Source organism: Myxocyprinus asiaticus, chromosome 10 (genome assembly GCF_019703515.2).
Source record: "Myxocyprinus asiaticus isolate MX2 ecotype Aquarium Trade chromosome 10, UBuf_Myxa_2, whole genome shotgun sequence".
NCBI classification, from domain to species: Eukaryota; Metazoa; Chordata; class Actinopteri; order Cypriniformes; family Catostomidae; genus Myxocyprinus; species Myxocyprinus asiaticus.
The window spans coordinates 40,919,426-41,059,528 of NC_059353.1; the positions used below are offsets into that span (position 1 = coordinate 40,919,426).

A 140,103-nucleotide genomic window follows, 5' to 3' on the forward strand; every position below is an offset into this window, starting at 1 on the left:
ATTATGCATTAGGAATCAACTTATAACCCTTTATAATTGGAATACAATTCATTTTAATTACATTAACCTTCCCAATCATCGATAGGTGTAATGAAGCCCACCTGCACACATCATTCGAAAAACTTTTTATTAAAATTAACTCTGAATAAATCAGACAAATTTGCTGAGAATAAAATTCCCAAATACTTAATGCCCTGTTTGGGCCACTGGAAGGCACCCGGCTGGAAGGCCGTTACTGGGCAGTACGCTGTCAGAGCCAAAGCTTTGGATTTAGACCAATTGACTTTGTATCCTGAGAACTTGGAAAAGGAATTAATAATTCTGTGGAGGCAAGGCATAGATCTAGTAGGTTCAGAGACAAATAATAAAATATCATCTGCGTAAAGCAGAAGCATATGTGCCACACCTCCCGCCATCACCCCTGGAAAATCATCATCTTTTCTTATCGTGGCTGCTAATGGTTTCAGGGCAAGACAGAACAATAATGGGGAAAGAGGGCAACCCTGCCGAGTGCCCCTATCCAGAGTAAAATAATCTGAAATTAATCCATTTGTTTGTACCGCTGCTGCAGGGTGTTTATAAAGTAACTGAATCCGACCAATAAATGTACTCCCGAACTCATACATTTCCAAAATCTTAAAAAGATAATCCCATTCTACCATATCAAATGCCTTTTCGGCATCAAGTGAGATGGCAGCGACGGGAGACTGATCATTCGCTACTGACCACATGATATTGATGAGACGCCTAATGTTATCAGAAGAGCTGCGGCCCCAAATAAACCCCACCTGATCTATATGAATAAGAGATGTCATAACCTTACTTAATCGGTTAGCCAAAATTTTTGACAAAATGTTTACATCTAGTTGGATCAGGGAGATTGGATGGTAACTTTTACACTCTCTTGGATCTTTGTCCTTTTTAAGAATCAGACTGATCCGGGCTTGTGTCATGGTTGGCGGAAGCTTTCCATTCTTTAATGATTCAGTATAAACTTCTAACAAAAGTGGAGCCAGTTCTGTAGCATAGGATCTAAAAAATTATGCGGCAAAACCATCTGGTCCCGGAGCCTTGCCAGTAGGTAGGGACATAATTACCTCGTCAAGCTCCTCCAAGATTATCTCAGAATCAAGAGAGTTTATTTGCTCAGTCTTCAGTTTAGGAAGATCTAATGGTTCCACAAAGTTTCTAATATCTTCATCAGTAGATGAAGACGTGGAACTATAAAGATCAAGACAGAATTCTTTAAAAGCATTATTAATATCAATGGCCGAGGTAAAAATTTCACCACCAGCAGATTTCACTGAGGGAATGGTAGAAAGAGACTCTCTCTGATTTATATATCTAGCCAAAAGCTTCCCTGCTTTGTCCCCCAACTCAAAGTATGACTGTCTTGCCCTGAATAACCAAAACTCCACTTTCTGCGACAAAATAGTATTATATCTGTATTTCAATTGGGTCAATTCTCTGAGGCCATCAGATACGGCGCTTCAGCTCTGCCTCTGCACTTTTAATATTTCCTTCCAACTCCACAAGTTCTTGTGCTTTGGATTTTTTGATGAATGAGGCATACTGTATGATCCGACCCCTAAGAACCGCCTTAAGTGCCTCCCAAGCCACACCCACAGAGGATACAGAGGACCAGTTGGTCTCCATATAAACACTGATTTCAGTCTTTAACATTTGTTGGAAATCAGGATTTTGCAAAAGGTATACATTAAGGCGCCAACTATATGATTTCTTTTTCTCTATATGTGGCAACACCTCTAAACACACCAGGGCGTGATCTGAGACTAAAATGTTTCCAATTGAGAAATCAACAACAGATGAAATGAGGGATTTGGATATTTAAAAAAAATCTATTCTAGAATAAATCTTATGGACTGATGAAAAAAATTTATAGTCTCTACTAGATGGGTTCAAAAGTCTCCAAATATCTGTAAGACCAAGACTTTTACACATCCTGTGAAGCATCAATGTTGCTCTAAGGGGCTTACACACTTTTGCTTTACTATGATCAAGGACTGAGTCCATCAAAAGATTAAAGTCTCCTCCCAAAATTATATCATGAGGGGTGCCAGCGACTTGCAACATCCCTTCAAGATCTATAAAAAAGCCCTGATCGTCAGCGTTAGGTGTGTAAATATTAGCCAAAATCAACTTTTGCCCTTGAATTCAGCTAAAACAATAATGACTCTTCCTAATTTATCTTTAGTTTGTTCAAGATATTTGAATTGTAGATGTTTATTAATCAATATAATGACTCCCTTGCTCTTAATTGAGCCAGCACTAAAGTAAACATGTCCACCCCATATCTTCCCAAATTTTTCAGCTTCCTGCGGGGAAAGATGCGTTTCTTGAAGAAAGACTATATCATATTTCTTACGTTTAAGAAAAGAAATAACCTTCCTTCTTTTTATGGGGTGCCCCAACCCATTCACATTCCATGTGGAGAGAGATAGTACACTCATATTAACATTTGACAATTTGATATAATAGAAAAAATAAATTGTGTGCCAAAAACAAAATTATGAAGACCACATTTCAACATTAATGCAACAATAAAACCCCGAACTTCCCCCCAAACAAAACAAACAGAAAAAAGAAAAACGTGCGCATTAACCCCACGCACGAAAGCGCCAACCAGCATCAATCCCTTTAAACTCAAAGAGTCCATGTACGCCTACGAGAGCCCCCACGACAATTTTGCCATCGGATTGATCAATTTTGACACAAATTTGTAAGGCAAAATTACATAACATCAAATATTTTGTAAAACAAACCCCAGCCAATAGGCAGAATAAACACAAAGAATGTGTAGACTCATTCACAGAACTGTCTCGAAGGTGTGTTCCTTCACAAAACAAATTCCAGCCGATATAAAGCCGTTCATTTTCCTCAGACAGACAAACTAATCTTCAGTGAGCCAGCTGATGAGTACAGCAGATGACGTAATCATTCCAATGTCCCACGAAAATACTCCACAAATCATACTCCAGCCAACAGGAGGCATAAGCACAAGGAATCTGACAGAATCATCCATAACTGTCCCGAAGTAATGTTATTTAACAAAACAAGCTCCAAACACTAGGCGGAACAGCACAAAAAGAAACGAAACACGCATCCCGGTTCCTCGGATGGTCAAGAGTCAATTCACTCGGAGACCGCATAAAAGTATATCCCATGATTTACACAGTCCGCCAACTTTATAAAAGACATCCTTTGTGTGGGCATGTATATATTTTGCGGTCATCCGTAGTGTCTATTCTCAATCTGCCCGGGAACTTCATTGTAAAAGTGATCTTCTGTCAATGCAAAAGTTTCTTTAAGGAAAAGTGTTAATCCACAAAACAAAACAAACTCCAGCCACTCGGGGGAGCCAGGAATTCCAACAATTCGAATGTTATCCCTGCGGCTTCTATTCTCAAAATCTTCAAACTTTTCAAGAACACGTTCCAAATCAACTTTCCCTCTCTGATGACTTCAGGACCAACATTACAGTCCTATCAGAAGGGCAACTGCTCCCCTTTGATTGCAATTCCTCCTCTTCTGGTTGCATTTATTTGTTAAATTAAAATGACAGTAAACTGTATAATTTCAATGAATTGTCTCAATACTCTCCCCATTTTACCAAAACTTCAGGGGAAGAAAAAAAATTAGGGACATCTGGGAAGCGAATTAGCGATAAACACACATTTCTGAATGGAAACGGCTTCAGGGCAGATTTATTTTGCGCTAAACCAAAACTTATGCGATAAAGTGTTTTTTTTTTTTTTTAAGCATGACGTCATCACGCACACCATTTTTATCGATAAAAGTCCATTTGAATGGAAACAGGCAGAAGACGGCAAATTTCGCGATTTTTTTTTTATTTTTTTTTAACGCATTTTCTCTTTGTCGACAACAAAATATCGCGAAAAGTGGATGGAAACTAGACTATGACGAGCAGCAATATAGCCTACGATCACATTTCAGCACTGTTACACGGACAGCGTCTCTCTTAACTAGCACTTAAAGCGCGTCCTCGCTCGTTCATGTTAAGCGCAGTTTTGGGAAACGCACATAAAATATGACGAACTTTCGTAGAATCGCTCGTAGAAAACGCCCAGAGCTGTTCTGGCGGCACGAGGGGGATCTACACGATATTAGGCAGGTGGTTTTAATGTTGTGGCTGATCTGTGCATGTAGAGAGAGTAAATACGGTAATCGCCAGCTCTCCTAAGTGCACCCCGCACCTTGGAATAAAATAAGGAATTGACGCAGTTCCAAGTTTCGTTTCTTAGTTTCGGTCCTGCAGCGCTTCTACTCTCGCTTTCTCAGAAAACGCGTGGTTACCTGGATGCTGTTCCATCAGTTTCACATCCCCCCTCTACCACAGCATATTAGCACTGAACACTCTGCCAACTACCTATGGCATTTGATCGTGAATCTTACACCGTGTAGCACAGTCCAGTACATATAACTATAACTTTGCATACTGTAACAGAGTGCATCAAAATGTCTATTTATTTTTTAATCTGATAAGAAAGTCTTAAAGAAATGTTTCTTAGCTCATTATCCTAATCAAACCTTTGCCAAACTGGATTTTATGATTGCATGCTTTGTATTGCACATTTCGCATGAGTTTCTGTTTTCATTAGTTTCACTTCTGTTATCATTGAGTCATTGGTCAAGGGAGGGCTGTACTTTCCTAGAACAGCCATTCGCCAAAGGTGCTTGGTTTAAAATACACACTGAAGATGATTGGCTGTTATCCTCTTGCGTCAGTGGGTCATGTTGTAACATTTTTTAGCACATTGGAGAGAATAAAAGTCTGAAGTTGAAGAAGACTGTTTAGTCTAAGTGTAGCTTTCCTTCTTAGCCTGAGAAATACGCCTTTTGTGTCTTGAGTCCAATTCCATGTTGAAAGGTAATTTTCTGTTATGTTAATAGTTTCAGAACACTGATTCCTATAGGAAATCACAACTGGATTGTTGGCATTGACAGTTAAATGATGTTGTAATTGTTATATCTTAAAAGTTTGATCATATGTTATGTATCCATTATCTCATAGTGTTTGTTTTTGTTAAAGGCTATGGATTAAACTGAACAAGAATTCCATTGAATGCAGTTTGCTAGATGTGTGTAATGCTCAGGGTTGGGAGGGTTACTTTTGAAATGTATTCCACTACAGATTACAGAATACATGCTGTAAAATGTAATTTGTAAAGTATTCTGTTAGATTACTCAAGGTCAGTAACGTATTCTAAATACTTTGGATTACTTCTTCAGCACTGGTAGATTTTTTCACTTGTTTTGACTATAAAAACTCTGCCAGTACAGTAAGACAAAATACACATGTTAAAAATACATTCTCTGAAAAACCTAAATATCTTATGTAGTGTTGTTTCTAAAACAAGGTGAATCAAATTGATCTTGTTTTAAGGATTTTTAGATATTTTTACAGGAAAACTATACAAAAATTATTATCAAAAAGAAGATTTTTGCCCTAATATCAAAGGTCTTACTAGAAAAAAAGAAATTATGATCCAACGTGAATTTTCCTGATAAAAAAATAAGATTGTGCCTGATAACATGTGCATGTAAAATGGCTAGAAATAGCATTTTAGCTTAGCGTAAAGCTGACAATTTACACAAGGTTTATTTCTATTTCTTCTGCTCCAAACTAACTTCAAACTCACTTCTCTGTCTGCTCGTATGAATGTAACACATCATAAGAAATTGTTTCACCATCTATATGGATAAATGTTTTCCATCTGAAAGGACTAAATATTAAATGAATGAAATACTTTTTGAATGTAACTGTATTCTAATTACCAATTATTTAAATTGTAACTGTAGTGGAATACAGTTACTTATATTTTGTATTTTAAATATGCAATCCCATTACTCCCCAACCCTGGTAATGCCAGATGTGCAGAAGATTTACTTGAAATATTTCAGATATTTAACAGTTTGAAAAGAATGGATAAGTTAAATATTGTATTAACTATACAGAATATATTTGATCTATGGCATGTGTAGTGTTGACTAAATATGTCTGCTGGTTATTCCTGCCCTCTTATTTCTTACATACATCTGTAGACAATTACAGTATAACTTATCTCACTGAATAGTACCTATTTATATGCATAGGGCATGTTAGGGTAATCAAACCTCTTGAACGGATTTGCAATGATTTGAAAGGGTCAGCACAGATGTACAATATTTATAATATTAGTTTATTAAAACAAGTATTTTCTATTACTAGTTTTAATTTTAATATTAATTATTTAAAATAATTTGTATCTAATTTATTTTTCATTTATTCATTATTATTTGTAACTCTTTGCCTGGTAAGCACATAACACAATACTGGGTGAGAAATATCAACACAGACAGGATGTTGTACTTAAAGGCTCTTGTGTAATAATGGAATGTATGTATCTGCTTTTAGATGACACTGTGGCACCAGCTGCAGCTACTGGACACTCTGTATTTAGAGCAAGTGGACCAGCTTTATAATGATGCTTTCCCTATGGAGATTCGTCAGTATCTCAGCCAATGGATTGAGAGTCATGACTGGTGAGATTTGTTCAACATACTGTATAAAAGCTGTTAATCCCTCTTTTTGGATGAGAATTTAATTTAATTTAATTCTGCATCACTGCTGTAAATTCTTTCATATTAATATGTCTTTTTTATTTTATTTATGCATTATATATTATAATAAATAAATACATGTATAAATGTATTTTATTTTATTACACTGTAGCACATTTGAATTTCTGCATCACTGCTGTAAATCCACATATATTTAACACCCTGTTGTTGGATGCAGGGAATTGGTTGCAAGTAATGTGTCTTTGGCGACCGTGCGCTTCCACGATCTCCTAAACCAACTAGATGAGCACTACAGTCGTCTCAGCCTGGGAAACAACTTCCTGTTGCAACATAACATACGCAAAATCAAGCGTAACCTGCAGGTGCACAATTTCTCCCTGCATTGTTACTTTCAAGATAAAATCTGACTGTTGTCATTAATCAAAACTGATATGGCTCAACCATTGCAAATAATCGTCTCCCATTAGGAGCACTTCCAGGAAGATCCTGTTCACATGGCTATGATCATATCCAGCATTCTGAATGAAGAGAGGAAAATACTGGAAACTGCAATTAGTACTCAAGTAAGACATTTCTTTTTGAGTCACACTAATGTGCATCCTGCAGTTTTTACTAAGTGCTTCTGTTTTCATTGTTCCAAGTAAAGAACACACCTGATTTTGTGTTCAGGGTCAATCTGACTCATCACAGGGGGGTATTATGATGGAACAACACAATGAGTTGGACAATAACGTCAACAATTTGAAGAAGAGTGTGCAGGTAAACCATCTTACTGAATAATTAACTTTTGGAATGGAGACAAAAGATAATAGAAATAGTTTCTCTCTACATTTCCTATACTTATTATCTACATACTAAAATAGAATTCTGCATAAGAGCTGTAATGAAAACAATAAAATGCTGAATGTAATAGGTGAACAACCTGAACCATATACTTTCAGAATCATACAGTATCTTCATTCTTACCTACACTTTTTGATATTACTGCCTTAATGCTGTTCCTCATTACCATTATCATATGGAGCTGATGTGTCCATTTTTATCTTTATCACAGAAATGCTTAAAACAATCAATCAGAATTTCCTTTTTGACTTTGGACTAACCTGAATGTCAAGGCAGATGTATCTTAAACATACAGTACATTTTGCAGGCTGCAACTTGTATTTTTTATTTCTCTCCAGGAAACAGAACAGGACATACAGGATCTGGAGGATGTGCAAGATGAGTATGACTTTAAGAGAAAGACCTTGCAGAGTCGAGGTAAGTATTAAGCAATTCTTTACTGTAAAGAAAGAGTGTACCTTTTGGTCTAAAGTATTGGGGTGACAATCACAGTGAATTGAATTATATCAATGTAAAAATATACAGATGTGTTCTATGCAATCAGTTACACATGGGAGTGTATAATATTTCTAGATATTAATAAATCAATATCAGTGAATCAAAACTGGCATGAATGTTTTGTTATTTTTTCAGTGGAGGTTGAAATGAATGGCCAGATAACTAAAGGGATCCAGCAGGAAGAAATGGTTATTAGACAAATGTTTATTGGGATGAATATAAAAAGAGAGGTACGTCAAGACTGAATACACCTGCTCACAGCACATGAATATTAATAGCTATCTGTGGTGCACAGATTTACTGTTTGGCATGTACTGCATATCTCTTCATCAGCATTCCTTACATAGTTAAACATAACAAATAGAGTGGCCCCAAAAAGTATTTGACGTATTTTGACACGTAATTCTAAAATAAAAAATATCAAAGCAAGTGGTATAATGACATATTCATGGATTTATGAAATCAGTTCCCCTTTCTGTGGACCCACCGGTGGGTCCTTGTGTGGGCCGAGGGGTGTATAATAATTTTAGCGTAAAACTCTATCACTTTTGCATTTATGTTACATAAAATAACAAGATAAGACTTGAAAACCTCAGTCACAAATGAGTGCCAGTGTGCCGCCACCCTATTCTAATGATATAGAAATATCAAAGAAGTATGAAAGTTTAAAAAATAACACTAAAATAGACAAGTCATACTTTATATCAAATGAAAGCTCCCATTATCAGGAATGATTCTCAGGAAATCATTTTGTTGCCATAACACCACAGTTCCAATGATTATCAAAAGTGAAAAATGATCTCCAAAAGACAACATGTCTGATCTGATCATGACTTCTGTAAGCCCTAAGTTGCCACAAACTCTATTTCAGCTTATTTCTTCAAAATAGGCCATTTTTCACTTGTCTGTGAGCTTGCTTTGGTAAATAATTCAAGGTTATGTCTCAGATGTCAAGAGCATATATATTGTGATGAAAGGATAGAGAGAAAAATCATTTTCCGAGTACTTGCTGCCATCTAGTGGAATGAACTAACACTTTTTGCAAGGATTTAGAGCAAACAGAGCCTGAATCACAGGCTTTGAAAAAGAGTATTAAAAAAAGCATGTTTATCATAAGATTGTAAACATATACAAATTTATTTATGAATTATATGACACTTGTTTTTAAATTTGGAGGGTCTTCTGTAAAAAAAAAAAAAAGACCAATATTTTGCTATTATTTCATTGTATGTGTGTATGGTGAGTATTTAAATTTGGGTGTGAAAAATTGCTGGTGGTGGTCAAAACGTGTTCTCGCAGGTGTCCCAGCAGAGTAGCCACCATGTAATCATAATAATCTGACAACCAGATTATTCTTAGTATATCTATTGTATTATAACTTAAAACTTAACTAATCTTTTTTTAAATGCTTTGCTTGGAATGTGTACTTATGCTATCTTTCTTTAAAATAAATCCCACATGGTTGTTTAGTTATTTAACATGATAACACTCATGCATTTTTTAGTGTGGCCTAAGTGTCAAATACACTCTGTGGGGCCGCTATATTTTCTGACCTCAGTGTGTGTATGTGTGTGCAGGTGGTGATAAAAGAAATATCTAATGTACTAACTCTAGCAGAGCAGATCCAGCACAGACTCATATCAGATGAGGTACCTGAGTGGAAGCAACGGCAACAGATGGCTTGTATTGGAGGCCCTCCCAACGCTTGCCTGGACCAACTGCAGAGCTGGTGAGAACCTCTAGGCAGTGCTGTTTATGAACCATAACAGATGCAATAAAGAGAATTGTCATCCAACTCTTACAAAGCTAATAAAAACTACAAACTATTTTAAATTCTGGCTGATACTGTGATAGTTATTGCTATCAGTTACTATTAGTTATTGTTGTCTTGCATATTAAGCTGGGTTTGGAGAGAGTATTTCAACACAGAAAAGTTACACACTTCTACTTTATATAACCAAACTCTGTATGTATAGAATGTGATTAAGCACTCAGAAGAATTTTATTTTATTGAATATGTGTATATGTGGACATTGTTCAGTGTTTGTTTTGGTGCCGTCCATGGCACTGATGGAGTCACTGTGTATGTGTGTATGCCACAGATAATTATTGTTTTAATCAGCTAAAGCATGAATTGTGCAGGTTCACCGTGGTGGCAGAATGTTTGCAACAAATCCGTCAGCAGCTGAAGAAAGTGCAAGAACTCGTGCAGAAATTCACCTACGAAAATGACCCCCTAACACTGGGCAAGAGCCAGCTGGAAGATCAGGCCCTTTCACTCTTCAAAAACATCATTTTGAAGTGAGATATAACACACAAACCATTCCATCCTTTACATTCTGCATTTATATTCAGAGCACATTTAGTATAAAGCGAAAGAGTTGGTATGTTGATAAGAGTGGGAGCATTTGTGGGTTAAAGGTTCACATGGGAATTTTGATTCTGATAGATCATAGACTTAAAAAGGATGAAAGTGGTTGTGGTGTGTCTTTCAGTTCCCTTGTGGTGGAGAGACAGCCATGCATGCCCACACACCCACAGAGACCCTTGGTAATAAAAACAGGAGTGCAATTCACAGTTAAGATCAGGTAGGTTCCTTTGAAGTTGCCTTCACGGGGTTTTCCACAGACACTATAATGCAGCGTCAGAAATGAACCAGGACTCGGAGCAAAAATGCTCCAGATATTTAAAATGTGAAGTTTAGTGCCTTTGCTGACACTGTACTGTAGCTTTCTGATTTCTGTCTTTGCTGTCTCAGGGGCTATTGTGTTGAATGTGTTGCTAAGTGCTACACATATAACAGCAATGCATCCTGTAGTGATAATTAGTCATTAATTATACACCGCTACATACAAAATTAAAATGTTTTTTAATATTTATTCAGGTAAAACCAACTGACTCAATCTTCCATAATTTCGTAGATCACTAGTCAAACTGCCTGAATTGAACTGTCAGCTAAAAGTAAAAGCCTCCATTGACAAGTAAGTAAATCAATCAGTCTATCTATCTATCTATCTCTCTCTCTCTCTCTCTCTCTCTCTCTCTCTCTCTCTCTCTCTCTATCTCTCTCTCTCTCTCTCTCTCTGTCTGTCTGTCTGTCTGTCTGTCTTTCTATATCTCTCTCTCTCTCTATCTATCTATCTATCTATCTCTCTCTCTCTCTCTCTCTCTCTCTCTCTCTCTCTCTATCTATCTATCTATCTATCTATACTGTATGTGTCCATATAGTTTACATGCATTTATATGTTTTTTTCCTCCTGTAGAGATTTAACAGAGAGGGACACGGTGAAGGGGTAGGTCACATTTGACATAGAAACTATAAGCACAAATGTATTATTAATTACAATAATATGATGTTTTGAGTTAGTTCATTACATAGGGCCTTTAAGCATTTTATGCATGTCATCATGCATTAAGTGATGCAGTTGTTTGTTGCGTGATGTCCTAGATCCCGTAAATTCAACATTTTAGGGACGGCATCTAAAGTTATGAACTTGGAGGAATCCAGTGGAAGCCTAGCAGCAGAATTCCGTCATTTGGTATGACGTGAAAAATGGAGAACAAAATAGATAAGACAGAACTGACAGCACATCATGAATACATGATAATGGCTAATTATCAATTGAATGTTACTTCTTTCCCTCTGATTTCCACAGCAATTAAAAGAAATGAGAACTAGCAACAGAACTAATGAGGTAGGGTTACAAAAAGTCACATAATAGTCTAAATTACTAAAATAATCGTTTGTTGGTATTAAAATGTTTTTTTGTTGTTGTTGTTTGTTTTGTTACAGAATTCCCTCATAGTTTCTGAAGAGCTGCATTTAATTAGCTTTGATACTCAGCTTGTTCAGCCAGAACTATCCATTGATTTATCGGTAAAGTGACTCATTTTTTAGAGAAATCTGAAATTTAGCATTTCTTCAAGTGGAAACTACCATACCAATCATTCTAAATGTAATAATTTGCTCCCTTTCAATCCATTGAAAGTTGGGGGTAGTTGGAATTTGAATTGAAATTCATACTGCATAATGAAATGCATGGGCCCTCTTTAAATTAGGTGCCTTTAACTACTATGTGCTTAAGCATTTGATACAATGTACTTATTATGTACCTACATGTATTTACATTTAATGTACATGTATTTAATTACATCTGTTGTTAAACAGTTAATTTAACCCCTTAACCCTAATCCCTGTTCTGAATGGCACACTACCCTAATACATATTGCATTTAACTACATTTCACTATCAACATTTCATTGTGTTTAAACAGATCACATCACTGCCTATCGTGGTGATCTCCCATGTAAATCAACTGCCGACCTCTTGGGCCTCCATCCTGTGGTACAACATGCTTTGCCGTGAACCCCAAGTAAGGCTGCTCTCCATCATTGTTGTATTGTTTTTTGTTGTTGTTGTTTTTTTGTCCTCCACTGATGTTTCCATTCTGACTCTTGCTGTCCCTCTCGCTGTCTCAGTCTCAGAATCTGGCATTCTTCTTGAATCCACCAATGGTGAAATGGGGGCTGCTTTCAAAGGTGATCAGTTGGCAGTTTTCTTCTGTCACCAAACGTGTGCTGAACTCTGAGCAGCTCAGAATGCTGGCCGACAAACTTCTTGGTGAGATTTTCTTCCTATATCACCACTAGAAACGGGTCAGAGTAAATGTTCATAGTTACTGTAAATGCAGAGAACCGTTTAAAAATGTTGTTTTCGATTTCACATCTGTATTCAGGTTGTGAAGCCCAAGGTGACCCTGAGGGACTTATTTCTTGGAATAAATTTTGCAAGGTGGGTTTATAGAAATGACCGAAACAAAGACAGGAAAGTTGCTTTTGCTTTCCTTTTAAAAGCACACTTCTGTTTGTTTTCTGCTGTCATCACATGATTTACTGGTTGAAACCATACCATAAAGAGCAGAGAGGAATATGGTTACTTTGGCAAAACAATCAGGCCTTCATTACTCAACACTCATTGAATACAATATGTGATGCTATGAGATGTTAAATAACTTGCTAAATGACAAGATACGCCCATAGCATATTCTTTAGCCCGGGTTAGAATAATTTGATAATAATAAATAATGTGTGTTTTCACTTAGACGTCTGCCAGTGAGAAGGGTATACCATTCTGGCAGTGGATGGATGGAATTTTGGACCTTATTAAAAGACACTTGCTCAGCATTTGGAATGATGGGTAAGAAATCCACAATTACAGACACAGGAGAAAATAGGGGTGGAATGATCTATTTGCTACAGTATATTTGAATCTGTTACCATTTTAGATGTGTAGATCAGCTGATGTTTGTTCATTGTACAGATATGTCTGAAAATAAGTTTCCTTGAAATGCAAAAAAAATAAAATAAAAATAAAAATAAAAAAAAAAGAATAAAAATACATTTAACTAATTTTAAATGAGCAGATTCCGAATTTAAAGTCAGAATGAAATCAAAACGGACCCTATTCGCTTCCTTAACACAAGTTTGTGGTCTTATTGTGTGATTGTTCATTGATGCACATTATTCCAGTGAAAAAACATCTCTGTGATCTTTCATCAAAACTATCATCCTTTTTATCATCCAGTTGACTTCTCCTAAACCTAGATTGCTTAGAGGGATAGTTCACCTAAAAATGAAAATTCTCTTATTATTTACTTACCCTCATGCCATCCCAGATGTGTATGACTTTCTTTCTTCTGCTGAACACAAACAAAGGTTTTTAGAAGAATATTTCAGCTCTGTTGGTCTGCAAGTGAATGATGATCAGAACTTTGAAGCTCCACAAAGCATATAAAGGCAGCATAAAAGTAATCTGTATGACTCATGTTGTTAAATCTATGACTTCAGAAGCGGTGTAGTAGGTGTGGGTGAGAACCAGATCAATATTTAAGTCATTTTTTTACTATAAATCTTCACTTTCACTTTCACATTCTGAGATTTATAGTAAAAAGGATGAAATATTGATCTGTTTCTCACTTAAAATGACTGCATTTCTTCAGAAGACATAGATTTAACCACTGGAGTCGTATGGATTACTTTTATGCTGCCTTTATGTGACAGAGCTTCAAAGTTCTGGTCACCATTCACTTGCATTGTATGGACCTAAATCTTTGTTTGTGTTCTGCAGAACAAAGAATGTCATACACATCTGAGATGGCATGAGGGTGAGTAAATGATGAGAGAATTTTCATTTTTGGGTGTACTTACCCTTTAATGTTAACCAATAGCCAAATAGCTATTTGGGCATTATTTAGGCTACTGTTGTAGTAAGCAATACAGTCTTTTCAAAACCTTGCCATTTCATGTTGACTTTAAGGTCACATGAGACAGTAACATTCTGTGGGAAGATTTACAGTGTTGTAATGCCACAAAATAATTATGAATTTCATTAATCATTTTTATCAAACGGGAAATGCTTCAAGGTTTTCACTCTCTTTCTTACACATATTCAGGTACATTATGGGTTTTTTGAGTAAAGAGAGAGAAAAGGCTTTGCTAAGAGACAAACTCCCAGGCACTTTTCTTCTGCGCTTCAGTGAAACCTGTCGAGATGGAGGAATCACCATCACATGGGTGGAGCACTCACAGGATGGTGCGTGTTGTTTTAAATTGGAATATTGTACGAAAAAGAAACACATAAACAATATCTTGGTGTGTCCCATATTAGAGTGCTATAATGTGCATGAAATACAGGTACACCTGTGATGCATTCGGTGAAGCCCTACACTAGGTCAGATCTGGTGAACATCTCTTTATCGGATATCATCCGTGACTATCACCTCACCGCTGCAGAGAAGGTTCCAGTAAACCCCCTCATCTACCTTTATCCAGACATCCCAAGGGACGTCGCCTTTGGTCATTACTATACAAGCCCCTCTGATGGTACATACTCTTTTACATTTACATTTATACACTCCATTTTGTTTGTTGATCTGATAGTTCATTTGTTCACCTGAACTGACTTGCAAGTAAACAAAACAAAGAAGTAAAAGGTTAAGATGTGTTTAAAACTTAAACAGTAGTTCTATAAGTAGGCCTACATCCTGTTCCAAAAGAGTATGATGTATATCGTATGAGTGCCACAAAAATGTAGTATGCAATATATTAAAATGCATCACATTAAAATGTCAGTGCGCCACATTGCTGGTACTTTTCCTTCTGTGATTATATAATATTCTTAAATGTTGGATATACTGTTTGTATTGACATACAATCAGAACATTTAGAATCGGGGAGTTAACCCATTTAAAGGGATAGTTCACTCCAAAATGATAATTCTCTCATCACTTACTCACCCTCATGCCACCCCAGATGTTAATCACTTCCCTATTTTTGCAGAACACAAATGAAAATCTCAGCTCTGTATGTCCATAAAATGCAAGTGAATAGTGACCAATAAAAATAATCCATAAGACCAGTGGTTTAATCAATGTCGTCTGAAGCGATCCAGTTGGTTTTGGGTAAGAACAGACCTAAATATAACTCCTTTTTCACTGTACATTTTGCAATTGCAGTCTCTATGCATGACGCATGCGCAGACTGCTAGATGACACTAGGAAGAGTAATCGAGCTTGAAATCATGATCGCCAATGAGACTGCTGATGTCAAGATTTATAATGAAAAACATTTTGGTCTGTTTTCATCCAAAACCAAATTTATTGCTTCAGAAGACGGATTAAACCAATGGAGTATTATGTATTACTTTTAAGCTGCCTTTATATGCTTTTTGGAGCTTCAAAGTTTTGGTACCCATTCACTTGCATTGTGAGGACCTACAGAGCTGAAATATTCTTCTAAAAATCTTCATTTGTGTTCTACTGAAGAAAGAAAGTCATACACATCTGGGATGGCATAAGGTTGGGTAAATGATGAGAGAATTTTCATTTTTGGGTGAACTATCCTTTTAAGCCTGCAGGCAGTTGCCAAAAACTCTACCATCTTTAAATATTTTTGTGGTGACTATAAATGTTTTTAAAACAGCTAACATACAAGTAGACAATCTTAGGATGGGATTTTTGACCTGACAACTTTAGTGACCAGTCGACAAAACTATTATCTCTATCTTTCCATTGGTTTTACATGGGATTTCTGTATGGTACGCTTCATGTTCTAACGGTTGAATATTTTTCCCCACTTGATTTTCTGACATAAAATAGCTCTAATAAAAAAAATAAACAAAATAAAAAATTGGGAATTGTTCAAAAACTAGGTTTTCTTTAAAATTATCAATTTCCTCTTGAATTAAATAATTTTTTATTCATTAATATATGCATCTGTCAATAAAGCCTAGCTTTTTAGACAGCTCATTATTTTGTTATTAATGTATAAATGCATATATTATGATATTAACAAATTAATAAATTAATAATATAATTAATCCCACTATCTAAAAAAATTCCCAATGAGAAAATGCATTAGTGCAATTCAACTGTGGTACAGAGCTGCCATATGGAAATGTTAATATTTTCTCAATTTTCTGTAAAACTATGATAGATAAAGTTGATCAGTTAAAACAGCATCTAATTAACTTATCAAAGATGCAGCAAAAAAATAAATAAATAAATAAATAAAATAAAAAATCAAAATGTAGAAGAAACATACGAAAATTGTTTACTTCAGCTGGTGTCTCCCCTCTAATGGTGACCCCAGGAAAACCTTTGTCTTGAAAACAAAATCAAATTAAATCAAATCACCTTTTTCTGAAAGGTGAGATAGTGAAAGAAAATAAATTGTTGCCATATGGCTATTGGCTACACCTTAACAAAAAGGGATAGAGAGTATGCTGATATGTGCCCACCAGTTACTAAAGTTGCCATTTCACATTTACATAAAAAATACACGTAAAATTTGCGAAAATACTGCATAATATGTTCGTTTTAAGATGCAAATCCTTTTAAAAGTGCAAATTAACCCCCCCCCCCCCCCAAAAAAAGGAGGCATCTCTGGGAAATCTGGACATTAATGTGTTAATGTTATTGTATTCCTCAGATCAAGAAGATATGGATATAGACAGACCAATAAACAGCCCCCTTACTGTTGACCCGTATGTGGGCAGGCGCATGATTCCAGTGTCAGAAGTGTAAGCAATGACTTTTCCTTACTTTATGACAAACCACTGAACAAACCACATGCATGCATAGCAGTAAATTGAGCAACATCAGCAAAAATTGTTAATATCATGGAAATTCATTTGTCAAATTGTATTTATTTACATTTCTTAGTCCTGGATCAAGGCTCCCAAGCCAGTCCTAAAACACATCAAGGACACGTGTTGGACACACTGGTACAGTATGTGCACTTCATTCCATGAGCAATCTCATTTTAATCCAAAGGACAATGATCCTGTTCTAAAAATACTGTTTATCACACATAGATCACACTAATGTACAATAGACATGACTGATGATATCCAAAATCTTTACCCAGGTCCCCTTTGTACCATATTAGGATTACAGCTCTATTCTCCACCTGTCTGAGGAGCCATGATTCTCACTGTTAAAGTACAGAATATATTTACTGTTAAAACTATTTAATCCTATGCTGTTTGTTTGTTGTTTACATTAAAATGTGAAAATATGGTTAAAAAACTCTGCATGTTCTTAAAAAGTATGAATTTTAATAGTAACACTTTACAACAGCGGTCACCAATTAGCAGACTGCGGTCCGGGTCCAGACCTCAGATTGGTTCCATTCAGACTGTGAGACTGCAAACGTGGTTATTTGCACGACAGTAGACCGTAACGGAGAAATACAGTGATCAGCAATACAGACAGATACCGCCATCTTTCGCTAAAATACAATGCAGAAAATTTAAATGAAGCAAAGTGAAACAATCTTCATGTGTCTAGTATGACTCAGAGAGTTCAGCTAAGCAAGGTTTGTGGCAGGACAATTTATCGTGGCTCCAGAGTGCCTTTAGACCATAAATGATTTTTTCCCCGTCTAAAATTAGCTTTATTAATCAACATGTTTCGAGCCTATTGATAATAAACAAAAAGAGGACCCCCTTTATATTAGGTGACCTTAACTACTATGTACTTACACATTTGATACAATGTACTTATTATGTACATACATGTTGTTGCATTGTAATTACATTTAAAGTAGCTGCATTTAATTACATTTATTGTTACACTGTTAACTTTACCCATAACCCTTACCCCAAAACCTAACTCTAACCCCTAATCCTAAACCTACCCATATCTCAGCCTCAGTAGCAGCAAATGTGGGAATTTTGCAGGACAATATGTATTTACACAGTAAATACATAGTCTTATATGTTTTTAATGTTAGTACATAGGAGTTAAGGCCACCTAATATAACGTGTGACCCAAAAAGATTTTTGTTTAAAAGGATGGCAAAAAAGACAACCAAAACTTTGAAATTACAAGTTCTCTGCTTATGATGAAAAACATTTCCATTGCCTATTTGATAGTCAGCCCATTTATACTTAAATATAGCAAACAGTATTTTTAAACTGTACTATTTAGATGTGCATTGTTTGTTTATTTTTGGTAGATTCTCATTTTAAGGAAAATATAAAAATGGTTCATTAAGACTTTTACATTACCTCCATTTTCTCTTAGAGGTTACCCCTGAACCCCCATACAGTATTCCTCAGTCACAAGGCCTCCTTTGCCCCAATAGGTATCTGAATGTGTGTGTGTGTATATATATATATATATATATATATATATATATATATATATATATATATATATATATATATATTTATATATGGTAGAAGATCCCCCATAGCCCAGTACTTTAGTTGTCTTTGGGGCCCCAATGTCCTCATTCTATAATAACTATTCCAAAAAATTGGCATTTCTTACACATTGTCAATAGAATGGTTACGAAACAAGTTATTATTGTTCTGACCTTTGGTGGGACGGAAATGTCGTGATCAGACCTCTTGGAACTTTAATTGAATACCCCTGCTTTACAATAAGGTTCCATTTGTTAACATTAGTTAACAACATTAGTTACTGTAACATGAACTAACAATGAACAATACTTTTACAGCATTTATTAATCTTGGTTAATGTTAATTTCAACATATAATAATACATTTTTTAAATCAAAAGTTTATTTTAACATTAGTTAAAGCACAATGAACATTTGTATTTTTATTAACTAACTATATTGTTCATTGTCAGTTCTTGATACCTAATGAATTAACTCGTGTTAACGAATGGAACCTTATTGTAAAGTGTTACCATTTTAATCATTGTTTGTTTTCTGAATTTGTTTACTGCAATAGTGGATCCATGCAAAAACTATGAAATTCTGCTTCTGTGAACAATTCATTTGTTTGATTAAAAATTCCATCTTGTGAAGCACATATTTATTATTGCACATTGAAACATTTGTATGTATATACCATTGCCTTAATTGCAAATGTAAACACACCACTGGGTTTAGGTTGCTAGACACAGTGTAATAGAAATACTGTATAATACTGTTTCAAATCCAAATTTGAATATATTCTTAAACATTGGACAGTGTTATATAATGTGAAGTGCTAATTAAGACTATTAAATGGTTTGTAAGTTCTTCAATATCAGGTCTTCTTTCTCATCCATCCATTTGTCTACTTCTCATCCTTGTTTCCAGTGTTTTGAAATCAAATATACGTGAGTTAACAAATGGTTCATGGTGTACTGTAATTTATTTGTAAATAGACAAGCCTAAGAAATGTACTTCAGATTTCCAGAGACAGTAAAATTGCATCCAAAAAGTGGCCCCATTAGCGCAGTCTGTAATCCAATGCTTTGTCTCAACCAGTGTTGGGTGTAATCTGATTACAAAGTAATTAGTTACTGTAATATATTTACTTTTGAAGTTAAAAGTAATGTAATGCATTACATTTTTACATTTTTACAGCTACTGACTTTTAAAGTTAATTACTTTTAAGTACATCTCTTGGGCAACACATATTTTTAAAATAATATTATTTATGTAGAAACCATTTAAAATGTTCATATGTAGGCCTGTCTCTGTGTTTCTGTGCTGATGGGACAATGACAGTGAACAAGGAGGAAATATAGACATCATTTTGAAATCACTGAGTGGAAAAACAAAAACTATTATGTGAAAATTGTTGGTAACTTTTTCTCCCCAATTTGGAATGCCCAATTCCCAATGCACTCTAAGTCCTCGTGGTGGCGTAGTGACTCGCCTCAATCCGGGTGGTGGAGGACGAATCTCAGTTGCCTCCGCATCTGATGTTATCATGTGGATTGTTTAGCGCGTTACCGCGGAGACATAGTGCATGTGGAGGCTTCACGCCATCCAGGCACAACTCACCACGCACCCCACCGAGAGCGAGAACACATTATAGTGACCACGAGGAGGTTACCCCATGTGATTCTACCCTCCCTTGCAACCGGTCCAATTTGGTTGGACAACAACAACTATAGTAATTACTAGGTACTAACCCTAAACCTAACCCTAACCTTAAACCATATTAATATTACTCAGTACTTTCTTGGGTAAGTACACTGTAAATATACTGAAAGTACACATACTGTTAAATAAAGTGCAACCAAATTTTTCCTTGAAGTAATCAGAAAAGTAATCTGACATAAAATACAAAACACACAGTAAAACACAGTATATGACGTGACACAACCAATGTCAGAGACTCCGAAAGCGTCTGTCTGACACATGTGAACACAGACATGTCTTTAGAAAAGCCCTTATAATAAATCTGTCTTGGACAGACTGACAAATTCAACTGCAAAATGGATTGCTATAAGCCAATGATAGGCTTATATTGAATAATATGGAAGTAAACAATATATTGCCTTCGAAAGACACTTTTTGTTGTGTCTTAGCAATGCTTCACTCATCTGCCACAATAATGTATTGCATCTAAATAAAAAAAATTGTAAAAAAAGTGGTGCCCCTGTGTGAGATGCTGAAAAGCAGCTAGACACAGAGCAACGGTCAAAGCTGTAGGTTTACATAGAAAAACAATTGAAAAAAAGCGCAGGTTAATGCAAAAACACGTTCTGTATGAACGGCTCCTTATCAATGTTGCTTCATGGCACAAGATGCCGAAAAAACAGCAAAACACATTCCGCAACAGTCAGAGAGGTTCGCGTAGCTAATGATTACATATAAACCAATCACAACACAATGCAGACAGATGCAAAAACATGTCCTGAGTGAATGGCAGAGGTGGGTAGAATAGCCAAAAACTGTACTCAAATAAAAGTACAATTACTTTAAAAAAAATAATTACTCAAGTAGAAGTAAAAGTACTAACATAAATAATTACTTGAGTAAGAGTAAGAAAGTATCCAATTAAAAGAGTACTCAAGTAGTGAGTAACTCATTACTTTCACAAATGACATTATGGACGTTATCCACCCTATATTCCATTACATAATACACATTTAACATGTATTACAGAATTATTATTACTATTATTATTCACGGAAATTCTGTCATCATTCACCATCATGTTGTTCCAAACCCATATGACTTTCTTTCTTCCATGCAACACAATATGGAGTTATTAGACAGAATGTTTGCCTGAGTCATTATTTACTTTCAGTCATTATTATTTTCATTATTTGCTAAATCTCTCCACTTTCACTTCCACATTCTTCTTGTTTTTGGCAATTCACATTCTTCGTGCATATCACCACCTACTGGGCAGGGAGGAGAATTTATAGTAAAAAAGGACTTATATATTGATCTGTTTCTCACCCACACCTATCATATCACTTCTGAAGATATAGATTTCACCACTGGAGTCTTATGAATTACTTTTATGCTGCTTTTATATGCTTTTTGGACCTTCAAAGTTCTGGACACCATTCACTTGCATTGTATGGACAGATCTGAGATATTCTTCAATAAATCTTTGTTTGGGTTCAGCAGAAGAAAGTCATACACATCTGGGATGGCATAAGGGTGAGTAAATTATGAGAGAATTCTAATTTTTAGGTGAACTATCCCTTTGATAATTAGCCATTTATTTGACAATTGATCTGTTAGTTAGTTGAACCGGTTGCTTTAGCTGACTTGCACAATTAAAACAAGTTGTATGTTTATCATAAGATATTAGGACTTGTTTTAAGGGAATACTGTATGTTACATTTCTTTTTCATACCCAATTTTGTTCTTGTTTTATGCATGAATCTGACAAAATTTAATGACAGTTGCACGTATAACAAGAAAAAATGCTTAGGTATTTTTACGGAAAAGACAAACATACTGATAAAGAAAATTATTAACATATTGTATTATATTACAATACTCTTCTGATATTATTTTCTGTGTTACATTTCCTATCCATGCATGTTGCATTTACACACCATCAGTACATTTGGAATAAAATAAAGTTTTTTTCCCTCTCAGCTAAAGGAAAGATGGATGTAGACAGATGTCCTGGTGATTCTGACCAATCTAACCCGTAAGGATTTAGGTAGAGCACAATTATTTTGTTCCTTTTACGTTTGCTCATAGTGAGAATTAAACCTCAATTCAGTCAGGACCACTTCTGTCAAATATTACAGACAATTTGAAGCAATCTGTTGGTGCAAAAAAAAAAAAAAAAAAAAACAATTTAAGGAGGTACTTCTGTGAATTTGTGTGATAAAAGGACACCCTTTTATTTACTAACACACTTTTTACTATTGCACATCAAAATATATGTTTTATATCATTAATATAATTGCACATGTACACACTTTAGTCAGTCGAATACAATCAGACTGTAGAGATCAGAAAGAAAAAAACAAACAATCTGCCTCAGTAAGTTTGTATCCAGCCAAACATTGAATAATTCTAGATAATGTAAAGTCTCTTTAAATAGTTTACATTCAACTTGCTAATTTACCATCAACTTTTCGTTGTCATACATCCAACTGCTTGTTTTTCATTGTTCTTTCAAGTTTTTCTCCAACACATTTTCACTGTTCACAAACTATCGTCTGTAAAATCCACATTTACAGTAATTTAAGACTTTAAATCCACTTTGAGTGCACAATGTTTATGGAGTAATACATTTATAAATAGAAGAGTTTTTCTAAACAGAATTTGTAACAAATAATGGTTTTGCAGGTGTGGATAACACTATTATCCTCAAATTGCAAACATCATCCCCTCATTTAAAAAGCAGCCAACATTGTAAAGGGCAACATAAATAATATTAACATCTTCATGTAGGTGTGTGTTCTAAAGAATGCATACAGAACTATAATTATATCAGGTAAAGACTAGCAGAAATAACACAATGTCTTTGGCAGTGGTTAAACATGATCAAATAATGAAGTACATTGAAATACAATTTTTTAATTTTAAATGTGTGAGAAAATAATGACAGTTACACCAAGAGTACATGCAAAGTTAAGATTATATCATGAAAATAAAACAGCAGTTAGGGGCAGTTCACACAGCACATGCGTTCAGTCTGTGCTATTTTGTCTATGTATACATGTGTCATTTGGCTGTTGCATCATGAGCACTGCATTTTTAAGATGCCATATCAGATAAAAACTATTTCATCTTTAAAAAAACATGCCTCGAGATCCATGCGTCTTGTTCCGCTCTGTTGCACTCCAGCTTGGTACTTCTGAACGCAAGAATACATCCTGTGTGAATGGCCCCTTAGTCACTTAACAGAGTGGATTGTTTAGTATCATTCTAAACTCAACAATAATGTAGTTGTTTGCCCTCGGGAAAACAGTGCCAACTCTGTTTAGTGAATCGTGAAAAGTTATGCAACTTTTACTAGACAACACTGGCATGTAAACATAAAATTTTCAATTATAGGCATGTATTACAGTTTCCAATTACACCATTTCATATTGAGTTATTTTGTCACACCCTTTCTTGCAATGATGAAGTTGAGAACAAGCCAAAATGCATGTAAAAACCACGGGATATAATGTCAACATGTTTTTTTGCAAACAGCACACTAATAATAAGGAAAGAATGTTCATGAAGAGTGTTCTCTCATGGTAGAAATGGTTATGTCTCCAGCATCCCATCAAGGTTTTTTTCAGTGGTCTCTTTGTCTGCAACAGCATTCACGGGTGGATTGTACTTACTGTTGTACTCCTGTAGAAGTGTGAGCACCTCATGATGGCCAAAATGTTGTGCCTCATCAATTGGTGTGTTTCCCCACCTGGCGGAAAACAATTTTCTTTTATTTTCAGGGTTCCCACACCTTTTGACTGATGAATTTCTATTCATTTCTTATTAAGAATAAGGAAGTGAATATTCTTAAATAAAAAGAAAATGAAGCGGACATTGATAGTGGAATGTTTGCTCACCTGTCCTTGGGAACAGGGTTCACCTTGCAAGCCTCCAGCAGAAACCGCACTACCTCAATGTGTCCTAAAATCACAGGGAATAGTTCTATAATGCAGTACACAATCAAGTGTTCCCCAGCAAACGTCAATGTGTTTGACTTGACACATTTACTTCAGCTTTTTCCATCATATATTTTGCCTATTTTGTTTGAAAATTCCACCTCCTGTACCTTATCCATTTTTTTTTATTTTTATGCCCATACCTCTTTAGTATTCTTCAACCTTTCTTTTCTGAATAGTGTAAAAAAAAAAAGAAAAAAGGGGCACATTTTTATTTTTTTTAAATAACTGCTTAATTACCAAAACTGTATAGGTTAATAAAAACCCTAGATATGTAATAGTGCCAGTTGTTTTTTTTTTTTTTTGCTTCCATAAATCATATTTTTATGATGATTTCATATCTATGTAAGTTTACTATCATAGGGCATATATATTCCTTTATTACAGGACAAATGAGTACTATATCATATTGATTTTCTGTGTGACAATGGTGATTTATTCCATGTGTGTGCACACATACATATTATACAAGCTATTTCTTACTCAAGGTGGCGCTGTTGTTTCAGTGGTTGACTTGATTTACATTTTACTTTGCTATTTGACAAAGAAGCAATTTTTTAGTAAACTATAGCAAGTTTAACACATGAACAATACAATTTGACTATTGTCATTTTGGTGTACTACTGAAATTATGTAAGTTGTGTGTCTATTTAAACTCCAAAAATGCCTAAGAAAATACATATTGTGTAGCTTATTTGTACAGTAGCTTATGAGTTATGTGTAGCTCAATATGTATTTTACAGCCAGTTGCGTCTAATGAAAGTAATGAATCCTGTTCTATATTTGTTGCATCATCTCTTTGATAAAAAATAAATACAAATAAAACATCAAAATATATCAGAATATATTCTATCCTATTATTTTGTAATTGTCTTGAAAATGTTTAGAAAATTTGACACCATCTGGGAATTTTGTAGATCCATTTGTAACAGATTTACGTGCCAGGTCGCTAAAGACCCGATTATGTAATGCGAAACACCCATGCATTTAAGGGTTAAGCTTAGTTTATTTTGAAATTTCACTCTATGATTAGCAGATTCAGCAACATTGCAGATACAAAAAATAAAAATTTGCTTCAGCACTTTTTTTTTTTAGGTTATCAGTGTCTCGTCCCTACTAAGTGACAAACTACACTGACATATGTGTGTAGAGTTGTACCCTCAGCAGCAGCTACATGCAGTGCTGTCCTGGAGTCATAGTCCCTCTGTTCCATGTCCATGGAAGACAACGCAAATCTGCAGTCACATTTAATGAAAATGTTATAAAAATAAATCTGAAAATGTTTCAAAGACTTGCAGAGAATTAACAACCATGTACCTTCTCAGAGCAGATACATCTCCTGTGTAGGCAGCAAAGAGCAGATTGATGACAGATTTCACCTAGAATGATAGCAAAGAACCTTTGTGAAACAGTAGTAATTTATGATGAAGAGATTGCAGAAAGGTGGTGGCCTCCAAATTATCTTCGCTTCTTTAGCTCTAATGGATAGAGAACTGACAAGAGTTAAACATCAAATGGACAATGAAAATTCAGTTAAGTGAATGAACAAGTTACTTTAGTGTACTTTCAATTTAAATGTTAACTAGATATTTCATTTCACAAGTCTGATCTTGAAAAGATTGGCAAGATAAACAGCACTTAAAGTTATAATCATCAGAATTTATTATGTCCTGCACTGGGGCAGCAAAATCTTTCCTGTAAGGTTATGAAAAATAAATTAAAAATAATACTTTTTTAAGCCAAGCAAGCCATGCAAAGAAAGACGTGCACTTTATTGTAATGCTGACTGCTGCTTTGAGGCAAGTACTAGTAAGGGACAGAAAGGCACCACTAGGTGGCATCACCAAACCTTCAACCCTAAACTCAGCAAGAACAGAGACAATTTATATAAACATTGCCCATGTTTACAATTCACCTCTGTAAATTCTTCTACTTATGGACTACTTAACTAAACATTTTTGTACAAATGGCAAAAAATAAAATGTAATCACAAACCAGAAAATCAATTCCAAACCTATTTCAAAAGTATATAATAAGTATTACAGTGCATAAACATTTAAACTGTAACATTAAACAAAAATTGAAATTATAAAACGAATAGTTCCGGTACTTAATTCTGATTGGTTGAGCTGTGTTCGAAGCCGCTGTAAATTACTCAACAAACATACACCTGTGACCGCATTACATCAGTATTACTGCACAACTGCCGTTTGTGATTCTGTAAAACAATTCAGTATTACTGCGCCAAAGAAATTGTTTCAAAATGACAGATTTTGTTGTAACATTTTGACTTAATGTGTGGTCTAAGCGTGTGTGTGAGTGGTGGAAAGAGATGGACAGGACAGAGAAAGAAGATAAAAAACAAAGCAGACACTATGAAATTAATGAGAGAGAAACTGAAGAACTGGAAAAGTCAAGAAATGAAGCTGGGACCGTTAAACAGACTTTGTGGTCTGTTCGCTGTTTTCAGAATTGGTGTGCCGAGAAAGATCTGGCTATTGATTTTAAAACAATAACCAAAATTGACCTAAACCAGGCTCTCCGTCAGTTTTATGCCACTGTGAAAAACGGGAAAGTTGAACCCTACGGTTTCAGCAGTTATGTTGGCCTACGTGTGGGGCTTAACCGGAACATAAATGATCCACCGATCAGCCGATCCTGGTGTCTGTTGAAAGATCCCGAGTTTATCACTAGCAACAAGGTTTTCGTTGGAGTAGTGAAAAATCTTCGCCGAGAAGGACGTGACAAAACATCCCACCATCCTGCGTTAACGGAGGCAGACTTTCAGAAAATCAAGCAGTCTGCAGCACTGAATCCAAATACACCTGAGGGTCTTGTCAACAAAGTCTGGTTTGATGTACAGCTGCATATGGGACGCAGAGCTAAAGAGGGCAACCGCCAACTGAAGCCCGAATCATTTATCATCCGCCAAGACGAGAACGGTCAGAAGTATGTAACACTGTCATTCAACGAATGCGCAAAAAAACTACAAAGATATCGGTGAATGAAACAAAGAAAGCCTACGAGGATTTATGTTTGAGCAGTCAGAGAATCCTCTGTGTACTGTCGCCTCATTGGAGAAATACCTCTCGTTGCTGCCGGCCAATCCACTGGCTTTTTATCTCCATCCAAAGCGGATAAACTATACCAAAGATGTATGGTAAGTTAAACTTTAGTTTACTTTTTTATTTGTAGCATATTGTACACACCTTTCTGTAGTCATGCTGTCATTTGCCAGCAATATATTTGTGTTACAGTGTAGCTTGGTTACTCTAATTAAGTACCTCTAGAACGTCTTAAATATAATCGCAAAGCACTATTCCTGTCTGCTGATGTGTAATTACTATTCTCCATTAATGTGCATGTTAATCTGAGATAACAAATGGAAAGTTTGTGAAGACCCACTTTACATTTTGGCTGGAAAAAGCCTTGCCTGGAAGTTTAAAATAGTTTGAGGAGTAGTTTGAAGGTTATATTGGCATTTTAATTTTAATACTTATAGTTTGAAGAAAGATATGAAGTTTTAAGTTTACACAAGTATTGTGTACTTTGAATACTTTGGCAGTTTGAAGTGAGATTTTAAGTTAAGGTGTTCTGAGTGGTTGCTAGGGCATTGCTGATAGATGGATGGATGGATGCTGGAGCCTGTTTGGTCTGTAGAGTTATGTATAATTGTATAGTTAAAGTAGCCAAACCAAATAATAAACATATAGTATCATGCCAAAACAGGTCATTTCAATAATAATATTTATCTCATAATCAGTCATTTGCAGTCCAACTGTATCACATTATAAACACACCTATAGGTTATATTTATTTAGCTAGTGCTGCAGTGTTGAATGGCAGCTCTCATATAGTAGATCAGTTAGAATTTAAATTAGAATACTCTTATAATTTCTTATGATATTTTTCACTATAAACTTTTGGTTTTCATACAGATTGAGGCCAAACACAACCTAACGGTATCTCACTAGACTTTCTAAGCCACTTCGAGACAAATGATGACAGTAAAATGAACAATGTACAATGAAAGAGCACGCAGAATAGAATGTTTTGTTGGTTTGTTTTTCCACAAGAACTAATGAAACTTAAGGAAACAAAATTAACTTCAGGTAACAATGAGATGGGATTAAATACATTTATTAATGATACAATAAAGGAAAACTAGGACAGCAGGGCATTTGCATAAACACACAAGGAAAGAACATGAGAAAATAAACAGAATTGATTCAAAACTATGGCAGAGATACAGTTGAAGTCAGAAGTTTACATACACCTTAGCCAAATACATTTAAACTCAGTTTTTCACAATTCCTGATACTTAATCGTAGAAAACATACTCTGTCTTAGGTCAGTTAGGATCACTGCTTTATTTTAAGAATGTGAAATGTCGGGGAGCCACGTGATGCCATGCGAAGGGCAGACGTGTGAGAGACAGCTCTGCGCACTTTGCTAATTTTTTTAAATTATTTTCATGATATAATCTTGTGAAATTCGATACACCCAGTTACACATTTGCTGTTTGAGGTAAACATGGCAAAGAAGTCAAAATCCTCAGGCTCTGGAGACATTAAAAGACACTTACGGGTTCAAGATGAAAGCCCAGACAGGCCTGTGGACCGGGGACTCGATTTGGATAGCGCGGCGGGAGAAGGAATCCAGCGTCAACTGTTCAACATGTTGGTGATGCTGACGAAGGTACTTGCGGACTTGGAGGATCTCGCTGTAATACGTTGAACGTTTATGGAAATGGAAAAAAAAAATTCTCTGAGTTAGTCACAAGAGTGACAGATGTTGAGAAACGAATCGATTATTTGAAGTCATCAGAGAGGGAATTAGCCACTAATCCGCCGCAACCAAAGTTGATTTGGAACGTGTTCTTGAAAAGCTTGAAGATTTTGAGAATAGAAGCCGCAGGAATAATATTCGAATTGCTGGAATTCCTGAGCATGAGGAGGGCAGATATATGGTGAAATTCCTAGAGGAGCTTTTCCCGAGTCTGCTCGACATAACAGGCCACAAGCTGGAAATCGAGCGAGCTCACAGAGTCCCAGCTCACAGATCTGCTGAGGGAGATAGGCCCCGATCGATTCTGGCCAAATTTTTTAGATCATCCGATAAAGATCTCGTGTTGTGCCAGGCGAGGAGCAAAGGAAAGCTTTCTTGGAAGAATTACAATATTTTCTTGTTCCCGGACTTTGCGAACTCGACGAGAGAAACGCGATCGGTTCAAGGAATGCAAGAAACTCTTACATCAGCTCTGATGTTCCCTGCCAAACTGAGAATAAACACCAAGGACGGCAGCAAAGTATTTACATGTCCCAATCAATGTCTTTTATTGAAACAATGGGTGAGTAACCATTGGGTGTTTTTCTTGTGAGTGGATTGACTCACTGTACATACTCTGGCTTTCAGAGGAAGCTGGGCGCCATTTTTGTTTCTTTTTGCGTTGGCTCCGCCGAGTGGCTGGAGTTTGTTTTGTTTTGTGGATTAACACTTTTCCTTAAAGAAACTTTTGCATTGACAGAAGATCACTTTTACAATGAAGTTCCCGGGCAGATTGAGAATAGACACTACGGATGACCGCAAAATATATACATGCCCACACAAAGGATGTCTTTTATAAAGTTGGCGGACTGTGTAAATCATGGGATATACTTTTATGCGGTCTCCGAGTGAATTGACTCTTGACCATCCGAGGAACCGGGATGCGTGTTTCGTTTCTTTTTGTGCTGTTCCGCCTAGTGTTTGGAGCTTGTTTTGTTAAATAACATTACTTCGGGACAGTTATGGATGATTCTGTCAGATTCCTTGTGCTTATGCCTCTTGTTGGCTGGAGTATGATTTGTGGAGTATTTTCGTGGGACATTGGAATGATTACGTCATCTGCTGTACTCATCAGCTGGCTCACTGAAGATTCGTTTGTCTGTCCGAGGAAAATGAACGGCTTTATATCGGCTGGAATTTGTTTTGTGAAGGAACACACCTTCGAGACAGTTCTGTGAATGAGTCTACACGTTCTTTGTGTTTATTCTGCCTATTGGCTGGGGTTTGTTTTACAAAATATTTGATGTTATGTAATTTTGCCTTACAAATGTGTCAAAATTGATCAATCCGATGGCAAAATTGTCGTGGGGGCTCTCGTAGGCGTACATGGACTCTTTGAGTTTAAAGGGATTGACGCCGGTTGGCGCTTTCGTGCGTGGGGTTAATGCGCACGTTTTTCTTTTTTCTGTTTGTTTTGTTTGGGGGGAAGTTCGGGGTTTTATTGTTGCATTAATGTTGAAATGTGGTCTTCATAATTTTGTTTTTGGCACACAATTTATTTTTTCTATTATATCAAATTGTCAAATGCTAATATGAGTGTACTAACTCTCTCCACATGGAATGTGAATGGGTTGGGACACCCCATAAATAGAAGGAAGGTTATTTATTTTCTTAAATGTAAGAAATATGATATAGTCTTTCTTCAAGAAACGCATCTTTCCCCGCAGGAAGCTGAAAAATTTGGGAAGATACGGGGTGGACATGTTTTCTTTAGTGTTGGCTCAAGTAAGAGCAAGGGAGTCATTATATTGGTAAATAAACATTTACAATTCAAATGTCTCAAACAGTTTAATGATAAATTAGGAAGAGTCATTATTGTTTTAGCAGAAATTCAGTGGCAAAGTCTGATTATGGCTAATATTTACACACCTAACGCTGACGATCAGGGCTTTTTTATAGATCTTGAAGGGATGTTGCAAGTCGCTGGCACCCCTCATGATATAATTTTGGGAGGAGACTTTAATCTTTTGATGGACTCAGTCCTTGATCATAGTGAAGCAAAAGTGTGTAAGCCCCTTAGAGCAACATTGATGCTTCACAGGATGTGTAAAAATCTTGGTCTTACAGATATTTGGAGACTTTTGAACCCATCTAGTAGAGACTATAAATTTTTTTCATCAGTCCATAAGATTTTATTCTAGAATGGATTTTTTTTTTAATATCCAAATCCCTCATTTCATCTGTTGTTGATTTCTCAATTGGAAACATCTTAGTCTCAGATCACACCCTGGTGTGTTTAGAGGTGTTGCCACATATAGAGAAAAAGAAATCATATAGTTGGCGCCTTAATGTATCCCTTTTGCAAAATCCTGATTTCCAACAAATGTTAAAGACTGAAATCAGTGTTTATATGGAGACCAACTGGTCCTCTGTATCCTCTGTGTGGCCTGGGAGGCACTTAAGTCGGTTCTTAGGGGTCGGATCATACAGTATGCCTCATTCATCAAAAAATCCAAAGCACGAGAACTCGTGGAGTTGGAAGGAAATATTAAAAGTGCAGATGCACAGTTGAAGTGCCGTATGTCATCTGATGACCCGATTGAAATATAGATATAATACTATTTTGTCGCAGAAAGTGGAGTTTTGGTTATTCAGGGCAAGACAGTCATACTTTGAGTCAGGGGACAAAGCAGGGAAGCTTTTGGCTAGATATATAAATCAGAGAGAGTCTCTTTCTATCATTCCCTCAGTGAAATCTGCTGGTGGTGAAATTTTTAACTCAGCCATTGATATTAATAATGCCTTTAAAGAGTTCTATCTTGATCTTTATAGTTCCACATCTTCATCTACTGAGGAAGATATTAGAAACTTTGTGCAACCATTAGATCTTCCTAAACTGAAGACTGAGCAAAAAAACTCTCTTGATTCTGAGATAATCTTGGAGGAGCTTGACGAGGTAATTAAGTCCCTACCTATTGGCAAGGCTCCGGGGCCAGATGGTTTTGCCACAGAATCTTTTAGATCCTATGCTACAGAACTGGCTCCACTTTTGTTAGAAGTTTATACTGAATCATTAAAGAATGGAAAGCTTCCTCCAACTATGACACAAGCCCGGATCAGCCTGATTCTTAAAAAGGACAAAGATCCAAGCGAGTGTAAAAGTTACCATCCAATCTCCCTGATCCAACTAGATGTAAAAATGTTGTCAAAAATTTTGGCTAACTGATTAAGTAAGGTTATGACATCTCTTATACATATAGATCAGGTGGGGTTTATTTGGGGCCGCAGCTCTTCTGATAACATCAGGCGTCTCATCAATATCATGTGGTCAGTAGCGAATGATCGGTCTCCGGTCGCTGCCATCTCACTTGACGCCGAAAAGGCGTTTAATATGGTAGAATGGGATTATCTTTTTAAGATTTTGGAAATGTATGAGTTCGGGAGTACATTTATTGGTTGGATTCAGTTACTTTATAGACACCCTGCAGCAGCGGTACAAACAAATGGATTAATTTCAGATTATTTTACTCTGGATAGGGGCACTCGGCAGGGTTGCCCTCTTTCCCCATTATTGTTCTGTCTTGCCCTGAAACCATTAACAGCCACGATAAGAAAGGAGAATGATTTTCCAGGGGTGGTTGTGGGAGGTGTGCCGCATAAGGTTCTGCTTTACGCAGATGATATTTTATTATTTGTCTCTGAACCTACTAGATCTATGCCTTGCCTCCACAGAATTATTAATTCCTTTTCCAAGTTCTCAGGATACAAAGTCAATTGGTCTAAATCCAAAGCTTTGGCTCTGACAGCGTACTGTCCAGTAACGGCTTTCCAGCCGGGCGCCTTCCAGTGGCCCAAACAGGGCATTAAGTATTTGGGAATTTTATTCCCAGCAAATTTGTCTGATTTAGTTAGTTAATTTTGACCCTTTAATAAAAAGGTTTTCGAGCGATGTGGGCAGGTGGGCTTCATTACATTTATCGATGATTGGGAAGGTTAATGTTATTAAAATGAATTGTATTCCAAAATTTAGCTACCTGCTACAGTCTCTCCCAGTAGATTTCCCCCTCTCTTATTTCAAGCAATTTGATAGCATAGTGAAGTCCTTCATTTGGAATGGTAAATGTCCCAGATTGCATTTTAATAAGTTACATAGGCCGATAGACAAAGGTGGGCTAGGCCTACCCAAGATTTTATTACTATGCGTTCAGTCTCAGACATTTGGCTGATTGGTCACTTCCACCTGAGAGAGCCCCTCCCTGGTTTGTTATTGAACAGGCAGTTCTTGCCCCTATTTCGCCATTACAAAACATCTCTATCAAACTAATCGGAAAAGTAAAGTTACACCCCGTTATTTCGCATTTACACTCGGTATGGACTAAAGTGTCCTAAAGTGCATATGGCAGAACCCAAGCTTTTGTATTGGCAAGTCCCCTTTCTGCTGGCCAGAGTGGATTGTGAGGGGGGTTGCTACACTCGGTGACCTATATGAAAGTGGAGTGTTGAGATCGTTTGAAAACTTGTTCCAACATTTTGGGATCCCCAGACCTCAGTTTTATAGGTATTTACAACTGCGCCACCTGCTTTGTACTATTTTTGGGAGTAGCACACTCCCCCCCTAAGGAGGCAGATGCTTTGGGAGAGGTGATTGCGGCTTTTGGAAAAGGTCATGAGGCATCAGTGTATTACTCCCTGTTAATTCAGAGTCTGGGGGACGGAGCCTTAACTTCTCTCAAGAGAGTATGGGAGAAAGATTTCAACTTGGCATTGGAGGAAGGAGTGTGGGCTAAGATTCTTAAAAACGTTAAGTCTGCATCTAGAGATGCAAGGGTGCATCTTATACAGTTCAAAATTTTGCATAGATTTTAGTGGACCCCCTCTAGACTGTATAGGCTTGGTCTTAAAGACACACCCACCTGCTGGAGATGCCAATTGGAGGATGTAGCCATGGCCCATGTTTTTTGGTGGTGTGTCGAGATCCAGAAATTCTGGTCGAAGGTTCAGAATTTTGTGTGTGACGTGGTGGGCACTCGGGTTTTGTTTTGCCCCAGACTTTGTGTTCTGGGCGATGGGGCGGTCATTGATGTGGGGGATGGCCATATTAAGAACTGGGTTCTGGCCTGTGTGATGATCACCAGACAGGTTATTTTGAGGGGTTGGAGGTCAGCTGGTGCGCCCCCATATCCGAAGTGGTGCACGGAGATGGGGAGGGTAGCGGCTTATGAGGAGGTGTCAGTGGGAAGGTGGGGTGATTTAGATTTGTTTGTCCGGAAATGGGGCAGGTATTTGGAATTTTTGGGGGGCTCTCGGGTGGGGTGTGGAGAGAGTATTGTAGTATAGTTTTTAAGTGAGTATGATTATTATGTATGTATATGTATGTGTATGTATGTATGTATATATATATATATATATATATATATATATATATATATATATATATATATATATATATATATGTGTGTGTGTGTGTGTGTGTGTGTGTGTGTGTGTATGTGTATGTATATATTTACTGATGTGTGACCACAGGATTGTTTTTTGGGGAGGCGGGGTTGGGGGTTGGGGAGGGGGGGTTGTGGGGTTTAAATGTTGTGTGTGTGTATGTTTCTTGTTATTATAAGATTTAATAAAAAATGTTAATTACAAAAAAAATGTTTTCGGTAGCCTTCCACAAGCTTCTCACAATAAGTTGCTGGAATTTTGCCCCATTCCTCCAGACAGAACTGGTGTAACAGAGTCAGGTTTGTAGACCTCCTTGCTCACACACGCTTTTTCAGTTCTACCCACACATTTTCTATCAGATTGAGGTCAGGGCTTTGTAATTGCCACTCCAATACCTTGACTTTGTTGACCTTGCCACAACTTTGGAGGTATGCTTGGGGTCATTGTCCATTTGGAAGACCCATTTGCAACCGAGCTTTCTTTATGGCTGATGTCTTGAGATGCTGCTTCAATATATCCACATATTTTCCTTCCTCATGATGCCATCTATTTTGTGAAGTGCACCAGTCTCTCCTGCAGCAAAGCACCCCCACAACATGATGCTGCCACCCCTATGCTTCACGGTTGGGATGGTGTTCTTCGGCTTGTTCTTCAGGCGTTTGGAAATTGCTCCCAAGGATGAACCAGACTTGTGGAGGTCCTGACTCAGTTATACCAGTTCTGTCTGGAAGAATGGGCCAAAATTTCAGCAACTTATTGTGAGAAGCTTGTGGATGGCTACCCAAAAGGTTTGACCCAAGTTAAACAATTTAAAGGCAATGCTACCAAATACTAACAAAGTGTATGTAAAACTTCTGACCCACTGGGAATACAATGAAAGAAATAAAAGCTGAAATAAATCATTCTCTCTACTATTATTCTGACAATTTACATTCTTAAAATTAATTAATGATCCTAACTGACCTAAGACAGGGAATGTTCTCCACGATTAAATGTCAGGAATTTGGAAAAACTGAGTTTAAATGTTTTTGGCTAAGGTGTATGTAAACTTATGATTTCAACTGTATATATATATATATATATATATATATATATATATATATATATATATATATATAATGAAAACAAAAATTTAAATGTGGGTTTTTAAAAACCCCACATTAAAACAAAAATATACAAAACTTCCTGATGAGGGCAGTATTTTTCCAATGATTAAAGCAAACTCTAAAACTTAATAAAAACTTTGTCTGATATGAACCGAAATCTTGAAACATAAATAAGGTGTATGAATGTTGACAATAATTCCAGCAATAGAATCTGAGAATGTATAGAAGTAGATATACAAATGAGGGCAGATACAAGAGCAGAGTGTTTGTAAAGTTATTGATTTCACCTAATGAAAGACTGCAAAGATTGCTTGACAGCAGGTTTAAACTGGCTTCTGAGCAGTACTAGTGGAGCTCTGTGATACACACATATTGCAAAAGTTCTCTCAGAACACGGAGTCACAAAGAAAAAGAATTAATTGGAACATATTGTGACAAATCTGTAAATGAACAACATTTAATTAGGAATGGCATGATTCACATGAATTCGCAGAAGTCTGTTTTTTAAAGTTGCTTTGGACTGCAAGGTTGCACTGAAATTACATTATGTTTTAAGGGTTAATGTTGAAATTCTAGAGCTGAACACTGTAACGTTAAGGTGAGAAAGAAGGTCACCCTGGCATCTGGCAAAAACAATCCACAGCATCGCCATCAAGTTAAGGCCTCTAGAGTATTTTTAATGACACGGATATCATTGTAATTTCAAATGGTGAATATTGTGTAAGTTCAAATGCTCGTTGAAAAAAATGCTGCATTGAATGTAATGAGATAATTTACATAAGAATGGCATTACAAACAATTTATACAAATTTGGTTTGCTTGCGAGATGGGGTTAATTATGTATGACCAAAACATTCAATCGTAGTGCAAAAGAGAAGCACATACAGTCTGTTTAGCAGCCAGTCTGACTGTACGAATCCTTGACTTTCACCAAAAAATACTTGATGGTCTATAAGAAAATATACAGAAAAATGGTAGGCCTATATTACAAATCTTTCAAAATCGCACTGCCTGCTTACTAGGGCTGGGCGATATATTAAATATATTAATGATATAATTGAGATTGCTGTCGATGCAAAATTGACCAATATCATCAATATCGCGATGATTTTAATGTGCTATCATTTGGCCATTAAGTTTCATAAAGAGCGCATCAGTATACTAATTTCACGATCATTCAGGGCTGCACAATTAAACAAAATAACATCAAAATGCCAAATTGGTCATATGTAATTATTAATCCACAAAAGGCTGTGATTTAAAGACAGGCAAATGGTCTGTGTGTGATTCAGAACAAACCAGTGACGTGCTGATCTGTTTGCACGCGCATGGTGGCGTGAAAAATCTTCATTCATAAAGTTCTACAAATCTCACAACCCCTGATTGTTTATTAAAGGTGAAGCGTGTAATTTCTGCACCACTAGCTGTACCAAACGGAATGGCAAAAACAGTGTTTCCGAATACTTCCCCAGCAGCCACTGGTCGTATAAAAACATAGTTCTGCTCCAAATTCACAGCATTGGTTAAGCCAATGTTGCTGTGTTGGGCTGGTTGAGATGCTCAAACAAACATGGCAACGTTTCATTTTTTTTTATTCGAGGGAATCGACCTACAAATTACTTATAGTTGTCCCTGCATATTAAGCCGGATAGGTGCAAGTATTTTAATATTGAAAAGATTGCACCTTTTACATTTTAATATTTGGCTAATTTGATTATGCTTTCGGTTACAGCACAGTTGAACCAAGTCGGCAGATTCTGTCTGGTCCTGCAGATGACAGATCTAAAAATGCAGACTGAAGCAAGCAAAACGAAAAATCTCTTTCAAATAAACTGCATGAAAAAGGGCAAAATAAGAGGTAGCATTTGGCATGCAGAATTAGAATTTCATGCACAGCTGAGAACTTCTAAAGAACTAGCCGCAGCTCTTTCTCACTGCTTTAGCTGTCCTGCTTCACAGAGACCACAGAACAGCAAAAACTTTCTCATTTAGTGCAGCTACCTTACTAGCACTTGTCAAAATGGTCCTGTAGGGGGCACAAAGTTTGTCTATGGCTGACTGTGTGCCCTATTTCAGGTTGTAGTGTGGAAATAAGCTTCCTCTGAAATATTACCAGTTTCAGAGTATATTCAGAGTTTTGAGTATAACTATAATTTGCCCTCCATCAGGGTACGTGCAGTCACTCATACAAGACGTAGTATAATGCTTCGATAGAGCATGTGGGGAGGGCAAGGCTGGCTGGTAAATGGAAGAGGGCACTCACCCGCTGTTCTCCTCCCTCTCGGCGAGGATCAAGCTTCTTGGCGAAGTGTCTCAGGTTATCATAGTTGTGGAAGTTAAACAATGACACCAGATCCTACAACAGAGAAGAGGCCACAAGTGTCAGCCCAAGAGGGCAACGTCTCAAAGCACCCACGTACAAATACACACATTGCTCGTTTAACCATCCTATTGTCTTAGGGTCATTTTTGACCCGGCACATTTAAAGGATACATTATAAATACAACATAGTTTTTTGTACTGGAACCAAACTTTGTGACTTTGTTGGGACTGGATGTTTTACAGCTTTAAATAGTTTTTTTGTACATCTATAAATTAAATTTGACCTAAAAATATTTTATATTATCTCAAATTTAGCCCCTAGCCACATATTGTTCCCACCTGCTTCACTGGGTACTGCATCTTTCACACAAATTGCATACTTTTCACTCAAAGTACGCAATGACATGCACATCATCACACACAGAGTATTTTTTTATTTGATTTTTTACAGCTTTGAAAAGGTAAATAAATTAAATTAGTTTACTAACATGATTTTTGATGATAGGGTACAATGGGACTAAAGGCCAAATGGTAAAAGACCTACTGTATGTCATCTTCTCCGAAAACCTTAGATAACAGAAATAACTATTATGGCACCTTCCTAAACCCCTGTGACACGGCAACAAAAAATCTGACATTAGTGGGAAGGAATGGATTTGTTGCAATGCACGTGCAAAGTGGACCCATTTTGACTGCTGGAAAAGACAATAGAGATTTATTTGCGAAATAGGCATGTTCACTTTAATGTACATTGTTGATTTTCTTCAAGCAAAATTATTTAGAAATGTTTGTAATATAGTTGAGATATTAGAAAATTACAAAAGAGATTGAATTAAACATAAATTGAGACATCTGTGGCCAATGTTTGTGACTTTTTTTTAAATAATAATAATAATAATAACAAAGTTAAAAATGGTTATACTTTTAAAGTATGTGTATTTTAGTGATTGTATTTTAGGGCACATTCACTTCCATTTTATGTGCCTTAATGAAACAGCTATTTTTAAATAAATGAGGGATTGATTCAAAATTATTTATTGTGGTAATCAACATTATGCCACAATTGCTGTTGATTGAGCTTTACCTGTACTGAACCCGGAATGTTCCTTTAAGCTCTCCTATTGTACACTTGCCCCATAAACTTCCATTATACTGTAAGTACTTAAAAGTTGAGCATTTTTGGTTAATTTTTTTACAAACTAAGGGACAATTCCAAATAATTTTCTGTGATAACAGACCTTAACTTGTATTGAATTGGAAATATTACTTTAATTAATATGTTGCTTCGCAACACAAGCAGTTATACCTTTACCCTGACCTTGAACTTTACGAAGTCTCCCTGAATTTTGCAGGAAGTTTGACCGTGCTGGCAGGAATGTCTGAATTTCTAATGCCTGTCTCGTGACCACCTAATTTGCCAGTTGTTATTGTCCTCTGGCAAAGAAACACAGAATGAACACAGAAGGTGAACACAAGAACACTACAAGGGGAAAGAATGCTTTCACTTTCAGAAAGAGTATAGATGTAAGCTCTTATCTCCTTTCTGGGGCCGTCCTGAGTCAGACTACACACACTACCATATGTACATAGTTTAGCCTGACTACTTCAAAAGACGCAGGCAGTAATTATAGACTTCTTGACCTTTAACAAGGGTCTGAGAGACCCTACAGAATGCTTCGTATGCAATTTAAAATAATAGTGACGCGTTATCATCGCTTCACAGCTACATGATGTAAAGCACTTATAAGAACTGCATTGTGGGATTAAAAATTCAGAAAAAACAAACTACAGAGGATAAACAGTACAGAGGTGGCATCTTTAAAAAAACTATCTGCCCCATTCCTTGAATTTACGCCCTCCCCCATGTACAGTATCTAGAGCTAGGCAATATAGCTGAAAAAAAAAAAGGAAAGAAAAATTAACAAAAAATTCTTAATATTATTTAGGCTTTTGGTGATATTCAATATACAATTTAAGCTTTTTTTTTTTTTTTTTTTTTTTTTACAAAATAGTAAGATATTGTACAAATAAAAAAATAAAGGCTTATTTTCCCACACTTTATAGCACTAAATGAACACAATAAATAGCAGTAATTATATTTACATTGAAATTTATATGCACCAATTTAATACAGCAATATTTACCTACCAATAAAAGCACAATCAAATCACCCTGATATTGTTTAATTTTTTATCACCTGCAAAATATATTGTTATTATTCAATATAATACCCAGCCCTACATGTATCTAATGTGTGATTCACATGTGTGAAAAGAAATGTGTCTCATCCCCTCCTATCTTAATTATTAAAATATTTAATTAAGTTGCCAGTACATGGGTGTAACATTATAAGAAATGAAAGTGTTTGTGTGTGTGTGGTAAGGGTGTGTCTGCAAAGAAGATCATTCACATACCGTGCAGAACTGGATACCCCGAACACTGTTGCCCAGTTTGTCCAATGGAGGAGACCAGCACATGATGCCCATCACATTGGGCACAACAAGCAGAATGCCACCAGCCACACCAGACTTGGCCGGAAGACCCACCTGAACAAACAAAAATTAAATGAAACTGAAGAAAAACTACACTGCATTTCTGGATACACAGTAAGTGCGGTTATAATGATTATTATTGGATTATCATTTAAAGAATTACTGTTGCTAGAAAATGCACACAAGACTTACATGGAAGGCAAACTGTCCAGAAAAGTCATACATGCCACAGGAGTGCATGAGGCTGAGGGTGTTTCGTACAGCCTCAGGGCCCAGCACACGCTCGCCTGTGATTGGACAGAAGCCGCCATTGGCTAGCGTGGCAGCCATGACACTAGCACTCTCACATGTTACCTCGATGGAGCAGAGCTACATATATCAACACAAAAAACATATGAATAATAAAAACAACATGATAATCAATACGATTAACAATAAAAACATCAGTCCAGCACAACTACACGAGGGGGTTACACTTAATAAACTCCTGAGACCCTGAAACATTACGTTTTGGCTGTGCTATAAGCTACGCATAATTTAATTTAATTTAAACTGGCTGATCTCAGTTCAGGAGACTCTAAGTTGTCATTAAAGGGTTAAACTGTAGATGCACCGAGTCATGTAACAAAACAACATGACGCCAATCTCAGCTGAGTTTGTCTTTGGGAGAAACGGCAACACAACTACATCTGGTACGAAACTTCATTATGTTTTTACATTAAAACCTGTTTGAGTCAAAGGAGTAGAGTCTCTAGTTTCATCCGAAATGCAATTTGAAAAATTTCATTGATTTATCGCAAAACTGCACGTTGGTAAACACAATGACCCCGTACGTGGACTATAGGCTAATTTTCCTTAAAATATCCTATATTCACTTTGCATCATCACATTCGGAATCATTGGATGCATCCAAAAGCAGGAAAATGTTGCTTTCAGAGGCTTTATGTGGAGTTAGGATGAAAATAAGGTGCATTTCAAACTGTTCTGAGGCCAGTGCAGACAGACAGCACACTGGAGGTTAAGTCATTCCCTAATTAGGGAGCAAGGGAGCATCCTATAGCTTTCCTATGCAGCCAAGTGCATTCCCTCCTAACATCCAGTCAAAAGTTCAGTTTCAGGCTGCAGATGATGTTTGGACCACTTAACATGTTTGGCAGACATAAGACAATGGTAATCAGTACATAGATTCAGAATTTATAATGTATAATTTTATTTTAACATGGTTGGCATTGATTGGATGATGCTGGCCATTACTTTGAATCAGAATTGCTTATGCTAATTTCTGATGTAAAGTCCATAATGTCTCAAAAACATGAATAACCTACACTCCTGGAAACATAATACAAAAAAATCTATATATAAAATCTGACTTTCTATAGCTTGGTATTATTTTTGTTGAATGTTTCTTAGGGGCTACTAGTTACAAATCAAAAAGGAGAATGGAAAATGCACACAGCAGTCATGCTCGGGTCTCAGAAGGATAAATAGCGATCTACATTTGTCAGTAAATGTTGATTGGCCAATCCTTGATTTTCTTGTTCAAAAAATGACATTACATGAGTGAGAGGCCTTTTGAGGCATCAACACCCTAAGTGCACTTGAGCAATTTTGTTTATGTGTGTGTGTGTGAGAGAGAGAGTCATCAGCTAGGCTATCCCATTTCAAATGCTGTATGATTTCAGAGGCACATGAGAGGGGTCAAGAGACAGTCACCAGACTGCAGACTTGTCATTCCTATGCCATGTCAAACTAAGCCAAAGTCACTCAGGTCTGACATTCTGCATATTTTTGTAAACAATGTAGCCTTCTTGAGGATTTAGAAAGGTTGAAATAAGAGTTTATGAAGAGATTGAACGACACAAAAAACATAACTTCATTAGGATATTCACTTTTTATGTTTCTCTTAGACAGACCGCCTCCATAGCCATACAAATTGTACATGAAACTACACACTCACCTTAAGGTAGATGGGTCTACTTTCAAGTATTTACCAAAAAAGTTCAGATGACTTTACAGTATAATTGTGTTGCAATTCAAGATGTTGCATTACAACTACAAGAATATTTTCTCTATTCATTGATTTCCAAGAGATTTTGCTCTAGAGGAAACCTTATGTTGCATCTTTTATATTGTTAGTAAACCAGAATCTGACAAATCTGACTCAGAAATGTATCAGACTTCAGAAAGATGTCTCTGTACACACCTGAAAGTAAAAGTCCAGAACAGCATTCATGTCTGTGCCCTCAGGAAAGCACTACATAGAAAGAGAATGAAGGGTTAAGGTTGGAATTCAGAGTGGTTAGATAAGAATTTATACAGCTGTCAACAAATCATTCCAAACAACAGAAATATTTATAGATAACTGGATGCAATGAATCAGAAGTGACAGGAGCTCTGAGCAACATCAAAAGCATCCAGAGATACTAACCTTCTTTTCTTTCAGGTAGTAGCCAATAGCGAAATTCCTGTCTCCCGACTCACGCTCTGACTGGAATCTAGATCAAGAAACAGCAAACATTCAGATACCTTGATCGAACCCAACACATTCAGTCTAATTCCCCACATGCTATTCATCTCATGCTTTCGTTCTTCCTTATTTCAACTTATTCATTGATGAACTTTGCCTATGGGTAGTTAACATGAAATACTTTTGGGAAGTAGACATACTATACTCCATCTAAACCCATTTTAAAATGTATTTTGCTCATTCTTTTATAATCACTATACATGCAGCTTTTATGGTCTGATATTAAAGAATTCATTGAGTAAATTAATTTGACACCACAGGACATAAAACAAACTAGTAAAACAGTAATTGAAAATAGTGAAAATCTTAAAAGTGTCAATTATTCTTATTTAGATGCAACCAAACTTTATCAATGTTTGAGAAGGGCTTTTTAAGAAAAGGAACAGTCAAAAGAATGCCATAATGAGTACTGGTACAGATGAAAGTACAGAACTGAAATTTCCACTTACGTAGCATTGCTGAAACCAACATATTCATTTCCTGCCATCTTCTTCAAGAAGTTCATCACCTGCAGGAGTGTAAATATCACAACAGGTAAATAAAACCAGAACCAAAAGACAAAAGTTCCTATGAAGAGTTGAATTGTAATCTACTGATTATTTACTCACATAATCAAACTTCTCGGCATTGCCTGCCCCTTGCTGAAAGACACAGAAAGAAATAAAAGGAATAAATTCTGTGTTCATGACGTGTTCACAATGCTCTTATTATAAAATCCACATTAAAAATAAAATATGATATATTCTATATAAAATCAGTTTTAATGTAATATCAAAAAATAAATTAGAACAGCAACTAACTTTAAATTCTGTAAATATTACTAGTACAACACTAAAATCGGTTAGTAGTCTGCAGTTAGAAATCAATGAGAAGCACATGATTTCATTTGTGGACTACAGTAAAGTATTGTTATGCTCTAAAAAAGAAATTATAATGAATTGCTACAGAGAAAAGAGTTAAAACTGTACATGAAGACCTGCAGGCCAGACAGAGAAGTCAAAAAACAAAGTGGTTGTAAATCAGCATGGCTGATAAATATTTTAGGATGATCCAGGTACTGTATGTGAGGATCTGTGCATTGTGTGTTGATGCATTAGTGTGTGAAGGTATGGAACAGGTTGTTTAAGAATGAGTTGAAATCAAGGCTACTACATGTGTCATCTGTGCAACTGTCTGGATCAGTATCCATTAACCTACAAACTTTAGCATTGAGCTGTTTACCTACAACTTTGAGCATCGTCTCATTGCATTATCTGTATAAATGAACAATGACTATTGTTTGTGTTTGTCTTGCTATTAAGATTGCTGAACATTATTGCTTACAAAGTAGATGGGAATAATTTATGAAGAAATGTTATGCTTGTACTACATACCCAGTTTACCATGGAAGCCCACAGAGGCCATGCATTATTATAATGCTGGCTTGACAAGGCCAACATACTGTTATTGCACAAACTTAGGTTATATATGAAACTCCTCATGGACTTTCAAGCTATGTCTACCAAACTCTGCACTAGGGCTGTCTCGATTATTAAATAATCATCCAATAAATTATTTAAGATAACTGTAATAATTGTGCACTTTCCAATCACAATGTACAATCCAAATAAGGAATTTTAAGAGAATATATAAATGCCATGAATGGCACATTTTTGTGTCTCATTTTCCGGTTTTATTGCATTATGTGAGCACTCCAAATGAACTTGGGAGTGTCTCGCGAAGAATGTGTGAAGATTAACCGCTTCTGAAGCACCGTGAAGAACCGTATGTGGAGGTTCGCGCCACACTCCTGCAAAAATATAGTATAATCGAATATTTTGATAGTGAATGCAAAGCAGTGTTAATAGCAGTGATAGAATGAAGAAACATATTTTCAAATAGGCCTACATACAGTTTCAAAAGTCTTCCTTCGTGCCAAATAAGGGCTCATGGGATTAATCAGATTGCTTTAAATTAAGATGTGAAAGTGAATAATTTAGGACAGAAATAGTTCACTATTGTATAATATAATATAAGAAATATCTAATCAGGTTGGCTGTGTTCCAAAAAGAACAGTGTTCTTTTGTGACCAAGAATAAAGCTGACCAAATATAGAGACATATTTTAAGTATTTGGAATTTTAAGTCATAACCCCTGTGCAAAATTTTTCAAGCCTTAAAATGAAAGCTTCAGTATTTCCCTATTTTATTATATGATTCCAAGTAAAATATTAATAAATGACGTCTTAAGATATTTGAAGCACACATAAACCTTAAGAGGTATCTCAAATTTTTATGATAATTACTCATCATAATCGCGAATATTTGTTTGATAATTAATCGTCAGCCAAATTTCATAATCTAGGGATGTGCCAGGGTGGTCAACAAATCAACTAGTCATCTATCAACTGACTAGTCGATTAGTGGGGTCGACTACTAACAACTAACAACTTCTTAGAGAGCATTTTTGCATGATTATGGTTTGCTGTGCTTAAAAGTGAATAACAGTCAGTACAGTAAAACACTCTGCAAGAAGTTTCATCACTTTAATGCTTTAGGTTTAGTCTTCTCATGCACTGTTATTACAGCAAAGTGCAGCATCAACAATACATTTCAAGACGATCACTGTCTGACATTAAATTTTCTTGCTATGAGAAATGTTCTTGTATTCGTGAGGTGTTGTTGAGAGATTAAAGTATTTTGCTGATTTTGTCTGACACTGCTTTAATCTATAGTTGCAGTAAAAAAAGTATTAAACTTCTTGATGTTGTGAACTAGATGTGTACCCGCAACTCCAGTTACACTGAAGTGCTTCCATCTGCTTTAGGATGTGTATAAACGGTTTTGTGCCACTCTATATTGGAGTCTTTCTTATTTCTTTCTTTGATAGTTTTGTGCAATAAGATGTTATACTTATTTAGCCTATTTGTTTAATATCCGTTAGTCACAGGCGTGCTGAGTGACTCCAGTCAGGCTTCCTAAGCAACCAACTGGCCCGGTTGCTTGGGTGGGTAGAGTCACGTTGGGTTAACCTCCTCGTGGTCACTATAATGGGGTTCTCACTCTCGGTGGGGCACGTAGGGAGTTGTGCGTGTATGCTGCGGAGAATAGCGTGAGCCTCCACGGTAATGTGCTCAACAAGCCACGTGATAAGATGCGCGGATTGACTGTCTCAGACGCGGAGGCAACTGAGATTCGTCCTCTGCCACCCGGATTGAGGCGAGTCACTACGCCACCACGAGGACCTAGAGCGCATTGGGAATTGGGCGTGCCAAAAATAAATAAATAAATAAATATCCGTTAGTCACGATATTGAAGTGCTGCACTTTGCATCCGTATATCCCTCTAAACGGCATCTGATTGTTGTCACGTGAACATAACGGAGCCTAATAATTCATTATTATCCTTAACACACACTTATCGACTTGTCGTTTAAACAACCGACTGACAAGATGATTATTAAAATTGGTAGATTTGCACATCCCTAATTGTGACAGTCCTACCCGGCAGAGTCCTGCAGCCTGTTCTGACACATTAGGCGTAATATCTGATCAGATTTTCCATTGCAAACATTAACATAACGTTCAGTTTCTGATTTGAATGTTAATGATTTAAAACTGTAAATAACTACCTACCTACCTACCTACCTAACTAACTAATTAACTATCTAGCTACCTAACTACCTAAGATCGATTAAATACAAGGCAGAATACAATAATATGAAAGCAAGACTGAATAAAATAATATGCATGGCCTCTCTTGGCTCCCGTAGTTTACATCAAAAAAAGCATTTTATCCTGCACAGATGCTCTACTGTCTCTATTTCTTTGCCTTACTGAAGAGCACAATGACACTACTGATATTTTAGAATCCAGGCTTGTTTATGGGGAGGGAGGAAAAATGTAAAGGAAAATTACCAACGTCATTGACCTGCAGCAGTGGTCAAAAAATCCCACAGATCCTACGTCTGCAAAATATGCAACAACATAAAACAGCACACAGAGAGCCTTCAACAGCATATCACACGCTTTAGTATATGCTCATGGTGCTGCTCAAGGGCTTGGTAAAAAATGATGTCATGCTTTACTAAGGTTTAAAGAAAACCGACAGGCACAGCTTACATTCAGAACAGACCTACTGGTCAACACATCAAAGGGGTGAAAGACAATATATCACACCAATATCATTCACAAGGAAACAATATGAGAAGATCATTAAGTTTAGGGTGTGATGGGAGATTAAATGATTTAAAACTTCTTGGCTGTGTTGTTCACAGGATGCTCAACATTCATCACAGATGATGATGGTGCATCCTTTCGCGTGTGGATTTTTACTGGGTTAAAACAAATACATAAAAAATATGAACAGTTTTTCTTATGTGTAGGGTTGGGAATCGAGACTCGGTTCTTATTCAGAACCAGTTCCATTTTATAAAAAATAACAGAACTGAATAATTTATGACAGTTCCTTAATAGTTGTTTAACGTCTGCATTCTATTGCTGATGCATATGGAACAGCGCACAAAAATATGGCATTTCCTGCAATGCTACTCAATGGAAGCAGTGCTGCTGAATCTATAGCGCCACTGCAAGAGAAAGCGCCAGATATAGTGAAATAAAACAATGAAAAAAATGAATAGACAACACGTCTTTCTCAGTGGTTGCACACAATAACAGAGCAACCAGATTAATGAATCTGTCAAAACAACTCACAAATAGGTCATTAACTCACTCACTGAATCAGTCGGACCAGTTACTGAAAATTAACATCTGACTCATTCATTGAACCACAAGTCATTATTTTCAGTCATGTCCAAAAAGAAATTCATAAAAACGGTTACTGAGTAAGACTTGTTCACACTGGAACAGAATTGTGTTGTAACAAATGATACTGTACAAAATATGTTACCAAAAGTAGTATTGTTTTGTTTAGTAATACTGTATATAAATTGCTTACAATTCCCATCCCTACTTATATGAGCCCACAGCAGAGGATGACAACAGTTTCTGCTGGACCAGCTCAGAAAAGCCTGCTGAAAATGTATTAGTGCATTTGTGAGTTTAGAAATGGATCACTTTTGGTGTTTGGCATAAAACGTACACATGCACACTTATACAAGGGCACAACTGTGGGCAAATAGTACAGTGCTATCTTTATGTAAGGCAATCAGAACACTTGAATCTAAACCTTAAATTACAAAACCACCATTAACCCAACTGGAGTGTTTTTACTCTCTTTTGTGCTTGCACATGGATCAAAACACAAATATAACCAAAAGGTGCAAACAACTCCAAGAAATACCAGCCAGGCTTCATAAACCCCCTATATATAGCACAGCAATACAGTATAGTTTAAATATAACTTGGGTGACTTTTTTTAAATTAGGCACAAATGGGCTGAGTGATATATCAAATATTCACAATATATTCACAATTTTGCTGGCGATATAAAATTAAGATACAATGTGAACATCGATATTTGTTTTAACATTTTATGTTCAAAATAATCATTTCAATTAATCGATTAAATCTCAAGATTCAACAATTTGTTAGCGACATCACTCAAAAAATGTTCGTGGATGTCTCATGGATGTAATTTTTCATTCAGTATTAAAATGTTTTAGTAAAAATATATGTAGTAAATACACAGTGTGCACAATTATTAGGCAAGTGAGTATTCTGATCTTATCATTATTTCCATGCAAATTTTCCAACTCAAAAACTATATAAACTTGAATGCTTACTGGATTCAATCATTTTCAGGTGATATATATTTGTGTAATGAGGGAGGGTGTGGTGAAAGTGACCAACACCTTATATCAAGGTGTGCATAATTATTAGGCAGCTTCATTACCTCCAAAAAAGAGATGCAAACAACTCCAGGAAATACCAGCCAGTCAAAAATTGTAAAATGCCTTTCAGACGGATGCAATACTCTTGAAATAGCTAAACTACTGATGCGTGACCACCGGACAATCAAACTTTTTGTTGCGAATAGTCAACTGGGGCGCAAAAAACGCATGGAGAAGGAAAGGCGCAAATTAACTGCAAAAGAATGAAACGTGAAACTATCAGGAACCCATTAGCCTCCAATGCCACCATATTCCAGAACTGCAACCTACCTGGACTGTCCAGAGGTACAAGGTGTCAAGTGCTCAGAGACATGGCCAAGGTCAAGAAGGATGAAACACGACAACCACTGAATAAGATTCACAAGTTGAAGCGTCAAGATTGGGCAAAGAAATACCTGAAGACAGATTTTTCAAATGTTTTATGGACAGATGAAATGAGAGTGACTCTTGATGGACCAGATGGATGGGCCCGTGGCTGGATCACTAATGGACACAGCGCACCACTTCGAGTAAGGTGCCAGCAAGGTGGAGGAGGGGTACTGATATGGGCTGCTATCATTAAGGATGAAGTAGCTGGAGTTGAAGATGGACTGAAACTCAACTCCAAAACCTACTCCCAGTTTCTGGAAAGTACTTTCTTCAAGCAGTGGTACAGGAAGAAGTCCTCAACATTCAAGAAGGTCATGATCTTTATGCAGGACAATGCTCCATCACATGCATCCAAGTACTCTGCTTGGCTAGCCAGCAAGGGCCTCAAAGATGCCCAAATAATGACATGGCCCACTTCCTCACCTGACTTAAATCCTACTGAGAACTTGTGGGCCCTTCTCAAATGTGAGATTTACAGTGAGGGAAGAGGAAGACACCTCTTTGAACAGCATTTGTGAGGCTGTGGTTGCTGCTTCAGGGAAAGTTGATCGTGAAAAGATCAAGAAACTGACAGACTCCATGCATGGAAGGCTCATGGCAGTTATTGAAAAGGGTGGCTATATAGGTCACTGAATATTTTTGAAAGGCCAAAAATGTTATTTAAATGTCATTTTGTGTTACTTATTTGTTGCACTTACTCTAAAAATTGAGAATAAACAATTGAGTTGGGAGAAATTCTTTTTGTAATTTAGTTGCCAAATAATTGTGCACCCTAATAGTTGCCTAATAATTGTGCACACTTATATAGTCCCCTGAGAAAGACAAAACTCACTTTTCCTTTGTTAAACATTCAGGTTTGAGATTCAATAACATTTTGGATTGACTGAGAGCATTGTGTTTGTTCAACAATAAAATTTATCCTGAGGAATACAATTTGCCTAATAATTGTGCATGCAGTGTATTTCTGTTCATTACTTTTACTGTTTAATTAGTGTTGTTATATTGGTGCATATAAATGAAAATACATAAAAACATGCCTTGAATATTTTTAAGTTCTTACATTAAACATTTTGAATGGTCAACAATAGCTTTTTATGGAAATGTTGGTTCCTTTGATAAAAAATAAAAAAAAATAAAAAATAACACAAATAATTTTATAGCAAATAAATATTGAGATATAAACGATAATGGTAAAAAAAAAATATTGAGTATTTTTTTTAAGCTATATTGCCCAGCCCTTGTCACAACAGAGAGTGGAAGGGAAATGTTTGGAAAACAAAAAGTCTGAATGAATTTCACTTAAAATTAATTGAAAACAGACTTTTAACAATAATGGTCCTCAAAACGGGATGATTTGCACATTTGATTTAATAATGAAAGTGAAGGCTTTGAGTAGGTGTGTTAGATATTTATAGATGGACTGTGTACAGCAATAAAACAAAAGAAAGGACAGGAAGCACCTATAATACGCACTGATGGTCACTTCTCAGACTCACTTGTATGGTTTAAAAATACAACTACAGCCCAAATCTCTCATTATGATTTCTGCAAATGTCACAAAAACTTTTATAAAGAACATTCAACCAATATCAAATAGTTTATTCTGGCTAATTAAAATCAGATAAATGTGAGTACTTGTAGTTGAATACATTTGTAACATTAAAACAAAATGGAAAACAAGTGGAATTAGACGCTTACCTTAATTAGGGAAGAACACACAATTGCACCAGCATTCACCATTGGATTATGGGGTTTATCTGTGCCACCCCCCACCCCCCCACCACAAAAAAACACAAAACACTTGTGTTGAAAGTACATAGGTAACATATATAATTTTCTGTTTTGTGTGGCAGAATTCAGAGAGACAACCACTGTTTCTTCTGTTTGATAAAGTCCAAATACTACTTTCAGGTGTGAATGCTGTACTAGGACTAAAGCCAGTCACATTACAGTAATGCTCTCATTACAATAATGCTCTCATTAAAGTAATGCTAATATATATATATATATATATATATATATATATATATATATATATATATATATATATATATAATGAAACTTATAATAGAATAAGACAAAAGCCGAAACTTCTTCTGATGCTGATAGTGATAATCCTTACCGTCCTCATCCAGGAAGAGTTTGTTGAAGCGTAAGCCGCTGGGCTCTTTCCCAATGAACCTGTGCACATACTCAGTGCCGTGGTCATGCACAGCAATAGCATACTTGAGCGGCTTCACGCACGACTGCAGGCAAAATGGCACTTTAGTGTCACCCACTGTGTGTCTGTGCAAAATGAGTAAACATAAATTAAAACCAGTGACATGATCCTGTCATACATGGTATGTTCTAATTATCAAATGGGGAATCATAAACATACAAAGCTGAACCTAAAGGCCACAATGTGAATCATATTCAGATGTTAAAATACACTGAAAAAATTGTGGGCCTCATAAATTAATCAGGCATTCAATGGAAAGGTCTTAGTGTGTTGTTTCAATAACTTTTACTGTGGTTTTATTGTGTTTTTTCTTTTTTTTTTTTTTCAAGAATCTCACTATTCACTCTCATTATGGCAAATGTGTGAAGACTTTTTAAAAATTCCCCTTTTGTGTTTTACAGCAGAAAGTAAGTCACACAGGTCTGAAGCAACTTTAGAGTGAGTAAATAATGCTAACATTTCATTGTTAGGTGAACTAACACTTTAAATGCATTCTGCAGAATTCCACAGATTTTCCCTCAAAATTAGTTCAGATAAAATGTGAAAAAAGTCAGCAGATTCTATCTGTCGATGGGTCAAGGTTTTGGCACAGTGTGACTGAATAAAAGACTAGAAAATCTACAGTTACTGTAACAGACTGGTTATCATAGAGATAAATATGGAGGTATGTAGATGCCCCATGTATCTTTAAAACAAATTCTATAGCACAGAGTGAAAATATTTATCTTTGTTATCAAAGTTCAAAGGATGTACCATGGCACATGGTTCTGAGAACTGTATTGAGGAAAACATCAATGACTGTTATTTTATGGTCTTGTTATCAATGACTCTCACATGACTAGACATTAGAACATCCCCTCTGCTCTACCCTGTGTTTTATCTCCACTGGTAACAAGTCCAGGAGAAAAGTGGAGCACTTGTCGAATGATAAGATTAGCTGGTATTTTATCTTATGGTTGTGTGACCAACATATATGAAGCATTTCCGGTACTTGACATATAGGTACAGTAAATGGTCAGTGATAACGCTATTCAAGTTCTCTGGTTAATAAATATCCAAAATGAAAATCAAAGCTTGTTGGAAAAGTTTGGGGTATTCTTTATTTCTTACACAACAACTTTAGAAGCAGCCCAAACTGGACTTCAAAAACAACATCAATGGGCTACAACAGCAGAAGACCACGTCGGGCACTTTATTAGGACCATAATATTCCTAATAAACTGCTAAGTGAGTGTATACAGTATAGTGAGAAGTTTTATACAGTTGAAGTCAGAAGTTTACAAACACCTTAGCCAAATACATTTAAATTCAGTTTTTCACAATTCCTGACATTTAATTTCCCTGTCTTAAGTCAGCTAGGATAACTACTTTATTTTTGAGAATGTGAAATGTCAGAATAATAATAGAAAGAATGACATATCAAATCAAATCAAATCAAATCAATCAAATCACTTTTATTGTCACACAACCATATACACAAGTGCAATAGTGTGTGAAATTCTTGGGTGCAGTTCCGAGCAACATAGTAGTCGTGACAGTGATAAGACATATACCAATTTACAATAAACATCAGATTTACACAACACAATTTAAAATCTAATATACACATAATTACACACAACACAATATACAAATAATAACAATGTACAGTATACAATATTCACAATATACAATACACATTATACAATAAAAATAGTATATACAGTATATATAAAATATACAGTAGGTTGTATTGTACTGTATTGACATTCAGGCTGTCACATTGCCAGTGTGTTGTTAAGAGAGAATATAATTTATGATAGTCCAGTGTGAGATAATAAGATTAATAAAGTGCAGTGCTGATGTAATTGATCTTGAGAGATCATGAGTTCAAAAGTCTGATTGCTTGGGGGAAGAAGCTATCATGAAGTCGGCTGGTGCGGGTCCTGATGCTGCAATACCGCCTGCCTGATGGTAGCAGTGAGAGCAGACCATGGCTCGGGTGGCTGGAGTCTCTGATGATCCTCCGAGCTTTTTTTCACACACCGCCTGGTATATATGTCCTGGAGGGAGGGAAGCTCACCTCCGATGATGTGTCTGGCAGTTCGCACCACCCTTTGCAGGGCTTTGCGGTTGTGGGCGGTGCTATTGCCGTACCAGGCGGAGATGCAGCCAGTCAGGATGCTCTCTACAGTGCAGGTGTAGAACCGTGTGAGGATGTGGCGGTTCATCCCAAACTTCCTCAGCCGTCTCAGGAAGAAGAGGCGCTGATGAGCCTTCTTCACAATGGCCTCAGTGTAGTCCGACCATGTGAGTTCCTCAGTGATGTGGACACTCAGGAACTTGAAGCTGACTCTCTCCACTGGTGCTCCATTGATGGTGATGGAGCTGTGTTCTCTTTCTCTTCTCCTGAAGTCCACAACAAGCTCCTTTGTCTTACTGACGTTGAGGTAGAGGTTGTGCTCCTGACACCAGTGTGTCAGAGTGTGCACCTCCTCTCTGTAGGCTGTTTCATCATTGTCAGTGATCAGACCTTCCACCGTCGTGTCATCAGCAAACTTAATGATGGCATTGGAGCTATGTGTTGCCACACAGTCATGTGTGTACAGAGAATACAGGAGTGGGCTGAGAACACAGCCCTGCAGGGCTCCAGTGTGGAGGGTCAGTGATGAGGAGATGTTGCTGTCCATTCTAACCACCTGGTGTCTGCTTGACAGGAAGTCCAGGATCCAGCTGCACAGTGAGCTGTTTAAGCCCAGAGCCCGGAGTTTCACATAAAGCTTGGAGGGCACTATGGTGTTGAATGCTGAGCTGTAGTCTACAAACAATATATATTTCAGCTTTATTCCTTTCATCACATTACCAGTGGGTCAGAAGTTTACATCCACTTTGTTAGTATTTGGTAGCATTGCCTTTAAAATATTTAACTTGGGTCAAACATTTTGGGTAGCCTTCCACAAACTTCTCACAATAAGTTGCTGGAATTTTTTGCCCATTCCTCCAGACAGAACTGGTGTAACTGAGTCAGGTTTTTAGGCATCTTTGCTTGCACATGCTTTTTCAGTTCTGCCCACAAATTTTCTATCGGAAAATTATCTGAGGTCAGGGCTTTGTGATGGCCACTCTAATACCTTGACTTTGTTGTCCTTAAGCAATTTTGCCACAACTTTGGAGGTATGCTTGGGGTCATTGTCCATTTGGAAGACCCATTTGCGACCGAGCTTTAACTTCCTGGCTGATGTCTTGAGATGTTGCTTCAATATATTCACATCTTTTTCCTTCCTCATAATGCCAACTATTTTGTGAAGTGCATCAGTCCCTCCTGCAGCAAAGCACCCCCACAACATTATGCTGCCACCCCCATGCTTCACGGTTGGGATGGTATTCTTCGGCTTGCAAGCCTCACTCTTTTTCCTCCAAACATAACAATGGTCATTATGGCCAGACAGTTCAATTTTTGTTTCATCAGACCAGAGGATATTTCTCCAAAAATTACGATTTTTGTCCCCATGTGCACTTGCAAACTGTAGTCTGGCTTTTTTATGGCAGTTTTGGAGCAGTGGCTTCTTCCTTGCTGAGCAGCCTTTCAGGTTATGTCGATATAGGACTCGTTTTACGGTGGATATAGATACTTGTCTACCTGTTTCCTCCAGCATCTTTACAAGCTCCTTTGCTGATGTTCTAGGATTGATTTGCACTTTTTGCACCAAACTACATTCATCTCTAGGAGACAGAACATGTCTCCTTCCTGAGCGGTATGATGGCTGTGTGGTCCCATGGAGTTTATACTTGAATACTATTGTTTGTACAGATGAACGTGGTACCTTCAAGCGTTTAGAAATTGCTCCCAAGGATGAACCTGACTTGTGGATGTCCACAATTTTTTTTTCTGAGGTCTTGGCTGATTTCTTTTGATTTTCCCATGATGTCAAGCAAAGAGGCACTGAGTTTGAAGGTAGGCCTTAAAATACATCGACAGGTACATCTCCAATTCAGTACATCTCCCATCAGAAGCTAATTGGCTAATTGTCTAAAAGCTTGACATCATTTTCTGTAATTTTCCAAGCTGCTTAAAGGCACAGTTAACTTAGTGTATGTGAACTTCTGACCCACTGGAATTGTGATATAGTCAATTAAAAGTGAAACAATCTGTCTGTAAACAATTGTTGGAAAAATGACTGGTGTCATGCACAGAGTAGATGTCCTAAATAACTTGCCAAAACTATAGTTTGCTAATATTAAATCTGTGGAGTGGTTAAAAAATGAGTTTTGATGACTTCGACCTAAGTGTATATAAACATCTGACTTCAACTGTATACTTGAACTGCAAAAATAAGAACTGGGAATTCACAAGCTAAAATGCAATGAAACTAGACATTAATGGAAAAGCTAAAATAAGTAATTCCCCCTCAATAGCAGATGCACTGTACAGGTGTGTGATGATTTATACCTTTGTCCATCTACTGTGCAAAGGGACACAGCCCACAGGTCTGGGCTAAATTTGGCAAGTTGGGGAATGTAGTCAGCAACCTGAAAGCAAAAGAAACAGCTAGAAACAAACCCTTATCAAGCAGAAAAAACATTTGAGTTAAAAGAAAGAGATTTAGGGCTCTATTTTCATGATAAATTATGAGCGAAAGTGGGCGTGGGTGGTAGTGTTTGCTCTATCTGGGGGTACATGCACGTAAATGTGTGTACTGTCTGTTAATGAAGTGCCGCAAAATGCAGTTTGCTATATTCCTTAGAAATAGGTCATTGTGCTAAAATGTTTGAGAACCATGTCTAATATTGGCAGAAAGTCTAAAATCAGTTCCTGCATTTGTAGTTCGGGGATTCCATCAGCAGATATATTTAAAAGCGGTGAGATATGGGCGAGCAGGACAAGAGCCAATAGGCCCAGAGAGACCTACAAAGAACATACAACACATACATCGTGTTCTGGAGCAGCGCAGGCGACATTACAATCACAGAGCAGGGGATGAATTGCATACAGCCCATTTACACTTCCAAATTCTTATGGCTGTCTTCAGTTATATCAATGTTACTTGAAATAAAATGGAATATATAATAGGATGCTGATGGTACAATAACTGGAAAAAAAACTCAGAATTAAATTGCGCTTGACCCAGCCCATTAGCGCTTTTCACACGCAGTTTCGCCCAACCCACTTTGTGGGTGCTTAAGGCATAGCGCTCTTAAAACAGGGCCCTCAATATTTCTAGGTTTTTCTTCTTACCTGCCCTCCAGAAAGTTTTCGGCCTTTCTCATAGAGCGCATCAATGTGGGAAGTAAATGACTGGAAATCAGGGATGGCAAACTTCTTGCGGAAGGCCTGAGTGAGGAGCACAATGTTGCTCTGGACACACCTGAGGACAGAAAAGGCCTTGAGACATTTTTTCACATGGAATTGTTTTGATAACACAAAAAAATATTTTCTGAAATCCAGGTCAACCCGTATTAAAAACAATATATTAGAATATTATTACGACACTGACAGTTTAAAAAGGTATCACCTGAATCACTATTGGGTCTATGTATTTTAATAATATAATATTATACATATTATAATATTAACATTGACATTTAAAAAATGTAGTGCCTGAATCGCGAGGGTGTTTTCATTATTGTAAACTTAGTTAGAGATGCAGGTACCTCTCCCACAAACTGAAACAACCAAATTCCCTAGATCCCCAGCCACATCGAAATTAAACTGTGTTGCACGGATGATTTAGGAATTTCTGTTATCCACCAGCAGAATCATCAAACTATGCCCTCTCCGGACCGGACATCGTCCGACAATTCATAGCGTATTATTTCCTGTGGATGCACGCTCTCTGCAGAGAAAAAAGGGGGCAATAATGGGGAATTGTGGGGGTATTGATGCTGTATTTCATGCTATATTGTACAGTACTTCATTGCATCAACACAGGATGAATAATGTTCATCAACCGAAAAAATCTATCTATCTATCTATCTATCTATCTATCCTGTATATATAGTTGTCTATCTTAGCTGACAAATAGCGGTTCACTGTCTACCACTCACTGTGGGCGATTTAAAAGAGTGCGCTAATAAAATGTGACGCCATCCCTAGCAACGAGGTCAACTCCGCCTTTTGTAAATAGGTTTTAAGCAAAAACTCCTAGCTAGGAACTCTTTGGAGAACTCCTAGTGGTAAGATAAAAATCTTTGTAAATACGGGCCCAGATCATCATCTTTCTGTACATGGCAAATTGTTTTTGAAATTTCTCAAAATGTACATTTTAATTGTACAATGTCATTTTTTAGAGTGGTGTATTCCGCTGCAGTATGTGGTCTACTTGTAAAAGTGTGGATCTTTTAAAACAAACAAACAAACAAACAAAAAAACATTTTGGTCTTTATAAGAGAATTAATGGATTCATCCAAAGCTGAAAATTTTTGCTTTCAGAGGCTTTATATGGAGCTAGGATGAAAATAAGGTGCATTTTGAACTGTTCTGAGACCAGTGTTGACAGACAACACACTGGAGTCATTCACTAAATAGGGAGAAAGGGAGCATGGGCACATCCTATAGCTTTCCTATGCAGCTAAGGGCATTCACTCCTAAAATCCAACCAAAAGTTCAGTTTCAGGCTGCAGATGATGTTCGGACCACTCAACCTGTTTGGCAGACATGGGATCAGATTTTATAATATATCATTTTATTTTAACATGGTTGGCAGTGATTGGATGATGAAAATTATCTGGTCTAGAATATACAGGTGCATCTCAATAAATTAGAATGTCGTGGAAAAGTCCATTTATTTCAGTAATTCAACTCAAATTGTGAAACTCGTGTATTAAATAAATTCAATGCACACAGACTGAAGTAGTTTAAGTCTTTGGTTCTTTTAATTGTGATGATTTTGGCTCACATTTAACAAAAACCCACCAATTCACTATCTCAAAAAATTAGAATACATCATAAGACCAATAAAAAAAACATTTTTAGTGAATTGTTGGCCTTCTGGAAAGTATGTTCATTTACTGTATATGTACTCAATACTTGGTAGGGGCTCCTTTTGCTTTAATTACTGCCTCAATTCGGCGTGGCATGGAGGTGATCAGTTTGTGGCACTGCTGTGGTGGTATGGAAGCCCAGGTTTCTTTGACAGTGGCCTTCAGCTCATCTGCATTTTTTGGTCTCTTGTTTCTCATTTTCCTCTTGACAATACCCCATAGATTCTCTATGGGGTTCAGGTCTGGTGAGTTTGCTGGCCAGTCAAGCACACCAACACCATGGTCATTTAACCAACTTTTGGTGCTTTTGGCAGTGTGGGCAGGTGCCAAATCCTGCTGGAAAATGAAATCAGCATCTTTAAAAAGCTGGTCAGCAGAAGGAAGCATGAAGTGCTCCAAAATTTCTTGGTAAACGGGTGCAGAGACTTTGGTTTTCAAAAAACACAATGGACCAACACCAGCAGATGACATTGCACCCCAAATCATCACAGACTGTGGAAACTTAACAGTGGACTTCAAGCAACTTGGGCTATGAGCTTCTCCACCCTTCCTCCAGACTCTAAGACCTTGGTTTCAAAATTTGCTTTCATCTGAAAAGAGGACTTTGGAACACTGGGCAACAGTCCAGTTCTTCTTCTCCTTAGCCCAGGTAAGACGCCTCTGACGTTGTCTGTGGTTCAGGAGTGGCTTAACAAGAGGAATACGACAACTGTAGCCAAATTCCTTGACATGTCTGTGTGTGGTGACTCTTGATGCCTTGACCCCAGCCTCAGTCCATTCCTTGTGAAGTTCACCCAAATTCTTGAATCGATTTTGCTGGACAATCATAAGGCTGCGGTTCTCTCGGTTGGTTGTGCATCTTTTTCTTCCACACTTTTTCCTTCCATTCAACTTTCTGTTAACATGCTTGGATACAGCACTCTGTGAAAAGCCAGCTTCTTTGGCAATGAATGTTTGTGGCTTACCCTCCTTGTGAAGGGTGTCAATGATTGTCTTCTGGACAACTGTCAGATCAGCAGTCTTCCCCATGATTGTGTAGCCTAGTGAACCATACTGAGAGACCATTTTGAAGGCTCAGGAAACCTTTGCAGGTGTTTTGAGTTGATTAGCTTATTGGCATGTCAAAATATTCTAATTTTTTGAGATAGTGAATTGGTGGGTTTTTGTTAAATGTGAGCCAAAATCTTCACAATTAAAAGAACCAAAGACTTAAACTACTTCAGTCTGTGTGCACTGAATTTATTTAATACACAAGTTTCACAATTTGAGTTGAATTACTGAAATAAATGAACTTTTCCACGACATTCTAATTTATTGAGATGCACCTGTATATATATATATATATATTTATTTTTTTTTTGGGGGGGATATCTATTATGTGCTACTTGTTACTAATCAAAAAGGGAAATGGAAAATGCACACAGCAGTAACGCTCGGGTCTCAGGAGGTTAAGGCCCTGTCTCTCATGCAAGGTCACTCCCTGCCATTTTCTATCAAGCCTCTATAAGCTAACACACACCACTGCATCCATCTCTCAGCCAGTAATGAAGCTGTCAGTGCCGGCAGATTGCCCGGCAGTAAACACAGCGCCAGCAACAAACACGCAGGAGGCAAGCTGAAAAATAGACATCCATCAGGCTGATTATGTAGAGACGTGTTATGGATTATGTCTGGGGAGTGATATGCAGTTAGAAGGAGCAGACTGTGTGGGATTTGCCCATGTGTGGCCAAATGATGGGGATTACTTACTATAAATAAGATGCAGAGTGCAACCCCCCCCCAATCACAAATATCATGTAGTAAATATTTTTTGTGCGTATCTGAGTATGTATGGAAAAAGGTGATTTTGGGTCTTGTCGGCATCCAGATTTAAGCAGAGGTCATCTGTTTTAGGAAGAACCTTGTTGGACTAAAATTAATTGACTGAATTGAAGAAGAAAATACATTTTCTCTCTAGTCTTACCTACAGTATCTAATTTTAGTTAACAGACTAAGAAGTTCCAACACATTGCATTTTGCTTAATTTCAGATGATTTCCACATATTTTTACCAATGAATTTCCATGACTTTGAGTCCAGATGAATGGATAATGATTTAAAAAAATAATTTTATAGAGATTTCACTCTCAGAGGAATTCCTAGCCTCTGAAATATTTTAGAGTAAAGCATAACTAGAAATTAAAATTCTCGGATATTTCCAGCTTTTCCATGACTATTGGGAACTCAGAATATAAGCCTACAGCACAATTAAAACATACTTTTTGAAAAGGTGACGGTCCAGCATTACACCATCTGATGTGGACTTGAGGGTGACTTTCAACATATCCATACATTCCTTTAGCCGTGGATCTCCTGTTCGAAGTCCAGTGGCCTTCAGTGCCTGTATGTATGCACGCACACGCACACACACACAGACACACACACATAAAACATGTCATTTCCATGAATCCAAATCCAAACACATTTCAGTCCATTACTCATTACTAACATCAATGACAATAATCTTATATGGGTTTTACTTGCTTTGTCGACCAGCTTAGCTAAGATAGTCTTGGTGTAATATAACATGGCATGGTGCCCCATTTAGTGGTGCTGATAATAACAACAACATAGTGGTAGAAGTGTTGGCCCCATCACATTCATACTATCATGGTCATACTATCACACAGATACATTGCAGATGACCTACTAGCACAAGACATAAACAAAACACCCTGTGGCCAATAAAATAACTGTGTATAATAAGTGCTGTCACTCACGGTAATGAATTTGTGAGCTGGGATCTTCTCCTGGCCTTCAGCAATACTGTAGAAGAGCAGGTCCTCCAAGCTGGGCAGGATGCCAGCCTTCCTCCTCCTATAACAAGAGAGAAAAGTGCATTGACATTGAGTGAGTTCACCTTAATCAATGACTCCTAATATAATAGCAACCATGACACAAACTATAGTCATGAGATATGACATTTTAGCTTGGGGTGATGCAGAGAAAATCAAATGTCCACCTGGACTCCTAGAATATAATATGATATTGCATATGTACAGTATATATCCAAACACAAGGACCTGATGGAAATACTGATCAGGTGCCCGCCCATGTGTTAAAATGCACATCAAGCTGATTAAGGAATTTGGTTAGTTGGGATTAAACACTACTGCTGGCTAATAAAGAGACAGAGAGTCATGCAGCACCATTTCAAAGAAAAAAAAAAAAAGAAGGGAACAGGCAGAGAAGAGTTAGTGGAAAACCTGCTTTTTTGAATGGCCGTCAGTGATCGTAAATTGTAAATGAGGCCCATTTTTGAAATTATGACAAGTAGGGAATCAGGATGTCAAAAGGAATGGTACTTTGGTACCACGTCAATGCAAAAATTTAAAAAAGGAACAATATCAGTCTTCTTACAGTAGATTTGTTAATGAGTACAGACCAATTTCGGTACCTGACTGCTGTTACCATGGTCAAGCTAGCCACTATGAAAATATTTGTATGTGCTGGGCGATACTGAAATTTCACAACATTATCGTGACAATTTTCTGGCGATATAAAATTAAGCAATACTGTGAATATTGTGATGATTTTAATGCACTTCATGCACTTTGGCCAATAAATATCGGCAGCCGATACATCGGTGCATCCCTAATATTAATGTTTAAAGCCCTGATGTGTAATACGGAAGAAAGTGTGGTGAAATGGAAAATGGCATAGAGAATGGTAATAAATCAAAGGCTACATCAATTTTTGATAATGGAGAGCATTTTCAAAATGCTCAGTTTCCTTTTCAAATGAAAACGCATTAGTGTGGATGTAGCAGAATCTTCAAAATACTGTTTATATTCTATATTCACAATGGTCATGTCACAACTCTTCCTAAGTTATATTAAGAGTTAGCCATTGCATTATCACATTTAGATGGCTTTGACTCTAATGGAGCTCTGCATAAGCTGCTGTGGCACTGAGCCACCACATACTCTACCAGGGAAGCTGGCCAGCACTGTAATTCCCATCAGCCTACCAAAACATTCTCCCAAAGAGCACTGACAGGCCCACTTTCCCACAACAGCACAGAAACAGCCTCTTCACCATAAACCATTTTAAATTACCCCACTAACGGCAGTCCAGAACTACTATTTTCCTTTCCCACACTCAATTTCCATTTACTCAATTAATTTCCCTGTACATTATGTGGTCTCATTTGAATGCAGGTCCTATTTGAGTAAAGATCTAAAGGTTTCATGAAAATGCCAATGTCACAAATTGTTTTATTTTTTTTCATATGTAAGGATTCAGTTTTGACAATTATGGAACAAGAAAGGGAAACTGTTAAACAGGTTAGTTCAGAAAATTCTCTCATCATTAACTCATCTCATGTTTTTCCAAACACTCTCAAACCACAAATGCCAAAGCACTTCTTCTGCGGATCACAAAAAAGATGTTAGGCAGAATGTTGATCGCAGTCAACATTCACTTTCATTTAATCTATATTCCATTCAATGAACGTTAATGGAGACTGAGGCTATTTCATATGGTCATATGGCGTTTAAAGGACATGAGGCTGAGTAACAATGAAAATGTTTCATTTTTGGGTGAACTAGTTTTGATTTGGTTAGACTGGAGGTTAAAGACTATAAGTGACAATTAAAATCATACTTACACAAACAAACAGCACGCAGAGCAATGAGGGAGAGAAAAAAAACATGCAGACTGAATGAGCAACATGCAACAAATAGACTACATTAACTATGACAAACTAAAATACATTGTGATGAAATATGAGGAATTTTAACATTTAAAAAATATCATTTGCTTATGCCCCATTTGAATAAACTGTTGTCTTTGACAGACATTATAATTGAGCATTCAAAGAATGTTCTTGGTTTAATACAAGCTAAGCTCTATTGCCAGCACTTGTGGCATAATGTCGATTATCACAGAGTAATTGTAAATCGCTCTTTAGTAAAACAAAAAAATAAATTAAAAAGTAAAAAATCATGTAAGAGCTTTAACTAAAATATGATCCTGACATCTCTGCTCTGAAATGCAGTTTGAGTTTCAGTTTGTGAGTGTTTTACTGTCACGTTGATTTTTGCTTTAAAAAATAAAAGAAAAAACTGAGCAACTGAGTCAAAATTATATCTCTGAAGGAATACTTGATGATTCAACCTAGGGCTGGGCAATATGATGATATATATCATGGGGATGATATAAAGTGTCAACCGACAGAGATTTAGCTATATCCTGTATATCGCGACATGTAAATATCCATGTGCACAGCATGGGCTTATCTATCAGTTGGCAGGGATTCACGTGATACTGAAAGAATCGAAGAAACATGGACAGGGTTTATCCAGCATTGAACATTTTTCTGCGACCACCCAAGCAAATTTAACGGTCTTCATCGCACGTCTGGCACTGTAAAAGTGCTAAATAATCTTCTCATCTAATAGGCAAATGTTTCACATGACTGTGGTGCGCGCTGTCCCTGGAGCTCCGAAGTGCATGCGAATCCTGTAGGCTTTCCGATATTTGTGCTACAGAGACAGAAGAGCTCAGCGCGGGATCGCTCATGCTACTCGGTCATTTTTAACCCAGGAGTACCCCAAATGGAGAAAGAAATCTACACAGAATGGGACGACGCCCACACAGGTCAAGAAAATTAAGAGGAACTTAATAAAACAGGTGCGACATGGTGTACAGAGCAGAAAAATGTAATCTGCAAACTGTTTTACACATCGATAATAATCACTCGTAATACAAACAATCTGTTTTATCAGCAATCAGCTTACAGCAGGTCTGTAGCTCTGCCCAGAGAGTGACAGAAACAGAGACGGACAGATCTGAAAATTATAATGGATGAATCATCTGTGCAGGACCTTTGGGATCTAATTAGCACCTTAGGTCTTTGGTGTTTGCTTTGGCTGTCTGGCCCATTCTCCTCTCCTTTCGTCACTTGTTTCTCTGTCTCTTTGTGAGAAAGGAAGCCAAAAGTACCATCCCTTTCTCCATAATAAAAAATTTAACAAAATTTTATGATACCAGTCTTTTTATAGTACTGGCAACAGCGAGCACAGTTTCATTACTGTACTCAAGGGCTGTCTGACTGACAAGTGGCTGCTTTCGAGCGCTGCCCGGGTAAGGTCAAATGCATTTCTTAGTCAAAATGTCTGTCTTGGTGAGGTATTAATGTAAGTGTAAGTGAACATAAAAAATGTGGATAAAATAGTATGTTTGTGTGAAAATATTAGACCTGTGCATTTGTCTTTGCAGTCTAAATTACTGCTCCTAGAAACAACCACACCGTCTTTTTCCAGTGCAGCCTGTATTTCTCCTGAGGTTACCTGAGGGATTTTCTCTGTATCCCGAACAATTCTTCTGGCAGTTGTGGCTGAAATCTTTCTTGGTCTACCTGACCTTGGCTTGGTATCAAGAGATCCCCGAATTTTCCACTTCTTAATAAGTGATTGAACAGTACTGACTGGCATTTTCAAGGCTTTGGATATATTTTTATATCCTTTCCATCTTTATATAGTTCCATTACCTGTTACGCAGGTCTTTTGACAGTTCTTTTCTGCTCCCCATGGCTCAGTATCTAGCCTGCTCAGTGCATCCACGTGAGAGCTAACAAACTCACTGACTATTTATACACAGACACTAATTGCAATTTAAAAAGCCACAGGTGTGGGAAATTAACCTTTAATTGCCATTTAAACCTGCGTGTGTCACCTTGTGTGTCTGTAACAAGGTCAAACATTCAAGGGTATGTAAACTTTTGATCAGGGCCATTTGGGTGATTTCTGTTATCAGTATGTTTTAAAAAGGAGCCAAACAACTATGTGATAATAAATAGCTTCATATGACAACTATCCTTAAATAAAAGGCAGTTTTTTTGCCTGATCAGTCATATTTTCAAAATCAATGCCAAAATTTCACAATTTCTGCCAGGGTATGCATATATATATATATATATATATATATATATATATATATATATATATATATATATACATACATACACACAAAAACCTGCAGCAAAAAAAAATCTTTGTTGAGGCCGGCATGGGATTTCAGGAATTCCCAAAGAGCTCGATAGCTCCCCAACCTCATGCAGACTTAATAAAACAAACATTACACGTCTATTCACACAAGACAGACTCAGCACGTAACCAAAAACCACAGGCTGTGCAGAGACTGTGGATTCATGTCTTCAAATCTAATTTATGATGCCTCTGTTCAATCAACATCCCTTTTTATAAGCATGATGTGTACATAAAACTCCCACAAACTAAAATGCAGTTGTTCAAGATCCTGAACATTGACAAGTGACAAAGTCTCCCTTGCACATGCTGACCAGTAACTCATGCCATCCAGGGCATAAGCGCAGTCATTTTTAAACAGTTTGAAGGTGACACCTTATGAAGTTTTATAGTAGGCCTGGTAACAATAATTGCAGTTACTATGGTATTTTGGCAGAAACTATGGTTACCATGGTATATGGGTCATACATTTGTGTATAATAGTTTAAACAGAACATAGAAGATCAATAAATTAGTGTCAAGCTGACCATTATTGATCATACTGATGTCTTTCTATTAATTTAGAAAATTAACTGGGTGACACACAACAGTGCAGAGTGATTGTTTTTAAGCAACACTTTAATAGACAGTACTCATATTAAAGTAATATCACACAAGCAAGAGTACTGTATGTCCAGCTTTCAAAACTGCTGTGATTTTATATGTTTTTCATCATTTTGGTCTCATTTAAGCTTTTTAAATATGTACAAATCAATGTATTCCATCAATAAATATGATATTATATTGCATAAATGATTATATTTTAAGTTTATTGTTTATTGCATAATTTATACTATTTACAAGTATTTACATTGATTTGTAGAACACGTGCTAAAAACCGGTACTGAGCTTCTGTAAATAAGCCCATATTAACGAATGAGGACTTGAATTGCTTCTTTACCACGAATTGCTTATTTTTTGATTAACAGTTGACTGTTAAGAACAAAAGGATAATATTAAAAGAGACTTTTCAATGACAAATGGATGGACTCGTTCCATTTAATGTGTCCAAAGACCAGATCCACGCAGGTCTGGTCTTTGGACACATTAAATAGAACGAGTCAAACCAAACTTTTACTCTCAACACGCAGTGAAAGGATAATGAACTTCTTCGCCAGTGTACTACTGGTGAATGAAATCTAAACATTTAACAACTAGTGTCTAATCACAGACATTTTTAGTCACAATGTCACAATGAAATTTGGGGCTCTATTTTCGTGAGTGCACTGTGCTTTGCGTAACGCGCTACGACTATGCGCAAGGTCTTATCCAATTTTCACATTTTTTACACTATACTGTAAAAAAAAAAGAGCATCGTCTTTTGGATGTTAAACTAAGGTCCTGACTCTCTGTGGTCATTAAAAATCCCAGGACACTTCTTGAAAAGACTAGGGGCGTAACCCCAGTGTCCTGAATCTAATTCTAAGTGCAATTTTCATGCTAGCGCAAAGCGCAAATGGGCGTGTGTGGGAGTGTTTGTGCTACTGTGGGTGTAGGCATGCAAACTGTGGGTGTATTGTATGTTAATTAAGTGGCGCAAAGTGCAATTTGCTATTTTCCAAAGAATTTGGTCAAGACGTTTCAATACCACATCTTAACTCAGCACAAAGTCCAAATACAGTTCCTGCATTTGCAGATGGGAGATTCCACCAGAAGGTGGTAATAAAGTTTATGTTCAAACTCTTAAAATATAGTGGAACATAAAATTAAGCCCCTGACATTCACTGTCGTAACCGTTTTGAGAATTGTTTTTTTATGAGATTGTTAAACTATCTAAAGGTCATGGCTTATTATTCACCACTTCGTTATTTGTTTGAAGTGTAATTTGAATGTAGAAATATATTTGGTTTATTTGTTTGTGTTTCAATAAATTAATACATTTTTTTAAAATCAAAATCGACCAGTAGCAGTGAAGTGTGTTCAGATACAATCACAGTTAATACTAGCCATGATCTGTGTGTCAGTAGATGAAAGTGATTAATAATACTTACATTCTCTATAATTTAAAGGAGTATACATCCAAATTAGGACGAGAATCACATTTTCCATTCATATAAGTGTGTTTGTAACTGTCATAGAAACATGCATGGCATTCATCAAGGACGCATTTAACGCACAAACGAATGGAAGTCCATATTTCTATTCTTTTAATTCATTACATACAGTCCATTTACACTGCCATCTTCTTATGAATGTGCTGTCTTTTAAAAAAATAATAATTGGTGATTGAGGGAATTGACTATATAATAGGACACAGATGCTGGAATAACAGGAAAAGAACCTCAGAATTAAATTGCACTTGGTCCAGCCTTTTGCGCATATGATTTTGCAAAACCCACTTGTGCCTGGACTTCGCACATGCTTGCACGAAAATACCAAAACTTCATGGCCATGCCCACTGACTTTGTGCTTATGACTTAAGGCATTGTGTTGCGCGTAACGCTTGCACGCTTAAAATAGGGTCCTTGGTCTCATATGCGAGTGATTTACTTGCATTTACTTGGTCTTGGGATACTGTATAAGACTCGATATTGAGATCGCATCATTGGCCGTTATCAATCATGGCCTCCTTATAATCCCCTTTCATGAATTGGCACTATCACTCCACTCTCTCCTCTCCACCAATAGTTGGTGTGGTGAGCATACTGGTGCACTATGGCTGCTGTTGCATCATCCAGGTTGATGCTGCACACTGGTGGTGTTTGAGGAGAGTCCCTTGTTCACTGTGTGAAGCGCTTTGAGTGTAGTGTCAGAAAAGCGCTATATAAATGTAATGTTCATTCATTAATACATTTTTTTTTTTAGATGTTGACATGTTCATGTAAACATGGAGATCAGGTGAATAAAAAGCATATTAACCAAGTGGAGAAAACACTCAGTTTAGTTGCCAGGAAACAGAGAGTGTTTACCTTTGAGTGGCAGGAAATCGTTTGGAAATGAATGGTCCAAGTCCCCTGATGTGAAAAACGCAACAACACTTAATCAAACAGCTCTGGCCTTCCATACACTGTTTTTGACTAATCTGGCCCATTTCCATAAGTAACATAAGTGTCCTTAGGAAAGTCATCATCAGCCCTGTTGCTGTATAGGAAGTGTGAACACTGCCTCTACATTTAGTCGATATAATTTGGTCGACCCATGATGAATTGTTCTTCCAAAGACCTGCGTTTATACCTGGTGTAGTCTCAGTATGGACGGAAGGCCAAAACGTAGTGAAAATGATGCATTTCAAATGAAAAGTAGTGTGAATGTGGCCTTAGCCCAAGAATGTAAGTCATCAACAGTGCTTGGCACACACACAAATTTCAAATGCTCATTTTAGCATACAAATGTGCATTTTGTTTTTCTTAAATTCAACAGCCTTAATAACTAAAGCATAATTTTCTTGGAAAAAACACCCTTACAAATTCTTTTACTAAGTTCAATCACTATCTTTCCATTGACAGATGCTTTAACCTATAAAGCTGCCATCTAAATTATCTTCAGCTGACAGCTCTCGAAGCGAAGACTAAAATGAACCTGATGCATTAGGCACTTTGTAAATCGGGCTGTCTAGGCTCATGGTGAAGTGTTTGTTTTTCAGAGTGCATGGAGTGGAGGATAGGACCAGCTGTATTCTACAATTAGTGCTGCTGATGGAGTGCATTGTTGGTCCATGTGCCAAATGGAAATATGTAATTAGTGGCATGTTGCACAAAGCCGGTTTCAGTGGCTACCCAGGTAAGTTTGAGTTTAGCTTCAGAAAACTCTGGATTTTCGGTGTTCATCGCCATAACAACTTAGCTACATGGCTAACCTGATCTGTAGCAGGTTTTATTCTGGGTTACAGATTGCAAACTGATGCTGAACCAATCAGCTGTAAGTCACTCTATCTCTCGCTCCAAATTAAAGCACACTTCACAGGAAAATTGATTTACTAGTGCCCGACCGATTTATGGGTTGGCTGATATTAGCCTTTCACAGATATATCAGTATCGGCGTATATGTTTTCCGATATGCGCAAATATGAAAACTTTTTTTTTCAAAATATATAATAAATTATATAATTATGATGCATAAAACAATGCTTGGGGTGATTTAGAATTGGTGTCATAATGTAGTTTGTCCTGCAGAGTGGGCTCTGACTCCATTAACTACAGAGCTGAGCTGACGGTGGTACTGCAGACAGTGCGGAGTTAAGCGGTGTCTTCACGGTAAGTTGCTAACTAGCTTGTAAAATACATACTGGAAAGTTAATAAACAATGACCCTATAATTTTCCCTTTTAAATATAGATAATATAACGTTAACCCTGTCCCTGACAACCACGTCACTCATGTTTATCACATCTGTTTGCTATGTTAGCCAGCTATAATTAGTCAGTGCAGTCAGTAACATAGCAGACTGAAAGCTAAACATCAGAGCATCTTTTTGCAGCTCAGCAGGCAATGGTGTGGTGGTGGATTGTGTCTGTTGAGTGTTGATTTCACACTATGTTGTTACCTAGTTGGTGAGATGCAATGCTGGAAAGTAAATAAACAATGTCCATCTTTTGCTCTCCGTGACAACAAGCTTATAGCTAACTAGCTAACCATGTAGCTACTTTCATACCTTGTCAGCTGTGGAAGCTAATGTATAAACATGTATACACCAAACAGTTTTGTTCAGGATTCGCAGTTTGGTACCCCCTTCAACTGAACAATTACAGTCACTGCATTTACAAAATGTAATATTTAAAAGTCTGGTTTTGCACCGTTGAAAGTTTACCCTGAACTTGCATAGCAGAATACGGTGTAACACTGCTGCCACTGTTTATCTCTTGACTCGGCAGGTGTAAATGCTTCTTGTTTTACAACCCGCCCCTAATTGACTGGCAGTATTAAAATAGTCAGCATTTGACTAATACTAAACAGTACTACTAATGTTTATTTAGCTGTTTATCATATGTGAATTTATTCTTTATTTAAATGGTCAGCAACTGACTGATACTGAACATACAAAACTGATGTTTATTTAGCTATTTATTGTATTTTTATTTATTCTTTATTTTCTCAGGTGTTCATTTGTAGAATTTGTTGACAATGTATAATAATTAATGTCAAATATTCTTTGATAAAAATACTGGTTTCAGAAAGCAGCCTTCTAAGTACCTTTGCATAGTCATATCGGTGCAAAATCTGTGCACAATCCACATAGAAAAGGTCTGTTTTCATTCCAGCTAAAAAATTAACTATATCACCCACCAGATCGGTAATCGGTGAATTCTCCCCCTCTAAAATCGGTATTGGTCTCAAAAATCCCATATCGGTCAGGCTCTATTATTTACAGTATTTGATCAATTTAAATTTAAATATTATGATACATTTTATACCTATATATTAAGATATTATAAGATGGTTTATTTTAAGATCCAAGAACCTTGAATCTTTTGAGCAGCACATTAAAAATATATTATTGAGTTTCTTTGCATTTCTTTACATACTGTATCTGTATGCAGTGCGTAATGCTGAAAACCTTGTAAGGTTATTCTAACACTTTAAAGACGCATTTATTGTGTGACGAGTCTTTCCACCTAAACAAATATATTGGTAAAATTATATTGTAGACTATCACACAAAGTGACACATGGCTTGCACTTCATTAAAATATATTATGATTTTCATTTAAATTAATATAAAAGCTTTTACATTTTAGATAAATATATATATTGTTATGCTTTTAAAATTAAAAAGCCTGTATGTTCTTATTGTGAACCTATATAAACTCAGTTACACATTATATTTAGTTATTTTTTCCAGCAGTCACCTCAAACTTCCACGGAAGCAGCAGTGTTTCTTCATGTTATGTAAAGTTCACATTCTTCGTATTTTCATAATGATCTTTAGCGGAGACGTAAATCATGCTGTATTTCTCACAAAACGTAATCTCATTGACTCTCTCCGAGATTCACGCATTGGCTGTTCATGACAAGCGTCATTCATTCATGTGCACGCGCTTCAGGGTAATCATGAACTCCGGATCAATCTCTGAGTTGACAGAGAATGTTTGTAGCAAGCGGTCTAAACCGGTTTGGCTCTATCTGGTTTTGTTAACATGAAACTTAAGGTCCGTTCACACCAAATCCAAGACAAACCTCTAACGGAAGGTCTATTTACACAGAGTCTGTAAAAATATTAAATGAAAAACTACTTCACCCCTGTACAGTAGGCAGCGCTGTTGTGGTGCTGTAGTCATACCAGTCTCCTGTCCGAACCCTTCAGCTGTTAGAGATTAATGTACTGAATGCTGTTAAAGCATTTATTTACCTAATTTGGCATAACAGTTTCATTACATTCTTTCCATGGTGTTAATGCATTTTGAGGAGTATATAATCTGTTTTTTATACGAGTGTGATGAGTAAAGTGCGCTGTAGCATAAATATATATCCTATTTATATTTGCACATGTATTTATCTACGAGTATCTTCCAAATGGATTCCAGAACCCAACTTCTCTTTTTATAATGCCTGGATAATATAGCCCAAGGTACAGTGATATAAATACATGTGGAATAACGTACATTAAGAATAACAGTTTAGTGTAAAATAGGATGCATATATTAAAAATAATATAAAAATACTCACTCGCTGCCTTTTCTTTAGTTAAATGATTGCAATACTTTGATATATTATCCTTGCAATAAAAATAGCAGATATAAACATGAAATTAGACAACCCAAACAAGACGTACACTGACTGATACACAAAGCTCAGAAAGATAATACCTGTCCAGTCCAGAAATGAGAAATGTAACAGGTTTGTTATGAGGATGATATGAAGTTGGCTAGACTGTTTTAAATGAACAGCTCTGAAAATAATAGCAGCCATAGTGATTTTGCTTCTTTTCATATCAAATGCCATTAGCATGCCGAATTAATATTTACATTTTGAAACATTGCCTAATGAAATGTTTACTTGCATTTTGGATACTGAGCAGCTCAGATTTCCAGCCATGTGCACAACTGGGGTTTAAAAAAAAAGGTTTATTACGTTTCATTCAGTGCTTCATCTCTAAAGGCAAAATAATGTGAGAAATGCGTGTTTTTTTACTGTGGGAACAATACTTGCGCTCTGTGCATTTACAAGTGTGCATGCACGCTAAATAGTGTCTACGCTGCATGGAGAGAGATGGATTTACAGTCCAATAGAAATACACTTTGGATTTATTGTGTTCCAATGTGTGGATTACTAATTTTCACCAACATGTTAAAATGAAAAAGAAATATGGGAATTTCGTGCACTGTGAATATGGTAGGGCTGCCCCCTGATAGTCGACCAAACATTAGTCGATGAGAAGAGTCTTGGTCGACCAAGTTTTGATTGGTCGGTTGGTCGCAGGAAAAAAAAACTCTGCAGGAAACCGACGAACACCGGTATTACCACTGGTTGGACTTTAGTGTGGTACTATGGGGTAATTTTCGTTAAGAGGGTTAGGGTTAAGCCTACACAATAAAGCAAGACGCCTTGATTTCAAACTTTGAACTTTATTTTTTATTTAAATAAAAGTTCAAATGAAACTGGAAAAAAAATAAGTGCATTTAAAATGTGTGTTGTTCAACTATTTGAAAGATGGCTTTACAACAGTTGTTAACATTTCTCTGGCAAAGAACCTACTTCATCAGTGCATTCTCTACCGGTCGGGTATTTTGTTCTACGGGTAAATTATTTGTAATATTAATTTGATAATAATAATAGCCTAATAATAATAATAATAATAATAATAATAATAATTTAATAGATTAATGGGAAAACAAGCCAAATATCTTCTTGACATCATCAAAGGCATCAGCTATTGGCAATCACTCTGACCATCCTCGATCCCAGAGATCATCATCTGTCGGCACAACCCTAATGTGCACTTCTTTCTATAAATTAACAAAATGTTCAGACAGTCTCCTTGCTGGTTTTTCCGACACATTCAGAATCATTACCACTTTTGCCGGTGTCGCTGCGGCTCGCTTCGTGCGTGCACTTGTAAAATGTATATTTTAAAGGCTCATTATTACGGTTTAGTATTTCTCTGTAATGTAGAACAGTGTTAGCAATGTTACTTATAACATTCTTTCTCAGCCCTGGAACTCAAACCATTTTCTGATGCCCCCCAATATATATATATTTAAGTAATTAAATTAATATCATAAACGTGCGACTAGTCGACTAATGGCTTAAATTGACACCTACTAGTCGACTGGGAAATTCTTTTGTCGGGGGCAGCCCTGGAATATGGAATGTGTGGAGCGTCCAGTATATTATGCGCTCGAGTGTCTTTGCGAGCTAAATGTAATCACGCTCGCTCATCTCTAAGTACTCAGGCTTTGTTCGCTCCGTGTAATTTTTGTGCTTTCTCGCTTGCTGTCTGCTTGCACTAACGTTAGAAATGCAGCACTGGAGAGTATGTGGCACCATGAGAGGGTTGGACGTGTGAACGGCAAGCTCTGTGCACTTTGCTACTTTTGTTTTTTATTTTATTTTTTATTTTCTCCCCAATATGGAATGCCCAATTCCCAATGCGCTCTAAGTCCTCGTGATGGCGTAGTGACTTGCCTCAATCCGGATGGCGGAGGACGAATCTCAGTTGCCTCCACGTCTGAGACCGTCAATCCGTGTATCTTATCACTTGGCTTGTTGAGCGCAATACCGCAGAGACATAGTGCATATGGAGGCTTCACGCTATTCTCCGCGACATCCACGCACAACTCACCATGCTGAAGAAGGTCGTTGCTGACTTGGAAGATCTAGCTGTAATATGTCAATCAATCACTGCCATGGAGACGAAATTCACTGAGATGGTTACAAGAATGGCGGATGTTGTGATACGGATCGATTATCTGGAGTCATCGGAGAGGGAATTAGCTGCTAATCCGCTAGCGACCAAGGCAGACTTGGAGCGCATCTGGGAAAAGTTGGAAGACCTTGAGAATCGTAACCAGCAAAACAACGTCCGAATTGTTGGAATTCCTGAGGACGAAGAAGGCAGAGATATGGTGAAATTCCTAGATGGGCTCTTCCCAAGTCTGCTCAACATATCAGGCCATAAGCTGGATATCGAGCAAGCTCACAGAGTTCCGGATCGGATATCTGCGGAAGGAGACAGGCCCCGATCAATTCTGGCCAAATTTCTGAGATCATTCATAAAGATCTCGTGTTACGCAAGACGAGGAGTAAAGGAAGGCTTTCTAGGAAGAACCACAGCATTTTCTTGTTCCCAGACATGGCGAATTCGACAAGAGAGAAACCTGATCGATTCATGGAATGCAAGCAACTCTTACATCAACGGAATGTCACTTTTGCACTGATGTTCCCAGCCAAACTGAGAACAGATACTAAGGATGGCTGCAAAATATTTACAGTACATGCCCACAGCAAGCGATGTCCTTCATAAAGTCAATGGAATGAGTAAGTCATTGTGTGATACTCTCTATGCAGCTGAGTGGGCCTGACTCACTGAACATTCACTTGATTCAGACTGTCCGAGGAAATTGAGCGCCTTTTTTGTTTCTTTTTGTGCTGGTTCCGCCTAGTGGCTGGAGTTTGTTTTGTGGAGGAGCACACCTTCGGGACAGATATGTGGATGAACCTACATGTTCTTTGTGCTTATGCCTCCTATTGGCTGGAGTTTGTTTTATAGATTATTTTCTGTTGTAAAATTCTGTCTCACAAAATTTGTATAGAAGCACCGGACTTGAGCAATCCGATGGCAGAGTTGTCACGGGGGCTCTCGTAGGTGTACATGGACCGTTTGAGTTTAGAGGGGTGGACGCCAGTTAGCGCTGTCGTGTGCAGGGTTGATATGAAAGTTTTTTGTTTTTTCTGGGGGAAGTTTGGGTTTAATTGTTGCACTAATGTTGGAATATGGTCATTATACTTTTATTTTTGACACACAATCTATTTTTTCTAATATGTCAAAATGTCAAATGTTAATATGAGTGGATTGTCACTCTCCACATGGAATGTGAATGGGTTGGGGCACCCCATAAAAGAAGGAAGGTTATTTCTTTTCTTAAACATAAGAAATATGTTTAATAGTGTTTCTTCAAGAAACGCATCTTTCTCCGCTGGAAGCTGAAAAATTTGGGAATATATGGGGTGGACATGTTTTCTTTAGTGCTGGCTCAAGTAAGAGCAGGGGAGTCATTACATTGACAAGTAAGCATCTACAATTCAAAAGTCTTAAACTAAAGATAAATTAGGAAGATTAATTATTGTTTTAGCAGAAATTCACGGGCAAAGGTTGATTTTGGCTAATATTTACGCACCTAACGCTGATGATCAGGGCTTTTTTATAGATCTTGAAAAGATGTTGCAAGCCGCTGGCACCCCTCATGATATAATACTGGGAGGATACTTTAATCTTTTGATGGACTCAGTCCTTGATCAAAATTGTGTAAGCCCCCTAGAGCAACACTGACGCTTCACAGGATGTGTAAAAATCTTGGTCTTACAGATATCTGGAGACTTTTGAACCCACCTGGTAGAGACTATACATTTTTTTCATCAGTCCATAAGATTTATTCTAAAATAGATCTTTTTTTGATATCTATGTCCCTCATTTCATCTGTTGTTGATTTCTCAATTGGAAACATCTTAGTCTCAGATCACGCCCTGGTGAGTTTAGAGGTGTTTCCACATATGGAGAAAAAGAAATAATATAGTTGGTGCTTTAATGTATCTCTTTTGCAAAATCCTGAAATCCAACAAATATTAAAGGCTGAAATCAATGTTTATATGGAGACCCTCAGTATATTGGTCCTCAGTATCCTCTGTGGGCGTGGCTTGGGAGGCACTTAAGGCAGTTCTTAGAGGTACAGTACAGTATGCCTCATTCACCAAAAATCAGAAGCACGAGAACTCATGGAACTGGAAGGGAATATTAAAGGTGCCGAGGCAGAGCTGAAGCACCAAATGTTGTCTGATGGCCTCAGAGAATTGACCCGATTGAAAAACTATTTTGTTGCGGAAGGTGGAGTTTTGGCTATTCAGGGCAAGACAGTCATACTTTGAGTCTGGGGACAAGGCAGGGAAGCTTTCAGCTAGATATATAAAGCAGAGAGAGTCTTTTTCCACCATTCCCTCAGTGAACTCTGCTGGTGGTGAAATATTTAACTCGGCCATTGATATTAATAATGCTTTTAAAGAAGTCTATCTTGCTCTCTATAGTTCCATGTCTTCGTCTGAAAATGAAAATATTAGAAACTTTGTGGAACCTTTTGTAGATCTCCCTAAACTGACTACTGAGCAAAAAAATTCTCTTGATTCTGAGATAATCTTGGAGGAGCTTGGCAAAGTAATTTCTCTGGGAAATTATTGGCTCCGGGGCCAGATGGATTTACCGTGGAATATTTTAGATCTTATGCTACAGAACTGGCTCCACTTTTGTTAGAAGTTTATACAGAATCATTAAACAATGGAAAGCTTCCGCCAAGCAGGACACAAGCCCGGATCAGTCTGATTCTTAAAAAGAACAAAGATCCAAGCAAGTGTAAGAGTTACCGTCCAATTTTCCTGATCCAGTTTGACGTAAAATTATTGTCAAAAATTCTGGCTGACCGATTAAGTTATGACATCTCTTGTACATATAGATCAGGTGGGGTTTATTTGGGGCTGCAGCTCTTCTGATAACATCAGGTGTCTCATAAATATCATGTGGTCAGTGCCGAATGATCAGACTCCGGTCGCTGCCATCTCACTTGATGCCGAAAAGGCGTTTGATATGGAATTTTATTAAGATTCTGGAAATATACGGGTTCGGGAATACTTTTATTGGATGGATTAAGTTACTTTATAGACACCCGGTAGTGCCGGTACAAACAAATAGATTAATTTCAGATTATTTTACTTTGGACAGGGGCACCCGGCAGGGTTGCCCTCTTACCCCATTATTGTTCTGTCTTGCCCTGGAACCATTGGCAGCCGCGATAAGAAAGGAAAATGATTTTCCAGGGGTGGTGGAAGAGGTATGGCACATAAGCTTTTGCTCACGCAGATGGTATTTTATTATTCGTCTCTGACCCCACTAGATCTATGCCTTGCCTCCACAGAATTATTAATTCCTTTTCTAAATTCTCAGGATACAGAGTCAATTGGTCTAAATCCGAAGCTTTGGCTCTGACAGCATACTGCCCAGTAACGGCTTTTCAGCCGGGCACCTTCCAGTGGCCCAAACAGGGCATTAAATATTTGGGCATTTTATTCCCAGCAAATTCGTGTGAGTTCATTTTGACCCCTTAATAAAAAGGTTTTCGAGCGATGTGGGCAGGTTAATGTTATTAAAATGAATTGTATTCCAAAATTCAACTACCTGCTACAGTCTCTCCCTGTACATGTCCCCCTCTCTTATTTAAAGCAATTTGATAGCATAACCAAGTACTTCATTTGGAATGGTAAGCGTCCCAGATTACATTTCAATAAGTTACATAGGCCGATTGACAAAGGTGGGCTTGGCCTACCCAATATTTTGTTTTATTATTATACATTCAGTCTCAGACATTTGACTCATTGGTCGCTTCCAACTGAGAGAGCCCCTCCCTGGTTTTGTATTGAACAGGAAGTTCTTGCCCCCATTTTTCCATTGCAAAGCCTTTCTATTAAACTAACTGGAGAAGTTAAACCACACCCCATTATCTCGCATTTGCAAGTGGTATGGACAAAAGTTTCTAGAGTGTTTAATTCGGACATGTATTTAAATGTTGCCTCAAGCATATGGCTGAACCCAAAATTACGCATTAATAAGTTCCCCTTCTGCTGGTCAGAGTGGATTGTGAGGGAGGTTAATACACCTGGTGACCTATATGAGAGTGGAGTGTTGAGATCTTTTGAAAATATGGTTCAACATGTCAGGATTCCCATATCTCAGTTCTTTAGGTATTTACAGCTGCACCACCTGCTCTGTACTATTTTTGGGAGTAGCATACACCCCCCTAAAGCGGCAGATACTCTAGAAGTGGTGATTACTGCTTTTGGAAAAGGTCATGAGGCATCAGTGTATTACTCCCTGTTAATTCAGAGTCTGAGGGACGGAGCTTCAACTTCTCTCAAAAGATTATCGGAGAAAGATTTACACTTGGTATTGGAGGAGGGAGTGTGGGCTAGGATTCTAAAAAACATGAAGTCTACATCTAGAGATTCAAGGGTGCATCTGATGCAATTTAGGGACCCCCTCTAGATTGTATAGGCTTGGTCTTAAAGACACACCCACCTGCTGGCGGTGCCAATCAGAAGACGGGGACACAACCCATGTTTTTTGGGGATGTGTTAAGATCCAAGACTTTTGGTTGAGGGTTCAGAGCTTTATGTGTGACGTATTGGACACTCAATTTTCATTTTGCCCCAGACTCTGCATCTTAGGCGATGGGGCGGTCATTAATTTTAGGGATAATCACTTAAAAAGTTGGGTCCTAGCCGGAGTTATGGTTGGCAGATAAATTATCTATAGGGAGTGGAAGACGGCTGGGGCACCCTCGTTTCGGGAGTGGTGCGGGGAGATGGGCAGGGTGGCAGCATTTGAGGAGGTGATTTTTAGAAAGCTGGGAAAATGGGATGTGTTTGATAGGAAGTGGGGTGGATATTTGGCTTTTTTGGAGGGTTCTCGGGGAGGGGCAAAGGAGAGGGATTTTTAGTTTGATGTGTATGTGCATATTTTTAACTGTACTAATTGTAAGTGACCACTGTAGTGCATGTTTGTGTCGGGTGGGTGTTGGGGAATGTTCGGGGGGAGGGGTTTAATGCATGTAATTGATTACATATTTTATGTTGTGTTTGTCATGTGAATGGAATCAATAAAATTGTTAATAACAAAAAGAAATGCAGCACTGGCCCGATCGGGCAAGTGAAAGTTCTAGCAACTAGGAAAGGGCACAAGTACTCGAGTACCTGAGTACTCAGAAGTGACAGCAATGATCGATCATGAAATTGACGATCGAAAATGAAAATGCTTGACGTGACTTTTCACTGAATTCGAAATTCACTGACAACTACCTGGCAACTATACACTACATCAAAGAGGGGCCTTATTTTTAATTTTGAGATTGATTACGTTGTCATTTCAGCAGTACCCTTTTTTTTTTAATCCCCTTTTCTCCCAATTTGGAATGCCCAATTCCCACTACTTAGTAGGTTCTTGTGGTGGTGCGGTTACCAACCTCAATCCGGGTGGCAGCAGACAAGTCTTAGTTGCCTTCGCTTCTGAGACCATCAATCTGCGCATCTTATCACGTGGCTCGTCATGCATGACACCGCGGAGACCACGCATGTGGAGGCTCATGCTACTCTCTGCGATCCATGCACAACTTACCACGCGCCCCATTGAGAGCAAGAACCGCTAATCACGACCACGAGGAGGTTATCCCATGTGTCTCTTCCCTCTCTAGCAACCGGACCAATTTGGTTGCTAAGGAGACCTTGTTGAAGTCACTCAGCACACCCTGGATTCAAACTCGCGACTCCAGGGGTGGTAGTCAGCATCAATACTCACTGAGCTACCCAGGCCCTGATTTTCAGCGGTACCTTGATTGTCAACAGAGAAGTCTTATAGCAACCAAACTGATAAACGATACTGCAATGCTAACGATTTTTCTACAGGTTTATGATAATCAAAAGAATGTTTAATCCACTATGTTTTGAACATCTGTCTCTGCACACATTTGCCAAACAGGTTTTATTGTCATATAATTTTGAAACTTTGACTCATTCATGTATATTATTTAATAAAAGTGAAGGTTTATCATTGACTGTAAATCTCCTTCGATGCCGACATGTTTGCATGACACACCTGCATCTCAGCGAAATCATCGCTGAAGTTTCCACACATGTTGTAAGTCCAACATAAAGTGGCGTTCCAATGTAGTTTTTCCAGTATGAAGTTTAAAATTCCAAGTTAAATGGGAGTAAGCATGAATCATCACAGCAACAAACTCCAACAGAGCACAGCGTGACTTTCTGTTAGGGGCAGAGATGGCACTCTACACTCTGGAGAAGCACGTACACACACACACACACACACAAGGCGAAATCTTTCTTTCAAACATCTAGATAGAGCATAGCTGAATGTAACAGAACGCAGTGTCTTCAAAACTATTTTCAACTTAACACTGCATTTGAAAAACACTATGATTATTGTGTCATGGAAACCACGGCTTGCAGATACACAGTTCAGAAACAGTGGTGCGCACTTACTAAGCTTATTACGGTAACCTGAAGGAAGAAGTTTCACTGAATTGACCAGCGAGTCTTCACATAATGACAAAATATTATGCATTATATTTTGATTATGCCCTATTTTGTACTTACTGTAACAGACTACAATATAACAGCCTATGTTAAAGAAAAGACATTGGAACAATGAGACACGATGCAGCAGCCAAAGACGTATGACATATATGTGCATACTGTATTTGTACATGTCTATGTGCAAGAACTCGACGAGTACTCGAGTAGACAAAATGACCAAAATGCCCATCCCTACTAGCAACTGTCCCGAATCTCTCTTAAACTTGCCCTGGGCCATTAGGCAGTCCTTATTGTTGAGCCCGAGTGTGGTTCTGCAATTCGCTTGTCTAAAACATTGCATGTAACAAATCTTTTTATGGGATTTTACTACGAGATTATTTCAAACTAATTTCTGAACCTCACTGCTATTTTTAATGCCATGAGAATATAACAGGCACAGTGATATACATATTACATAATGCACATTAAGAAAAAACACCATAAGCAGACTTTCAAAAACAGAACGGGTTTATGTTTGCGGTACCAAGGGTTCATGAACGGCAACTTTTAATTTTTAAGTATATTATTTTGGGTGTGTATCAGCTGCATGTCTAATGACGGTGTTTTCCAGTTGATTAGCACCACCAACACGCTGAATTGAGCAGTTGCACCCTGACAAAAAACTCTTCTCATTTGTCAGACAGTTTTCATCGCAGTCCAAAGGAAAAAAAAACAGAACACTCTACGTTAAAAAACCTTCGGATTGTCGGAGGACGATTTGTCGGACTCTGTATGAATAGCGGCATCGGAATCCATTCTTACCGTACAAAAGCTTGTTTGGAACAAACATTTGTACAGAAAAAAGGGTTTGGTGTGAACAGGCCTTTACTCTGAAACTCCAAGTTTATTCAACTAGCTTCATCCAACAGGCCTCTGGACCAATCACACTGCTGCTTTAGCATTAGCACTTTCTTTTCAATATGCAAAAGACTTGTTTTGAACCATTGCATTCTCAAAAGTATAAATGTAGCCTAACAAAATACTTATTTATATATTTGCAACACTGTAGGGCTGGACCATACATCGAATATTCACAATATAAACTCAGCAAAAAAAAGAAACGTCCTCTCACTTTCAACTGCTTTTATTTTCAGCAAACTTAACATGTATAAATATTTGTATGAACATAAAACGATTCAACAACTAAGACATAAACTGAACAAGTTTCACAGACATGTGACTAACAGAAATGGAATAATGTGTTCCTGAACAAAGGGAGGGTCAAAATCTAAAGTAACAGTCAGTATCTGGTGTGGCCACAAGCTGCATTAAGTACTTCAGTGCATCTCCTCCTCATGGACTGCACCAGATTTGCCAGTTCTTGCTGTGAGATGTTACCCCACTCTTCCACCAAGGCACCTGCAAGTTACCGGACATTTCTGGGGGGGAATGGCCCTAGCCCTCTGATCCAACAGGTCCCAGATGTGCTCAATGGGATTGAGATCCGGGCTCTTCCCTGGCCATGGCAGAACACCGACATTCCTGTCTTGCAGGAAATCACGCACAGAACGAGCAGTATGGCTGGTGGCATTGTCATGCTGGAGGGTCAAGTCAGGATGAGCCTGCAGGAAGGGTACCACATGAGGGAGGAGGATGTCTTCCCTGTAACGCACAGCATTGTGATTGCCTGCAATGACAACAAGCTCTGTCAGATGATGCTGTGTCACACCGCCCCAGACCATGACGGACCCTCCACCTCCAAATCGATCCCGCTCCAGAGTACAGGCCTCTGTGTAATGCTCATTCCTTCGACGATAAACACAAGTCCGACCATCACCCCTTGTGAGACAAAACCGCGACTCGTCAGTGAAGAGCACTTTTTGCCAGTCCTGTCCAGTCCAGCGAAGGTGGGTTTGTGCCCATAGGCGACGTTGTTGCCGGTGATGTCTGGTAAGGACCTGCCTTACAACAGGCATACAAATCCTCAGTCCAGCCTCTCTCAGACTACTGCGGACAGTCTGAGCACTGATGGAGGGATTGTGCGTTCCTGGTGTAACTCGGGCAGTTGCTGCCATCCTGTACCTGTCCCGCAGGTGTGATATTCGGATGTACCGATCCTGTGCAGGTGTTGTTACACATGGTCTGCCACTACGAGGGCGATCAGCTGTCCTTCCCTTCTCCCTGCAGTGCTGTCTTAGGCGTCTCACAGTACGGATATTACAATTTATTGCCCTGGCCACATCTGCAGTCCTCATGCCTCCATACAACATGCCTAAGGCACGTTCACGCAGATGAGCAGGGACACTGGGCATCTTTCTTTTGGTGTTTTTTAGAGTCAGTAGAAAGGTCTCTTTAGTGCCCTAAGTTTTTATAACTGTGACCTTAATTGCCACCCGTCTGTAAGCTGTGTCTTAATGACCGTTCCACAGGTGCATGTTCATTAATTGTTTATGGTTCATTGAACAAGCATGGAAAACATTGTTTAAACCCTTTACATTAAAGATCTGTAAAGTTATTTGGATTTTTACAAAATTATCTTTAAAATACAGTGTCCTGAAAAAGTGTCCTGTTTCTTTTGCTGAGTTTATTTACAGCAATTTTGGTTGAAATTTTGTGAATATTGCAATTATTTTAAAGTGCTTTATGTGCTCTATTACTTTTGCATGTAAAGGTAATTTCCTTAATATTCTTTTCCTTCGTGTTTTTTTTTTTTTTACTGAAATGTTACAATGTTGTACCACTACAATGTGCCTTTCCTCTCCAGAGGATTGTGGCAACTTCTGTTGCACCTCTTTGGGGCCCTCGGGGGTAAGATACTCTGCACTGCTGCACAAGCCTTGCTTATGAGAACAAACAGTGCAGGTTTCAGGTGTCAGATATCTTCACCCACCAGAGAGAGAGAGAGAGAGAGAGAGAGAGAGAGAGAGAGAGAGAGAGAGAGAGAGAGAGAGAGAGAGAGAGAGAGAGAGAGAGCTGGCAGAGCAACTCCACATGATAGATTTAATTTCAGGTATCATATCTGCAGTTTCATTCACATTTTTTCTGCAGCAATTTCTTCATCTGAATATCTTTTGGGATTAAGTTTAATGACAGGTCAGAAAAGGTATCAAATGTATTGCAACAGTGGACAACTGAAAGCACACTGCAGTCTAACTGATTCAGAAAATATGTACTAAATAATCGCATGCTGAAGTGCATGTGTATTTGCTCTTGACAAAATGCTGGATACTCAATTATGCTACAGCAATGTCACCTTTGAAATAACTATATAAGTAGTCACTCTTAGGGTTAGGGTTTTAACCCTAGGTATAAAACTTTGGTCCATAACAACTTGTGTTGCACATTTATGTGGACCTAACTGATACCTCAAATCGTGCAGCTTGTTAAGGAGAGATTATTTTTCTAAGCAATCAGACTATTCTAACCAATCAGATTTTTGCCTTGGACAACAAAACGGCTGAAAAATCACTTAGACTTACATTGAAGGAAGGACCCGAGTCATATCTTGGGAGCAGAATATCTTAGAGTCTTAAGGGTGGGCTCTTTTCACTTGGGCTAGTAAGCAACCACCTATAAACACCCTAGAATTGCATAGCAATGCCCAAGCAACCACCAAGAGCATTGTGATGACAGGTTTTGCACGAACAAGCACTGCTCACATTTTCTTTAGAAACCTGAAAATCTAGTTTACAGTTATAAATTTGTCCATCCAGTAGCACCCATTAATAACAATGATAAAAATCATCTATAATATGTGAACTGAAGCTAAATGTCCTTTGTGGTCAGATGGGGCCATTTTTGACAGCTTTTAGCAATATCTTCACTGATTTGGAAAACAAGTGCAGACAAGAGCTCAGTCAATTTTTCACACACTGTCACCTGGACGCAATTAGCTAAACCTTTGGAGAGAGCTCATGCGTACCTATATAAGTCATTAGACAGGAAGTATGGTGTCGAAAACCTCATTGACAGACTTTCCACCAGTCAATGGATTGCACAGACTGTATTTATTGGCACAGGAATTGTCCATCTTTCTGTTATTTTTAGGCAGAGATTATTTAGCCAGAGACGGAGCACTCATATTAAAATAAATGGAAGAAATTGTAACGCCAATATGGTGGATGTAGAAAAGAAAGTCCCCCCTTACAGGTAAAAGAGCCAATCACTGTTTACATCCAGACATCGCCTGTCAGTTAACTTAAGAATGCACAAGTGCATTAGCTGGACCAGACTGACATTTTTTAGCATGAATAATTAATAATTATTTCTGTAGTTATTAATTAATATTTAAATTAATTAATTGGATCTAACTCATTAAAACCCTCATATGGGACTCCAGTAAATGTAGTGTGCTACGTTTAGGAGCAAGTTTGGTTATTAGCAATAATTATCAAAGATAATTATTAATTATTAAAATCAATAGAACATTGATGAGAATCAATGTTAGCTTTTTTTTAATCCTTTAAAATCAACAATTATCAAAAGATAATCATCAATTGTTAACATCGATGAAACATTAATTAAAATTAACACTAGCTTATTGATCATTCAAATTCAACAATCATCAAAGATAATTATCAATTATCAAAAATCAATAGAATATTAATAAGGATTAACATTGACGGGGCACCACCCTGGAATCAGGGACTAATAACCGAATATTAAAACAGTCTCAATATTAGATTGTTTTCTTAGGAAAATCGACATCCGAAGAATATCGATTTTCAGGAAAAAATCAATGAATGAAGGTTTGAATCCGAGCACTGACATCCCGTCAGCATGACACAGGCGTATGCAAAACAAACCAAAACACTTCTCTTTGTAATATAAACAAAGTTTATTTATGCAGTAATATCAATTAATCATTAATACAATGCAGTCAATAAACTTCCAACTTCCAACTACAAACTAAACAGTGACATGATTAGATATGGAAATAAAATAATCCTATAACACATAAGGTGTGTGTGTGACAGTGTGTGTGTGTGTGTGTGTGTGTGTGTGTGTCAGTGTGGTCAGTGAGAGAGAGAGAGAGAGAGAGAGATTATTAAGTGACAGCCCGAAAGCTGATTTCGCGATAGCTGGAGAGAAAGCAGCCGTGTTCATCACTCAGAGACGCGGTTTTATGAGCGGGGCTCGTAAAAGTCCTGCGTTATTTGACTCTAATGGATGAACTCAGTTTCTGTCTCACCCGCGATGGCGAAAATGCACAATCCAATTTGGTTGGACCACAATACAGCAAAACAAATTTGAGATAATTAATACCCTGAGTATTAATAATGAGCAGACATGGCGGTCCGTAAACTGTACAAGCAAAAACCTTGAAACACAAGAATAACACACTATAATATTCTATCTCTGCCCAGACGTAAACCTCTTACTTGAATCGCATGAGGACACAGGTAGAATGTGTTTTCCTCCATCCTTTAACTCTGACCCGGTTCCTCGAGGCTTGTGTGATGATGGGAGGCCGTTTCCTTGCTCTGTCGGCGGGCGGTACGGCTGTTGATTCTCGGCGGGCTGGCGGAGAACTCAGAAATGTCAACTTGATTGAAGATGGAAGAGAAATCTTTAATCTCTTCACTTCTGTAGGCCAACGGATGAAGATGCGAACTGCTCAGCGGTCTCCTTCGGATCCGTTAGAGTGTTCGGTGGAACACAGAGTAATCTCAACTCGTCCAGCGAGATGGAGATTGTATGGCTACAGTTTCAAGTCGGACATTACTTCCTTATGCCACGAGGTTGCACCGGAGAGCAGCAAAAAGCTACGTCCGTATTCGGTGAACTAAGTCGCTGGAAGTGAATTCTGTAAGCATTTCAGAATTATTTGAGCTCCTGATGATGTCATGTTTGAGGGACGTTCTGTTGTGTGCCTCATCCAATAGGAGTTGAGAGCTCGATCCTTTAGTGAGCAAGGCTTCCTGGATTTGTAGTCTGTTTTGGACTCCCTTTGTTTGATTTTGGCGCGATTTGTATCAGTAAAATTTACGACTTGGAAGGTGGGGGCTTGAGTTATGTTTTTATGACTGTTAGGCCTGCCTTTGTCTTCTATCTGAATACATGAGGCCCAACACAAGCATGAACTGCCCATTTAAGGTCACTCCAAAACTTTTATTTTGCTTCTTTTGAGCCATTCAGAGGTGGACTTACTCCTATGCTTTGGATCATTGTCTTGCTGCATAATCCAGTTGCGTTTGAGCTTCAATTTACGGACTGTTGACCGGATGTTCTTCTTTAGGATTTTCTGGCAGAGAGCAGAATTCATGTTTCCCTCAATTATTGCAAGTGGCCCTGGCCCTGAAGCAGCAAAGCATCCCCACACCATCACACTACCACCACCATTCTTCACCGTAGGTATGATGTTCTTTTTGTGGAATTCTGTGTTTGAGTTTTGCCAGATGTAATGGGACCCCTGTCTTCCAAACAGTTCCACTTTTGACTCATCAGTCCTCAGAACATTCTCCCAAAAAGTTTGAGAATCATCAAGGAGCCTTAATGTTCTTCTGGGTTAGCAGTGGTTTTTGTCTCGTCACTCTTCCATGAATGGCATTTTTGGCCAGTCTTTCTGATAGTGGAGTCATGAACAGTGACATTTATTGATGCGAGAGAGGTCTGCTGTTCCTTGTATGTTGTCCTTGGCTTTTATGTGACTTCCTGTATGAGCTGTGCTCTTGGAGGATGGCCACTTCTGAAAAGGTTCACTACAGTGCCAAGTTTTCTCCATTTAGAGATAATTGCTCTCACTGTGGTTCTTTGGAGTTCCAGAGTCTTTGAAATAGCTTTGTAACCCTTCCCAGACTGATGTATTCCAATCATCATTTTCCTCATCATTTCTGGAATTTCTTTCAACCTTGGCATAGTGTGCCACGGGGTGAGACCTTTTAGCCAACTTCAAGCAGCTGAAAAAGTTCTATTTTAGTGTTGATTTGATTGAACAAGTCTGGCAGTAATCAGGTCTGGGTGTGTCTAGTCCAGCTGAATACCATTATGAATGCAGTTTCATAGATTTGGGAATTAAGTAACTAAGAGAGCAAATACTTTTTCACACAGGCACAGTTGGTTTTGGATAACTTTTTTGGCTTCAATAAATATCTTTATCATTTAAAAACTGTATTTTGTGTTTACTCAGATTGCCTTTGTTTAATGTTAGATTTTGTTTAAATTTTTGAAACAATTTAGAATGCCTTGCTTTGCCTTGAATGGGACTTTGTTTTAAGGCCATCAGGGACAACAGATATCAATCTCTTGCTGGTTTTGGCTTTTTGGGCCACAGATATTTTCACTGGCACCATGTTTAGTTATTTGAGCCTCCTGGAGATAGCTGACCTGTGCTGAGCTATGCTCATGTTACACATCGAGACTGATGAGTTCAAGCCTTCATATGAAATTGTTATCAAAGCCGTGTGAAGGATGGGTGCTGGCGCTGCAGCTCACCCTGTGAAGTGCTGTCAAGACAGTGTATGCATTAAAACAAATTATGAGAATTAATAAGAAAATTAATCTAAAAAGATTGGGGATTTTACCCCGCTTGAGCTGTGTGGGTTCAGCGGATCACCGGTAAATTGAGAGTTTAACGGGTTAATTAGGCTACATCTTTCACACGCATAGGCTACCGTATGAGATCAATCAGCTATGTCTATAACTTAAACGTAATATTACAACTTACATCTGCACAAACGATGAATACACAGGTGAACTTGAACTGTTACGCTCTAGTCAGAATGCGTTGTGAATGCAGTTTCCATAAAAACATGCTACACGCAGTGCAATATACTAAACTGTCTAAAACACAGAATATTGTTCACAGTTTTTATTTAAATTGAGTTTTAATGAAAAACCTAAAACGATTAACACAACCGATATATCAGTCGGCCGATATTATCCTTTATTATCCGATATTAGCCTTTCACCGATATATCGGTATCGGCGTATATTTTACCGATATGCGCAGATATGAAAACTTTTTTTCAGAACATATAATGAAGAAAACAATACTTTAGAATTGGTGTCATTATGTAGTTTGTCCAGCAGAACGCGCTCCATCTCCATTGTTTACAGAGCTGACTCTGAACTGACGGTGGCTCTGCAGACAGGGCGGAGTTAATTGGTGCTGAGTTGAGCGGTGTCTTCACGGTAAGCTGCTAACTAGTTTGTGAAATACATACTGGAAAGTTAAAAACAATGACCCCATCATTTTCCCTTTTCAATATTACTAATATAATGTTAACCCTGTCCCTGACAGCCATGTCACACATGTCTGTTTGCTGTTAGCCAGCTATAGTTTGTCAGTGTAGTAAGTAATGTAGCATATTGAAAGGTAAACATCAGAGCATCTTTTTGCAGCTCAGCAGACAACGGTGCGGTGGTGGATTGTGTCTGTTGAGTGAGACGCAATGCTGGTCTATCTTTTACTCTCTGTGACAACGAGCTTATAGCTAACTAGCTAACCACGTAGCTACTTTCATTGCTTGTCAGCTCAGTGGAAACTAATGTGTAAACATGTATTCACCAAACTGTTTTGTTAAGGATTCACAGTTTGGTACCCCCTTCAACCGAACAATTCCAGTCATTGTATTTATAAAATGTAATATTTAAAAGTCTGGTTTTCCAACGTTGAAAGTTTCCCCTGAACTTGTATAGCAGAATACGGTGCAACACCACTGCCACTGTTTTTCTCTTGTTTCAGCAGATGTAAATGCTTCTTGTTTTACAACCTACCAGTAATTGACTGGCAGTATTAAAATAGTCAGCATTTGACTGATACTAAACAGTAATACTGATGTTTATTTAGATATTTATTTTATTTTTATTTATCCTTTATTTTAATGGTCAGCATTTGACTGATACTAAACAGTACTGAGGTTTATTTAGCTATTTATTTCATTTTTATTCATTCTTTATTTAATGGTCAGCATTTGACTGATACTAAACAGTACTGATGTTTATTTAGCTATTTACTGTATTTTTTTATTTTTTATTCTTTATTTAAACGGTAAGAAACTGATACTGAACATACAGTACTGATGTTTTTTAAGCTATTTATTGTATTTTTATTTATTCTTTATTTAAATGGTCAGCAACTGACTGATACTGAACATACAGTACTGATGTTTTTTAAGCTATTTATAGTATTTTTATTTATTCTTTATTTAAATGGTCAGCAACTGACTGATACTGAACAAACAGTACTGATGTTTTTTAAGCTATTTATTGTATTTTTATTTATTCTTTATTTAAATGGTCAGCAACTGACTGATACTGAACATACAGTACTGATGTTTTTTAAGCTATTTATAGTATTTTTATTTATTCTTTATTTTCTCAGTGTTCATGTCTACAATTTGTTGACAATGTATAATAATAATGTCAAATATTCTTTGATAAAATATTTGTTTAGGAAAGCAGCATTCTGAGTACCTATGCATAGTCATATCGGTGCAAAATCAGTGAACAATCCACATAGAAAAGGTCTGTTTTCATTCCAGCTCAAAAATTAACTACATTGACCACCATATCGGTAATCGGTGAATTTTACCCCTCTAAAATCTGTATCGGTCTCAAAAATCTCATATCGGTCGGGCTCTAATTAACACTGTAACTTCTAAAAAGCTTATATTAATACTAGCTAATAGTCTACTTTATTATACTCTTTATATGCTATTATTTCATGAGCTAAGGCTTTCACAAGGACAGTTTTTATATGTTATATAATTTATAATCATAATCCTAAATCTTTTGTTCGTAAAATTTTTAAATAATTGTTTATATATATATATTTTAAATGTACGAATGATTGGTTATTGTCAACAGAATGTGTGTAAAACATTTTTAAAATAACTGTGACGAGGAGGAGGGTGTGGCCGGGCCATAACGATGGACACCCAGTGCTGAATCAGCCGGGAGAGGGTTAAAGAGGAGCCGGGGATGCCAGTTCGAGAGAGAGAGAGAGAGAGAGAGAGAGAGAGAGAGAGACGCACAAAGCTGTGTGTGTGCTTCTTTGTTTGTTTTACAGTTTATGTTATATTTGAGTTCAGTTTGTTACTGTTCAGCTGGTTCCCGCCTTCTCTTTGCCCATGTTAAGAACCTTGTTACATTGGTGCCGAAAACCAGGGAGGAGGAGAGATGCCCTCAGTAAGTCAGGCCGAAGGTTTCCCTGGCCTGAATAGGGTGTTGGGGGTATGTGACGAGGAGGAGGGTGTGGTCAGGCTGTAATTATGGATACCCAGTGCTGAATCCACCGGGAGAAGGATAAAGAGGAGCCGGGGATGCCAGTTCGAGAGAGAGAGACACACGACGCTGTATGTGTGCATCTTTGTTTGTTTTGCAGTTTATGTTATGTTTGAGTTCAGTTTGTTATTAAAGTTGGTTCCCGCCTCCTCCTTGCTCATCTTAAGAACCTTGTTACAATAACAATGACGTGAATGTTAATAAATGCACATCACTGATCATTGCCTTTGTTTTTAAAACATAATTTTTCACATATTATAGCAGTTTTATGGCATTTTTAAAGCTGTTTATAGTATATCTGTTTGAATTGCAGAATTAATGTTTTATATTGTGCTTTACATACTATGCATCAAAACGTCATACAAATAGTGTTACTTTTGCAAAGCGCACAGAGATTCACAATTGATTTCAATAGAGTTGCATGTATAGCCTGTTGCTAAGCTATTAAATCTCTAAGCTATTAAACTATAGTTTATTTCAGCAACATTCTGAAAATATCCAAAGGCTGATTAACAAAAATGTAACATGTTCTAACAGTTAGAAGAACTGAAAATGCAGTGCAGTCCACTGAATGCTCCTTGATGTCTGTTTGCTGGTTGTGGGCTCTAGACATGCAGCCACCACACCCATTTTGATGGAACATTACAACTGCAAGAATGGAAAATAAAACTGATCTGGAACTCTCTTGTGAACATAAGAAATAAAATGAAACCAGGATGGCACATGCTTTAAAACGTCCACCATTGTGCCTGTACCAAAGCAATCCAAAATCACTTGCTTAAATGACTGGCGTCCTGTTGCTCTGACCCCATCATCAGCAAATGCTTTGAGAGACTAATCAGAGATTACATCTGCTCTGTGTTGCCTCCATCACTGGACCCAATGCATTTTGCTTACCGCAACAACCACTACACTGATGTTGCCATTGCATCTACAATACACACTGCTCTCTCCCACCTGGAAAAAAGGAACACTGAGAATGCTGTTTGTAGACTACAGCTCAGCATTCAACACAATAGTGCCCTCCAAGCTTGATGAAAAACTCCAGGCTCTGGGCTTAAACAGCTCGCTGTGCAGCTGGATCCTGGACTTCCTGTCAAGCAGACGCCAGGTGGTTAGAATGGGCAGCAACATCTCCTTATCACTGACCCTCAACACTGGAGCACCACAGTGCTGTGTTCTTAGCCCACTCCTGTATTCCCTGTACACACATGACTGTGTGGCAACACATAGCTCCAATGCCATCATTAAGTTTGCTGAAGATACGACGGTGGTAGGTCTGATCACTGACAATGATGAAACAGCCTACAGATAGGAGGTGCACACTCTGACACACTGGTGTCAGGAGCACAACCTCTCCCTCAGTGTCAGTAAGACAAAGGGGCTTGTGGTGGACTTCAGGAGAAGAGAAAGAGAACACAGCCCCATCACCATCAATGGAGCACCAGTGGAGAGAGTCAGCAGCTTCAAGTTTCTGGGTGTCCATACCAGGAACTCACATGGTCAAAATGACACTGAGGCCGTTGTGAAGAAGGCTCATCAGCGCCTCTTCTTCCTGAGATGGCTGAGGAAGTTTGGAATGAACCGCCACATCCTCACACGGTTCTACGAAAGCACTGTAGAGAGCATCCTGACTGGCTGCATCTCCGCCTGGTACGGCAATAGCACCGCCCATAACCGCAAAGCCCTGCAAAGGGTGGTGCGAACTGCCAGACACATCATTGGAGGTGAACTTCCCTCCCTCCAGGACATATATACCAGGCGGTGTGTGAAAAAAGCTCGGAGGATCATCAGAGACTCCAGCCACCCGAGCCATGGGCTGTTCTCACTGCTACCATCAGGCAGGTGGTATCGCAGCATCAGGACCCGCACCAGCCGACTTCATGACAGCTTCTTCCCCCAAGCAATCAGACTTTTGAACTCTTGATCTCTCACGATCAATATACATCAGCACTGCACTTTATTAATCTTATTATCTCACACTGGACTGTCATAAATTATATTCTCTTAACAGCACACTGGCAACTGACTATCAACCGACAGCCTGAATGTTTACAGTACAATACAACATACTGTACATTTTATATGTACTATATATATATTTAAAAAAAATTATTGTATAATGTGTATTCTGTATTGTGTGTATTGTATAATGTTCATTGTATGTTATTATTTGTATATTGTATTGTGTGTAATTATGTGTATATTAGATTTTAAATTGTGTTGTGTAAATTTGATGTTTATTGTAGATTGGTATATGTCTCATCACTGTCATGACTGCTATGTTGCTCGGAATGCACTTGTGTATATGGTTGTGTGACAATAAAAGTGATTTGATTTGATTTGAAATCAATCATTCCAGAAATCAATAAAAGAAACGTATGCTGACCTCCTGAAGGTTCCTGCTGACAATATGCTATAAAGACTACAACAGATAATACAGAGGATCTGGAAAAGAGCTTGAGGTTCAGAATACTTATAGACCGATATATCTGTCTGGCAATTTTATTTAATTGTATAAGCCTTTATTACATATTATGGGCTTTATACCTTTATCGGCCTTGTGAAGCACATATTTCCTCATATACTTTTTTTTGGGGAGGGAGAATATTGTAAAATACATGAGTGTGTTCATTTAAATTCAGCAATTTTGTGTACATCTCACTCACTGTCATTAAATTAGGCCTGTTTTACACAGTTTTTATCAGCACTAAATGGCCAATTTATGTCTATATACAAATCCATATCAGCATCAGCCATTAAAAACTCATATCGGTTAATCCCTACATAAAGGTTCGAACATTGAGAGAGCAATTCTACAATTAAATCTCCCAGTGCTCTTACACCTTCTCTCATCATTATGACCTGTTAGTCTTGTTGTCAAGGTAACAGAAGAGTAGCTCTGAGAGTCTGTGACAGCATGCAATTTGGTGTCTGTGATCAGCTTCAGGACCAAATGATCAGCCTGTGCCCCCATTTTCACCCGTAACATCAACAGACTGGTTTAAACACAGCCGAACACTCGGAACACACAGAATATCCCCATGGCAACACAACAATATCAATAACTAATTTCCAGGTGCTCTCAATATCTCATCAGTCACTCAGCGCTATTCTGTGAAGATCCCAATTTAAATCAGATTAATGTTGGTCAAATTACCCCTAATCACGGCAGTTACATTTTAACCATAACCGCACCACGTCTTCATGCACTTGCTTAATAATGAGTGCTTTGTGTTACAGCAAAAAGCCAAAGACCATAAACAAATTATAGATATTAATGATTTCTCACTGGAGCAGTTTTAGAGCTTGTAATGGATATATTTTTCTTGTTTTTGAACCTCTCTCCTCTGTGTGTGATGCTCTCATGGTTTTTACTGCTTGCCAGTATGTCACAATGACCTTTTGATATTGACAAATAAAACAAATAAATGTTAGCAATTCACAATTAATGTCATTTTAATGTCATTTTGGTAACTATATAAAAAGGTTCCATTCGTTAACATTAGTTAATGCATTAAGTATCATGAACAAACAATGAACAATATATTTTTACAGCCTTTATTAAAGGTGCTTGTGGCAGGGAGGAGGGCGGGGCCGGGTCATGATGCTGCACACCCGGCCCCTAATCAGGCTAATCAAGCCCTGGAGAGGGATTGTCAGTTCGAGAGAGAGAGAGAGAGAGAGAGAGTGTTACGGGCAGCTGCCCTGCATGTGTTTACGTTTGTGTCTTTTTGTTTAATTAAAAGATTATTTATATTGTCAAGCTGGTTCTCGCCTCCTTTCCACTGAACTTTGTTACACTGGTGCCAAAACCTGGAAAGGAGGAGGCGAGAACCAGCTTGACAATATAAATAATCTTTTAATTAAACAAAAAGACACAAACGTAAACACATTCAGGGCAGCTGTCCGTAACACTCTCTCTCTCGAACCTCCGGTCGCCTTTATCCCTCTCCAGGGCTTGATTAGCCTGATTAGGGGCCGGGTGTGCAGCATCACGACACGGCCCCCCCCTCCTCCCTGCCACAGTGTTATATGTAAGATTGACAACAAGTATTTGAAATGGGTACTACAGTCCAAATTCAAAATATTGGGGAGTTGTCTGCCCCGCCCCAGAATCGAAGCTCATTCGGGTTGCCAGAATGTTGACATGCAAATTAGCCAACTCAGCATCCGTTTTAAAGGATTTCTGGGCTTTAAGCTGTCTCCATCCTCCAAAGGCATCTACAATATTTATCCTTGTTTTACTACGCCTCTGGTCATGGTGGTTTTTAGATGGATGGCGAGGCTTTTTAGATCGGGTGGAATCTGTTATCTCTGATCCAGTTCATTTGCTGGCTTTCATGGCTGCAGCACACGGAGTTGTTTGCCTGCAAACTTGTTCAAATCTGGCAACCCTGCGGTGTCTAAATACTATTGGTGAGTGGGCAGTGGGCGGGATCACGCAGGCCAAAACATAAACAGAAATTCCGGAGAAGCCAGTATTTCAACTTTTTCCTAATTCTCTAATGACGTATTATGGTCATTTTAGATTTAGTACAGTAAAAATATTACATATAATGTAACATTGTAATGTTAGTTAATAAAATTACAATTGTTCATTATTAGTTCATGTTAGTTCATAGTTAACATCGCAAAGCTCTCTCTATTTTGAGAGTTACAAGAAGAAAAAAATGTAATATGTGGAAAAAGTAAAAATAATTTTTATAATTAAGCACAATTAAACAGGGCCATTCTGATTATTTTAATCATAATAAATAGTTTATGTGATATATGAAAAGACAAGACATACAGTATATCTAACATAGGATGTTTTTTTGTTTGTTTTTTAAGGTGTGCATCTCGCGATAGTGGTAAGGATGCAGGTTTTTTAAAGATGTGACAAAACTGCTTGTTCTAATTGTACAGTACTGAGCAACGATCAAAACAACAGGCTAGCTAGCCAAACCAAATTAGTGACTATGGCAAAGCGTCAGGTAGAATAGAAAAACGTGGTAAAAAGAAAACTAGGATTTATTTGGTCTTATTTATTATGTATTATTTTTTTTATGTGGATTTATTATGATTTACTTATTTGTATTGAATTTGGTTTCATTGAGGCAATGGAGTGCGAACTGTCTGTGTGATTTGTGGTGAGAGACTAGCGAATGAAACATTAAACTGTGTGCGCGATTGTCACTTGGTGTCACTTGAGCACTAACGGAAAAGCACAAAATATTCTCCATGTTATTTTAACATTAACAGACTGGGCGAATACATGAGATATGATACATTTCAATAAGTTGTATAGTATTGCTCAACATGACCTCTGATATTCATCGGTCAGAGAGTGTTGCACCTTGCTCCCTTTGAATGGGCAGCTGCCACGATCTGTCACACACAGCATTAAAGGGATCATGAAGAGATTTTTTTTAAATAATTTTATTATCTTCTCTGAGGTCCAATGAATATGTTAGTAAAGTTTTTTTTGCACCAAAACAGTCACAATTTAGAAATACAGTATATGATCATTTCCCAGGATGTTTTTGGCCCTCTGTCTGAAATGCTCGGATTTGGCCTAACCAACTCCTTAAAACTTAAACGTGGGGGCCTGGGTTGCTCAGTGGTAAAGACACTGGCTACCACCCCTGGAGTTCGCTAGTTCGAATCCCAGGGCATGCTGAGTGACTCCAGCCAGGTCTCCTAAGCAACCAAATTGGCCTGGTTGCTAGGGAGGGTAGAGTCACATGGGGTAACCTCCTTGTGATCGCTATTATGTGGTTCGTTCTCAGTGGGGCGCATGGTGAGTTGAGCGTGGTTGCCTCGTGCTATGTCTCCACGGCAACATGCTCAACAAGCCACGTGATAGGATGCACGGGTTGACGTTCTCAGACGCGGAGGCAACTGGGATTCATCCTCCGCTACCCGGACTGAGGCAAAAAAAAAACAAAACAAAAAAACAAATAAATAAATAAAAAAAATCACACACAAAAAAAAAACTTCAATGTAATGATTGGCTAACATCATGCAGCCCCTAAAATTCAGCAAACACATCCAGAAGAGAATGAACCTCAACATTATAAAACAAAATTGCAGGGTTTACACACAACGCACATCCAGCACATTGCATCTGAATATATTAAACTGTTCATCTCGAGCATAGATGACCATAAACTATCAAACAGTCATGACATTTGAAATATTCATGAATGAAACTATTAACATTTTAAGTGTTTTGTAAAGCTTGAATCGTATTTTGTTTATTCACAAGCAATCCATGCTGACATGAGCCCAAAAAAAACATAAATAGTCCAAAGAATGGTAAAATGATGCACATACTGAAGGCGCACTGAGGCGGAAACACCTCGAAACGGTCAAAGACCTCCATCGTCAAAGACGTCCATCATCAAAGACGTCCTATGTTTACACAGATTAACAATTAAAAATAGCGCAGATGGGCAAAAGAACGTGTCCATGACAGAGGCAGCAGCTGAATGAGAAATTTACTTCTCTCTTTCAGAGTTGTAAATTGACACCACGTCTTTTAAAAGCAGCGAAATAAATGGCAGCAGTCAAAGAGTCTATGTAGTTCATGTTTATATCCAAAATAATAAAAGAATAGTCCAGATGGGTCCCCTTTGGTGTTACACAAGTCCTGCCATCTGGACTTGAACTGCGCGCCAGTGGGCAGGGCCAAGGGTGCGATGACGCATGTTGTGGAATGTGCAAATACAAACGAGAAATGTGAGATCTCTTGCTTTGCAAAACTGAGTTCATGCATGTGCAAAATACCCCACAAGACCTGCCGTTTTGGAGATGCTCTGACCCAGTCGTCTAGCCATCACGATTTGGCCCTTGTCAAAGTCACTCAGATCCTTACGCTTGCCCATTTTTCTTGCTTCAAACACACGAAATTCAAGAACTGACTGTTCACTTGCTGCCTAATATATTCCACCCTTTGACAGGTGCCATTGTAATGAGATAATCGATGTTATTCACTTCACCTGTCAGTGGTTTTAATGTTCAGGCTGATCAGTGTATACTACACAATTACTGGTGAGTGAAATGTAAACATTTACCTGCGACTGATTTCCTCTGATTGTAGAGAAGGGTTGCGCATAGAGTAAAAGATCGATCTTATATATCAACCTATGCCAAGATAGTTCAAATGAAGATCGCGATACATCCGAAAATCGATATTTTTATCCACCCCTAGTTGCAAGACTTCAGCATTTCGCCATTTTTTTGAAAGGGGGCGTAACTTTAAGTAGTCTTGCAGGAAGCAGACAGACCCTTCTCAAATAAGCAGAAAACTGGACCAGACTTTATGCTGATACTCACTCCATTACTACCTTGCACACTCTTAATTGCGTAACTGGCTGTAATTCAACATTTTACTCTTTAGTAATCCAATTTGAACATTTTATGCCATTTTAACAAATGCCCAGTGTCTCACTAATAGTAATGACAAAATAGCAACTCCCCAAAACATCTTTTTTTTTTCTCAATATATGTTAATTCAAGAAGTTACACTTTTACCAGGTGCTGTTGGGTACAAGTTAAAGTACACACAGATTGCCACGGATTTTACAGAAAACCGCCCTAAATTTTACACTTGGTCCCAGATGACTGTCTGGAACATGTCACCTTGTCCATCCCTGAGCCAGGATGGTAACCCAAACTGAACACAATATTATCAAGAGGATAATGGTCAAGCTCTCGATTAAAGTGTATCTGCAGGCACAGCACGAACCTCCTGCGTCATCTTATAAATAATCCATAAGGCCAGACGAGCGATGAGTCATGATGAGCGTGTGAACCAGAAGAGCGCGAAAGAGCGAATGATTCTACTGCCAGAGTTATTTTCCACTCCAAAGAAGAAGAAATGAAAACGCCTTTAGATATCTATAAACATATAATAGATATGATGTATCTGCTTTTACAAGAGTAAAACGCCCATGTGTTGTAACTGAACAAACTGTAGTGTTAATGGTCTCCCAAAGCTCTGAGGATGTAGGTAATTTACATTCCACAGCAGCTGATAAAGGCCACCACCACTCCCCTCTCCAACTTCCACTCAGGAAACGTGGATCTTCTTACGCCACCACAGCACGCAGCACTTCAAATATAGCTTCAAATCTACGAGTGCACAGATACACCAAACACATGTGTACGCTAAAAACACTAAACGCAGCGCCACGAACGCGTGCGTCTCGAGGCGCGTTTTTTAACCGTTGAAGTTCTTAATTTGACACGGCGCCAAAAAGACGCAGCGTCCTCAGGAATATTTTGGCGCTTGAGTTGAACATGCTGTATAATTATGACCAGTAAAGAAATAAGTCATGACCAAACGGCATACATAAATTAATATCGTACTTGTCTGCCGCGGCTTCCTGGACGGTTTCATCTTTCTTCACTGGCTCTGTATGTTCAATCTCTCCCTCAGTCTTTGACCATAAGAATCTTCTCCCAGATGAAGGTCGTATGAAAGGCAGATGTCTTCCATTGTAGACAATTTTAAACTGAGATATTTTGCTATTCGGATAAGCAGTGGTAAAGCAGTACGCGTTAGGTAAAGTCTGCTTATGCCTTAAAATGTCATACAGCGAACGCTTATGGCTGGTTTGAATCAACTCCTTCAGCACAAATGAAGCCCTAAATTGTAACATCTCAGTCCTGTCGAGCTAACTGAGTTGAATTTATTATGTTTTTAATAGTACTAGAAGACAAATTGTAGTTCTGGCAGCTGCAGCAGAGTCAAACACCACACTCAATGCGCATCTATTGAGTGCGAAACTGCTGCTGTAGAGGTTCACTGAGAAAAATGTCCAGAGACACGCCCACCTAACGTCCTATTGGACGAAGTGAAAATATATTCAAAAATTCTCTCCAGTTATTGGCTGGAAACACCATGTTTCATTTTTCATTGCCATGCATCACATCCTGCAGTGACTCACTGGACGTTTGACCCACAGGTTCCTCTAAACTCAAGAGTCAAGTGTTAATAAGTTTAGCACATACATTTGTTTAAGGCATTTAGGATACATTACCAATTAATAATGTTATCAGAAACAGAATCAGCTTTATTGCCAGGTATGCTTACACATACATGGAATTTGTCTTGGTGACAGGAGTATCCAGTGCACAACAATACAATACAGCAACAAGACAGAGATAATAATAATAATAATAATAATAATAATAAATAAAAAAAAATAGAATAAAATAAAAGTTGAATAGAAAATAAAGTATATATAGAATACACAATAAGACTATATATATATATACATATACACACACACACACACACACACACATATATATATATATATATATATATATATATATATATATATATATATATATATTAGTAGTGCGGGTAGTATTCTTTAAAAATAAATAAATAAATAAATAAATTAAAAAAAAAAAAAAAAAGGTGCTTGATGCAATTATATTATTATGAACTCCACATTTCAGTCTAGTGCCAGGATATGTCAATATAAAAAAAGAGTCTTGCTAACAACAAAATTGGATTGTGGGATGCTTCCGAGAAAGCAGCTTATCTCTAACGGGTCTAAAGTAAAGAGGTCATGCCAGCATGGAGCTCATGAGAAAATTCTCATTAGTGATAGCCCTATGCCCCCATATGTGAAACTAGAAGATAATGATCTTTTAAATAGAGCAGGATTCAGCGGTTCCAATCAGTTCAGTTGTGGGTTTGACCTTCCTCTGCCATATAGAAATCATCACTTTTGGGATTTTGCAACCATTCAATGACAGTTCACAAAGCTGTAAAGAAATATTTCTGTTTGTAAACATTAAGGTGAAGTCACCAGTTAAAAATGGAATTCTTTTGCACCACAATTAAAGGCCAGAAAGTTGCAGATTAAACCATGATTTTATTAAAAGATGTGAGAAATCAATGTGTCAGACAAAGACCACAGTCTTGTCTACATTTGTTGGCCTACACAAAAACTCTGTCCATTTTGTTCAGTATCAGAAGACTTTTTATTTTCTGTATGGAAATTCATTTTAGACCACATGCCTTTGGCATTTGAGACAAATAAGGAGTTATTTTATGAGTCATCAACCAAGAGCCCACCCATTCTGGAAACTTCTCATTGGTTCAACTGTGGCTGAAACTTAAGCAAAATGTAGTGTTTCACACCCCCTACTGTCACAAAGAGGTGTTGAACATGAGATCTGCTAAAATATTTCACTCTGGATTCTCTTGTAATGCAAAAGAAAAGACTGCAGAGGGGAAAATGTTATGTAAATGTCAAGGCTTTTGAATAAAACATTAGAATTATATTTGTTTGGTAATATGTAATTATTTTGGGGTAGTGACATGACAGTTCAACATGTTTTTTACTGTAGTGTAGAGAGGGCAACTCTGTCTTTGCTCAGACAAGTATGAGGTTAATGAATGCTGGACATATTTACGAGGGACCAACTATATTTGGCTTGTGTTGGAGATGTGTTAGAGCTGTTTCCAAGACTACTGAAGGTGAGAAATTGTTTCTAAAAGTGTGTCCAGTGAGCTTGTGGAATATACAGTGCATTCAGAAAGTATTCAGACCCTTAATGTTTTCACATTTTGTTATGTTGCAGCCTTATGCTAAAATGCTTTAAATTACTGTATTTATTTTTTGTTCACATCAATCTACACTCCATACCTCATAATGACAAAAGAAAAAAAAAAAAAAAAAAACAGATTTTTGATAACTTTGCAAATTTATTAAAAAGTAAAAACTGAAATATCACATTCACATAAGTATTCAGACCCTTTGCTATGCCACTTGAAATTTAACTCAGGTGCATCCCATTTTTCTGGATCAACTTTGAGATGTTTCTACAACTTTGATTGGAGTCCACCTGTGGCAAATTCAATTGATTGGACATTATTTGGAAAGGCACACACCTGTCTATATAAGGTCTCACAGCTGAAAATGCATATCAGAGCAAAAACCAAGCCATGAGGTCAAAGGAACTGCCTGCAGAGCTCAGAGACAAGATTGTGTCGAGGCACAGATCTGGGGAAGATTACAAAAAAAAAAAAAAAAAAAAAATCGGCTCCATTGAAGGTTCCCAAGAGCACAGTTGCCTCCATAATTCTTAAATGGAAGAAGTTTGGAACAACCAGGACTCTTCCTAGAGCCTGCTGCCCGGCCAAAATGAGCAATCGGGGGAGAAGGGCCTTGGTAAGAGAGGTAACCAAGAACCCGATGGTCACTGTGGTTGAGCTCCAGAGATCATGTGTGGAGATGTGAGAAACTTGCAGAAGGACAACCATCACTGCAACACTCCACCGATCTGGGCTTTATGGCAGAGTGGCCAGACGGAAGCTTTTCCTCAGTGCAAGACACACAAAAAAGCACCTAAAGGACTCCCAGACTGTGAGAAACAAGATTCTCTGGTCTGATGAAATGAAGACTAAACTGTTTGGCCTCGATTCCAAGTGTCATGGACTGGGGGACTGGTCAGGGTAGAAGGAAAGCTGAATGCAGAAAAATACAGAGATATCTTTAATGAAAACCTGGTCCAGAGTGCTCAGGACCTCAGACTGGGCCGAAGGTTCTCCTTCCAACAGGACAAAGACCCTAAGCACACAGCCAAGACAATGCAAGAGTGGCTTAGGGACAACTCTGTGAATGTCCTTGAGTGGCCCAGCCAGAGACCGGACTTGAAGCCAATCGAATATCTCTGGAGAGACCTGTAAATGACTGTCCACCGACGGTCCCCATCCAACCTGACAGAGCTTGAGAGGATCTGCAGAGAAGAATGGCAAAAAAATCCCCAAATCCAGGTGCGCAAAGCTTGTCACATCATACCCAAAAATACTTGAGGCTGTAATCGCTGCCATAGGTGCTTCAACTAAGTACAGAATTAAGGGTCTGAATACTTATCTCAATGTGATAGTTCAGTTTTTTCTTTTTAATAAATTTGCAAAGTTATCAAAATCTGGTTTTTGCTTAGTTATTATGGGGTGTGGAGTGTAGATTGATGTGAAAAAATTAATTTAAAGCATTTTAGCTTAAGGCTGCAACATAAAATGTGAAAAAAATGAAAGGGTCTGAATACTTCCTGAATGCACTGTATATTGGTTAAGTAGTGTGTTGCTGCCATCTTGTGCTGAATGTGTATACAGAAAAAGGAAGGCTGTCTTTTAGATCAGAGATTTTGAGAAGAATATAGCTGCAGGCAGAGCTCCAAAAAGGGGTGGAAGCTTAAACGTGAGTGGAAGTGACGCCCCCTTTTGGAGTTGGTGCAACCCCCATTTGGAGTAACCCCACCTCCTTCTGGAGTAATGCTGCCCTCTTTTGGAGATTCCGCCCCAATTTGGAGGTCTCTGGCCTGCAGCTATACCTACTTGACCTGAGAGGGGGGTGGGGGAGGAGGGAGGGTTGTTTGCCTCCTTGAAAATGGGCATGTAAGGAGGGCTATGTAGCACCCCCATTTTCACCTATAGTCACCAAAATTAGTACATATATAGTTCTCATGAAGCCGGACAACTTTCATAATTATAGTTATTAGCTCCACCCAAAAGGAAGTCGACCATTTTGGATTTTTCTCTGAACTTTTAAATACTTTGCTCTCAGAACAACACGTGATGTAATAAGGAAAACACCACTATTACAGTAATCCTTGAGATTTCCAACCAAACATACAGGCACACCCTGATTAAACCAGGGTCACACTCAAAATTACATTTCAAGTCCATTCAAAATATAAATTAAACCTGGAAATAAAGTTTTAGAATTTTGCGGGTGCGATTCATCGAAAAGGGCTAAATAGTTGATCGGCTTGTAATGCATGAATGGCTTGCACGTGCAGCCCGAGTCTCGTCACACTTTAATAGCATTCCCGTTCAGCTGATGAAAACACGCTGCGTGATCATGAGGAAGGATTACATCAAGATGTAGATTGGAATGCAGGTGCGAAAAACTTCATATAAATAAAATAGCCTTCTCCTCTCTCACTGTTGCTTGCGTGCTAGTGATTACATGATTACAGTGACATAATATAAGAAATATTTAAGATTCCACACAATTTCGTGATCAGTAATCAAATAAGCAAATTTGTGACATTAACTGTGTTAACTCATTTTGTACAAAAGGACAGGTTTTCTTTCATTAAAGCAATTTCACAAGATGCTCTGTGAAAATTCACATACATGATCATGATTATATCATAATCATCGGGTTTTGCACAAAATTTTCACTCAAACTGTTATGCTGATAATATAATTTGTAATGATAAATAAACAATTTAATTAGAAAAATGCAATATAGAAACATTTTCACAAGTGGACTTCGGCACACCCATTGACCAGGAAAATAAAAAATGGCACTCCATGTCAAAAAGGTTGCCGACCCCTGCTCTAGAGTCTGTTGTGTGTGAAATTCCCAGGGGATCAGCAGTTACAGAAATACTCAAACCAGCCCGTCCGGCACCAACAAACATGCCACGGTCGAAATCACTGAGATCAAATTTTTTCCCCATTCTGATGGTTGATGTGAACATTAACTGAAGCTCCTGACCCATATCTGCATGACTGTATACATTACACTGCTGCCACACAATTAGCTGATTAGATAATCACACAAATAAGTAGATGAACAGGTGTACCTAATAAAGTGGCCGGTGAGTGTACATACCCAGCAATGTACACTAAACACCCACTCATGCCATATACTGGGTGAACAAAATTACCTCATCTCTGTCTTCTAAGCATTGACCCAATGAAGATATGTAGTCTTTTGCTGATATCAGTGTCTGCAGTCTTGTACGTTTTCCCAAGTAGGTATAGCTGCAGGCATGAGATCTCCAAATGGGGCGGACTCTCCAAAAGAGGGTGGGGTTACTCAAGAAAGGGGTTAGGGTTAGGCAAAGGGTTAGGTTAGAGGCTCTCTATATTTTAATGGCGGTTTGGAGCTCCCACCCCTTTTTGGAGCTCTGCCTGCAGCTATATCCTTCTCCATTTCCCACTGTTTCCCATAAATGAGCTCTCAGTGTATCAAAAGCTGTCATAATTTCTTTCTATTTGTTCAGTCTTTCTTTTTACCGTTTTTGCTGTGGCTGTACAGTTGTTAACAGTTGCCCCTCAACTTCTGAGAATATAACAAGTGCAAATGCACTGGTCTCGCTTGTTTTGTGTTATCGCAAATTTTGTGGTCCTTGAGCTGTCATAACTTCACATTATTTTGATATGGACCAAGGCATTACAGTAAGCAGGAGTCCATTGCTCTCTCTCTAGTGGCGGCTGACTAAAATGCAATTTTTTTTTCTGCATGCCCAGATCCAAAAAAAACATGTATGGAAGTGTTGCTCCCTTTTGGAGTTAGTCCAACCCCCCTTCTAAAGTCCGCCACTTCCTACACCTTCTTTTGGAGTTTCAGCCCCTGTTTGGAGATCTCCTGGCTGCAGGAATACCTACTTGGCTCTACTAACTGGAAGATACATTAACAATAAAATTAAATATTGCCTTCTCATTCTTCTCACTTCATTAGAGGTTATGCCCACTCTAGTTAAGCCAGGAAATCAAAGCAACTCCAAAATTAATAGTGTAAATGGATAAAACAATTAATAAGTCCACAGCGAACAGTGATGGGAAACAAACCGAGACAGGCTCTCCATCACAATTACATATCTGTGCAGACATAGACTGGGTTTGTAGGCCCAGACAAAATAATGTACAACAATACAGTGTAAAAAACACATAAAACTGCAGTTTAATGTCGCCTTGACTACGTGAATGAAATCTCACTTTCATATCATATTCATCCACATAATGTGACTTAATATAACTCAAATAATGTTACTCATCTGGACACACACACACACACACAAAACTTAAAGATCTTGGTGTCTTGCCAGTTTAAATTTTTTTTTTATTTTAATAAAGTTAGGTCTTACCCATAACATTATAAATCATTCTGTTTCCAGGTATTTAGCTAACTATTTTTACTTGGTAAGAGATCATCATAAATATGCCACAAGGAGTAGTAATATAAATTCTTATGTTCAATGGGGGAAATTCCAAATAGGTATAGCTGCAGGCCAGAGATCTCCAAATGTGTGCGGAATCTTCAAAAGAGGGCGGGGTTATTCTATAAGGGGGTGGATTTACTAAAAAATGGGGTTGTGGCAACTCCAAAAGAGGCTGTCACTTCCATACAGGGTAAATGTTAGGAAAAGGGTTAGGTTAGGTTATGTTAGGTGCTCCCGCCCCTTTTTGGAGCTCTGCCAGCAGCTATATCCTTCTCGAAAACTGTCTGGGATATTTTACCGGTGACTCTAAAATATATACAGGCTGAAAGAAGTTTTATAATGGTGGTAAAAAGATAGCTTTTTTGTAATTGACTGATGATTTTCTTGTGAGATATTAGTGGTATTTTAAGCATTTTTAAAAAATATATGTTTAGTATGTTATTGTTAGCCTCTCTGTGTTCCCATCTTTAAAGCTCAAAGAAAACCACATTGGAAATAATGCTTTGGTTTTATCGTGTTTATTTATCCTTGATGTTTATTATTATTATTTTTATTATTATTATTATTGTATAGGATTGTGTATGTATTATCATTCTTGTTCATTTTTAAAAAATGTGTCAAATAAATCAAATCACATCAAAAATTAGCGAAAACTACTTTTTTCACAGTGCCCCAATTAAACCACATGGACCCATACTTTCTGCAAATGTGAAATGAGATTAATTTCACCCCTAATCTCTCCACTTCTGAACAAGATACAAAGATGCATTGAGACTCATTGCAAAGGGGAGATTACAAAAACAAACTGTTTTTTCTTTGAAATGATGTGCACCAATGAATCATTTGAAATAAGACTAAGAATGTGTATTGCCACTGTACTACTGAGTGACATGGAAAATCCTTCCTACCTACCGTCATTAGCCTATTTAATTCGCTCCTGTAAATAGTGTATAGTGTATATGTATGTATGTTGTATTTGTACTTAATTTTCCTAACAACTGCATTTTATATTTATGTGTTGCTACTGTAACTAAGAAATTCAATTCAATTCTGTTCAATTAAGGGATTAAAGAGGGTCGCTTTTGATTTTATGTTGACTTGCATTATTACACCATAGGGTGAGGCACCGGGCCCTAACTGCGATATCCCCATGGGGAAGGCGTCAGTCTGGGCTGACTGTGGTTGATCAGTGGGGTGATAATCTGCATGAGGTTTAAACCAACAGAGTCACGGCATACGCACAACAGAGTGGAAGCACAATAGTGAGTGTCTGTGAGTCATTCTGTAGTTTCGAAATGTGTAAATATGATGTAGATGCAAATGAATAGAGGTGAAAACACATCAACCCACACATTGCCCAACCTGTCATCTGCCTGTACACTTCATCAAAGGCGAATTGGCCTACTTGTAAGATAAGCAACACTAACAAAACTTTACATCACCATATTATTAGGATGCAAAGTATTATTCATTTTAGCTCACAGTTGCTTACTTTTCAAACTACCACTCAAAATGTAAATTTTTTTGTCATTACATACTTCCAGTTCTGTTATTTGATATTTTGATGAATTTACTATTATATATGTGGAAAAATAGTAATCCTGTAAATTTGTTTTGTTCATTTGATCTGTTCCTGCCAACAGAACTGGACATAGACCTTTTCAGACTTTTTCAGATATAGTGGCCCTAAAAGTATTACTTAAATTGCACTTAAAATGTAAAATATCATTGCATTAGACAAAATAATAATAATAATAATAATAATAATACAAAAATACCAAAGACAAGAAAGTATCAGTCCAAATGGCATCCACAAACAAATCATGCTAGACCTTTTTTCAGAACCAACTTCACTTCTCTGAGCCATTTTTGCAATTACTTTTAACCAACTGGCCTCAAGGCCTAAATACCCCTCTAAGACCTGAGCGTGATTGCTGTGTGCATTTTCCATTTCCCTTTTTGATTTATAACTAGTAGCACCTAATAAACATGCAATATATATATATTGCATGTTTATTAGGTGCTACTACCGGTCAAAAGTTTTGAAACACTTACTCATTCTTTATTATAATGTTTTTTTTTTCTTCACATTTTAGAATAATATTAAAGTCATCAAAACTATGGAATAACATAAATGGAACTATGGGAATTATGTTGTGACTAAACTAAATCCAAAATAAATCAAAACTCTGTTATATTTTAACATCTTCAAAGTAGTCACCCTTTGCCTAGATTTTGCAGACATGTACTCTTCATGTACCAACTTCTTGAGGTATCACCCTGTGTTGCTTTTAAAACAGTATTGAAGGAATTATATTTTTGTCTACAAAACTAAATTATATATATATATGTATATATATATATATATATATATATATATATATATATATTTCAGATCAAATAGTTCTCTAAAAATTGATGGCAACATATGTGGACAGCGGGACTAAGTTGTGAAATTTTAAATAATACCAGGCTATAGAAAGTCAGATTTTCTTTAATCAAATCGTTTATGTTTCCAGCAGTGTTGGTTGATTATGTTTTTGAGATGTGACAGACATTAGAATCAGAAATTAGCATAATTAATTCTGATTCAAAGTAATGGCCAGCATCATCCAATCACTGCCAACCATGTTAAAATAAAATTTAGCATTATAAATTCTGAATCTATGTACTGATTACCATAGTCCCATGTCTGCCAAACATGTTGATTGGTCCAAACATCATCTGCAGCCTGAAACTGGAATTTTGTTCGGATTTTATGAGTGAATGCACTTGGCTGCATAGAGAATAATAGGATGCTCCCTATTTAGTGAATGACTTCAAACCTCCAGTGTGCTGTCTGTCTGCACTGTTCAAAATGCACCTTATTTTCATCCTAACTCCATATAAAGTCTCTGAAAGCCACATTTGTCAGCTTTTGGATGAACCCATTGAATCTCAATGTGATAATGCACAGTAAATACAGGATTTCTAAAGAAAAAATGCACTTAAGTACACATTAGTGTACATTGTGTTTAGCAGCTTGGCGTTTCATTCGCTCAAATTTAAAAAATGTCATATCGGATTAAACTAGACTCTAACCTTTAAATCAACAGGTTTCAATGTAAAAATCTTAATTAGGTTTCTTACCAGATGTAGGTTTGTTGGCATTTCTACCAAAGACAAACTCCACTGTGATCAGCGCCATGTTGTTTGGTCACATGACTCGGTGCATCAAAAGTTTAACCCTTTAATGACAGGCAGCCCAGAGTCTTCTGAGCTGAGATCAGTCAGTTTAAAATAATTTAAATTATTCATGGCATATAGCAAAGCCAAAATACAACGTCCACGCATGTGTTTGCAGGGTCGCACAATTTTTAGTGGATGTGTTAAGTCAGTTAACTTCAAGTTCACACAGGTGTCCTAGCAGAGTCACCATAGGTGTAGTTGATCACAGTAACCACTAAATTTGACAACCAGAAATCGTCCAAATGCTAAGAGTATATAAAGGGTATATCTATTGTTTTATTATTTAAAAACAGAATACATTTCCTTGTGTGAAATGTTTCGCTTGAAAAGTGTGCTTAAAATAAAGAAAGCCACTTGCTTTGATATGTTGTTATCTAAAGCAATTACATTTTTAGCTCTAGTGACCAAATGCAAATTTGGGGCCACTGTAAGGGACGACAAAGGCTTTTGCGTGCACATATAGTGAAAGCTATTATGATAAGATAGATATTATGATGACTAAAACCATTTTGCATGATGAAGGTATCAGATAGAGGTGAAAATGAAGTACTTCACAATCAGATCTCAAAAAAATAGAGTTTAATGTTCATGTGCGGTATAACAAATTAAATATATTAGTGTTTACAAAACAATATGTGCAGGACTACTGTATGCATATGCTAATGTACTCTCTACTCAAAAGTGATGAGAACAAGTTCTACCGACAACACAGTTTCATCCCACAGTCCAAGATGCATAAGTCTATTATACAAAGCAAGTACAAAGAGAGGAGAAAGACTGATCATGTTCTGTAAATGGTTAGAGACAGTAACAAGTAAGGAAAAAGGTAGGCTTCTAGATATGTCTTGTTATATAGGTCATTGGTAACGGTGTAATCAGTGAGGTCCAATCAGATATATTAGCTTTTTTTCTTTGTCAAACTGAGCACATTACTGTTTTCAACAACCAAATTTGTTTCAGTTTTCTTAGAGAACTTAATATTGCCAAGGCTTTAACCCAAAAATTAAAATTCTGTCATTATTTACTCACCCATATGACTCTCTTTTTGCATGGAACACAAAAGGAGATATTAAACACAATGCCAAGGACATAAGGGTGACAAAATAATGACAGACTTTTCCTTTTTGGTTAAATTATCCCTTGAAGTCTCAATTGTCATACAACTTCCAATTCTCATTTTCCGTTCCACCGAAAACAAACATCCAAAATAAACTTCCACCAAAACAGCACTCAGTTAACTGAACATCTTAATGTGGAATGCTTTAAACTAAGGCAAAAAGTTGAACACAATCATCAGATATTTAATAATCTGCCGTTATAACGCTCGTCTTTATCATATGCAATGTAATACTTCAACATATCACCACACTTATCACTCGCCTACCACAATTTCAAAAATAGGTTTAAAATGGCACTTAAATTAAGAACGATTTTGCATACTTAAGGTCTCTTTCATCTCTGAAAGTAATCCTAAAAAAATAAAAGCTCAGACAACATCTCCCACATTCCCTCAAAATACTGAAGTGTATGATCAGAATGTTAAAATCGGTCACCAATACCGACAGAAAGAGGTATTTGTCATCAACACAAATACAGATTATATATAACAGCTTGACCGGTGCATTACAGACATATAACTGTGGAAAACCTGATTATCTTGTGCCTACTTCACCTTACATGGTACTCTAAAACTACACAAAGAGTTTGAATCAAGGCCAAACCAATGATAGGCAGATATCACGGTACAAGTCTTACAAAAACATATATCACCATTGAGAAACACAAGAAATGTTGAGCAATAGGATGCAAATTCTAAAAATGCCTTTAGAATAAAACACTAGTGCATATCAGTTTCACATACATTTGCACGTTAGCTGAATCTAAGACTATGTTTACACTAATAAACGGAGTAGAAATACTGTACAGTGAATATCCTCTGTGGTTGGGACACCTAGACACTTTCACTGAGTTGAGTGACAACAGCTACCCGGTATTGCTCTACTACTAAATATTCATAATTACAATAGATTACGTGATTATGATAAAGACGGAAATGGTGCAGTGATGTGCCCTGTTATCAAATCCAGTCATTTTAAACTATTTACACTACTATTTTTCTAATGTTATGGAGTAGAATTGTTATTTCACAGACATGCTTTACAATTTTAGTATTTTTTTGGTTTCACTCGTAAGAATGTAGAAAGTACGATGAAATATATGAATTGTGCTTAATATCTTAATAGGAATAAATCAGGCATTACTATTCATTCACAATAACAAGGAAACCAAATATCTGGTTTATTAAATCATTTACCATCTCAGTATTTTTGTCTTGTATTTAAACATCCTTAAACTTACTTAAGAAAAAAGTGTATTAGATATGAAAACTTTTCTAGCAAATAGTTTTTTCTTGTTTTAAGCAAAACGCTACGAAAATTTAGTGAGGTTTACGCTTAAAACAAAGAAAATAACAAGTCTTGTTATCTTAACACAAGTTTGCTTCTTTTTACTGAAAAACAAGACAAAAATAGTGATTAAGAAAACAATTTTTTATGTGTTCAAAGATTTCAGTGTTTAAATAGCAATCTGTTAGTACCACTGTATCTCTCTGTGAGTAAGTAAATATAACCATAGCACCATAGGAGACTTGTAAATTCAGATTCACTAGCATTGCTATCAGAAACCCTGACGGAGTAAAAGTCAACTAGCTATTCTCCCATAAAGGGAAATTCAATTCAGAAGGCTCACTTAAATAGGTGACAACAAACAGTTGTGTACTGAACATTTTAAGACGACAACACTGCGTCCCTCCCCATTTTACATGTATTCATATATACAATACATACAACACATACTGTATTTAAATAACATTGTTTTCAAACAAACATTTTCTGTGTAACAAATATATGTACAAATAGCGGACATCATGGTCCACACCAACTGGAGATAGAAAGCATGAACAGAAAAAAAAACAAGTGAGTAGAGCTAGTGAACAAGTACAGTCAGTGACAGCACAAACAGTGTACATCTACTCAGGAGAATGAAAATAAGGGCTCTAGGTGCTTTGGCAAAAACAAAAATGGAGAGAAACTAAAATAAACTCTATTTTGAGGCAACATTGGTTGTTAAGGCTCTACTGTAGTTGTGCTTGTTTAGTATTCACTGACAGACGACGTATATATTGTTATAGGTTTAAAAACAAAAAAGAATTCCGGGTTGCTATCTGGAATCCTCCGGCTCTGATTTGATGGTCTTCTTCTCTGAGAGGTTGAGGGCGCGTGAAGATGTGTCTCCTCCGTTTTCTGGAAAAAGATTAAGAGTTAGCCTCAGTCACCATTTACTTTAATAGCATTTGTTTTTTGCAATGAAAGTGAATGGTGACTAAGGTTGTCAATCCCTAACATTCTGCCTTACATCGCTTTTTGTGTTCCACTGAAGAAAGAAAGTCATGCAGGTGAGTAAAAAATGTCAGAATTTGTATTTTTGGGTGAACTATCCCTTTAAGTGGTCAATGGCAAATATGATATATTAAAATCAAGTTCATAGCTTTAAGTCGATCATGGAGCACTATTGTGTTCATGGTTTTAGGGTGTATGTTTGTGAGATAATGTGTAATAAATGCATCAACTGGAAAACATAGTCTGAGACTTTCAAAAGAGTTTGGTGTTTGCATGTTGCTATGCTAATAATGAGATTCTTTTAAAAAGCATAAAACAGATATCGTAATTTTTCTGTACTGAATGAGCTCAGCAGTTCACTAGGTTCCTTTTAATACACACCTGTGGCTGCTGATATCTTGCTCTCAGTATTAGCTTGATGATGCCTCTTTAACTCTTTGGCCAGCTGCTTTCCAAGAGGCGTCTCTCCCTCTGATGCACTTGTCCTCTGGCTGGTCACCCTCAGATTCAGCGGCCTCTCTCCTTCAAAGACCCACACACACACACACACATACATATACATATACAATACATAAGCAATGTCAGAGACAACCCTCTCATTTTACAGGTGTATCATTTCTTTTAAAAGGAATATTTCATACATATACAAATTAAACTAAATCAACAGCATCTTTGGCATAATGTTGATTATCACAAAACATAATTTCAACTCAACCCTCTTTTTCTTTAAAAAGCAATACTTTTAAAACAGTAAGTATTTTAATGTTTAAAGATCGGCCCCATTCACCTTCATTTTAAGTGCCATACTTTAACACAGATTTTTAACACAGATTTGAGTTGAAATAAATTTTAGTGATAATCAACATTATACCACAAATACTGTCAATTGAGCTTTACTTGTATTGAACCCGGAATATTCCTTTAATATTGTACTGGTTAACATGGCAGTTGTCTTGGACTTATACTGACAACTAGCAGTGTCCATGCAGCAAATGTTTTCAATTCCTGATGCTATTGTAAAAATGCGCTATTAGCAGAGAACAACAATTAATTTATTCATTGAGTGAAATTGAATGTCTGATAATATAGGTGTTACTGAGATAATTTGAGAAAATGTAATCCTGTGATGTACACATGAGGCGACCCGCTCTATGTAAAATTCAACTTTTTGACCAATGAAATTCCATGAATTTTCTCTTACCTTTTCAGTGATTTAGGATTGCTGGATAAAGACTTTTTAAAATCATTTTCATTCATACTGAGCTTGTTCACAACTAAAAAACGTTTATTGCGAGAAAGGCACGAAAGCGTTTGCGTTTACATGCACTGTGTAAACGGCATACTCTTTACTCTTGTATACATGCAGCTCGGTCAGAAAGCAGCTTTGTCTGCAACAAGGTGATATAACGTTATTTTGCCGGGGCGCTAGTGTAAATAACGAACACTGTGTCTGAGGATGACTTTGCCATTTTATATTCTCCGTTGCTTCGCTTTATTTGCTGCTGTGTTGTATAGTGGAGTGTCCCTCTTACATCATATCCGGGGTTCCCCTGGTGCACTTGAGTGCATATGCACGTGCACACTCTTCAAGAACCTACAAGAACACGGCTTATGAGTTTGAATGGCCACATAAGCAGATTTCTCTGGCAAAAACCTAAGTGTGTTGAACTGCTTTCTCTTAATCTGTTAAACAGCGCAAGGAAAACGGCATACATGATGTTTCAGAACACCACTTTCTGCAAAAACCCTGGAATAAGGAGTTTTCTTAAGTGCATGGAAACGGGGTCAGTGATTCCCTAATGAATCATTCAGACTGATTTGTGAACTGCTTTGACCTATTCATTGACTCAAGAGAACAATTTCATCACAAATCAGACATCACTATGGCTTGTGAGTAAGTTTTACTCTACTATACAGTCAGGTTTTTCATGACCGTGCTGATATGACTTGAGTCTTCATTTAATGTGAGAGTACATCATTTATGAAAAGTGCTATTCATTTCTTTATGTATAAAACTTTTTTAATGAGGAATAAATTATCAAGTGCATCTTTAACACTTTAACACTCTTTTCACCTTGCAACTGTATTCATGATTGCCCATTAACAAAATGCAGTCCTGCATTATTATGTTCATTACAGAGCGTCGCATAAAAAACAAATGCTACGAGACAAGCATTCCGCCTACTAGAAATACTCAGCACAATACTCTCAGTAACGCATGCAACTGATCTTCATTTGATACAAATGCACCTCTCCTTCAACTGCAGCCTGCCAACACACAGTGTAATAGCCTGAGGACAACAGATGCAGCTTGAAGCACGTTGAATGCAGGTTGCATTAAGAGTATACACCTCTGTGTTTGCCTCCTCCTTGTTTCACATAGCACATTAACCTCCTCTATCCCTGGCTGGCTGATCTCATTTTGGGTTTACTGACAACATCAGCACGGCACAGCGTCATGACTAATGTCTTTCATTTTTACCTTAAAGGAATAGTTCAGCCAAAAATGAAAATTCTGTCATCATTTAATCATCATCATGTCACGTTTCAAATCCATTTGACTTGCTTCCATGCATGGAACATAAAAGGGGTTTTCTAGCTCCTCTTTTCTACATAATGAAAGTGAATGAGGATCAGGGACAGCCTAAACTTCTTTTTGCTAAATCTTTTGCTTGAAAATTGTGCTTGTGCCACTTTTGGTCAAAATAAATGGCACTTGGTTTGATGTTTTGTTATATAATGCAAAGAAATTCATGCATTTTTAAGTGTGGCTTAAGTGTTAAAAAACCTTTTTGGGCCATTGTATCTCCTTTTGTGTTCCATGGAAGAAAGAATGTCAAATGAGTTTGGAATGACAAGAGGGTGAACATTTTTGGGTGAGATATCCCTTTAACTCGTTACTCTTTAATTAACAACAACACTGATTCAGTTCTGTAAAACCCTACCTGCTGAGGGACAGTCAAGGCCAGAGAGGAACAGATCTCTCTCTCTCTCTCTCTCTCTCTCTCTTTCTCTCTCTCCCTCTCCCTAGATACCGTCCGCCCATTATGGAGTTTTGAGAACACATGGGATATTAAGGAGCTGAGAGAGATCATATACTCCGAGAGTTCATGAAGGAGCTATTCTCAGAGATGGGGAGGGAGAGCACTCTGTTAACGCAATGTGAAACCGTAAATCAGGACGACAAATAATTATAATGAATACTTAGCACAGTGTCAAATTAAACTGGAGAAATAAAGGATGATTATGTAGTTTCCCTAGAGTTTTTTTGGTTTGTAATAGTGATAGAGAGAGATATCAGCAAGGCTGTTTAATCGGACAATATTTGCAGATTATAGGCATTGGTCGATCATTGTGCCTGCTTCGCTGATTAAATGAAGAGGTTAGCCCTTTGAGCAAATAATGTGTAAAGGCCGTTTAATCAGCCAATTTTTGCAAATTATCGGCTGATAACTGTGCCTACTTGTCCAATTATTTAAAGTGGTCAGCCTTTTGACTAAATATTGTGTAAAATAAGCATTAATTTAAATTTGTACATTTGTGTACATCATATTTGTTATCATTAAATTATACTATTACATGGCTCTCTGGAATTCTTAATTCTGACTGGTCAATCGTGGCACTCTGCAGTTACATATTTCTGTATAATGACCACTAAACCATATAACTGACTTGTTCCAGACAACCAATTTCTTTACATAGCTGTGCTAGTAAGCTCATGTCTCCCACTCCCACAGGTCTCTTTTTTCTTACATAATAAATCAATAAATGCAATAAATATAATAATATAATTTCAATCATTTAAACAATAACAATTTAAAATCAGTATGCCATGTCCATTTATTTATTTATGTGGTAAGCAGCCATGTAATAAGCTGGATATTTTACAACCAGATTATCATTATTGCAAAAGACCTGTTCACCCTGTCTGGGTTATCTGGTATCTCTAGATATTTGTAATTGGCCATTAAAAAAACAAAACATGGTCAACCACTACTACTTTGTAATGCAAAAACCCCTTGTACATTTGTAAACATCTGTACCTGTACTGTGATACGGATAATCAGTGATCAGATTCAGTGTACATGCAGTACTTCTCATCACATACCAACCAGCACAAGGGTTAAAATGAACTAAAGTCTGAGGCGTTAATATTAGCAGCAAAACGCAGAGCTCTGTTCATATGCCCCCCTCAACTCCCTCCCTGACACCCCCAATCCTGCCTCCACCTGCAGCTGCCAGATGAGCGCCAGAAATGAGAGTGCCAATAAGAAACGAGAAAAAAATAATAATTCTGGAACAGGAGAAACGAGTGACTTAATTATCTGAGAAAAACAACTGAAACGCTTCACCGGTACAACAATTATCTGGATGGTCAATCAAGATTGAATGACAGTTTGTCTGCTTTTCTTGTGGTAATAATAGCTGTTTTGTTTTTTTGTAGGGAGTCATGAAAATGTTTTCTTTTCTTTTTTAACTCCGTAAATGCTATTACATAGTGTGTATTAAATCAGTGGTTCTCTGCTGGTATAGCTTCAGGAGGACCCAGATTTTACATTGGATATGGTGGTGAATTTGTGACAATTTGAGTGCAACCAGATCTTGATATAATTTATATAGGAATTATGTAAATAGAGTGGGAGGGCAATTTCAGAATGGGCAGATAATTAGATTTGCAGGTCATCAGCGTAACAGTGATAGCTAAGGCCATAACAGTGAATAATATGACAGAGGGGAAGCATGTAAATATTAAAAAGCAAAGGGCCAAGAACAGAGCCCTGAGGGACACCACAAGTTTATCCATGCTGCAAGTGAACCTGTATTAAATATAGTCTGGGTTTTATTTTATTTTTCCTTGCATAGTTTTTTTCATGGTTTTCGAGGATGAGGGCATGTTACGTAACCTCTCCATGCTGGCATCTGCCTTATATGGCTAGCTTCTAATAAAATGACATAAGAATTGTCACAAAAATATAGAGTTTGATTGGACGCAAGGCCTTTGATGTCAAAAACGAAAGATTTGGGAAGCTTTTCTCTTCCCTAAAAATTAAATTCTTTCATATCTCAGGAGACTTATTGGAGATCTCGGTTAAATTGATGTATTAACTTTGTCTTTCGTTTGACAGTTGTTGTATATACATGATGTAAATAATGTAGAAACAAGTACAGAACTATCAAATTAATCTGGAATGCATAGCTCAGATAATTTGATCTTGGACAAATTTGATTTGATGTTTGAGTTCATACTGAAACCTTTGACATTTTGTTGTAGAATTTGATATTGTGGCGAATTTGTGCACAAAATGTAAAATCTGTTCTTGAACACACATTTCTCAGGGGAAAATGTTTAAGCAAAAGTCTCCATTACTCTTTATTTAATCAAATTTCTTTCTAGGAGAAACAACTAAGATCTTAAAGAGATCTCTTTTGTCATTTGCAAGAACAGCCCTGCGACCCATTTTTGCATCGCAACCCACTATTTGAGAACCACTGTGTTAAATTGCTTTGCTGGATAAAGTATAGTCCATTGGGACTTGCTCTACAAGGACTGTCCTTGCAAATGATGCACAGCAAGTTTCTTTGAATAAAAAGCATCTGCTACATGACAAATAGCACAAACTCACCCTGTTCAGCACTTTTGTCTGTGGAAACCCCATTGCTCTTCTGCCTTTCCGCACTGTGTTTGTATGGACCTGGTGGAACCCTCCACTCTAGAGCCTGCAGTCTGTCCTGAGCTGCGGCATCATGCAGTATCTCCATCTGTTTGGCCAACAGACGCTCCAGCTGAATCTATAATATGCACAGACAGCAGGGAGTCAGACAGGCGGATGTGTATAGTATCATACATACAGTGTGACAGAAATGATTTCAGATATTCAACATTCACAAAAATACTGGTGACACAAAACAAAATTGACCATAAACAAAACCCTATGACTACAGTCTAAAAATCTCATTTACAACTGCTCTTCATTCACATTTGAATGTGAATCAGGGTTTACAATTACTATAAACATTTCATTATGAATATACTACAGTACTCTGAGGAATATTTTATTGCTCAGAGGTTGCTCTTTCATAGCACAGAGTTTTCACTTACAGTATGTTTCATTTAAGTAGCAACGTTTTCTCTAAAATACTTTGGAGAAATAAATATAGGCGCAAATTTGTCAATTGTTGACATACAGAACACCAAGTACAGAGCGGTAAAATTAATGTGGATTGCACAGTCTACATAATTTGGCCATTGGAAGATTTTGATGATAAATATGAGTTCATATTGACATATCTGACTTGTGATTGCAGACTTTGGTATCCTGGCAAATCTATCTCATTTCTGTCTAAAAGTGACACGATTCTGCTAATGAAGATCAAGATTATTATTTTAAAACCGCACAGTGCTTAGAGCTTGATTCATTCCATTAACACCCCTCCTACATGTGCAATAATATGCCATCTAAAGTGGCAAACAAACCAAACTTTTACTGTTTTTTTTTTGTTTGTTTTTTTTACACAGGAAGATGTTTTTCAGTTACAAAATGACACGTTTTCTCTTTTAATAAGAGAACACAAAAATTAAACTGATGTTTCTGAAACATTGTGCATTGTGTCAGTCTGTCTATTGAAAATACTGAATCATTATAGAGAAAATACTTTAAATTTAAAATGCTAAGAGGTTGCTCTTTCATAGCTCAGCCCACATGTTGCATTTAAGCTTCAACTTTGTCTCATATGCTCTCTTAAAGTTCCTTTGACTTTTTGTTGCTTAAAATAAAAACAGACACAAATGAGACAATTGTTGACAGAGAGTTTGGAGCTATAGAAGTAATGTGGATAGTATAGCTCACATAATTTGATATATTTGAAAAAGAGTTTATATTGTAATCTTTAATAGCAGGTATTGTTATTTTGGCAAATCACAGTGTGTGACACAGAGCTATTCAGTTTGTAGTCCCACAGTCAGCCATGATTAATTTCACCCAAAAGTGAAAGTGTCCAATAACAGGGCAGTTACTGAGATTAAGTAGTATTCAGCTGGTCATGTGATCCTAACATGGCAGCCCCCATGAGGGGACCCCCTCCGTGTAGAATAAAACAACTTCTATAAGGTTACTGATATGACTGGAGTCCTCATCTCATGTGAGTGCTCATGATTTTATACATATGATTCAAAAATTACAATTCATTTCTTTAGGAGTAAAACTTTTTCAGTGAGGAAAAATTACTGAGTGCACCTTTAATCTCTAGAAGAACCAGTTGAGATACTAAAGACATCTCATTGGTGAGTTTTCCTAGGGGAGAACAATTCTTAAAAAAAAAGCACTGACAATCATAGGTCTTACTCATACAAGTCTTTTTGATCAGTAATGCATTCAAAAATGTATAACCATTGGCCATTCATATATTTAATTAGTCAACCAAAAATAGGTCATACAGTATGGTCAGACAGACAGGTGAAATACTTTGAGCTTTGACCTGAAAACCTTTGTGATAGGATACCAAAGCGAGTCCTGTGGTGGTAGACAGACATGATGACGGAGTCAGCTAGGCGCCTAAAAGCATTCCTCTCCCACACACAAACACACTGCACACACACACACAATTTCATAATGCAGTCAGTTACCTGGATGTTCCGCCCAACTGTCTCTTCGCCCTTGGACCTGGCATGGGCTAGCTGCTCTTTAAGTGTCTCCTGGCGCATGTGAATGGCCTGTAGTGCCTCCTGGAGGTCAAAACAGCCCTCCTGCACAGATAACATGCAATTGTTATTTCCCTTTGATCTAGGGTGACCATAGGTCCTCTTTTTCCTGGACATGTCTTCTTTTTTGGAACTTAAAAAAGCATCCGGCCGGGATTTCTAAATGTGTGAAAATGTCCGGGATTCGGCTTTAGTTGCATTATGATGTGGATCTGATCTAATACTTCATTGTGTGTGTGCGCATATTTGCATTGCTTTACCCCTCTTTTTAAGTCCCGCCTTCTTGCACACCAATTGGTCAATTATAAGACAATTGCAGCAACTATTGGCCAAATTCCTGCCTGTCAATCTCTCCGCGAACGCGTGAAGCGCTGTTGTGTTCGGCATCAAACAGTTGCTTGACAGCAGCAGCAAATGACAGCTGAGTGGAAAAAATGCCCAAACAAAAGTGCAATTTTACAGAAGATTTGCACAAAAAAATTCCCATTCTTTCGACCAGGTCGAGGTCTGTGGGAAGCAGAATGTATGACATGTAAAGCTGGCACTTATGTGTCAGTTGCTAATAAAGGTGCAAGTGATTTCGAAACACACATTAGCTCTGCAAAGCATAAAGGGTCAGCAAAAGGTGAAAGTTCATCAGGTAAATTAGCTGACTAATTTTTGCAACCATTAAAAATTGTTATCACATTGCTTCATTTTCCATGGCCATTCAAAATAATAGTAATAGTAAATGAAGGTACACTCATGGCATCAAATATTTTATTTTAGTACATGGACATTCAGAATGTTGGAATTTTTTATTTATTTATATATATTTATGTTATGATAATAGAGTGTATTGTTATGTCTTGTGGCAATACTGTTTACTTATTGGCCCTATTCACTACCATTGTAAGTGCCTTACTATAACCTCGATTTTTGCTTTTTTTAAAGAAAAGGAGGGACGAGTCAAAATTAACTTTTGTGGTAATCAGTATGTCACAAATGCTGTCGATTGAGCTTAACTTGTACTGGAATATTCATTCCTTTAAAGCAAAAGGGGGACATACTAAATAATAAAAACTATGAAATTCATGTTTATTTTTTAATTAAACCTTTAGGCTGCTATTATAATTTCTAATTAAACATTTTGCATTAAATGAGAAAAATGCAAAAATAAAAGCATTGTCACTAGTGGTCTCAGACTTTTGGACACCACTGTATGTGTAATAACTAAAAGTGACCCCCTCCAGTACTTTAGGTCCACAAACTATGATTGCACTTAAGAATCCCCTGAGGATGAGTTTCATAAAAAGAGGTATAATCATTGGACAAACGGATTAGCAAAGTGAACATTTTGTATGACATACTGCTACGTTTAAATTACTACACGACGGATAAGCTTCAAAACTTCAAATGTTTACATAGGTTCCCATGGCTACCAAAAACATTCCTCTCTTTTCACTACAAGTTGGGTGTTGGATTTGAGGTGGAGAGGTAACTGTTAATAACAGTTCTGACGCAAATTTGCCAACGCTCATACAGCAGCAATGAGGTCAGTGAGCCACTCCTTTGAGTTACAGCTCTCGTTCTTCCGTGACATATGGAGCTTAGAGACAAAGGTGTGTGCATATGTCTGTGCGTCTGCATGTATATGCATGTGCCTTAAGACTCTGCCCCTTTTTGCTTTGTGGTATCTGCACAAATGCATGGGCGTGAGTGATTCTCAGTGCACCCACATAAATGATGTCACTTCTACCGCCTCAATAAGGGTCAACCAAATGTAATTTACACAACTATTCTTCAGTGTTGGGGAGTAACTAAGTAAACTAGCAATGCCAATAACTTTACCAAATTTTTAGATTAGCTGTTTTGCAAAACAATGTAGCTTTTTCAGTAACAAGCTACATTTTTCCACAAGTAGTAGAGTTGTGCGACAACACAGTACATTGCTGTTTTTTTGTGACATTGCTTTTTCGCATGCAGCTTGTTGAGGCACCAATGAAATGCACTCTGCTAAGCATGCCCTCTCTCTTTAGGCCAGTTCACACTGCCCCAACAAATGCCAACAGACGACAACAAACACCAACATCCAACAGTAGTTGGGTTTTGTTGGATCAGTGTGTTCACCCTGTTGGCGTTCGTTGCCTTCTATTTGATGGGTCTTGGAATGTTTGAGTAGTCTGGTGTGATTTTTCAACAAACTCCAACAAAGTCTGTTGTAATCTGACTTCATTGCGAACCGTTGCCATGACAATGAGGTAAGTGTCCCTGTCAACTCATAGAAAATGAATGCTGAAATGCAGTCAATCACGAATTATCACATTTTTGTAGTAAACTTGTTAGAATTCCATTATTTTATAAATAAAGAAACAAAATGACATATTAGTGTTGGTTAGCTTGTTTCAACAGTTTATGTGGATGACACTCGTAAGGGAATATGCATACAAATAGGCTATATCAAGATGAGGACGGAGATTGATTTCTGCTGAACCGCTCTTTTCACTCGCATGAAAAGCAGATTCTTTATTTCTCAAACAATGTCAAATTACACAGAAAATGCAAAACCTGAACTCAATACAGATCTGCAATAATTAAAGGTGCTCTCAGTAACTTTTGTCTTTGTGTCATCTTTGACTTACACTGACACCGGATTGGATGCAGCATCGCTTAAAACCAATAGTTTTCACAGTCAGCCATGATTACTTTAATCAATGAGTGAAAGTGTCAAATAACAGGATGGTTACTGAGATTAAGCGAGTAGTATTCAGCTGGTCATGTGTGGACCCTCTCCATGTAGAATAAAACCTTTTATAAGGTCACTGATATAACTGAGTCTTCATTTTAATGTGAGTGCTCATGATTTCCTACATATATTGCAAAATTTCAATTCATGTCTTTAGGAGATAAACTTTTTTTGTGAGAAAGAAATTACTGGGTGCACCTTTAAAAATGTCAACTTTTCCCACCTTTTATGGACATGATCTCATTTCTAAAATATTTTTGGCCTTGGATTGCTGTCCTCCGACAGAACTCTCTGAATGAAGTTATCGCCAAATGTCACATTGAATACATGATAAATGTATTTATACATTAAATTGTGCATGTTTGGCTTCATCTGCAACCTCTTCCTTAAATAAATAAATACTGCTCTGATAATAAAAATACATAAATTGCTGTTATTATCTAATTAGTTATATACAGCACCTATAAATATTTTGCCCCCTTAAATAGCTTAAACATCAATGTTTAATAGTTTGTAGTGTAGCAAACTATATGTAGCAGTGGGAAGTTTGATTCTTTTAGGGAGTCATTTGGTTTTGTTCCAGATAAATACTGCTCTGACATAGAGACTGATCTTACAGGGCTTACAGATGACAAAGGTGTGTGCATATATCTGTGTGCCTGCATGTATACGCATGTGCCTTCAGACTCTGTCCCTTTTCACTTTGTGGTATCTGCGCAAATGCATGGGCGTGGGTGATTCCGAGTGCACCCACGTAATGATGTCACATCTACCTCAAGAATATGGGTAGGCGCGCAACAGATCTCATTTGGACCTTGTCTGGGTGCGTGTGGGCAGACGGCTTATTCTCACTGGTGTGAATGGGAGTATAGTGTGGGTTGAGTCGAGGCCAGACAGGGACAGCGGGGGGGGAGGGGGAAGGGAAGTTTTTGTTTTTTTATTTGAGACACGAGGCTATTAACCGTAAGACACTTTGAAATGGTTAAACATGGAAAATCTATTCTAGAGCTGAGCGAGATTAGTTCTTTCCACTTTACTGCATTATAAAAATTTGTAATGTAAAGAACACAGTTGTAACTGTTCATCTGTGTTGAGAGCAACTAACGCTACTAATGTAGCGACTACTAACTTAACTACATTTTCAGTAGCATGACAGTAGTTTAGCTGTTTTCCAAACAGTCTAGCTTTTCCAATAACAAGCTACGTTTTGCAACAAGTAGCAAAGTATTGCAACAAAACTCAAGATTGCTGTCTTTTGTTGTATGTATTTTGAACACAGCGAGTTGAGGCACAATCAAATGCACTCGGCTAACTATACCCTCTTTGTTTAATATAGCAGTGAGAGGGGCCCTGAGTATCTCAGCGAGTGGGCCGCTGACTACCACCCCTGGAGTTGCGAGTTCGAATTCAGGGCGTGCTGAGTGACTCCAGCCAGGTCTCCAAAGCAACCAAATTGGCCTGGTTGCTAGGGAGGGTAGAGTCACATGGTTGCTATAATGTGTGGTTCTCGCTCTTGGTGGGGCACATAGTGAGTTGTGCGGGGATGCCTCGTGAAGCCTCCACACGCACTATGTCTCCATGGTAACGCGCTCAACAAGCCATGTGATAAGATGCGCGGATTGACAGTCTCATACGCGAATGCAGCTGAGATTCGTCCTCTGCCACCCAGATTGAGGCGAGTCACTACGCCACCACAAGGACTTAGAGCGCATTGGGAATTGGGCATTCCATATTGGGGAGAAAATAAAAAAAACAAACAAAAAAAATTTAGTGGCGAGAAGTCCAAATAATTTCATTTGTTTCATAAAATGATTTACTGATTCATTACAGTTTCTGCAAAGCTCCAAGTTTTCATGTGGCATTTACAGTAGGTCTTCTTCTTTATAGTGAAATACTCCATTTATTTATTTATTTATTTTGTTTAAATGTATACATAGTTTAATGCTGTCACCCTGTTTGAGATCCTCAATGTTTTTGTGCCATATAAATACTGCTCTGTCTGTAAAAATACATTTATTACATAAATGTCTAAATAAATGTATTGACCCCATTAAATAGCTTAAATGTTTATAATATCTTGTAGTTTGGCTAACTACTTTCTCAAAAGAGTAGCATGACTGTAGTTTAGACACTTTCAATTATGAGTAGTATGTACAGCTTCACAGTAGCTTCCCCAACACTGCTATTCATTCACATGACTAGTGAGGGAATGTGATGTAAAGTGAGGTAAAATGTGATATTAAGTGAGCAACAATGCAAATTGGGGGGGGGGGGGGAGTAGGTGCTTTGTAATTTGCCACTGCCTGATAATGATATAAAGACATACTCATTTCTCATTTGAGCCTGAGTGGGTAGAGACTACTGATTTTCCAAGATGGTCACATGTCTGTGCCAGTATGTGGACTGAATCCAGGGCAGAGTTGAGATACCTGCTCATCTTGAGACACCAGCCCAGCCCATAGCATAGATGAGGGACTTTAGAATTTTCCAGAAGATCTAACAACTGGACAGAGATCAAATATGACACCAGAGAGCCATAAATGGACAGCTGCCATAGATACAAAAGTGGAGCACAAAGGCTTCTTCATCAGACCAATGACCACATCAATAAGATTACTATGTGTAGGGCGGATCACGTACATGTAGGTTATAGAAAGAAAATAGCTGTGGGTGGCTAAATATGGATTTATGGTGCGATTGAGGGAGCGGGCTTGCGAACATTAGCGCTTTATAACTTCTGCATGCTGAACTTTGCCCTTTCCCCTGCATTACTACATGCAGTCCTGATGGAGCTACCCCACACGCTCCTGCAAAGCCCTCCCACACAGTTAAGTATGCTGACAGGCAGCTATGCAAACAAAAGCCACTGGACCCACCCAGTGTCAATCCAACCTCCTACAATTGTTTCCTCGCATATTGGTGTTAACACTACAGTTTAACGTGCAACAGACTTGAGAAATTCTGTTGGAACCTTAAAGGAATATTTGACCCTAAAATGAAATTTCTGTCGTTATTTACTCATCTTCATGACGTTCCAAACCCGTATGCTGTTATTTTGTCTAAGGAATACAAAAACAGCTCTTTTCCACAGAAAAATAACAGCACACAGGTTTGAGGGTGAGTAAATAACAACAGAATTTTTATTTTACTGTGAACTGTTCCTTTAATTTTGGATAGAAATGTACCCCTTAGATTATTTAAAATGAAAAAAAGATTGTTCAGGTTGAGAAATCATGAAGCAGTTGTCCTCACCTCAGTTTTTATTCTCTTGGGGGAGGGCTCGTCTCTGTCTCCACATCGTGATCTGTAATAAATTCAAAAATAATGCAAAAAAATAACTGTTTTAGAAAGATTTCTTGAATATTCCCTTCGTCTTCCATTGGTCAGTCAAAGAGGTTGCTCCACCATCAACCTCACACCATTTGTTGAGCCAGTGTTGCTCTGTCAGGCTAGTCAGGACACTCAAACAAACAGAGCAATGTTTTAAAAGCACCACAGAACCATTTTGTTCTTTTTTGGGGGGGGGGGGGCAACCTACAAATGGCTTACTTGCAGTTGCCTATCCATATTTAGCTGGAACAGGGGAAAGTATTTTAACATCAAAAGAAATTACACACATATTTAACATAGTAACTTTAATATCCCAACTTGATGCTGATTTTATGTCATTAGATTTTGTCTGATCTCCACCTATCAGAGAGCATAATCAGATAATCGTCATTATGGAAAAATTATTAAAATCAGCTTTACTAATATGGATTTGATTAAATAGCATTTACAAAAAAGGATTTCAATTTGCTTTGATGCAACCCTATATTTACAAATATCTAATGAGCTGAATTTCTCCAAAACAATCGGAGAAAAATACTGTACAGTACTTACATGTTTCTCAAACCATCGTAGCTTTTCACCTGCATACTAATTCATGAGTGTCCTTAGGAAATCTTATTATGACGTAAGATGCATTGTAAGAAAACTTGGCCTAGATAACTTTTGAAACACACAGTCCATGACTGTGATGCAATCTTGACTAAAAGGTTTGAATGAGTGACTGGAATTATGCAATGCCAGATGGAATTTTCCATCCTCTGACACGCAAGCCTGGTAATCCAGGAAACACCTGTACGGTCTCTTTGGATGTCAGCTTTTGAGTGTGTGATAAGGCCTGTGTGCCTTTAGATGCAAAGGAGTGGGAGTGTTCGCATGTCTCCATAGACCTCAGTGCAGTACTTCACACCTCTACACAAAAGCCACGCACAAAGGCGACTTGATATCTTGGCTTAGAGTACCAGAGAGCAGAGACTAAGCTGCTCACAGTGCATATTAGTATTAGCTATCTCTCTGCTTGGCTTAAAGGCTAAACATCATTACTGATTACTCCAGTCGCATGTGAGGTGTAGAAAGGGCTGCATGCGGAGTTTTAATCCATTAAAACAAACACACAAACAACCTTCGTTTTACAAACAACAGACAGAATCTGTCAACTTTTCTGTGCTGATTTTGAGGAAAATTCTACAGAAAGGATTTAAACATGATAAAATGTCTTAAAAAGTGCTAAGAACACTCCATTCTTATTGTAAGATTAAAGTATACTCAAATTAGCCAAATTATTTAATAAATGAACATTCAAGGTGCAGAGGATATGTACAACTTTGTGAATGACTGGAGCTCCAGTTCTGCTTAGCATACTGCAGAGTTCTGTGGCCGTAGTTTGGACCAAAGATCCAAATTAGTAATGCAGGTGTTGGATGATTTGAGAAATTACTCTTATAAAGTTCTTACTTGCTGGTTCTGTAGGTGTATTTATAGGTGACCTCTCGGGAGACCTGACGTGCCAGTCCAAAAAGCTCATCTCTGCGAGTCAGCAATGCCACCTCCTTCATGCAAAGCTGAGCTGCGGCCTCATTCACGGTCAGCTACGTAGAAATGGGAAGAGACGTATATTAACTTGATAATCAATTGTAGATATTGAAGTATTGCACAAAGAATTACATCAGCCCCACAGCAAAATAAATAACACATAACAGAATTTAATCCTGGATGTACAGCTGAAGTATGTAATTTCTGTACCAATAGCATCAGCAAATGTATTTGGAAAAATACATTAATGATTGCTTTTAGAGTTCTCGGACACCCCCCATCTTCCATTGGTCGAACAAAACAGATAGTCAACGCCATTTGTTGAGCCAGTGTTGCTGGTTTGGGCTAGTCAGGATGCTCAAACAAGCAGAGCAATGTTTTTAAAGTGCACTGTTTACACTTAGTTTTCAGGAAAATTAATAGATAATTGGCTCACTTATAGACCCAATTTACACCTGGTATTAGGATCACCTGGCGTTTCCGGTGATCCAATCACAAGTTGTTAAATACAGGTATAAATGAGGGTCTTAAATGTTTTGTGATCGGAGGTAACCACATACGGAGGTAGTCAAAAACGCATGGGACCACATCACATTTTCAGTGTAAAAGCTAATCATTTCTGAATGCGTCGTGGACAACAGCGTAGCACCACCATACACCTGTCAATCACCACTGCCGGTTACGTGCTGCTTTAAAAGGAAATGAATAGGGAAGGGACGATATGGTTATCTCATGATTCGGTTCGATATATAATATGATGTTCACGATTTGATATAATCTCGATTTGATTATAACACTTAAATGACAAAGTATGACAGAATTTTTTTGTTTATTTATTTATTTTAAATCTTTAAGCAAAATGCACATTATAATTTCTCATCAAAATAAAGCTCTTTAATACACAATATAAATGCTCTAAGTTTAAATAATAAGATTTTCTCATATACCTTTCACTATAAGAAAACATCAAACAAATTAACCTTTAAAAATTAGTGGGCTGGCTACATTCAGGCTGATCATATGCCGAAACAAGCAATTGAACTGAACAAAACCTGTCCTTAAAAAGTATGTGAAAGTGTATATTTATTTTTTAATAATTTGTTTGTCATTATCATTTTAACTTTTTAAAAAAATAAACAATTATACATTCTATCAATTAATATTATATCATGAAATTTTATATATATATATATATATATATATATATATATATATATTATAAAATGAAATCATGTGGAGCCTACAATTTACAAGCAATAACATTGAGATTAAATGTACTTGTATAAACATGCGCTAAAATGTTAGTCACTTTAAAAGTTCAATGATTGCCTCACAGTTTTCCAGTTTTCTTGGTTTGTTTATTGCATTTGTGCTATGTGAGATTAAAATGAATACTTCTTTTCACTTTTTTATCTGACTGTAAAGAACAGAACTTTATTCAATGAACGTAGAGTGCGGGATTTCATCTTTGATGGACACACATTAAACGGAAGAAATGGTCCATTTTAATTAAGCACTTTTCAACAAAACAAGGCGATTTACAGGTATTTCAGTACTTCAATTTCTAAAAGATTTATTCAAGCACTTTAAGCACATTAAGGACCTTGTGTGTACCTTGTAAACAGTGAAGAAAACAGCGCAGTAGAGGTAAAATCAAGCGACAGAGAGATTATGATGTTTGAAGGATCATTTCATTTATGATCGCATCGACAGAAAACAATGTGCATAATATCGAGTTTTGCCTTGATGTGGTTCGTAATTTTTTGGGTACGTGATATAACGAAATTCAACATATGTCCCATCCCTAGAAATAACTGTAAAATTTGAACAAGCGGATACATAAACAAGCACGAGAACTTCACAGATCTTTTTCGGCATGTCTGATATCAACATGCAGTGACGCAGAAGAGAAGCAAACACACCTGAAGCCCAACCGACACAGGTACTCCACAAAACAATGGCTAGTTTTGCTCGAAATGTTGCGTTTGTGCTTAGATTAAATTTCAACTGCAACGATGAGAAACCACAAGTCGGTTCTTTAACACTTCCTTTGTCTTTCTGATTTTGTTGCGCTTTAATATCATGCAGTAACACATTGACATAGTGATTAATTCATGTCGTCATGAAATCACAGAACCTCGAAATGCAAACACAAGTGGTCACAGGAGATGCATTTAATTGATCAGGTGTAAACAGCAATGTGTCTCGACAGACCACAAGTGATTGGATCACCGAGACACATCTTAATACCAGGTGTAAATGGGGTCATAGTTGTCTCTGCACATTAAGCTGGGATAGGAGAAAGTATTTTAACATCAAAGAAATTACACACATCAGCTTCAAGGAAGACACACTTTGAAGCCTGTTATTTATTTAAACACCAAAGCCACTCAAAGTGGCGAGGGCACCATATTACGAACCTCGTGCAGAGTCAGGTGTTTTCCATCTTTTCTCTTAGAGTCGAATCTGCCATATATGGCGCTAAATTTGCGGATTTCCTCCTCTCTGTGGGGATCCTCTTCACTCAAATCAAAGATGTGGCTGATCATTTTGGCTAGCTTTTTGTTGCCCTTTAATAATTCTTTAACCTCTCCTGGGTCACATTTGGGCAAAGTCTGTGCAATTCTTTCTACGCACTCTGCCACGGACTGAACCGCGGCTGCGTCGAGTGCCTCAAGTCCATCGCGAGGGGAAGACGGGGAGCTCAGCTCCGCTGGGGACAGACTGTGCTCACTCTCTGTACCGTGACTGGCCCAAAACCGCGGCTCACTACCGCTTTGGAGGGGTGAAACAGTCGCCGAAGAGCTCCCGTTGCCCGCCTCTCCTTTTCCTGGGTCCACACAGGCAGCTGCCAAACACTTGGGCACTTTGACTTGGGTGTCACCCCTGGCACCATTACCAGGCAACAATGTAGGTGACCCCTCAGGCAGCTTGTAGACTGGGATACTGCAGACGGGCAGGGAAGTGAGAGGTTGATTGAAAAGGGTGGGGTTTGTGACCCAGTCGCGCAGAGCTTTCTGTAGGCGTCTGACATGCAGTGGCTTGCTAGCCATGCCCACAAGAGCCATTATCTCGAGAAACTCATCCTCGCCCGCCTCGCAGAGCTGCTGAACATCGTCGCCGCCCTGCTGGATGAACGCGTTGTAGTAGCACAGCAGGTTGGCTCTCTGAAGGATGCGGTAGAGCTGCAACTCCCCAAGGGTTCTGGGTAAAGTCGCTGCCATACCTGAGAAAAGAGGGAGCAAACTAAGCAATTACAGGAAATAAAACAGAGCAGAATCAAATGAAGAGAGAAAGAGGGCACTTTGGGAAGCAACTTCAAAACTGTAATTTGTTAATCTACTGATCAATACACTATAAAGAAATTAGTTTGCAACATCACAAGCTACTAAATAAAAGTAGCTTTAATTAATGTAATTACATTGAAGCCATTGGGGAAGGCAATTTCTTTTTAAATATACTATATAACTATTAGATAATAAATATTGCACTCAGAGCAGTGGTTATCTGTCACAAAAATAATGAGGGTCTCAATCAGGGTGTCAATATTAAATGCCATTTTAATAAATTGATTCACACTAAATACATCCAATAACAATATCCACCATCGTTTATAAAGCGGAGGCAAAAACATGGTTATGAACAGCATCCTTTAACTAAATTGTATATTAAAGTTATTAGAATAGTGCTACATCTGAAAACCATCTGAACGAACCACACAATGCTTCATGAGAGAGAGTGGATATTTAAGGTGAGCAATTTTAATTATTACCTCGGTTCACTCAGCTGTAAAGCTGTTGGCTCTATACAATTTGACGGAAATTCGAACAGCAATTCAGTGTTTTGTCACGATTAACCACTAATCGCAGAAAAGTGTAGTTAAAGGGATAGTTCACCACAAAATAAGAAATCTGTCCCCATTTACCACATGTGGCTCCAAAACTGTGTAACTTTCTTCCGTGGAACACAAAAGAATATGTTAGGCAGAATGTTAACCTCAGTCACCATTCACTTTCATTGTATGGAAAAAAAGATGCAATGAAAGTAAATAGTGACTGAACTTTTGCTTAACATCTGCTTATATGTTCCATGGAAGAAAGAAAGTCATCCGTGTTTGGAATAACATGAGGGTGACAAAATTTTCATTTTTGGGTGAACTATCCCTTGACGTTAGTAGCATTGCTACTTTTAATTAGTTACTCCCCAACACTGGTTGCCACTGCAGGGGGAGACAGAAATGTGTGGCTGGATCCAAGAGTGGCAACTATAAGAGAGCGCCTGTCAGGCTCCTGGGCTGCTGGGAGAGTCACATACCACACTCCACCTCTGCAGCACGCGTAGGTGGCCTCTCACAGCACAGGCCTCATTTGTTTCTGCCGGGATCATGCCTCTACAGCTGCCACTCTCAGGATCTGCATCCACAGCAGCAGCAGTGATAAAAAGCCAGATTGGCTGTAGGGGAGGGAGGGAGGGAGGTGGGGTAATGAAGCTTTGTGGGAGTGGGACGGTAGGTGTGCGTGCTAGAAGATATAATTCTGCATTTCTCTTTAATTCAACCACTGTTTCCTTAACTGGATCCAAGGATTGTGGATGTGCGACGATCACAAACACACACGCACATAACGTTCTTTGCAAACTTTGTCAGAGACACTTTAATGCATACTAATGTGGTGCTGAACTCACTTTGCTCATTTGTATGTTATGTGAGATGACAGTCTGGAAATTCTATGAATAATGAGCCTGAGATGGGGGAAAGGCTCACCACATCTTGTAATAGCCAAAGAAAGCATCTGACATTTATGTGGTCAAAATAGTCTCAGTATAAACGACTCACAAATGTGTAACCTAATTCACATAAAAACTTCTTTATTAGATCCAAAAACAAAACTGATGATTGCATAAATGCATAATGTGGACAAATGTAAAAACATTCAAAAATTTGTGAACACACTTGAATATTTGTGAATTTTGCTTTGCATTTGTGAATCATATTTTGTGAATGTGGTTACTTGTTACGCATTTGTGAATTGTGTTTTGTGAATATATTCTTTTTTTTTTTTTTTTGTGAATGTGAACTATGTTACGAAATTGTGAATATGGTCTCAGTATTCATACTGAGACCAATCTGATCCTAAAAATATCTCATGAAACATAAAATCTAAAAGTGTTATGAGTGTCACTGGAAATAGTGTTCGACATCAGAAGCATGCTCATCCATGCAATGTTCAAAGCAAACAAAAACAGTACTTGCAGATATTATTCTTGGTTAATGTTAATTTCAACACATACTAATATTTTTTATTAGTTGTATGTGTTAACATTAAACAATTAACTATTGTATTTTTACAAAGTAACAGTAATCAGTTGTATTTTAGTAATATTGCTATTTCACTATACCTAATGTGTTTATTAATATTAACAAATAAAACCTTACAGTAATGTGTTACCAAAAAACAGTTGCCAAAGTCAATTTCTGTCAACAATGTACCATGTGACACTATTGCTGAACCCCATAGACACGCATTTCTAACAGTCAATGAAGATCTTTTATACTGCGTTCTGTTATCTTAAATTTCCAGACAAACTTGCACTAACAAACAGTACATGTTTGCTTTTATTTTTCTTTGCCTGCCATTAAGTATCCACGCCCATGAAAAAGCCACATTAGAAAGGCACCAGACTCACTAGTAAATGCTTTTAACATCTATATGGAAGAGTCATGAAATCATTTTTATGAATGAAGTGCATTTACAATGTAAAATTTTGATTTAGCAAGCACAAAACATGCGATGAGAAAGTGAGGACTTACTGTCATCGCATGTTTTTCGTTTTTCTGTCATCTGAGGCTCTTTTCTGAATCAAACAGTCCAAGATGTCAACAAAAATGGTTTGACAGATTTGCAAGCTATACGACAGTGTGCAGGCTTTTTCTATTTTTTCCCCGTTGTATTGTGTATGCACCTGCCCGCAATGTTTTTATTTATGGGTTTAACAGCATTAGCATTGACCATACGTTATCAACTGAACGTGATTTACCAATGCCAATACTAAAATATTAAACCAAAATATCAAATAAAAAAAATGTCCAATCAGTAACGTTAGATGGCATATATTTTTCGAGAAAATCAACCACAATCTGCGTCTTTCCATTAACTTTTCACACCATGTCAAACACTTCTGCTTGAAAAACAAAAAGCAGAGTTGGGAAAAAACTATACTTTAAAAAAATAAATGCAAGCAGCAGAGAAACATTTCTAAATAAGTATAGGCGAAAAAACAAAGCTTTTTTTTTCTTCTTTTATTAAATTTTTTACTAACTTACACTTTTTTTTTTTAAGGTTAATTTCACTCATTTAATTATTAGTTATTTTTATCATTACTTATTTAATTTGACTTCTATCAAAATGTAGTCATGGCAGTTTCCAGAAAGAACACAACACGTCTGGATATCTTACGCACGATTTACACGTTGTCGGGAGCTGGTGTAAATTTTGTTTTTACCTACTAACGTTTTGAAAATACGAAAACTTTTATGAATCCGAGAATTTACGTCATAACGGCTTTACGAACGATTTACACAAAATTCGTTCTGTCCGTGTTTCATGACTGAGGCTCATTGTCTTATCTGACAATATGCGACTCTAAAGAGAACATTCATTAACTCATTATTTATGATGATGAGTAAAAAATCATTAGGAACAATAACCACTTTTAAAGATCAAGGCTTAAACAATGCCAATGTCAACGCCAGGCCTCAGTAAATATATTTTTTTAGTGCCGGTAAAAGATGACAGATGCTGCAAAGTCATCATGACTGTCAGTGTGCTAGAAGTAAGAACAGTGGCCCAGCGAGGCTGAGAGTATGGACTGAAGAGTGAGTGTATGAACTCTAATGAGCAAGTGAAGGGTGCCTTGTTGAAACCAATTCAGTGTCAACATGGATGGCACTTAGGCAGCTATTTATCCAGAGCTCTCGCTACCCCCAGCATGCTGGGCTCCTAACGCTGGAGATCTAAGGCCGGGGCTTCACGCAATATGCTGAGAGCACTCACAGCATGTACTCGCGGTGCCCAACAGCAGACTCTTATCAATCTAGATGAATAATGGATTCACATTGAGATCTGTCAAAAATCATAGGATGAAACTTTTTACAAGCAGCTTCGCTTTAAGTGTAGGCAACCTATCAGTCCTGTGCTGAAATGGCTACTAAATGTTTGAGGTACAGCTGTTCTGTTCTACGTCTAAACATATTGCGTGCACTACTACTAGAATGGATCTATTTACTTCTTAAAGGGATAGTTCCCCCAAAAATGAACATTCTGTCCTTATTTACTCCCTTTCATGCTGTTCTAAACCCATTTGACTTTCTTACTGCCATGCAACACTAAAGGAGACGTTATTAGGCAGAATGCTATAGGATAGTGTCAACTTTCATTAAAATATCTTTTGTTTTCAACAGAAGAAAGTAAAGTCATGCAGGTTTGGAACAACATGAGGGTGAGTGAATGATGACAGAATTGAACAATCCCATACAGTGGAGGGCTACAAAATAAAATAAAAGGTTTTAAGGGTGGAGTGGTTAAAGTGGCTTTAAAAGTAAGTTATAAAGCAATAATAAAAATTGTGAAAGGGAGGTGATTCATCATCATTATTCATGTAAAACTCCTTAAATGCATACAACAAATCCTGATTGAATAAAACTACTTCCCCTGTTTGTTACAACACACGCTGCCATCTCACAGATACATATGTCTTCAATGTTTCCTTACGATTGCTTTCGTTTCCTTATGAGGATCACAGACTCACTTTTCAACCTTGATGCTCTTCACTGCGTAGACTAAAAGCTCTTCAAAGGAAGGTCCAAATAGACACTAAATGGTGACAGTGCCTTTAACCTAAATGGGATTAATTAAAAGGTCTTTTGAAGAGTGAAGGAAAATATTAGTGAACTAGCATGACAAAAGTTCACCACCTTGCATTTAATATACAGTAAGTAACATTTGAGATGGGGGGTGGGGGGGAGCAGTGTAGGGTGAGGTGGTAAACAATGAGTCATATCTCCGCAAGACAGAAAACACAATTCAAAATATAATTTCCCATTTCCTCATTCAAAATATTACTCAAATAATAACCCAACCACGATGCATCAACAATTAATATTTATGGGAATATTATTGTTGATCAGTTGGCCTATGTAAACACAAAATTGCTTAAGTTGAATGGACACTTATTTTACACAATATTTACTCAATTCACACACAAAAAGATATTTGAGCACTATTCATTTACAAGGCTGTCTGTAGATTCTGGAACTGACACTAGGTTATAATCTATCCGATAATCTCATATACAGACAAATATAAGATAATTAATTTGCCTGACCAATATATCATCACTAATTATTATTATCATTGTTGTTATTATTATCATCATCTCTTCTCATTTTAACACTTCATTTTTTTTTTTTTTTATCTTAGAGGTTGAGCGATATGGGGTTTTAAAGGTTTATGAATGCACAAAATTATTAAATGACTAAAAAACAGAAAATGTTCACTATACATTTTTAAGGTCTTTTGTATGTAGATTTTGGAACTGACACTGGGTGCAATGGCAACTTCTGCTATTCTGCCAGTTGGGCCGATAGTATCACAAATGGCCTGATATCAGCCAATTAAATGGTATATGATGTGATGGGTATCAGTCTATCACAGATTATTACAATTATTATTAATAATATTCTTATTATCCTTTATAATTTTAAAGCCTTAAAATTGTTTTACAAGTTATTCATAAAAATGCCTTTTCCTATAATTATTTGGATGTTCCTTGACCATTTTTATTATTATTATTATTATTTTAAATTAACACATCATTCTTACACATTCAAAACATACTGCACGAGCAAATACAATTAAAACCATTGGGAAAACTACATTTGGACATGTGGAAACGCACACAGCTGCCGACGAACAGACGCCCACGGGGCGCATTCACACACGGTACCGAGCGCTGTCTAGTCTGCACGGCATGACGCGCCACATGGATCGCATAAACACTCAAACACAAGCAGGAAAGTTGCACCACATGCGCGTACTTGAAATCAGCGCTTGAGCGCGTATACAAGCCAAAGTGAAGAAATATCTGGTACGTACCTTTTGTTCTTCTTTCTTTGTTTGTTTTCCCCCACCCCCAAAGATTCTTTCCTTATCCCAAAAGAGGTGTTTTAATATTAAAAGTTAGAAATTATGACGCTCCGCTCAGTGACGCGACGCTTCACCTGACGTCCAGCTGGCGGGGAGAGATACGTGCGCGCGCGAGACGCGTACTTCGGCTCTGTGTTATTAAATTAACTCTCCCACACACTCTGTAGTTTAAACTATGGAGCTCACAAGAGAAGGACTATCAAACTAGTTGGTATCCGCTCTCTCCCCTACTGCCGAATTGGGATATTCCGCACTTGCTACATTGCTCTCTCACTCCCACGCGGCTGCGTGACGCAGATCCTGGCGTGGGCGGTAGCGGCGCGTGGGAGGCTGCTGCATGGAATACCAAACCTCAAATCAGCCGCATGCACCGCCTCACATAGATATATATATAAATGGACATTTATCATGTTTGTTGACCTTACTGAAAATACACACCATCATACAGCGTAACGGACGCGTACGGTTCGGTGGCCGCCTGTACGCCCACCCCTGTGCTATTCTTGCCCCCATCCTGCTCCTGCAGTGTGAATTCACCTGCTGTCTACAGCCTGTCACACCGAGTCCTTTTTAATTCCACTGGACCCAGTTTCAGATCTTATTAGTTCTACCTGTTCCTTTTTTAGAGCGTTTTGCTCAACTAATGACCAAACAGCAAGCATTAATGAGTGGTGGTGGCATAGTGGGCTAAAGCACATAACTAGTAATCAGAAGGTTGCTGGTTCAATCCCCAACCTCACAGCCACCACCATTGTGTCCTTGAGCAAGGCACTTAACTCCAGGTTGCTCTGGGGGGATTGCCCCTGTAATAAGTGCACTGTAAGTCACTTTGGATAAAAGCATCTGCCAAATGCATAAATATAATATTAATGGGCATATTAGCTGTACTAATATTCACAATCACATTTAAAAATCAGTTTTCTGAAGATTTCATTAAATTGCAAGTTTTTGCAATAGTGGGTCTTGAAATTGTAATCAAAGAAGAAAATACTAAAGACAAAAAATTTCAAAACTAAATTATTTCTTGAAGGAAATAGCGGTGCTTTAAAGGCAGCATTAAAATTTTAGGGAAGTTTAGATTAAGGGGGTGTTCACACCTAATGCATTTTGTGTTCATCTGCACTCTTTTTCCTTTTTTATTCTAGGTAAACTAAAATGCACTAGATGGACATCTTTGACCGTTGAGTCCAGCTGTTTTTAAATGGTAAGTTCACCCAAAAATGAAAATTCTCTCATCATTTCCTCACCCTCGTGCCATCCCAGATATGTATGACTTTCTTTCTTCTGCAGAAAAGTTCTCTCAGCTCTGTAGGTCCATAAAATGCAAGTGAATGGTGACCACAACTTTGAAGGTTCAAAAAGCACAAAAAGACAGCTTAAAATTAATCCATAGGCTACAACTCCAGGGGTTTAATCCATGTCTTCAGAGGCAATATGATAGGTGTGGGTGAGAAACAGATATTTAAATCCTTTTACATTATAAATCTCCACTTTCACTTTCTCCTTTGTTTTTGGCGATTCGCATTCTTTGTGCATTTCACCAGCTACTGGGCAGGGAGGAGAATTTATAGTAAAAAAGGGCTTAAATATTGATCTGTTTCTCACCCACACCTATCACATTGCTTCAGAAGATATAGATTTAACCACTGGAGCCTTATGGATTACTTTTATGCTGCCTTTTTGTGCTTTTTGGACTTTTCAAAATTCACTTGCATTATATAGACCTAAGCTGCATCCAAAACCACGTACTGTCACAGTATGTACTGTATTTGATGAAGGACACACTTATCTGCCGGCAAAACAGTCCATTCTTTTAGGTACGTATACGTGCGAGTAGTACGAGCAGATTTCGGACATACTTCATACAGGGAAGTTGGCATTGTCTCATGGCCTGAATATATGACGTAATAGCAACAGCCGCAAAAACTATCTGCTTTGGTTTTGTTAAACAAGCAATATTTAAAGCTACACTATGTAACTTTTGGCCCTCTAGTGGTTAAAAAAGAAAACTGCATGCGTCTTGCGGAAGGACATTGTTTTGGTTGTGCTTCAGCTCTGCTCCTCTGCGCGGATGAATGTGGTTTGAGGCACCGGTGTACACATGGATACAGGACATCTTATCAGAGCGAATGGACAAATAAATAACGAAAGAAAGGAAAAGATGGATATCCAAAAACATGTCATCGAGCAGGTAAGTGCCATATCTTATGCTGTTGTTCATATACTTATTGCAAACATTGATGTTTTGAAATAAATGACGTTACAAAAGTTAGGAAATGTTCATTAACATTAGACATAACGATTACTAATCTGATAAGGTTTTATAACTGCAGGATATTCTGGCCAAATAGACCACGGTAGTAACTAATTTATAGATTGTCATTGTTACCGACCAATGGTCAACATCATTTCAAGACTCTCATGTCCTTGGCAAGCCTAGGACCAAATGATTTATTTATGTAAATTATTGCCGTTGTAAAGATAAATACACACGTGTGCTAGCAAGTGAAAAGTTCTGCACCGGTTACAGTATAATTATTTAATTATAGATGTGTGTGTGTGTGTGTGTGTGTGTGTGTGTGATTACACAACTATACATAAACCATATCAATAAAATATCTTATCTGTTGAGTAAGAAAAAGCCATCTCTGGGTCACTTTTAAATCCTTTCTGATCTCTGGTCGCCATCTCTGAAAAGCCAAGCCGATGTTGATTCAGGTTTCATTACGGACTCTGTCGCTTTCCCTTTTTGCTTGTAGACTCTGCTCTGTTTTGGGGTTTCTTTGTTTTTACAACTGGTGATTCCCCAGAGGTTTGCTGTTTTGAATGATCCATGGTCGATTTTTCTAGTTTGTTGTGCCAACAAACTTTCAGCTTCACGCTACTCCCACACCATACGCGTGCTACAGTAGCTGGAGCTTATTTTCTCTGTGTATGGATGTGACGTCAACACGCATGGGTGAATAACATATGTAGGCAATTTCCCGCGAAATCCGTCCAGCTCTAAAATATAAATCATTATTATATGTTTATCAAAGTGTATTTGGGTAAAGTAAAGACATGGTTTGGAAGATGGATTTTTGTTGCACTCTCTCATTAATAATTTTTTTTTTATTTTTTTTTTTTTACAAACAGTTACATAGT

The 140,103-nt window shown here is 37.6% G+C and overlaps 3 protein-coding genes and 1 long non-coding RNA gene across 10 annotated transcripts; 2 read left to right on the plus strand and 2 right to left on the minus strand.

Annotated features, from left to right (window-relative positions):
- The first annotated feature begins 4,743 nt into the window (after window positions 1–4,743).
- Window positions 4,744–19,528, plus strand: LOC127447213 (signal transducer and activator of transcription 1-like). Of its 3 annotated transcripts, none has more exons than XM_051708878.1 (24): window positions 4,744–4,909; window positions 6,437–6,564; window positions 6,821–6,965; window positions 7,071–7,166; window positions 7,273–7,362; window positions 7,785–7,863; window positions 8,080–8,174; window positions 9,522–9,673; window positions 10,087–10,245; window positions 10,440–10,532; window positions 10,866–10,925; window positions 11,208–11,237; window positions 11,393–11,483; window positions 11,601–11,639; window positions 11,738–11,821; window positions 12,219–12,317; window positions 12,424–12,565; window positions 12,681–12,736; window positions 13,047–13,141; window positions 14,397–14,536; window positions 14,638–14,826; window positions 16,933–17,023; window positions 17,166–17,232; window positions 17,371–19,528. In XM_051708878.1, the coding sequence occupies exons 2-23, from the start codon at window positions 6,437–6,439 to the stop codon at window positions 17,194–17,196; spliced, it is 2,184 nt and encodes a 727-aa protein (XP_051564838.1). In that variant the 5' UTR covers window positions 4,744–4,909; the 3' UTR covers window positions 17,197–17,232; window positions 17,371–19,528. The 3 variants fall into 3 exon arrangements, with proteins under 3 accessions (XP_051564838.1, XP_051564837.1, XP_051564836.1); XM_051708877.1 differs by having other exon boundaries at window positions 17,166–17,227; XM_051708876.1 differs by having other exon boundaries at window positions 17,166–19,528.
- A 2,728-nt stretch (window positions 19,529–22,256) lies between these two features.
- LOC127447109 (glutaminase kidney isoform, mitochondrial-like) lies at window positions 22,257–99,655 on the minus strand. Of its 5 annotated transcripts, none has more exons than XM_051708677.1 (18): window positions 99,232–99,655; window positions 61,123–61,213; window positions 60,622–60,743; window positions 56,620–56,749; window positions 55,834–55,913; window positions 51,306–51,469; window positions 50,882–50,940; window positions 43,594–43,626; window positions 43,435–43,493; window positions 42,887–42,953; window positions 42,662–42,712; window positions 40,651–40,827; window positions 40,381–40,512; window positions 37,908–38,000; window positions 25,653–25,714; window positions 25,494–25,570; window positions 24,237–24,300; window positions 22,257–24,088 (listed from the first exon to the last, which is right to left on the minus strand). In XM_051708677.1, exons 1-18 carry the CDS (start codon window positions 99,522–99,524, stop codon window positions 23,932–23,934), a joined length of 1,911 nt encoding a protein of 636 aa, XP_051564637.1. In that variant the 5' UTR covers window positions 99,525–99,655; the 3' UTR covers window positions 22,257–23,931. The 5 variants fall into 5 exon arrangements, with proteins under 5 accessions (XP_051564637.1, XP_051564636.1, XP_051564635.1 ...); XM_051708676.1 differs by having other exon boundaries at window positions 61,123–61,216; XM_051708675.1 differs by having other exon boundaries at window positions 61,123–61,219.
- Window positions 99,656–109,638: 9,983 nt separating this feature from the next.
- Window positions 109,639–137,280, minus strand: LOC127447401 (NGFI-A-binding protein 1-like). The gene is made up of 8 exons (XM_051709272.1): window positions 136,909–137,280; window positions 130,177–130,982; window positions 127,679–127,812; window positions 126,149–126,200; window positions 120,097–120,216; window positions 118,097–118,262; window positions 112,854–112,994; window positions 109,639–112,376 (listed from the first exon to the last, which is right to left on the minus strand). The coding sequence occupies exons 2-8, from the start codon at window positions 130,978–130,980 to the stop codon at window positions 112,294–112,296; spliced, it is 1,500 nt and encodes a 499-aa protein (XP_051565232.1). The 5' UTR covers window positions 130,981–130,982; window positions 136,909–137,280; the 3' UTR covers window positions 109,639–112,293.
- Window positions 136,488–138,311, plus strand: LOC127447402 (uncharacterized). Its single transcript, XR_007898379.1, has 3 exons — window positions 136,488–136,900; window positions 138,105–138,163; window positions 138,250–138,311. It is a non-coding gene; the product is annotated as an uncharacterized LOC127447402 (long non-coding RNA).
- The last annotated feature ends 1,792 nt before the right edge of the window (window positions 138,312–140,103 follow it).

Coding starts and splice junctions, on each gene's coding strand:
- LOC127447109 (XM_051708675.1), bottom strand. CDS start 99,524: ATGTTACAATTTAGGGCTTCATTTGTGCTGAAGGAGTTGATTCAAACC. Junction 25,571..25,652: donor GATGTATCTGCTCTGAGAAG/GTACATGGTTGT, acceptor ATGTGACTGCAG/ATTTGCGTTGTCTTCCATGG. Junction 24,301..25,493: donor GCATGTAGCTGCTGCTGAGG/GTACAACTCTAC, acceptor CTGTGATTTTAG/GACACATTGAGGTAGTGCGG.
- LOC127447213 (XM_051708876.1), top strand. CDS start 6,437: ATGACACTGTGGCACCAGCTGCAGCTACTGGACACTCTGTATTTAGAG. Junction 11,640..11,737: donor CTAGCAACAGAACTAATGAG/GTAGGGTTACAA, acceptor GTTTTGTTACAG/AATTCCCTCATAGTTTCTGA. Junction 12,566..12,680: donor GCTGGCCGACAAACTTCTTG/GTGAGATTTTCT, acceptor ATCTGTATTCAG/GTTGTGAAGCCCAAGGTGAC.
- LOC127447401 (XM_051709272.1), bottom strand. CDS start 130,980: ATGGCAGCGACTTTACCCAGAACCCTTGGGGAGTTGCAGCTCTACCGC. Junction 127,813..130,176: donor AACACCTGACTCTGCACGAG/GTTCGTAATATG, acceptor ATTTCTACGTAG/CTGACCGTGAATGAGGCCGC. Junction 112,377..112,853: donor CAAGATATCAGCAGCCACAG/GTGTGTATTAAA, acceptor ATCTTTTTCCAG/AAAACGGAGGAGACACATCT.